This window comes from Haliotis asinina, chromosome 2, assembly GCF_037392515.1.
Source record: "Haliotis asinina isolate JCU_RB_2024 chromosome 2, JCU_Hal_asi_v2, whole genome shotgun sequence".
In the NCBI taxonomy this organism is placed as follows: Eukaryota; Metazoa; Mollusca; class Gastropoda; order Lepetellida; family Haliotidae; genus Haliotis; species Haliotis asinina.
The window spans coordinates 85,294,688-85,435,752 of NC_090281.1; the positions used below are offsets into that span (position 1 = coordinate 85,294,688).

At 38.4% G+C, this 141,065-nt stretch overlaps 3 protein-coding genes across 4 annotated transcripts in view; 2 read left to right on the forward strand and 1 right to left on the reverse strand.

Moving 5' to 3' along the window:
- Positions 1-741: 741 nt before the first annotated feature.
- On the reverse strand, positions 742-66,006 carry LOC137274482 (tripartite motif-containing protein 2-like). Of its 2 annotated transcripts, none has more exons than XM_067807688.1 (3): positions 16,765-16,985; positions 6,372-8,597; positions 742-4,369 (listed from the first exon to the last, which is right to left on the reverse strand). In XM_067807688.1, exons 1-3 carry the CDS (start codon positions 16,765-16,767, stop codon positions 4,217-4,219), a joined length of 2,382 nt encoding a protein of 793 aa, XP_067663789.1. In that variant the 5' UTR covers positions 16,768-16,985; the 3' UTR covers positions 742-4,216. The 2 variants fall into 2 exon arrangements, with proteins under 2 accessions (XP_067663789.1, XP_067663790.1); XM_067807689.1 differs by lacking the exon at positions 16,765-16,985 and adding an exon at positions 65,933-66,006 and having other exon boundaries at positions 2,147-4,369.
- Positions 49,956-97,910, forward strand: LOC137272064 (inverted formin-2-like). The gene is made up of 20 exons (XM_067804432.1): positions 49,956-50,154; positions 50,651-50,826; positions 73,895-73,959; positions 81,184-81,346; positions 81,957-82,203; positions 82,628-82,743; positions 83,940-84,099; positions 84,377-84,450; positions 84,923-85,024; positions 86,331-86,407; positions 87,019-87,440; positions 88,365-88,480; positions 90,601-90,765; positions 91,118-91,375; positions 92,541-92,719; positions 94,182-94,302; positions 94,604-94,768; positions 95,163-95,271; positions 96,540-96,851; positions 97,270-97,910. The coding sequence occupies exons 1-20, from the start codon at positions 49,956-49,958 to the stop codon at positions 97,881-97,883; spliced, it is 3,840 nt and encodes a 1,279-aa protein (XP_067660533.1). The 3' UTR covers positions 97,884-97,910.
- A 16,946-nt stretch (positions 97,911-114,856) lies between these two features.
- LOC137272946 (CAP-Gly domain-containing linker protein 1-like) overlaps positions 114,857-141,065 on the forward strand; it is a 39,657-nt gene continuing 13,448 nt past the window's right edge. The window contains exon 1 of the mRNA XM_067805372.1: positions 114,857-115,187. Within this exon, the coding sequence (XP_067661473.1) occupies positions 114,942-115,187 (246 nt within the window). The 5' untranslated portion in view covers positions 114,857-114,941. The remainder of the gene's footprint in view (positions 115,188-141,065) is intronic.

Below are 141,065 nucleotides of genomic sequence, written 5' to 3' on the forward strand. Positions count from 1 at the left end.
TGAGTATGGTTACTAGTTTCTGAGTTACATTGCAATTCAACGGTCCGCTTTTGAACCAAACAGTCTGTAGTGTTTATACTACTCAAAAGGGTCATGACCACCCTATTCTTTCATATTCCTACAGCTAACCTGTCATACCAATATGGAAGAATTGACAGGTCCCAAAGTTGTTTCAGTTGTCTATCACAGAAAACGGTTCCCAACAGATCCCAGACTGCTGTCTGGGAGACCTGCTTGGCTCAAATACTGTCACATAATCTACAATGGTAGGCTGTAGCCAGGCACTTGGCACCAAAATACACTAAACTATATCAGGAGGAATTAGAATGTACAGATGCTGGTGCCATGATGTGTAAACTGGGTGTGTTTGTTTACTGCATAGGCTGATGGAAGCAAAACTAGTAAAGTCTTTGGTAATATGCACATGCATTAACACAAAATGAACTATGGTCTAATATAACACTGGTGGAAATGAAATCTGATTTTATAATCAATAAGAGATATAAATCTCCTGTTCCCACTCTGAGCATTGTGAGACATTAACTCATCGAAGCACTAGTAAAATTTCAATTGTTCCCATCTAAGATGGGCTTTTAGAGAGTTATTATAGCACTGTAAAGAAATTGGCAAATTTGAAATTTGTTTTCAATAGTACATCACTGATGAGATCAGATATGTCTGATGACTTCATAACTTTGAGAACCAACAACATTTACCCTGTACATTATAAACAAAGAGCTGTTCAAAAACATATTGCTGTATTCATTTTGGTAGCTACATGCAGTTATCAGGAAGAAAGGCTGGTGTATAATCAATATAACACATCTGAAGAAGTGATGTTATTCAAAACAAGCTGTTATTTTAAATATATCCAGCTGAGCAACATCCTATATGCATGGTTTACTTGTACATAACATCTCAGAAGAATGGGTTGAGACTTACTACATAGTTATCTCCCTTTTCCCATCCTTCCACTGAATCTGTTTTAACTGAGGTTGAAAGCTATACGATGTCATGTGATGTCTGTGGGTGTCTCATGTAATGATGTACGCAACTGCATGGCAAAACTCCAAAATCTGGAGGGTTTTTTTTCATTTTTGTCCACTTACGCACACATTTGCTCTGTATAGTGTGATGGTTACAACATCAGTATCAGTGATAGCTTTAGGTATTGCAAAAATACTAACAGGATATCTCAACACATGCGCACTTGCTGATACAACAATGCATGTATACAATGTTCAACAATACATTTATACAATGTCCATCAATGCTTGTATACAAGGTACATGAATGGATATTTGCAATGTACAACGATGCAGGTACAAAGTACAATAAAGGTGTACAATAATATCATTATTTGCTGCGGATAGGTAAGAATTGCATCACACACTTTGCTTTAGGCTGCAACGGTTCAAGGAGGAAATCAGCAGCAGGGTGCCATTGTACAAAACGTCCTTTCCAATACGCCAGTCATAAGTCTATGTTAAGGTATGGGGCTAAAGATCACCTTTAGCTCTAAGAGTGTTTTATACAGTGGCACACTCTTCAAGAAGAAACAATTAAACTTGAGCACAGTGATGTTACATGGACACTGGCGCTTACACTGAATGTAGCTGATCTTAAATTCAACATGCTTATCATGGAACTTACTGGTATACAATAGGTCCCTGATGATGTACAAACCCATAGAGTGTAATTTTGATAAATTTCATTTTCAAACAAATGTTATGTGCCTTGTCTGGTTTTGATATAAGAAGGTTACAATGAATCAAACTGAAACTCATGGATTCATTTGATTTCATTCCACAATAACAGCAAAAAGACTGCCTTAAGACAAGATCACCTTGTAATAAAGATATTTCATGTAACAATGAGCCCCAAGAAGACTTTTTTGTTCTGTCCAAAAGGAAATCATAGCAGTTAACAAAGATTGTCATAAGTCTACTTTTAAATGTGGATGCTACAGTCATCCCAATACAAATACCGTTGCATGGAATTGAGGTCTGATTAAAGATTTGGTCCCAGTCACTGATTCTATGAGGTCGAAGTAAGATTTCTACAGGTGCAGAATTGAGATCTTTCCACCTCAGGATATACTGTCCTGATGCTAGTAAACCTGCCATTCACGGAAGTAAGATAAGTATTTTTCGCAAGTATTGTGTATAGTGTCATTACCACTTTCCAAATGGTGTGGAGGCTGTATGCCCACAAGGCAGTTGTAGATCACAGAGGTTCTAGGTACAAACAACAAAACATATGTTCATGAAGAGGTGGGAGTGTTCCAATAGATCAAGCAATGTTTCCAGGCTGCAGTGACAGAAGTCCCTAAGAAATTCTGTGCTTCATTGGGAGATCTTAAAATGCTTTCAAACAGATGTGCAGTGTCCTGCAAGAGATCCTACAGTGGTCCTGGTGATAATTGTAGTGTTCGCAAGGAAATCTTACAGTGTTTCCAGGGATATCTGCTGTGTTCTCAAGTACTTCCTACGTTGTTCTTATAGAGATCTCCATCATTCTCAAAGAGATCCTAAAATTGTTCCTGGTAGATTTGTGAGTTGAGAGAGAGCTAGCTGCTGCAGCGACCCAAGAGAGATACAAATACATCATGGATCTGATTGCTCTAGTCATTCAAGAATCTCCGCGGCAGATGAGATTTCAGGTTCTAGTTACAAGACAGTCTGCACAACTATATATCTGCTAATGAAGAGCAGATATGTGACCTTGTTTCTCAAAAGCTACATCAGAGCTATGCCAGTTTCATGTCTAGGATATGTCTGGATCAGTGAAATCATTCAGTGGAACAAGACTCAAAATCCCATGAGAAGGATGATATGAATCATGTCTGACAACATTCTAGTCACAGTCATGGCCAACAACGAGTCATACATGTCGGTCAGTTACCCCTAAACAGTGTGTGATGTTCGGTGTGGACTGATCCTTGTATAAATCTTCATCTATAGTTTTATCACAACTCATAATAAACAGGTCACCATGTTCAGACCAAAGGACTTGTATTTCCCAAAGCTGCATTCCTGAAGCTCATCCTCCAGTAATAGCAATTCCATCAAGTTCTGAAAGACATCTGACAGATAAAGTCAACATTCAAGATGCACAGATGCCTGTTGGAAAGATGGAAGTGATATCCAAGAACAGAGCAATTTTTTTGTCATCATCCTTACAGATACACACCCCACATCCTAAGGCTGTAACATACAGTAGTGATATGATACACATCCTGATAGTAAGGCCATGATACATCCAGTAAAATTTGACCCTTGCCATGGCTGCATTCCATCTAGAACCAGATCACTGTTCTTGTTCAAAACATGTACATCACTTCATTTTGCTATAGATCTCACAGTTCAGCACACGGTTGCACAAACTATTGTGATGCACAGATAGCTGACATATATCTGCAGCCCTTGTGTCCATTCAGACCTCTACCAGTCAGTTCCCTAAGACCAGATATCCACAGAGAAATATGTCCATCCGCATCACTTCACTCTTCAACATGTGCAGCAACATAACTCAGAAAGCTGACCACAACATATAGTTCATTGATGCAAACTCTTGCACTGAACTTGGGACATCTTAGTTGCCCAGACAACACTATTACTATGTCATGTTAGATCATATTGGATTGTCGTTCATGCCTTTTATATACACATGTACTGCAGTCTGGCACTAGATATTTGACATCTGGGATCCTTCATGTAGCTCAGTCAGATCCACAATGGCATCAAGTATTGGAGAGTTTTGTATGCTATAAGTGCACAGTGGCACAGCAATGGGAAAATTGTGTTGGCTTTGACCTAACATTACTAGATAGATATGAGAAGGTAGGACATCCCTGCTTTAGCTCTTTCATAATTATTAGGTCTGGCAATGAACTAGTTCTCATAGGCTTGGGAATCTGTCAAGAATCTTGAAGGTGTCTGGTACTGAATGTGCTAAGAAAGGGCTTCCCTACTATGGTTTTGTCAGATCTTTGCCCGGAACCAGATCTTCTTGGTCAAGGCAACTGTTTGATACAATGCTTTCCAGAATCGGCAACAACAAACTACCCATCGCTGGTGATGTCAAGACCCTTGTAACCAGACTTTGACATATCTTCTGAGTCTGGTGCTGAATGTGACAGTCAAGAGCATCTCTACTGTGGTTTTATCAGATCTATGACAGTCTGGCCCTGGAGCAGGCTTGTTGACCTAGACATCTACTGAAGGTACTTGTAGAGCTTGATACAATGGTTGCCAGAGTCAGCAACAACAACCTGCCCATCACTGTTAATGTCGAGACCTTGGGGACCATACAGCGGGTCGGCAGAGGTGTTCACATAGGACAGGAAGGAACCACAGCTGTCAAATACCTGAAAGTACAGACAATTCTTGTTTTTACTATTTATTTTCACTCTCTCAGCTATAACTTCAGCTCCAGTTGGAATCATAGTCTGAAGTAATGTCATTCTGAAAAAAACTTGATTATTATGCTCAAGGTGAATATGAGGTGTGAACCTCAGCTCACTCACTCATTCAGTATATTGTGCACATCATCATAAAATCTCCTTTAGGGAATCAAGGAGACCACGCTTTCTCACAAGTGGATCAAAGGTAGCAACACTTCCAGGTCATGAAGACTGTTTCATCAAGATTAGACAGCCTATTTCATGGTCAATAGATCCATTCCATGTAACAGGAGGTAAGATGATCCAGCCTGTTTTTTAATACCAAGCTAAGACATATTTCACATTGTGAAGTCAGACTTTTAATCTTTGACTTTGGACCATTTAATTTTCAAAGCATCATCAGATACAATAAGTGATGTGATGAGTCACGATGATGCTACAGCTGAGAAGCATTGGCTGATGGGGGACAATTCAAACTCTGAACATCCATGCAAAGATGAATATATTATATTACTTCTGACAGAAACATAAAATGTTTTGGTTTTGATGCTGTTGAACATCAACTCAGCAATATGGCCATGGGCTTAAAGTTATCTGGTCAGTACCAGATAATACAAGGATTAAAATTGTGAGGATTAGATCTATGGCACTTGTCAAGCTAAAACCAAGTCACAAAGTCTGACCACCCAAACAGTTTGGTCTCACGACCAACGTACGTTGCCTGGGACCTATTTAAACTCACCACAGTGAAAGATAGCCTTGAAGGAATGTTGATAAATATACTTGATCAAATAGGGCAATAGGTCTTATCCTCTCCACAGTCATGACTGAAGTGTGTACTCAGTGTCCGACATATCTTTAGACAATCATCTTGATAAACCTGACGTAACAATAGCACATTATTACAGAAGACAAGGCCCTCCATGTACTACAAGGCAAAATGGACTTTCATACACAACAGACACTTGTCAACATCTATAAGGAGACTTGTCTTGTCAAACAGTCCTTCAGTACAGATTTGTTTGAGAACTTGAACATCTTCAACAACTGTAGTTAAGAAACAGTTAGAAATGTCTATTTGAGAGCGTAGTCAACATTTGGAAAAGTGGAATACTGTCTGTCTGTATTTGTTGGATCACGGATGCCGAAGAATTTAATAACCCTTGAAACATAATATGTCTGATTTATGATATGGTTCCTTGGTATAAGACTGATATGACTGTCCAGTACAGTCTGAAGTCTCTGTGGAGGGCTCTTGATGCTGTTGTTAACCTAACAACTATACACAGGACAAAACTCTTGAGTGAATATGGTTTTTGCCACTCATAGCAAGTTATCAAGGCATGACACCAGAAATAGGCTTCATCAATGTAGGAGATCAAACTTGGCAGGGAGTGAACATTTTAACTACAGGGCTACCCCATCACCCAACAAAAGCTTTTGAAATATATGAGGTTGCACTATTTAGTTAATCTTAAATGGGTAAAAGAGAATCACTGCACAAATGCAATACAAATGTAGTGCACACTAAGGATCTCCTATGCTACAGAGAACTTACCATTTAATAGTGTAACTACAGAACTACCTAAATACCTGAGATCCTACCTCATATTTAACAACATGACACCTATAACCTTATCTGTGCTTTAGTCTCCTTTCAACAGAGCAATCTTAGACAAAGACCACCTTAATTCCGATGCTATGACCCAAATAAATGCACTAAGATCATAGGGTCCAAATCAATGGTTTTTTATTTCCTTGGCCTTAATATGCAAACATGACTTTTTTATATTTAAGGACAATCTTGAATAATTGAGTAAAGAATGTTATTATGAATATTCCTGAAAATAATGTTATGTACTGAGAAAATAGCATTAAAATATGTTTTCTTTTGACTTTTTCAATATATTTTCCTCATCCTTCAATCAAAGCAATACTTGGTCTTGCCTTACTGCTGGCACTTTACCTGTATTCTAGAGTTGCCCCAGTCTGCGACGAGAATGTTTCCATTTCCATCAACAGCTACGCCAGTAGGGGCATTGAACTGACCATTGCCCTCTCCATTGGAACCAAAACTGAACAAGAAAGATCCTTCAGAATCAAACACTTTGATGCAGTGGTTGTGGAAGTCGGAGATGATAATGTCATTATTGTTGTTGACAGCAACGTAATGGGGACCTGCAAACTGACACTCATCATTTCCTCGAGATCCAAACTTGTGCAGCAGCTTCCCATTGGATTGAAAGACAAAAACAGTACTGGCCTTATTGTCCACAACAATGATATGGCCATTATTGTCTACAGCAATACCTTTTGGTCCTAGCAACTTTCCAGTGCCCAGCTTGTTGATGTACTTGCCATCAGGGGTAAAGACACTCACCCATTTGTTATCATAGTCAGCCACCAGATAGTTCCCATTCTTGGTCAGAGCCAGGCCAGTTGGCCTCTGCATCTTCCCTGCCACTCTACCAGGGGACCCATACCTCAGCAGGCACTCCCCTTTGTTGGAAAATACCTGCACAACCTGATTGTTGCTATCAGCAACAAGAATCTTTCCTTCAGCACAACACACTCCCTGAGGGTTTGTAAACTCGCCTTTGTTTCTACCTTTACTTCCAACCTTGAAAAGAAGGTCATCCTCAATTAGGTTGCTACGGCGATTGGACCCATGTGACCTTGAACTTGATGGCCGTTTTGTTCCTTTTTGTTTCACAACACTAGTCCTAGGGATCTTTGAGGAGCTTCCCAGTTGGTCTGATTCCTCACTCCCCTGGGTACATCTAATCTTGAATGGAGATCCCTTCACATGTTGGTTAAACAGCATAATATCTAGACTATACTGTCCTTCTCTCTTTATGGTAAATGTCAAATCATATGTTCCATTTCTGTGATCAGTAACAGTTGGCACCATCTTATCCTGAGTATCCAGACTAGTGATCTCAACAAGAACTTTGGCAAACCCGATAGTGATCAAGTCGCCCTTTCTATCCTTAGTTGTAACTGTGATGACAGTAGGCCTACCAGCATAACACTGCTTTAACCCTTCACCTGATGCTGTAGTCTCAAAGGCTATTGCACTGTTTGTCTGAATAGCACCAAGGTTAGAGAAGGTCTTTCCAACTGCATGGAAACAGCTTTCATCGAAAGACAGGAACTCATTTTCCTCGGGCTGAAACTGAACCTGAAGGTTGGCCAGTTCCTGAAGCTTCTCGCACATCTCTTTCTTCACTAGCAGGATCTCTGTTTCATTCCCATTCTGAAGAGTCTCCTCTGTGAAATCACAGCAGTTGTTAATCCGAGCCAAGATGCTCTCCACTGTTTCCCGCTGCTCTAGCAGGGTCTGCTGTTTAGTACTGTAGACCTTCCCAAGTTCCAACAACAGGGATGACTTTCGTTCATTCAACAGACGAGACAACTCATCAAACGCTAATGTTATCCGATCTTCTGTCTGCCGGGATCTGCTTTCCAGAGCTTCAGAGACTTCTGTGACTAAGGTTATGGAATGTTCAATCTTGGGGATTTGTGAACGAGCTTGAGAGATGAGTGACTGAAGGCTGTTCTTGTGGTCCTGGATTGCCTCTTGTAATGAGATGTGTTTGTGACCGATGTGTTCAACACGTGTGCAGTCTTCACACACAGCAGTTTCACACTCGATGCAGTAGTAAGGTAAAGCATTTCCATCATGATTTGGACACACCAGCTGTGGCTCGTCACTGTCTGCCGGGCCAGACAGTTCATCCAGACTCACGACCGTGTGGTTCATTTCTGACTCCATACCACAATGACAAAGGACACAGTTCTCACACAAATATTCTTCACAATCTAAACACTTGGATACAGGTCTAGCATTTGCTTTCCCACATGTCATACACACATTGGGCATGCCCACCACATCCATTAGGTTGGTGATGAAAAAGTTGGTCTGAAGTGCAATGACCCCATCTAGTGGGAGTATGGACTGTTGGCGACATATTGGACAAGTCAAAGAGAGGCTCTCGGGGGGAATGTAATCACTGAGACACTTTTCGCAGAATGTATGCAAACATGGAAGGACTTTGGGATTTTTATATCTCTCAAGACAGATTCCACAACTCAGTAGTTCTCGGTCAATCTGCCGAACAACGGGCATGCTAACTGGCCGTACTGTAGAAATGTTGTCTGCCATGATGGGGACGGGATCTGGCAGGGCTGCCTGCAATGGAAAACAATGAAATTGAGCATGACAGAAAACATAACATAAATTCAGGAGAGAGCTATTATTCAAAAGAATTGCATCATCAAGGTTTAAATTCTGAACAGAATTTCAGTTAACAACAAACAAAAAACTCTTGAGATAGTGTCATGTCAAAAAAAGCCTTTGAAAGGACAAAAACATTCCGCAGATAAAGTGGACTTGAAGATAACACATATCAGATACATTTACTATGTCCTTTCTGAACAAAGGTATAAATTTCAGTGGGAAATACAGCAGGGCTAAAATGTCCATCATGTCATAGTCAAGGCTAAGGTCTCTGTTGACTCAAAGTACAAATGAAACATGTTGGTCTCTGGTTTTGTTCCCTTGTCCATCCAGAATTGCCCAGAAACATTTATTTCCAGAAAAATGGAGTCTGGACTATGAGATTTTCTGTGTTTTCTAAAGTCAGCATATCTTCATGTCAACATTTGACTTCATTGTATCATATTTTTTTGTTATCAAACAAATGGAAAACACATCTTACAGTTTATGTTCATTGCAGATTGTTCAAAAACAAAACAAAAAAAGAACATGACTAAAATGCTCGTACGTCACTAAAACCATGGATGAAAATCATATTAACTTATTGGGGTTTAATGGTACTGACAAATCTACCCCATACTGTTAACGTCTGGTTCTCCCAATGCATCATCAGACTAACTTCACGCAAACACACTGTAACTATGTAACCATGAAGCCATGAAACCATTAGGTTTTCCGAACAAAGTAGAAGCTGGACCTCTCAACTGATCATTGCTTATTCCAACAACAAGTCTTAAGATCGGCCTCACAGTGTAATCTCCGGACAACCAAGATAATCTTAATTTACCCTACAAGTGAACTGAAATTCTTTTTAGTCTATTTGTCAAGTTGATAAACAACCACGTTAAGTAGCTGTAGGTGCTGGGAGGATTTCCTTCAACAGCAGATAAATACTTTTACCGTGCGGTCCCGCCATCATAACAAAGAAGCTAATTACCTCCTTCAGTGGGGGGCCTTTACTAATGGCAATGGATCAGACTTAAAATAAATTTCAGCTATTACTCGTAATCTTACATTAGCTTCTATGATTGATGATGCTTCTTGATCTTTCAAGCTTAATGTACTACCATGCCATATTAGGATTGTGCCTGTGATGATTTGGGAGAGAATAGGTCTTCAACAACCCATACTTGACACGTAAGGCGACTGTGCTTCAGGATCGGGTGGTCAGGCTTGCTGACTTGTTGACACAGGTCATCAGTTCCCCACTGCATAGATCGATGCTCATGCAGTTGATGCCTGGACCGTCTGATCCAGACTCGAATATTTACAGACCGCCACCATATAGCTGGAATACTGCTGAGTGCGGTGTAAAACTAAATTCACTCACTCATGTTAGGGATGAATGAATGTGTTTTCAGCAGATAAATTTAACAGATATAATGAAACATACTGTAAAAGGTTTAGTTGAAGTTTGGGAAGTATTCCGCTAAGTGTTTGTACATCTATAAAAGCATAACAAATGTATGATTCATTTTGCAACAGGATCACTGTGAGTGAGTGAGTGAGTGAGTGAATGAAACAGTGAATGAGTGAAAGAGTGAGTGAGTATGGTTGTATGCTGCTTTTAGCAATAGTTCAGCAATATCACAGCGGGGATCAGTGGAAATGAGCCTCACACATTATACCCATGTGGAAAGTCAAACTTGGGTCTTTGGCATAACAAGCGAATGCCTTCACCACTAGACTATCCCACTGCCCTGTGTGGAACAGGACCAGAAAAGCAAGAGGTTTATAACATGTGGTTAATACCATGAGTAGAGAACCACTGGCTATAGCATAGGCACAACCATGGGCTATAGCATGGGCACAACCATGGGTACAACCATGGACTATAGCATGGGCACAACCATGGGTACAACCACAGACAATAGCATGGGCACAACCATGGGTACAAGCATGGGCTATAGCATGGGTACAACAATGGGTACAACCATGGGCTACAGCCTGGGCACAACCATGGGTACAACCACAGACTATAGCATGGGTACAACCATGGGTACAAGCATGGGCTATAGCATGGGTACAACCATGGGTACAATCATGGGTACAACCATGGATACAAGCATGGGCTATAGCATGGGCACAACCATGGGTACAGCCATGGACTATAGCATGGGTACAACCATGGGTACAACAATGGGTACAACCATGGGCTATAGCATGGGCACAACCATGGGTACAGCCATGGACTATAGCATGGGTACAACCATGGGTACAGCCATGGACTATAGCATGGGTACAACAATGGGTACAACAATGGGTACAAGCATGGATACAGCCATGGACTATAGCATGGGTACAACCATGGGTACAACCATGGGTACAACAATGGGTACAACCATGGACTATAGCATGGGTACAACTATGGGTACAAGCATGGGCTATAGCATGGGTACAACCATGGGTACAGCCATGGACTATAGCATGGGTACAACCATGGGTACAACAATGGGTACAAGCATCGGCTACAGCAAGGGTACAACCATGGGTACAGCCATGGACTATAGCATGGGTACAACCATGGGTACAGCCATGGACTATAGCATGGGTACAACAATGGGTACAACAATGGGTACAAGCATGGATACAGCCATGGACTATAGCATGGGTACAACAATGGGTACAACCATGGGTACAGCCATGGACTATAGCATGGGTACAACAATGGGTACAACCATGGGCTACAGCAAGGGTACAACCATGGGTACAGCCATGGACTATAGCATGGGTACAACAATGGGTACAACAATGGGTACAAGCATGGATACAGCCATGGACTATAGCATGGGTACAACAATGGGTACAACCATGGGTACAGCCATGGGCTATAGCATGGGTACAACCATGGGTACAACCATGGGCTACAGCAAGGGTACAACCATGGGTACAGCCATGGACTATAGCATGGGTACAACAATGGGTACAAGCATGGGCTATAGCATGGGTACAACCATGGGTACAGCCATGGACTATAGCATGGGTACAACCATGGGTACAGCCATGGACTATAGCATGGGTACAACAATGGGTACAACAATGGGTACAAGCATGGATACAGCCATGGACTATAGCATGGGTACAACAATGGGTACAACCATGGGTACAGCCATGGGCTATAGCATGGGTACAACCATGGGTACAGCCATGGACTATAGCATGGGTACAACCATGGGTACAACCATGGGCTACAGCAAGGGTACAACCATGGGTACAGCCATGGACTATAGCATGGGTACAACCATGGGTACAACCATGGGCTACAGCAAGGGTACAACCATGGGTACAGCCATGGACTATAGCATGGGTACAACAATGGGTACAACAATGGGTACAAGCATGGATACAGCCATGGACTATAGCATGGGTACAACAATGGGTACAACCATGGGTACAGCCATGGACTATAGCATGGGTACAACAATGGGTACAACCATGGGCTACAGCAAGGGTACAACCATGGGTACAGCCATGGACTATAGCATGGGTACAACCATGGGTACAGCCATGGGCTACAGCAAGGGTACAACCATGGGTACAGCCATGGACTATAGCATGGGTACAACCATGGGTACAGCCATGGGTACAGCCATGGACTATAGCATGGGTACAACCATGGGTACAACAATGGGTACAAGCATGGATACAGCCATGGACTATAGCATGGGTACAACAATGGGTACAACAATGGGTACAAGCATGGATACAGCCATGGACTATAGCATGGGTACAACAATGGGTACAACCATGGGTACAGCCATGGACTATAGCATGGGTACAACCATGGGTACAGCCATGGGCTACAGCAAGGGTACAACCATGGGTACAGCCATGGACTATAGCATGGGTACAACCATGGGTACAGCCATGGACTATAGCATGGGTACAACAATGGGTACAACAATGGGTACAAGCATGGATACAGCCATGGACTATAGCATGGGTACAACAATGGGTACAACAATGGGTACAGCCATGGACTATAGCATGGGCACAACCATGGGTACAGCCATGGGCTACAGCAAGGGTACAACCATGGGTACAGCCATGGACTATAGCATGGGTACAACCATGGGTACAGCCATGGACTATAGCATGGGTACAACAATGGGTACAACAATGGGTACAAGCATGGATACAGCCATGGACTATAGCATGGGTACAACAATGGGTACAACCATGGGTACAACAATGGGTACAACCATGGACTATAGCATGGGTACAACCATGGGTACAACCATGGGCTATAGCATGGGTACAACCATGGGTACAGCCATGGACTATAGCATGGGCACAACCATGGGTACAGCCATGGACTATAGCATGGGCACAACCATGGGTACAACCATGGACTATAGCATGGGCACAACCATGGGTACAACCATGGACTATAGCATGGGCACAACCATGGGTACAACCATGGGCTATAGCATGGGTACAACCATGTGTACAGCACATAAACAAATCATGTAATCAACCCATACCTGACAGTGCAAAGATGACTGACTAGAAGACTTGCTCCACAATTGGATTAAACTCATGTTCTGAAGGGAAACCAGTTTAACCTAACATAAGATGATAAATACATATTTTCAGCTCAGTAATCATGACAGCAGATCACACATGAAAACATGTTTACTCTTACTATCAGGACTGCTGTCAGACAGACGTCGTCGAGATACCACTGGTCCCCACAAATCAAATGTCCATGGACCCCTGCTGATAGTAACGTTTAATGTGACTATCACCAAATCTGATCCCACGATGTCACCACTTCAGGTGACATGGCATCATGTGAGATATGATAAAGATCTTCATGGCGACACTCAAGTCTCGACTGACGGCCATGTTTTTCTTTGTCAACAATTATTTAAATGCATTAGTCACATTGATTAGTTGTTTGGAAAATACAAAGAAAATTTAGTCTTTGATAGTATAAAAGAAATTCAAAATCTTCATGCTTCAAGATAATGATAAATAATTATGAATCATACATTATTGATAAACATACAATAGAATGTGTACAGCTGGAAATCTAATGATGGAACATCAAATCTGCTGACTCAGCTTTAATCTTTCATGCTGTTTGTGTGAAATTAAACAACTGAGCCAAATTCTTTGAACATCTGCCACTTCCATACAAAGGATGGATATTTGTAAAGAATCTTGTTCAGACGTTTTGGTCATATGTTAAAAACATATGATGTCTTTCAAGGATAAAGCTCCATTATGCTCAAAATAGTTTTTCTACCTGTGCTGGATAAGAGGATACAAGAAACAAGAAACTAAAAGACAGTCCTGATGAGAAAACCAACTTCCAGTGGTATTTTTCTTCAAATGTAAGCACCTTCATAGTTGTTTTGTTGCTGGGGGAAGACAAAAACATTTAACTTACAGCAGACTTGAGAACTGTCATGATAACACCTAAGAAGATTGTAGTAATCATGCTTACATTGCATTGTTAAGATAGTGATTAACTGCAGTGTTTTGAATCAAAGATTATGAATCCTAATTTCAATCAAACAATCTTGTAATCAAGTAACTGAAACGAAATTTAAGTTAGTGAATGAGTGGGTGGGTGGATTTGAGTGAGTGTTTAACACTGCTTCCCACCAGTATTACTGTCACAGTAATTAAACTGGGCCTAGATTTTTGATAGTCGTAAGCTCCATACACTAAGATTAACTTATGACTATCTTAGCGCTTAGAGAGCTTCAAAACTTCTAGGCCCTTTTAGAGAATCCCAAGAGGATTTCCTACTATGATTAAACCCATAACTCTCTATTGTTAAACCCATGAAATATGATTTGGTACAAAAGGGGCTTGAACACACTCTCATAGGATTCTTGTGTGCCCAGGGGAAGCAACTCTGCAAAGTAAACTGCACATTCATTGATGGTTAGGCCACACATGCATCTAGTACTGCAACTGGCCCACAGGCTAAATATGTGTATTACTTATGTCCACACTGTACACTCATCATGCAGTCTTACTAAAAAAGATTTCCATCTTAACATTTTTGTTATTCTGTAAGATGTCACGTCATCTGCTCCATAAAGTGGCTTATACTTTGGAAATATACTCAGATGTATAACAATTTAGGTGATTTTGTCCTAAAACTCATCTCAGGACATATGTTGTATATATTGGGATGAAAAAAAAACATCCTTTGTTCCAAACTTCATGAAATGTGCACTTGGTTCTGTTTTCCATAAATAAAGGATTTATTTATTTTCAGCTGGTTTTTCACAACCAACTGAAGAAATCTCTGATCCAAGTGTTGAAGATACGTATTTGTTGGGTAAAACTTAATAGTTTTAAACATTAAAGGTTTGATTACATTACAAGCACTAACAATGCATTTGGCAACTCCACAGAATTGGTTCCTTTGTTTTTAAAACCATACATTCTTACATATGCTGATTACTATATCTGTAAATTACAGGTGAGTTTCTTTAACAATGCAGGTGGACAAAATGTGAGAGAAAATTGCCTGGTATCTGTTAACTATTGCAAACATGACAAAACGTTAAGCAAATCAAATGTTAAAACCTTATCACTGACATGATACACCTGACACAGGTAAATTGTGAAGCAGGTAAAAGTGCCTCAAAATGCGTTCTGTGTCAATAAGGCATAAATCAATACAAAAGTACACCACAACTAAACGAGGTAAATCATCTCAAAGAAACAACTCAGAGAAACGCCACAACAGATTCAACCTTAAATCACAATCACCTGTATAGCAGCACAGGTATACACATAAATCAACATACTACAGCTGCGAAAGGCAAACCTACTCCAGGTATAGCAATTATGACAATAATATTTCACCCATAAACAGGCATACACCTAGAAACCTCCTACCTTGTCTAGACAGTCCATTGCATTAAGGATTTTCCTGTCAAGGTGACAACCAGGTGTAAAGATGTATCACCTGACAAAAGCTCGTTCTCTCAGGTAAAACATAGATAATCCTCCTCCTCAAAACACCTCCTAATAGCCTTGAGTGTATGCTGAATGGACCAACCTCAGTTATCTACCCTGAATGGCTGTTATTCTTCTTTGAGTGGCATTTAGAATGTTATCCTGTTATGTAACACAGTTGAAAGGGTTTGTCGAATGTACAGCATTTTCTTTATTTAATGCACTTGGTGTGTCAGCATGAAGGAGGTCAGAGAGGGCAACAGGTATGACATAATATTGAGTGATTGGTTTCAGAGAAGGATGAACTCCTTTGTCACTTGACTGAGCTCGTTAAGGGTTGATGCTATCACTTTCTTACTACATTAACATCTGCATCACTATGAGCTTACTGAATATCAACTATAATATACACTCTGGCATCAGTTGAAATGCAGTGCTAATTCGAATTAAGCCAGACTCACTCACCCAGTGAATCACACAATGGAAATTCCTTATCTTATTTCAGTCACATAAACTATTCTAAATATCCAAATGAGTGAGTGAGTTTTGTTCTACACAACCTTTAGCAATATTAGAGCAATATCATGGCAGGAAACACCTGAAACGGGCTTGACACATTGTGCCCATGTGGGGAATCAAACCAAGGCCTTCAGCATGATGAGTGAACACTTCAACCACTAGGCTACCTACCGCCCTAAGTGAAAACAACACTGGGAAACTAAAAACCATAAATGAAAAAAACATAGAAATTGTATATGTATTTCAAGTGAATATATTCAACAAAAGTTTAACATTTGCATCTATTTAAGTTTTGAAAAACAACTTCAACACACCTATTTCACTGCTATATGACATTAAAGAAAGTGTTCCACAGTATGTGATATTAAAATAATTGTCTTTCAGATCTTAATTTTAGACCCAGGTCTTTGCTCCATAGCGCAACCTTTGTGCTAAGTCTGTCAAACCATTAGATATATGATCACCTCAGCTCTAACATCACTTTGAGGCATGGGTACCTGGCCAAAACAACAGCACGACTTTCAGGTATATAGAAATTGGTTCACAAGAAGAGGTCAATATTCAACCTACCAGTGCATAATAATCTATGCAAAAAGTAAATTAAGGTAACAAAAAACATCAAAACACATCATACCATTATATGCACCAAAGTTTCAGATGAAGACAGTTGTAGAAAAAGTCATGGTATCCCTCTACTACCAAATGTCAGGAGCAGATCTCAGGTAATACAGTCACATCCCTCTCTACATCAGCTAGTGCCCTGGGTCTATCTCCTTAACACGCCACTCAGCACGACTGACATCTACTTTTCCCTCTCTCAGTCTGTGATCTCTTGCTATCTCCCCACGTGTGACTGTGTGATCACTGCAGCCTGACCTGACAACAACTATCGCAACTCCCCCCATCCTCCAGCACCTCAAACACAAGAATAACGGTTTGTTTGTCGTTGTGAACGTGGATATTAACCTAACGAACACACACAAGCTTTGTCAGACGCTGCCACCTTACTCTCAACGTTCTCCGTAAAACAAACATTTCTATCCCTGTCGTCAGGTAGTCATTTGAATGCCAAATCTTGTGACAGACTTGAGACGGTTTAATCTAAATGGAATCTTCAAATATTGCATATTTCTGAACAGCTTATGGTTATGGTATTGTGTGTACAGTGATGTTGAAGTGGGGGACAGAGAGAGGGGCACTTGCAACAGAACAGAAAGGGTTCTGTGGGGGGAAAGGGAAGATGAAGAGTTACTTCACAACATAAGTGCCCCTTTGTACAGCGGTTATAGACGATATGTTGTACTTACCCTTGGGGTAAACAACTGGTGGATAGGTGGATGGATGAGAGAATTGAAGGGTGAGTTGGTAGGTGAATTAGTGGAAGGGTGAACAGGTGGATGAACTGACTGATGAATTAGTGCATGGGTGAGTTGGTAGGTGAATTAGTGGAAGGGTGAACTGGTGGATGAACTGAATGCTGAATTAGTGCATGGGTGAGTTGGTAGGTGAAATAGTGAAAGGGTGAACTGGTGGATGAACTGGAGGGTGAATTAGTGCATGGGTGAGTTGAGGCAAAATATTTTGAGGGGTTAAGTAGGGGATGAACTGAATGGTGAATTAGTGCATGGGTGAGTTGGTAGGTGAATTAGTGGAAGGGTGAAGTGGTGGATGAATTGGAGGGTAAATAAGTGCTTGGGTGAATTGAGGCACAATATTTTGAGGGGTGAACTGGTGGATGAATTGAATGGTGAATTAGAGGATGGATTAGTTGGAAGGCGAATTAGTGGAAAGGTGAGTTGGTAGGTGAAGTAGTGGGTTGGTGAACTGGTGAATGAATTGGAGTGTAAATTAGTGCATAGGTGAGTTGGTATGTGAAGTAGTGGAAGGGTGAACTGGTGGATGAATTTGAAGGTGAACTGGTCAATGAAATAGTGTGCAGACGAGTTGGTAGGTGAATTTTGGGTGAATTAGTGGGTGAGCTGGTGGGTGAGTTGGTGGGTGAGCTGGTGGGTAAATGCATGGATGGAAGAGATGGTTGGTGAATTAATGGGTTGGGGAGTTAATGGGTTGGGGAGTTAATGGGTTGGGGAGTTAATGGGTTGGTGAATTAATGGGTTGGGGAGTTAATGGGTTGGGGAGTTAATGGGTTGGGGAGTTAATGGGTTGGGGAGTTAATGAGTGAATTTGCGGGTGGATGAACTGGAAAGTGAAACTGTGGATGGGTGGGGTTGGGGTGAATGATACAAAAAGCTCCAAGGTAATGAGTGTGTTCGAAGATCATTGTTGTTCAGAAAAGTGAGGGTTAGTCAAAATGTGTACGTTTTTCCAAGCACTAAATGCACATTTCTAAAATAGGTTGCACTTGTGCATGTTATCTATAGCTAAATTGAACCCTGGGTAGTTGGTGGGTGAATGAATCAGTTGTGTGCGAAAGTTAGTAGGTAGTGAGTTGATGATAAGTTATATGTGGGTGGGATGAACATGGTGGAGGCTTTGTTTAGAGCATTGTTTAGTAGGTTTAGTAGTGAGCTCACTGAAGTGGCAGATGAGTAGATTGGTAGTAGGGTGGTAGACTTTAGTAGTTTGTGAGTCAAAATACTGTTTGGTGCTAGACACATCTGCAATTTCAGCACTGACCCAGAATAAACCATGAATTTTAGAAACAATGTCAACAAAATCATTTTTATATGATAAATGTCTTTGTGACAGGTATACTTGAGTATATCATTATCATAGCACAATAGCCACAAAATGTTGAGACTCTTTTTCACACATCACACTGACAAGCATCTGTGACATACTGAACACTTTTGTTATCAGGAAACAGAAACGTCACAAAGTCATGTAAACATAAAAGTTATTTAAACAGGAAATCAACCACAGAATTATGTAACTGTAACAATATTAAAGTCTTACTCTTATTTACACTTATATGTTTACTGCATGCATTAACGGTGATTAGAAAAGGCAGTCACAATTAGTTTTAGCCTAGTCACAGATAGAGAGATAGTAATTGAGTGAGTGAGTGAGTGAGTGAGTGAGTGAGTGAGAGTGGAGAGGAGAGGAGCAGGTGAGTGGGTGAGTGAGTGAGTGTTAGTGGAGAGGAGCAGGTGCGTGGGTGAGTGGAGTGGAGTGGAGTGGAGCGGAGCGAAGCGGAGTGAGTGAGTGAGTGAGTGAGTGAGTGAGTGAGTGAGTGAGTGAGTGAGTGAGTGGAGCGGAGTAGAGTAGAGTAGAGTGGAGTGGGTGAGTGGTTGGGTGAATGGGTAAGTGGGTGAGTGAGTGCAGAGACTTCAAACATATACCTGTCATTCAATCAAAAGAGGTTCATATTATTTTCAAATAACAGAAAAACATCTACTCTGAAAACACAGATGGTTTCCTCAGACAAAATCACAAACCAAACAAATGTACGCTTTTTGGTTAAAGGTGAAATGATTAGTAACAGGCTTGTCAAAGTTTTATAATATCTATTTTTTATAACAAATTTGATTGGGTTATGTGGGACATTTTAATATTTATCCAGCAGTGGTGCAATGAACAATATAACAAAATGATCACTTATGCTGATAATGGCTGCATCCGAGGCTTATTTGTCAATGCACCACAAAACTCAAGTTTTTCAGTCTAAAAGGATTTTGACTGAATGCCTTATCCTTAAAGAACCCAAAACATCCTTTTATCCATGGTATACAGACATTCATTCAAATATACACATAAGATATCACTCACCATTGACATGTCTGTTTAGGCTGGTATCCTGGGCTCTTAAACTACCTGCACCCTTGTCGCAGTTAAACTACCTTCTCCCTCCTCAAAGTTAGCATGATAGACACATACTATCATAACATTCACATCGCAATGTACAGGCTCAATAACGTTTGGGAAAAATGTGAGGAATCCCATTCTAGATGGCTCCCCTTTTTATTCCTCCAAAAATAGAATTCAACATTCCATGTGCATTTAGAAGTGATGAGTATAAATCTAAGTCAAGTGGAGCAACAGCGTTCAGTTTGAAGTGTTCCACTGGCAGACAGGTGCATCATGGGTAATGTTATTACACAACTAGACACGAAAGGCGAGAAGTGAAACAAAACAGAATCACTGCATGTAGGATACTGGGCGGAACCCCAGATATCATTTTCTTTCAACTAGAAAACGTTTTTATTTTTATCTGCAATAGCAAAGTTGGAATGTAAATCATTTAGAGTAGTTGTGTAAAACGCTTCCTCTCTCAATAAGTCTTTTATTACATGTTTTGTGCATTGATTTTTTATTTAAAATCTAAATTTTAAAAAAAAGATTGAATGTAAAATATTTATCAAATATATGAGTGTCAGATTGTTGTTACTCTTTCAGAAAAAGAAGTATTTAATGTAGTCAGTATCTGTTTGCTTTAATTGGGTAAACAATTATCAAGTGTTTGAAATATCTTTACATTTTTCAAATTCCTGCCAAGGTATTGCTAAAATCATAGTAAACTCATACCCTATAAAATCAACCATGGCTTCAAAAGGAAGCAGTTGTCATGTAAGTAGTTTTACATGCATAGCCATAAAAATTATAGTTGAATCATAACTCACCTTTTCATATCCATATCAATAATTCAGGATGTGATTTCAAATATACACATGTCTACATACAAAATGTAACTTTGTACTGTTCCATCTTTAAAACATATGTAAACACACCATAGCTAAAACAAATATACATGTCTACATACAAAATGTAACTTTGTACTGTTCCATCTTTAAAACATATGTAAACACACCATACCTAAAACAAATATGAAATAACCATTTATGATATGAAATGAAAATAATAAATTATAAAATATCAGTTCTGTGACAGTTTCCCCAACCATTATCATGATGTATCATTAACCTCCAGGTACTACCCTGGTTCCTGTTATTGCGATCAGAGCATCAGTAACAGGTATCTCAAATTCAGCTTTGAAGTCTTACCTTTGCACTTAACGAGACAGGTACGCTTGTTAGGACGTCATATGTACAGCCAGGTGTGTGAGGTGAGCGTACCTGTGCATGCCTGGGGCACTTATATGGATTTATGGCTGTATCCATGATCACTAACTTTAGAAAAAGGCAGTGAATAATCTTGAAGATAAATTGTTCATTCAAATGCTGTTTTTATGACAAGACAGCATCTATTCATGATCAATGCCTAAGGATGTTTTTTTCAAATTTCAAACACTTAAATGTAAGTATTTTCATGATAGACTAGACAGTTGAATTCAAATTCAAATTTACTAATATATGTTCTCTTATATTTTAATGCAGACCTATAATAATTTAATAAGATAACACGTTATATTTCTTAGAGGGGTTATTGCAATTTTAGTTTGCTTTAATTTAATGACACGTAAAGCCACCTTCCAAGGACATACGGTCTTTATTAAAGAAAAATATTTGACACTTATTATATGGTATATAATATATATATATATATATATATATATAATAAACACTCTACCTTGTTGCAGCTGTATTCAGTATAAATATGTAATATTGAATTTTCAACCCTCACAGCATGAAGCACCACAGTTTATAACCCTTTAATCAAACTTGATTGACCCCATATACTGTTGAAAAACCACTGCTGCTGTCATTAATGACTTTAATTACGGTTTTCAGGTATACAGGTGCTATATATCTACCTGTAAGTTTAATCCCCAAACCATTCTCTGTACATTTGGATGAGAAGTACATAAATTATTTCTTTTACTCAAGGCAGGAGGCACAAGTCAACTGCATCAAAAAGGTCTACATGTATAAAACATACCTATGCTTCCCCCTCCCCTCCTTCCCCCATCCTCTTTTCATTTCACTGTCCCTTTACTATTGTTTTAGAAGTATATATATTAACATCTCCTTCACTTTTAAGCATAAAAAGGTACATGACTAACAACTGTTTACATGTATGCAGGTGTTGAAAAATTTACCTATGATTTTTCTACCTTCAATCCTTCATGTTCAACCCTTCATTTTCACAATAAGAGACAAATCAGATAGTTAGTCCCCAAAGTTATATTCTCCCAAACTTGTCATTCATTTACCATTCCATTTATAACTGGTTAAGAAGTAAATATATTTCCTTTACTCCAAAATACATGTGAAGCTAACAAAGGCATATGGGTATACATGTGTTTTACACTAGTTTGGATGATTTTTTATCAAAATATTTGTCAGTGTCACATTCCATATTTATAATCACTTTGTCCAACAGGAGACACTTGTATATATACATACTAGCAACACAATCATGCCCTCCACCTGACATATCTAAAAATCGTGAGTGGACTTGGATTTAGAGAGATTCACTATTTGCTAGACATCACCTGCTTGGGGATACTGAACTAGTAAATACATATTCTTAAACCTTATCTTGTTTACTCATGACATGCTATCAGATGTCATGTTTCACATTAACTCATGACAACCTACAACATGACAGACTAGACATGAAGGTCAATATCTTGTTTGCACAATTGTCAAAGGGTTATTGAAGATACGGAAAGTCATTATGGTATGTATAAAAATTAACATTGCCTACTGAGGAGTCTCAAAAATTGAAAACATGGTGTGGATCACAAAATATAAATATGATTAATATGCAAAAGTCCTAGCAATACATATACCACTCAAATAAGTGAAGGACAACTTGATTCTTTTATAGTGCCACTGTTAATCTGTCAGAAAACGACTTATGTTGTAATGGTGTGATGGAGTCCGTAACCTGAACGATGATCATGAACAATTCTGTATAATAATTTCAGATCATGATCCAGTCATCTCTTTTAATATATGAAGTAACATGTTTCCAAACTTTCTAAAACTGGGTATTCTAGTTTTACTTATTTAAACTATTCACTAACACATGTGAAAGCTCTATTGTTGAACAGAATTTCAAACACAGGCACTTGAATATTGTCACCTTTATCGGAGAACAGTGATGCTCTGTTCTTGAAAGTAAATGATACCACAATCCTACCTGTTCTGGCTTGACTTTGAAGTACACCTGAGCTTGTTATCTATTGTAATCAACCTTTCGACACCTGCAGGGCTTGTTCACGAGTTAGAATCAACTAGCATCCCCACGCGACAGGGCTACCGTCATCGTATCTTTATTTCATCCCTGTCAAACAGTTCATGTAAATATGTGCCGACTCCAGCAAAAATATGTTGGCAAGATAATGTTTGTCTTGCGTTATATCTATCATTGACTATGAATAGAGTGGCACTAATTTGAACGCAATCTTCAACTTGTGAAATCAAACTTCATGAAAAATCACGAATTATGCATTACCTGCTAGAAAACCTGTAACACGATACTGGTCTTGTCAACAAGAGCTCGATAGCTGTGTTTTCTCTCTACTTTCACCCGTCGAAAATATTCAATAATCTAGAATGAGTTCTGAACAGTTCTCCTGTTCACTATTAAGTCACCACCTTCCTTAAACCTGAGTTAATAAATTAGGAATTTATTGATATCAAATTTCAGGAGGTGACTTTGTGTAGGAACCACATAGACAGAACTGTCTGAAGACTTTCTCGCTTTCACATGTTCACGAACAGGGAAGGTGTTTAAGAAGGCTGTAGCTTAACTTGACACCCAGGTCACACTGCCTATTACCCATGGGTGTAAATCGACGTATCTCACCTCTATGATATGCGATATTATTGAGTCAGGAGCAATCGGTTAAATGGAGGCAGATATTTTAAAAGTGCATGTCAATTGTAGGTAAATATTGGTCTGGTTCAGTAGTACAAACGACAGCTGGTGCATATGAGTTTTTATCACTGAAGCACACATGAAACAGTGCAGGCAATGTTAACGTGTCCTTCAGGCTAGACGTGTTTTATTAGTAGTTATACATTTCCCATTAGGCCCAAACTTGGGAGATATACAAACCAAAGACTTATTCTACCATGACTTCAGTAAATACTGGATTGTGATTGGTCACAAAGTCATTCAGGGGAAGATCATCACATTATATACCTCTGATTTTCCGACACACTATGTATTTTTTCTTTTAATTCTAATAACCGAGTTATGGTAGAACGGAGACAAACATACTGAGGTATATAACAAAATAATAATAGCTCTAAACCATATCTAAAACTGCATGCTGTTTGTTCAGTTTAGAGGCACTATAATTTTGTTACATAACTCCAATTTTCTCTGATTTTCCAACAGAGCATGTTTATCTCCTAATTCAAATGAACAAATAAATGCAATGATAAATAATCAACAGCAATATCAAATATAACAATACTAATTCTTAAGTGACTACTATTACTAATAACAATAATGTGAAGAATGTACAAAATGTTCAATATTTTTCTGTTATATTCTACTGAAAAAAATTAATAAACCTCAATTCAATTTTCAAAAAAACAAAACAAAATTAACAAATAAACTAAATGCTTACTATACTTCTTATAACATTTAACAAATGTTTTAATTCAATAAAACAGTAAAACAAACTCTCATGTCTAAACTCCTTTTTTAAACTCATGAACATAAGGAAGACATTTCATCAAGTACTTCCTCATCCAAATTCAAGGTTTGTCACAAGGCTCCATGGAGACTAAGTAATCCATTAAAATTTGGTTTAAAAAAAAGTAAAAATAGCAACATTTGAGAATTCTCACCTACATATTGTGGTAATGTCATAAAAAGTTTGACTTCACATCATGTATCAAATCTAGTACATCAACCATGTAGGAGGCTTACAGTCACCCTTTCATCCTCCAGTACATTGTCTAGGCTAACTGAAAGAACTGCTGATACAGCTATAATTACCATCCAATATTACATATTTCCTCACAAATAATGTAACATTAATCATGGATACAATCTTGATTTACTTCAATTTCAGTGTATTTGGTGATTAGTTTTGACAATGTGTTCAGTAGATATCACGTTCATCTTATATACATTGAAACAAGCATGAGGATTGCTATAATCCCAAGTGATAAGTACTGAAAATACATCTTCAATGTTCGTGTTCCTATGGGTAATATAAGAATAAGCCATAGCTACCAAGCTGAAAAAGAACAGTCTCTAAAGTGCTAGCAATACATCATATTATGAATGAAATACACACTTAAACAGCAATTATGCCAACTTCCAAACATAAAACAGCCCCAAAGCAAATATTCACCATCATTTGACCATTGATTGACACATTTAACAATGCAGGAATATTTAAATAAACCAAATTGACATTTTCAGATATTAAACAAATATACTTTTCTTGAAAAACCCATAACAAACCCCATGGTTGTGTTTACATGAGAAAGAAACTGTTTTCAAACATGTAATGTGATACACAGACTTTAGACAAATAATCCAATATCTTGACAAAATTCACTCAGCTCTCTCTCCTGAAATCACATCAGCCTGAAGTGATAGGTCATATAAACGACCCCTTTTTCAGATTGTCATTGAATTCAAAATGTTCTTTACACACTTCGTGCAGTGTAAAACAACAATTGCACTATGAGTGAATTCAATCTTTTCAAATCAAATTTTAATTTATGCACTTCAAATATTTACAATGTTGAGCAAAGCAAGAGATTATTTACTTGGCAGAGACTCGAGTATTTCACAGAATATGAATCATGTGAGACAACACCGGTGCAAACACAAGGAAATGTCCTCGACAAGGTGAAGCCGCAAACACGGAATGAAGAGTTACCTTACATACTAAAGTAGCTCTTAAAAACATTTATCATGATGTTTGATTAATTTTTAAGTCACACGAAGGGCAGTGTCCCTCATAAGCCAATCAGGTGCGAAACATACCTGTATAGCCCTTCAACACGTATATCACGTTTACCAGAGACACTGTGAGAGATACCTTATTGCCGCCTTCTTGAATAAACAAAATATGTGCTTCATAGTAACACCTGTATACAGTGATTAAATTGACATTAAGAGCATAATTGGAGGCGACAGAAATGTTTATCAAGTGAAACATATTTAGGAACATATTTATTATTTACAGAGGAATTTTATCTCAAGGACATCCTTCAATGTCTTCTACAAGGATGGTCTGACAGTGATGGGGTTGAGCTACAGGAAACTTCAGTTAGGATAGATACGAGCAGCGAAAGGATCTTGTACATCATGCTAGGAAATGGAATGGAATACAGAATGGATACATATATCAATTCAACTGCTTACTTCAGAATTACGTTTGAAAATAAACATTTTTGAAAATCTAAAACAAAACATCATGAAATGTTTGTATGTTTGCTTTGAAGTTACTGTCTTGGGACACAAGATGGAATGCATGAGAGAGGGAGAAGGGTTTTATGCTGCTTTGAGCAGTAGTCCAGCAAAATTATGGTGAGGATATAATAGATGGAACATGAAACCAAATCTTTCAAGTCCCTGAACCATAATATTTTCCCTACAGCCTAGCCCTCCCGGCAATGCTAAAACACTACGTGAAGCAAGTCTAGATTTCTCTGGTCTCCCTTGGGCTCCTTTCAGTCTAGACAGGTTTATTTGGTACAGTCAGATTTATCTATATATTCAGAGACTAAGCACTGGTCTAGGGGTTGAGGTCTGCTTCATCTACAATGCTATGCTACTCCCTAACAAGACTGAATTCACCTAAATCCCTACAGACACCACCATCAGGCCTGTGAGGCAGAATAAGCAATTTTGTTACCTTGGTCTCCAAATATATTTGCTTTGTGAATCAGCAAAAGCAGCATTCCAAACCAAGGTGTGCTGGTGGGTCCATGAGGAACTGATAATTTCACACACAGTGTTTGATAGCACAAATACAACAGTTTCACAGAAAGGTTATACATTTTCATACTTTACAAGATTTTGTGCTAAGTTACACAGTGCATGATTAACAGAAATTAGAGTTTCAGTTATAGGCACTAGTGAAAGGCTGCTGATGGATAGCTCTCTCCAAATGACACATAAAACTAGAATAGTACAGATAAAATAGAAAAGGAAATAGTTGAGAGAATTGACACTGAATAATTGTTAGGTACCTAGATTCTTCACTTTAAGTTGGAACTGCATTATTTCACATTTCTCATTAATCTGAAAAGGTATTTCTCATTTAGATGGTGAAAAGGGGATCTGACATCTAGATAGTCAAAGTGGAATTTCACATTTAGTTTAGATTGAAAGGCAAGTTTGGCTCTCTCATAGTTTCCACAGAGTACCAAAGGGTATTTATATGTTTACAAACAGAACTGTGTGACTAGTAAAAATCCGAAACTTATTATCAAACTAGTCCATGGTAAATGGAATATTTTCAGTGTTGCTTGAATAAAACTTCTATATACAATGAAATCACTGAACAAACAATAACTATGTGCATATAAACTCTCCATGTAACAAATTTTTTTCTCAAACAGGGATATTCAAATGTTCATAAATATTTACCTGTTAGAGTTTGGTGATTCAGAGCACACCATAGTGAATTTAGTGTCCATTGTTGAACAGCACAACACAATGCTTTGTCTATACAATCCAAAATGAACACCCCAGACAAGCTGACCAAATATCACCCTACACACTGACATTTGTAACAAATAAGTGATACATCATGGTCAACTCACTATACACCATCTGAAACTGATCAAGACCACCTGTCATCATAAAACATGTGTTTATGTCTAATTAACCACTTTGCTGATAAAATGTGAAATTAAGAAAATATTATTTTTGGATATTGCAGGAGCTCCTCTTACCTACTGACTAGATGACAGTGTCAGTTTCAAAATTATTCATTTATAAGAAATTATTTTGAGCCTGATCCAGTACTTGCAGAATCACCTCCAAAATATTAGTTCAGAACAATGCTATGACTGAGTGAGCTGTATGTCTATTGAACATCCTCATTGTTTTATGAGTGAGTGAGGGAAGGAGTGAGTGAGTGAGTTTTAGCAATATTCCAGCAATATTACAGCAGAGGACACAAGAAATGTGTTTCACACATTGTACCCATGTCAGGAAATGAACCCCGGACTTTGGCATGACGAACAAACATTTTTAACCACTAGGCTACCCCACTGCCCCTTATAAATAACTTGAGCCCGGTGACTACCATCCCTTCCTGGACTGTTTCTCCCATGAAATACTGAAACAGCTAAGCTGCCCCACAACCACCAACTATGCAATGATGCTCATTATTTATATAATTTTGAGGAAGGTTAGTTATATGCCATTTGAACAATACTCCAGCAATACCAAGGCAGCAGATACCAGAAATGATCTTCACACAAAATGATGTATTTGTCCCTATTCTCAAGGCTCCTATGAAATACTAGAACAACCCCATTCTCATTCACCTGATGAAGGAGTAAGCACCAACTCCGAAACGTTGTGTTCCCATAACAAAGAAGTTGATATCCATAAAATCTTCATTCTTAGAACAACTTGATCAGTGCTCATGGAGGGGTGAGCAGGGTGACTTTGAAATAGTGTTTGCTGTATTTATATTCAACAAAATACTTTAAATTCTTGCCTGTAATAATGCTTTATCTAATCAAGGACTGATATGAATTAGACCAATAACATCAAACATTAAATAAGAAAAGTAGAGAAGTAGCATTAATTATCATCAAATCCCTATTACACTCTTTGGCTATTACAAACTCAAAAGAGAACACTGAGTAAGAAACAGTAGCCAATAACAAACATATCTAGCAATTATGCATATAATACTAAAATACAAACTATTTACATAGGTAACAGTATCTTAAATGTATATTTGTACCTACTCTATCTAATTTGTCAGAGTAAACTCAGTGAACCATTAAAACAAGAGTGGCTCTAATGTACATTAATGGATGTGACTGATGGAGAGTACTGGAGGTCTAACTAGTGACATTTAGTCTTCAGCTAAAAGCCACTGCCTTGTCCACAAATAACTGACACCTGGTCACACATATATCCTGCTGGATAGAGTCCATCTCAAGTCCCTAAACCATATTCTTTTCACTTCCACCCAGTCATATCAGTAATGCAAAAAATCTTTATGAAGCAAGTTATAGGGAGTTATTTGCTTTAATCAACATCACAGACACAAACACTTGCTACTCAATGATGCAGCTGAGAGTGGTCTGTATAAACTACTGGTATTAAACAGAATAAATTATGCAATAATTGCTGATTTATTATTACAGTTATTAATAAGAAAATAGAATATGGTGTTGTATATAGTTGCTGACTTGGTTGTTCATTGTCTGGTCCTGACTCGATTATTTACAGACCAGTGCAATATAGCTTGAATATTCTGAGTGCGATGTAAAACTCTACTCACTCACTCACCCTAACATGTCATGTGGAGTACAAAGGGTTAAAACATCAACAGTGTTGTCCTAAATTGATGGATTGCAGCCATTAAAGAAAGACAATGCATAACTGTCCCAGTTTATCATCAGTGTCTTTGAATAACCAGTCATTAGCATTCGTATACACTTAACATCATTAATGATCAGTTCGCTTGTCATATGCTTGTATACACTGCTGCTCTAATATACTAATGAGTGAATGAGTTTAGTTTCACACAACCCCATTACTGGTTTCAAATCATTAGTATTACAAGAAGACTTCTTAGCATAATCATCATTGACAAACCTTGACACATAATAAACAGGATGAGCCAGGATTCAAATGTACAATCACAGCTTCCATGTACACCAAAGGGATGCAACTCTGGCAATTGAACTGCAGTCACCCGTGACCCCTAATATTTTTTTCAATTGCAGTGCAACACTCACCATTAGTGTGTTTCATCCCAATTATATCCAAGAAAAACACTCAAACTTGCCCAGGTAAATTTCAAGTTATCTTTTGATCTTTATATTCACCACAGGTAAAACTCACATAAACATCCTTCTCACCTGGCAGTGACAGGAATTCCCACGCTTCTTCAATGACAATTATGATAAGGTGTGTTATATATCACACAGAATTCCCTGTCAGGCCCTTTTGTAACAGATATGTAAAACCCCCACGTCACAGTTTAAATGGATGAATGAAACACAAAGAGGATCTCTTCTTATATCATGGTCTATCTGTCATCATCAATAGCATACCTGTCTGTTTTCTCCTTGTTATCTCACCTGCAGTGACACAGGTGTGTACTTGACATTATATTGCTTGATTCAAAAGTGAAAAATATGTGAATCATTGTCTAACACATCCTGATCTAGTTGCATGAGTGAGGGGGTTGTGGTGGATGGATGGAGGTGTTAAAAGGCAGAGCAGGTCTGGGCAACATCATCATCGGTGTCATCATCATCATCATCATCATCAGTGTCATCATCATCATCATCATCATCATCATCATCATCATCATCATCATCATCATCATTGTCGTCATCATCATCATCATCATCATCATCATCAGTGTCATCATCATCATCATCATCATCATCATCATCATCATGTTATAGTTGAATGAATCATCGTCATCATCAATCAATCATCAACATGGTCATCCCAATATTGTCAGAATGATCATTATCATCACTGATACTGTCAATGAAAGAGTCATCATCATCAACCAGTCAATGATATGGTCAAGCCAATCATTGTCAGTATCATCGTTCTCATCATCCAAGGTGAAATCTCCCTATACTTGTCTTCTTGTCTGGGACACAAGCAACTAACAAGGAAACCAGGACAGTGAGTGAGTGAGTGAGTGAGTGAGTGAGTGAGTGAGTGAGTGAGTGAGTGAGTGAGTGAGTGAGTGAGTGAGTGAGTGAGTGAGTGAGTGAGTGAGTGAGTGAGTGAGTGAGTGAGTGAGTGAGTGAGTGAGTGAGTGAGTGAGTGAGTGAGTGAGTGAGTGAGTGAGTGAGTGAGTGAGTGAGTGAGTGAGTGAGTGAGTGAGTGAGTGAGTGAGTGAGTGAGTGAGTGAGTGAGTGAGTGAGTGAGTGAGTGAGTGAGTGAGTGAGTGAGTGAGTGAGTTTTTTTGCCACTTTTAGCAATATTCCAGCAATATTAGAACAGGAAACACTAGAAAAGGGCTTTACACACTGTACCCATGTGGGAATCAGTCCCAGGTCTTCAGCAGGACAAGAGAATGCCTTAACCACTAGGCTACCACATCGCCCCTAACAGCATGGATAACTACCTAGCCATCCAAGCACTGGCTGATAAGGCTGCTCATGAATGGTTAGCATAAAACAACATTCACTCACGATCATACACATCGAGACAGAAGAATCCATTTTTTCAAAAAGATAACACTGCAATGGTGCACAAAAAATTCCATAATCACATCAGTGGTGTTTTGGCTGCCAGGTGGTTTAAGCATTCACTTGTCACTACAAGGGCCTGACATTTCGATTCCTAACATAGGACAATGTGTGAAGCCCATTTCTGGTGTCTCCATTGTGATATTGCTGGAATAAAGCAGCATAAAACCATACTCACTCACTCACTCACTCACTCATAAAATCACTCACTCATAAAATCACTTCATAAAACATTGTTTCAGGAAAATGAGAAAATGCTATTTTCGCAAAACCAAATTATTCATTTACCTAGTAAAGGTATATTAATGAAAATTCTTCCATATAATGATCGCAACAATAATCAAGGAAAATTCATTTCTCTGTCAAACTTCAAATATTCACCTCTACTACATAAATAAGGCCTAGCCATCTCCATCTTGTATACAGATTCCCTTGAAGTAAGAAGTGTCTCATTTTGCTTCTCAGGTCATCTGTACAAATATTGTCCTGTTTGATTTCATTTACATCTAACATGAACCCCCTCTATCATTCAGTGGCCAGGTTAAAACCGACATAATAGGGCTCTCACCAGATGTTTGCAAATAATTAGCCCCTGTTTGTGCCAGAGAATCCGGTACTCTTCCTTATAAAGAGAGGATGTTGTCACAGGAGTCTCATTATAAAAAATAGATGCAGGAACTCATAGGTTATCTAACAAGAAAGAGTAACTAGGTCAATAACTACCGTATACCACAGGTCTGGGACTGTGCTGCTGTTAGTGAGAGTATTATACTGTATACCGCATGCTTGGGACTATGCTGCTGTACAGTGAGAACATTATACCATAGATGGAGCATTCCTTCGTCAACAATACCAAACAATAGTCAGAATCAATCATTGAAGTAATATCTACAATTTAGTTTAATCCTTTACACACAGACATCCTTATGTCAAGTAACCAAACAGATCCCTACTGAGGTCCCTTACTGTGGGTAGAAAGCAAATCTAGGGCAGTTACCTCTTCAGTGATATCCAACAATGTAAACCAGTATTTGAGTGAGTGAGTTTAGTTTTATGCTGCAGTCAACAAGACTTGAGGTACATGGTGGCAGTCTGTAAATAACTGGATCAGACAATCCAGTAATCAGCATCAATCTGTTAGACCGGGATACAACAACATGTGTCAACGAGTCTGACCACCCCATCCCATTAGTTGCCTTTCACAAGAAGCAGGGGTTACTGAAGATCAATTCTAACCCAGATCTTCACGGGTCAAGCCAGGATTTGAACCAACAATTTCAGGATCCTGGAATGGTAAAAGGGAACAACTCTGCACAAGGTATTTCACAAAGATTTCAAAAGGAAAAGCAGTATTACCCAAATGTTAACACAATGTTTCAAGGTAACATGCAGCCAAGTTCTGATTTGGACAATGAGCACAATATGAACCATTCTGCAATATCTGATCCACATTGTCCTTAGTACCTTTTTTTTTTGTCATCATTGAAAGGAAATCTGGGTTTATACAGTTAAGTCTTGTTAAGAGGACATCATCTGTTGCATAGAAATCTGTCAGATTAACGAGGATGTAGGATTAAATAAATGAGACTTGGTTATGTTTATTCAACAAAAGCTTCGTCTAAAGCCAGTTGTTGGATAAATGAGGTTGTGACTCGTGACTATCCTGATCCTGAAAAGCAGCAAAGTGAATGAGGTGGTCAGGTTTTGATAACTATGGACCATCATGCCTAAATGGCAGTGAGTTATTTATAATTATCATAATATCACAAATATGTGTTCGGTCTACACTCAGTTGTTTACAAGATGCCATCAAATACCTGGTTTATTGCTGAGAGTTACATTAACCAATCAAAACAAGAATTGGGCAGTAAGTTTCTGATCTTGGAGAATGTATGTCATCATGCCCTGTGGAATGTTGATCAACCACCAGCTGACCCAGATATGATTATGTACAAGAAAGTACACTGCTGGCTAAGGTGTGAGAAACATCAACTCACAAAACACACACATCAAGCAGGAGAACTATTTAATTCTTTAATATCTAAGATGTCCATGGCACTTAAACAAAAAAATATAAAATAAAAAATATATATATATTTCTTTTAAAAATAAAATTGACTGAAGCACCTTCATTTTGACCCAGTAGCAACAGAATATATGTCATTTTTATTAACCACCTGTTCTACTACAAAAGACTGATTGATTGAGTTCAGTTTTACGCCGCACTCAGCAGTATTCCAGCCATATGGCGGCGGTCTGTAAATAATCAAGTCTGGACCAGACAATCCAGTGATCAACAGCATGAGCATTGATCTGCACAATTGGGAACTGATCACCCAATCCCGTTAGTCGCCTCTTTTGACAAGCTGAGTCGCCTTTTATGACAAGCTTGGGTTGCTGAAGGCCTATTCTACCCCAGACCTTCACGGGTCCCTGCTACAGAAGAACATATAACAGTATCCATAACCTGTTATTCAGCAACATCATGGTGAAATGTACTCAATAAATATATACAGTTGTACATTGAAGCATGCAGTGCTGTAACTGGAATATGCTATTTGTACAGTCTTTGAATTCAGTGGTAAATGGCACATTACTGATGAAAACGGGTTTTCAATATTTCAGCTCCCTATTCAGTAATAGCTATGACAATATGTAAGGAAACACTGGAGGTGAAACAATAACACATAGTATCTTGTCAACTTATAACAGCAGCTTAATAAGATGTACTTGCAAGCCTTTCAGTCTAGGAACCCTCAACACATAAACTATGGTAACTGCATATGGCTACACTTGAAATGCCAGATGGACATTCCATGAATGTTACAGTGATATTTTCTTACACTTGCATTGTGTCAAGTGCAGCTTGCCTTGTCCTCCAAGAGGGTTACAAACAGTAGAACATATAGTGGAGGTCTGTAATATGTAACTGACACTTTGTTCAAATATTTGACATTAATAAACCATTGCCATGAAATGATACAAGAAATATTTTATATGTTAACATATCAAATTGGTTGGTTAACATATTGGTTAAAATGTCATGTCTTATCAACTTATATTTTCAAATAAATTTCAGTGTTTTAATTTATCATTTTGTCATAATTGTTTTATGATCTAAATGCTTTAATACTTTTTATCCAAATTATAACTGTTGTGTAAGAACTTTTCAGACAAAGGCACAAACATGTATTATAAACTAATGAATCTATGAAGAGTTTCACTTTAACATCACAATTCAACAAAGAAAAGTTTAATATTTGACACAAATACATTTACTACTAAAAAATATGTTACTGGATTTTCAATTTTAATCACACTGTTGTTATCCCACACCTCTATGGTAAGTATAATGACATATAGCATCCACTGTAAAGGTTACTACATATATATCATGATGTGCATGCATGCACACGTGTGTCTGCTCGTAACACTGTTCCATGATGATACTTGTTTTCTGTATCTAGCCCACCGAGATGCCACGCCCCTGTTTATTATGGATAACCCACTCGGACACATTGTAACGACACCCAGGCAACCTGGCCTTGTTTTATGCCATTACAGCAAACAAATTCTAGGCAGGATGCCTTTTTTGGAATTATTCCAATCTTTCCTGATCTGTTTTCATTGAACCACTAACCTTCCACAGACATGCTATCCAATATCAAGCAGTCACCCTGTCTCAGCATACATGTCTTGGCATCAAATCAAACATACGAAAGTAAGAGTTGTCCCCCTTGATGCACAAACTTCATTTCTTGCCAACTTACTTAGAGGAGGAAAGAAGAAATGGACAGATGTAAAACAGGCCTGTCATACTCACTGTGCTCATGTGTACTTGTGACATGTATGTCACTGTGTTGTCTGCGGAGGCTTGCTACTTACATGCCCCATGCAGTCATACACAGATAAATGATAACACACTCCGGCCTTTGAACCTCATTACACCAACACAGATATAGAGGATATACTGTCATTTGTATTATACACTGTTGTGATGTTATCTTCTCAGCAGGGTAGTGTCACAACACACATACTTTGTGCATAGGTATATCCTTGTAATGCAGCATTTATTTTATACTTAGATTGTCACACCATTTGAATGACACAACAAGAATGCATGTCAAAAGGGAAGCAAAATATAAAAGTACTGAACATGTGATATTGAGGCATTAAAAGAACTATCCAAAATGGAGCCAGCGATATTTGGACCAAAGCAGAAATTCAGTTTAGTAGTTATAAGAAAATAAAAGCAAAGAATACGAAAATCAAATACTTTTAAGTACATACTATTTAAATAGGAGGTAAAATAAAAGGTTGTTGTGGGTATTTCAATAAAAGGTTTTAATCTGTTTATTTTTTACTAACAATAAATGAGTTGATATTGTTTTGATATTTCACTCAGTTCTACTTAAAAAGGAGTCAGCAGATTCAAAAACCAAATTTTACAAAATACCTGAGAAGATAGTTTAATTGACAGGGGATGTTACAGAAGTGTGCCATTGTTTGGCTTGTGAGGTAGCCTAGTGGGTAATGTGTTTACTTACTTGCATTGTTTTTACAACAAGCAAGTTTATGTATTCTATTTGCCAGATGGAAGGAGAGACAACCATTTAAGTATCAGCTGCTGTTGTACTGGAGAAAGCAACATAAAGCCTCCCCCACTAATCCATAACTGAAATCTAGAATCCTGAAATTCTTCCGACAGTTGAAAATATTTGTGAAACAAAATAAGCAAACACACATCACTTTAATCTGATCAAAGGTATTAAATAAGCTGTCATGTGTTTGTGTACTGTATAAATATGATCCTACTCCCCATTAAGGTTGCTTCAAGCAGAGTGCAAGAATTCTACACTTTCCCTTCCACCCATCTTAGTTTCACCCACATTCCACGAAAATGTTCCACGAAAACGTTCACTAGAATAACAGTCAACAGCAGGTTTCCTTCACAGTGTTAATTCTGTGTCAACTATCTTCTACTTTGTCTGCCTGTCAAAAACATTTCTCAAATACTTGGGTTGAAGCATAGAAATTAAATTTGCATTTTGAAATCATGTTCGTTTAAAAATAAAGAAATGTTCCTTTAACCAGCTAAACAGTCCATTACAATGTCTCTACAAGACAAATGATGGACATCTACAGAATTACCTCCCCTTTACCTCCCAGCTGATCCAACAAAACCATTTTTCCTACTCTTTTCTAGTAATTTGATCATTTTGCACATCAGCCATTCCCAAATGAACAAAGACTATATCTAGGATAGACCAACCCTTTACTTGTCTCACAGATCATACTGTGATGTCTTAACAAATATGTAAATAAATCTGTAATATCAAATAATAATATTTTGCAATTTCTGTCCATATATTAACAGGTCCATAGTTAATATAAAGAATAGGACTTAATTTCTTAATTTCATATTTCTTTTTTGAAGTGTAGTTAGTGAAAGAAACTTGCCTTTAGGTATTGTGGGACAACTGCCAGGTCTGACCACTTATTCATGGTAATGATGGGGGTTCCTGGTAGTCACCAAATGTGTGAGTGAGGGATTTACTTCAGTACATCTCAGTAATGGTGACAGGCTTGCAACTTGTTTTCCCCCCACCGAGACTCATGAAGATCTGAGTTAATATTGATCTTCAGTAACCCATGCTTGCCGTAAGAGGTGATTAAGGAGATAGGTTGGTCAGGCTCTTGGTTGACATGTGTCATTATATCCCAATTGCTTAGATGAAATCTCATGTTATTGATCACTGGATTGTCTGGTCTAGTCTCGATTATTTACAGATCACCACCATACAGCTGAAGGGTTGCTGAGTGTGGTGTAAAACTTAACTCTCTCACTTACACTGTTCACTCCGATCTTGTCTACATGCATAGAAGCTGGAAGTCTATGACAGACGAGATGTTTCACAAGTAAAAAAAATACCTCAGACACGCGGGGTTTGGAAGACATACACAGCATCAAAATTATCATATCAAAGGGCTGATATACTATGAATTAAAACTAATAATCATTAACACTTTATATTTGTAAGGCATAAAACTGACATTTTATAAGTAACTTTCTTACCTTACTGAGATGGTTATTCTGAGTAGTGTACATCAGTGAGGTTGATACTGAGTGAAGATACAATGAAGCTGATACTTGAGACAGCTCACCAACTTCCGTGCTTTGTATCACATAGTCGGTATGATAACACCCACAACATCATGATTTTCACCGACATAAACAGATATGATAACAGTCCATTATCACATACCTATGCATCACACTGATTCATGTCTATGTAAGCAGTATTCCTATTGTAATTACTATATTTGTCATATTAAGTGCTCTGTTATAATCAGTGCCCCTGACTTCAATCTGTTATTGCTCCAATATGTGACTAAATGTTTCATAAGGGTCCAATTTTTATGATCTTCTTGTGCTTATTACAGAAAACAGCCTGGTAGAAGCTGCATATATCCAATTTTAGATTGATCCACATTTGATTCTTTTTAACCAGTTGCATAAGCATCCCCTTTTGTCAATTTTACGTGTCACTGGTACTTATCCGAGTCAATACGGTATGCTGTTTGTTTGGTTGTTGGTTAACATTGCACTCAGCAATGATCCTCCTATATGAGTCTGTAAATAATCCAGCATGGACTGGAGTACCCAGTGACTGACATCATGAGCACTATTTTAGTAATTGGGATACAATGTCAGGCAAGTTTGACTACCTGATCATGTAAATTGCCTTTAGTAACATCGGGAAAACAGACAAATAAAACTTAACCTGTGATCCTGTCGCCGGGATTAGCAATTTCATCTGCCACCAAATTACAGGTAAAGAAAATTGGTGCAAGTTTATTTCTGTCATAAAACCCACATGCATGGACATGTCAACAATACACACAGTAACTTTGTGTCTGACCACCTACCATTAACCTGACCTTATCATCCATATTTAAGATATCAGGATATAGGTTAAACTAACATCTAATCTCTGAAATTATCATATATTAAACAAAAGACAGCTCCTAAACCGTAATCATAAAATATAATGAAAACGAGATCAGAGACTTTCTTCATTTTCAGAAACTGTGGCTATCTAGACTTGCCACATACCTTGGTCTTCCATGTGTTTTCTTGGATATTCACACATTTGACTAAAGGAGAATACATGTATAAGGTATTTTAGTATCAAAGTAATACAATTTCCATTGAGCAGTGTTAAAGAACAGGTGAGATGCACACAAAACCACAGAGTTACACAGAGAATCCAACTCTCCATGTATTTACAGAAATACAATATGAAATTTGACACATTAACTCCAAAGAATAATTAATACTGAGTATCAGCCCAAACAGTTTCTCTGGGTGTAAAAGACACAAAAACAGAAGAAAAATTATACGCATGGACCACTAAAACTAAGGTGATCAAGTCATCTAAAGGTGTATACAAAAGACAGTTCAATTATCCAGTATACTTGCAGGTGAATGAGGAAAAGGTGAAGGCTGGTTTATCAAGACAATGAACAAGTCACGAACGTGTCATACTGTAATTCTCACTTTAATTAACAAAGGCAGACACATCTCACAGCATTTGTCTTTCTGCTACCAGACATATGTGTCTCGGATTCAATCAAGCCCATCAAGTTACAATAAAATTGTTCCACTATGCAAAAGTAATTAGATGAAATGTAATTACTCTCTGGCCTCATCAACAATCAACATCTACACCAGCCACTATATGTAGTGAGTCTGAAACCAGAGACACTGAATGCTGACAATTTCAGACAAACAGGAAGAGCCTGCATTTGTATTGCATTTCCTTCCTGATCACAACACATATATTTCACACACTGTGTAACAATGTTGTCAATACCATTTAAATTATACTCTAGGTGGTCAATACCACATGTTATACTCCATGCTGGAATCTCATCAATATCACACTGGGTATAACTCTCTGACAGGTAATTGATAGTGAACATATGTTGTATACAGTTGCTAATGGAGCATGATAAAATACCTCTTTTTTCATGATGAAAACAAAGTTTATTGCTTGTCTTTTAAAATATATTTCCAGGATAAGTAAAACAGTGCTTCCAGTGAGGGCAAGCACCAAATCAGCTGTCACAATCTGCAGCTAGAACTGTACTTGGTTACCTCTTTCATGAAACAGGTTTTCATGCATGATATCCTTCACCAATGCTGTAATCTTTCTTAATCTCTCACTTACTTCTGACATAAATGTTTCCATATTCAAGATTATTGATATCAAATGTGTATCTCAGATTAAGGCCTGCCTTTCTTAGCTATACAAATATTTCAGTGGTGTAATCTGAAAGCAGCATTCATAATATCATGTATTTAAAAAATCAGAAAAATAACACTGATATTTTAGCACACACTGGAACAGTTGAAAACCATGTTTGTAGTTGTGTTCATTTTCACTGGAAATATCTTCTGTTAATTTGTATGCTGAATCATTGAATAGGAAACATTGAATACGAGTGAGTGCACAGATCAGCTTGGAAACTTATTTCAGAGCAGCAAGATATGGTCAAAAGTAAAATAAAATATAAATCATGACAAGTCATTTACAGGCAGTAAAGCAATGAACAAGTACATTGTATGGCATACACCAATGACCATCACAACTAACACAATGACACATAACCCCTACTACTACCATTAACTGATATCTTGGCAACTTAGAACAAACAGTTACAAACTGAAGAGCAAGGTCTCCTCTGAACAAAGCACTAAGGTGATCGTATGTCACTGAGGTAACCTTAGTGCAATGTTACAGAATGGGAGTTGAGGTCAACCTTAGTAAAGGTTGATTAGTGAAAGGATCCCCGGGAACATGCACGCATGCACGCACACATGCACGCACGCACACAGAGGATACAGCCATGATATCATGTGACTGTGATGCCTAGTAATTTATGACATGACAATAGGTGGCAAAACACTGTGATGCAATTTCATTGCAGGGTTATCTCCATTGAGATATTGCTAGATCTCACCTCAGAATATCTCCTTAATGGAAGCCAGTTTTAGATGACAAATGTAATGGCTGGAAATCTGATGACTACAATGTTTGAATACTGGACTCCTTCGCTTAAATGTCAAACTTAAAAATGCATAATCGTAATGATTTATGACATTATACCTTAAAATCTGATTGATACATCTTAACACTGATTTATTATCACCTAAGAATCTCATTTTTGCTCCAACCCCAATGTTAAGTTGCTCTTGAAAAGAAAAAATATATCACCATTTGAAGACAATTGTTTACATGCACCATATTGTTTAACTGAGAGGGCTCTGTGAGGTACGTATGAAGAGATCTAATAATGTTTGATAAGTAAACTTGAGGGGCTATGATAAAGATATTGGTAATATACATTTCAGTGTTTAGACTCGTTACCTGGCAGGTAACAACAGTGTGATTAGTGTAGTCTTTGTACCTGCTGTTGTTGCTCAATCCTGAGCCATCAAAAAGCCATATGTCACTACTGTTGAGAGCTGTGTACTCTTTTAACCTATTCATTATGCTATATATTCAGACTTGCTAACTAACTTGATTTGTTCGTATTCTGGAAGCAAAACTGTAATAATTCTTTCCACAATACCTTTGATACTATTTCTGTGCAGAATAATCTTCTGAAATGATTACAGTGAGTGTGTGAGTGAGTGAGTGAGTGAGTGAGTGAGTGAGTGAGTGAGTGAGTGAGTGAGTGAGTGAATATGTTTTCAGTGTAAATGTTTCACAGACTCTTCACCTGAGAAAATCCATTTAAAGTGGTATTTTCTCAGATGTTATCACCTTTGAAGTCATTTTGTTGCTGAAGGAAGAAGAAAATATTGACTTACAGGGAGGCATGAGAATCATTATGGTAACAGCAAAGAAGACTGTCTGTGGTAATCATATTTAGATTGTGTTATCAAAATAGTGATTAAATGGTCTGTTGGGATCAAAGATAACAAATCCAAAAGTAAATCAGACATAAACATATCAAGAACTTCACGTGAGTGAGTGAGTGAGTGAGTGAGTGAGTGAGTGAGTGAGTGAGTGAGTGAGTGAGTGAGTGAGTGAGTGAGTGAGTGAGTGAGTGAGTGAGTTATAATTCCCACTTCAGCAGTGTTCTACCATGGCATCAGGTGAATAGAGGAGTAAAGCTTCATGTTATACACATCATGGACATGTACAACTTTCATGAAACCAATGAATATGGAACCAGCATACCCAGAAACATAAATGGGGTGACTCAGGATTCGACCCACCACCACAGGTTTCAGACCTGCCCAGTGGGACAGACAGTCTACACATCTGAGGTGCCTTAAACAACTGGACCACCCAGACTCTATAATAAACATGAGAAATCTCTCGTACAGACCACTCAACTTGTAGATCTGAATGTAGGCGCTGTTATAATAAGAAACACATTCAGCCACATTAAAACATTTCCTTATCTACACAACAGAGAGCAGTAGTGTCACATCCATTTGAATCACAATCCCTTTTTGATCACTCTTGAGATGACCTGTCAAGATCTAACATAAATGTGGGTTAACTGAAATTATAGAACCGTAAGAAAAACACGTGAAATATTTGCATTGGATAAAATGTTACTTCACATTCCATGCCAGAAACTATTGAAATGTAAATGCTTACTTATAAAAAAACAATTTGAAGACAATAAAACAGTAATTTCCAAATAATTCTGAACAAAAAATAATAAAGTTTAAAAATAAATTTACCAAAAACTCAAGATATGAATTTCGATCTCATTTGCGCCAGCTGTTACAATGAGTTCATCCTTTCACTCACTGTTTTTATGGCTCAGTTACAAAACACTCAGAATTCAACTCAGCAATCAGTCAAAGACTTTAATCTGTGGGTTTTTTCTTGTCTCACAAGAGGAAAAGGAAAACATCTTCAGTTCGACAGAACGTTAAGATTGAGTTTAGCATTCTGGAGGAGCTTACCCTGCCAACAGCTGAAGGCTTCAATCAGAGACTGTTTTTTGGCTAATTCTAACACTGAGTTTTTACTTTGTGAGCCAGTAGGGCAGATAACCTAGACAGGAGTGTGTCACTGAGAAGCAGTTGTTGTTTGTGGTGTAGATATGTTCAAGTGATGAGATTGGATAACCCAGAATTTTAATTGTCATACCAGCAGCACTGGGTCACGATGACCTTGTCATGTTTTCATTACAAGCCTCCATTTATATGCATCTTGATTATAAAAATAATGTTATTCATAATTTTATTCCTGACCACAAAATTAACATCATTATCTTTAGGACATGTCTGTATTGTTGTTTTTTTTTAAATATTTCTTGTCTGTGTCACCATGACATTGCAATGTCTGAGAAAATATTCAGTTCCTAAACATTGTATTGTAAAGTTCATTCTCCCTCCTGGCAGGTTTTAAACAACATTTATTTAAGTGTCAATGTAATCAGCATTTTTAATGATATTGTCATCATTGCTTCTCTCGTCACATGTAAACAACCTTTCAATCGTAGCTTTAAATCATTGTCAAAGGATTCAACATTTGCTGTTAACATTTTTATAATTGTTTGAGTTTTCACACTGTAAGCAATGTTTATGGTTTTCATTGTTCTAATTGTCAAATAGTGTGATAATTTGCATCATTCATATTAATGTCGCCATAGTCATCAGTGACATTCAGGCATTGCTATAAATGACAGTCATTAATATTTGTTATAATACTATTGTCACCTTTGATATCAATGTCAATATCTGTATGTATTTGTCATATTGACATTATTGATGACACAAGTGTCATCAATGATATTAATCCTGCAACTGATGTCCATGTTATTATACCTTATGTGCCCTAATTCATTTAGTGTACAAATGTCCAAGCACTCCATTGTCAACTGGACCATCCCCTCACTAACGATTAATACCTGTGACCCTACCTTGAACTTAGATATGTTGAGATGAAATTTGGTATAATGTCACTTTAAAACCTGCAAAAAATATGATACATGATATATGTTTTATGAAACATTAAACATTTAACGTGATGTGCCCTATTCACATCAACAATGAAATAGTTAATGCTGTATTGGATCTGTCTCAGAACAAAATGGATATTTGTCATGGAAAACATTGCATGTTGTTTAACGCCGCACTCAGCTCTGTTCTAGTTATAGGGCAATAAGATCACTCCCCTGAGTAGCTGCCAGATCAGGTGGAGTGAGTGAGTGAGTGTGGTTTTTAGCTTTCAGCAAATTTCCAGCAACATCATATCAGGGTAAACCAGAAATGGCCTTAACTCGCTGAACCCTTTCAGAATCGAAACCCGACTTTCTGCATGATGAGCGTACACTTTAAGCACAAGGCTTAGTAACCCATCACCCCCAGATTAAGTGGAAGCATGTGACCTTGACAGCACTAGCATCCACATGCTTCCACCATATGCCTCCATCCCCTGGTTGTGTAATATGTCCCGTACATACATGCTTTCAACAACCATGAAAGGTGATCGTCATGGGATAAAATCAATACAACCATGAAATTGGATAAATATTACACTGGTTATAATAGAACTGCCAACATGTATCAAATTCTTTTATTACCCAAGCATGATCGAAGAAGCTATAATTTTTGTAGTTTTTATAAGTTACAATTATAAGAAAGAGTAACAATGTAAGTTTGTCAGTCTGTTCCATCCCTATCCTTCCATCCAACCATCCATCTCTCTCTCTTCCCCTCTATCTTGCTGAATTACCAACACATACTTAGTTTAAACCAAAACTTGGTGTGAGATTTAGATTTACCAAAACAAAATCGGTTTATAAAATACATTTAAAAAAGATATATTATATTAAGGAGCACAGAGAATTTGTTAATTTCCTGAAACCCAAACTTGAATGAGTTGCATATTTTTCCAGGGTATGAATAACAGACTAGGTGAAGTCAGGAGACTGCTACAATGAATTGCATTACAATGCTTTGAGGACCATTGTGACATCATCAGTTATCATATCACTAATCATTGTTCCTTCTGCTACTGGTGCTGGTTAGTGGTACTTCTTACCTCAGTACACTAGTTATTACTGTTTGCAAACTGAAGTTATTTGACTTCAGGTGATAAAGAGACACTGAGCTCCATCAATAATTGAACTTAAATAAAATTACAACATAAATGAATGAGCAAATATTTCCAGGAGACAGAACAAGGAACTAATCACTGCATCTTAATTTGAAATTAGTCACGGTCAATGTTCTCTTACCATCAAAATTAAATCACTCAAATCATAAAACAATTTATCTGAGGAAATATGTTTGATTTTTTTTTCATTAAAATTATGATGCAAAAGTGAAATTGGATTCATGCAAAATGATAATGTATAGATACATGTATATTTTGATGCCTTTGCTAACTATTTGATTCAATATGGACAGATCACTCAATCCTCACAATAGCCTTGTCAGCAAACAGAAATCCAAGGATAAACAAAGGCATGCATTTGCAATCAATATTTCATGAATAAGATATTATTTAGCCACACCCTGACACAACATTCTAGAACCCTCTCCATACAAAGATCAGCCTTATTAACCAATATATTATGCACAATACAGAAATATACAATTAATGTGAAAGATCATTTTTCACTGGATTTCCAGCATGATATATTTGAGGCATGTTCCTGGGTGCACTGTCAATTTAAGAAAAATTCGTTTAAATCTAACTAAAATTCCAAGACAGTTCTCCCACAATGGTTTTAACCAAGGCAGACTTCCACACAATTTCTTGGCCAGGAGCCAAGATTTGGAATTACAATTAGACCGGTTTGGCAATTAGGCATTATAACATAGTAACATACACACTTGGATATATTATAAGGTTGACAGTAGATGACAAAGGGAAATTGATGTGACCCCTTGTCATTTGACAATGGAGCACTGCTGTCAGAATGATCCTCTCAGTAGACCTTCTAAAAAGAATAGGAGCTAGTGATGCTGGTTAGTTTTACAATTACCTTGCCGGCATAGCGTGTGTTCCGAAAGCCATCTTGGAGTGTGTCTGTGTCCCGAGCCTCACTGTGATTCTACTGATTATGACGGAATATGTTAAACAGTTTACGTATTGATCTACTCAGGGCTGAGGCTTCAGTGTTGGAGGACTGCAGTACCACGTTATCGAACCTTGTGAATGAAAGCATCGATGACTCACTGGCTACATGCATAGTCCTCTCTTTCACTACAATCCATAGCAATGGGCATGTGTGGTTTGTCCTGTCTGACAACCGTCCTCAACACCTGGAGGTAAACTGGGAAATCCCCTATCAACTTAAAACCATTATTTTTTATATTTGACAAATTGGATCTTATTTGTACATGCTTCACTGAACTAGCTCTCACAGAGGTTTAAGAAAACTGGAGCCATGCTGTCGAGTTGAATGAAGCTAAATAAAAATCGGGAATTTATACAGCCCTTCTGTTAAATTCTATAACACAATTACCATCATTAATTCAGGAAACAAGGCTATAAATTAATTATTTTTTAAAAGAAAATCATTATTTCACTTACATGTTAAATATGACAATGTTTTATTCAAGATGAAAACCATGATAAGAAGCCTTTTGCTGAGACATGAATAGTCTTTTGTTATAAAAACAAAATGCTTTTGTTACCACAAAAAATATGAATTTATCTGATGGGGAAGGCTGAATATGACCTGTCAATCATCTCCAAAGAGAACGCTGCAGGGACAAATGTCAAGAGTGAGTGAGTGAGCTTAGTTTTATGCTGCTTTTAGCATTATACCAGCAATATCATGTCTGGGAACACCAGAAATGGGCTTCATATATATCCATGTGCGGAATCAAACCCAGGTCTTTGTAATGACAAATAAACGCTTTAACCACTGAGCTACCCCACTGCCCCCATGCCAAGAGAATGCAACAGGGTTATGAATACAGAATCACAGACCTAATCCTTATAATTTCAGATAAGAACTGAGGAAATTGCAAATGTAGATATTTTCATAAAAAAAACTTTTAATGAGGTACCTTTAAATGATTAACCACCTTGACAGGTAGGTAGTACTGTTCTTGAAGAGACGCTGAGTGAAGCAATCTGTGCACAGTGTTTACAGACACTTGGGGTCTGTATAAATGTGTGTATCCGTGTCTGGGTCTATGGACACATGTGTGTGCATGTGTGTGTGTTTGCACATGTGTGTGCATGTCTGTATATCTGTGTCTATGTGTTTTACATGTGTGTATGCATGCTCAGATCTGTGTATCTGTGTCTCACATGTGGTTTGTGTGTCTGAAGTGGGGAGAGAGAGAGAGACATATGCAAAAAGAGGAGAGGGAGAGAGAGAAAGGGAAAGCAAGAGAAAGAGAAAGGGAGAGAGGGAGAGGGAGAGAGGGAGAGAAAGGGAGAAAAGAATGGGAAAGGGAGAGAGAGGAGAGGGAGAGGGAGAGAAGGGGAGAGAGAAGTGAGGAAGAGAGAGGGAAGGGGAAAGGGAGAGAGAGGGAGAGGGAGAGAGAGAAATGAAAGGAAGAGAGGGAGGAGAGAGAGAGAAAGGGAAAGAGGGAGAAGAGGGAGAGGGAAAGGGAGAGGGAGAGAGAAAGATTTAGTCGTATCAAGTATTCACACTGCTATTGTTTCATCTGAAAGAGTTACTGAATCATTATCCAATATTAATGAATGAAGCAATAACTCATCTCATGAGTGGCACAGACAAAGACGTTCTATACATTTACATTAATACCTCTGTGTTGTACAACAGAATGACTTACTGAGCAGGACAGATTTGTTGTTAATAAAGAAATTAACTCTTCAGATTCACAACACACAACACACAATATAATATTCCATTTGATCTAAAACAGATTTACCTAAAAACTTCATAAAAGACTGAAAGGAATTCAAATCATGCATACCAAACAAAATGTGCAGGATCTGTTGAATTAACAGTTTGAGAATCTAAAAGTTGAGACTACAAATCACTGACAACATGACATCTGTTCCTGGGAAATGACACTGTACATAACTAACATTGTCAAGCACTGCCACTATATTATTACCGAGACTTGAGTTGATAGATCACCATTGCCGTGTTGATGTTTGAAGCCACAATAAACTCCGAAATGTGTGCTACCACTGATGCAACCATTAAGTCCACATGTTGGAAGATCAGGTCAATTCAGGACGACTTCCCTGACAAAAATCAATTTCATTCCACAACCAGCTCTTGAGATGCCCTGACATTTTTTAAACTAATGAATATATTTTCAATGAGGACTATAATTGTCTTGTCTTCTGTAATCAATCTGTGATGCATCAAGGCAAACATCACTGTTAATCTAGGCAGGTCACACATCAAACTAGGCTGTTATTACCATACTGTATCATTGTCATTAAACACCACACTGTAATGTAACTAGTCATTACGAGACTGTATTTCCCCCCAGTTTACTGTGGTATATAAGTAATGCGATATCATCATTAGTCTATCATAATGACACACCATGTTATTATACACTGCTTGTTCTGTTATGTGTTAACAATAAATGGATTTATTAATGCACATGAATAATTATCATTGTGTGCCATGCTTCTTATTAACTTCAGCAAGAGATACTTGGTTTTAAAGGGGGACTCTGTCCCTAAGTGAATCTGACATGCAAATCCTAAAGCAAATACATCCAGTACAGAGTGAGTGAGTGAGTTGGGTTTTATGCCACTTTTAGCAATATTCCAGCATTTTCATGAGGGGACCTCAGAAATGGACTTCACACATTGTACCTATCAGGGAATCAAACCCTGGTCTTCAGCATGACAAGTGAATGCTTTACCCACTGGGCTACCCCATTAACCTCTAATAGAGGACGCACTATTTTCTTATTTGCACAAGTGTAGACTTCATGCAAATGAAGAAAGACTCATGGTAATAAGACAACATAGCACCTGTTTTTCTGTCAATCTGCCATATAAACATTGAAACTAATATATCAAATATGCTCTTGCAAGTCTATGAGATAGTACAAGTACAGTTTATGAACATGAAAAACTATAGATAATGTCATTACTGTGGTCTTTTGTGTAAAAAAACAAAATTCATATCAGCGGCAAGATCAAAACAGATAAACTTTATTATGAGGGTGTGATATTTCGATACAGATTTTTGTACCGTTGTCAAGCACAAGAATCTGTATGGAAACACCTAGCCTTCTTAATAAAGATTCATAGAGTCCTCGTCATCGGCTTTACCTCCGTGAAGGTCCCGGGGTAGAATAGGCCTTCAGCAACCCATGCTTGCCATAAAAGGCGACTCAGCTTGTCGTAAGAGGCCACTAATGGGATCGGGTGGTCAGACTCACTGACATGGTTGACACATGTCATCGGTTCCCAATTGCGCAGATCACTGCTCATGTTGTTGATCACTGGATTGTCTGGTCCAGACTCGATTATTTACAGACCGCCACCATATAGTTGGAATATTGCTGAGTGCGGTGTAAAACTAAACTCACTCACTCACTCATAATAAAGAAGTTGTTTTTCATAAAGTTTGTCTTCTTTGTACTTATCAGCTTCTAAAATGCCACTCAACGATTTGGAGGCATGATGTTAGTGTACCCACCCATTTTGACCAAACATTCAGAACTTAAATTTAGTGTGAAAACATAATATTCTTTTAGAAATGACATCAATGTTCTTGATCAAAAGAAATTGCCTACAAAAGTTAAACAGTTCTAAATGAATGTATGTAAATAAGAATATGACCACTTCTCTTTCTGTGTACAAAGAGTAACTAACTCCCGCATTTTAAGAAGCTGTTGGTGATATGGAAATTTAACATGCTGTTTCTGACATAATGCATACTTCCAACATGGAGATGTAAGAAGGCTCTTTCCTCCTATGTATTAAACATCCTCTCCACTCAAGTGTTAGACAGAATCTGCACCCAGAGAGTGAATAGCTTGGTTCCAGTGCAGCACCATTTACTGTCCTCAAACTGCCATTCTGCCTCAAGAGTGAAACGACCTTGACAAGAATCTTAAAAATGTTCTTTACACACTACATGTAATGATAGGCGTGAGGGGTATTTTATGATCCCCCAAACTCAGTCTGGTTTGTGACTGCAGACAAACCTTTCCCATTATCATTATGCATGGTAGTTGAAATGGAATAGAATTTCAAATCGATAACCAAACAAATAATTTATCTGCAGTCACAGTTTTCTACATGACAGCAGTCATCACATGATTGAAAACATAACAGTCAGTTGTTTGGGAACTAACGCATGTTAGTCAGTAAAAGCCGCCTACGCTGTGGCACGTTGTCACTGGTGGCAGCAGAGACCATAAAATAATTACGTTATGGACTCTGGTGGCAGCAACAGAATCCATAGTGCCATAAAAACGTCATTGCTGTCAGTTGCTTGTCAGCACGTTTTAGAAATGACCTGTCCACCCATGGCAAACAACCTAAATATACAGACTGAGAAATATCACCTCTAAACCTCTCATCAGAGATATAATAATACCTTGTTATCAAACATGGAAAAAAGCCTCTACATCCACAATGAAAATCAGGGCTTCTACATCAAGGATAAGAAACAGAGTCTCTATGCCCTGGATAAGAAACAGAGTCTCTATCCCCTGGATAATGAACAGAGCCTCTACTCCCTGGATAATGAACAGAGCCTCTACCCCCTGGATAATGAACACAGCCTCTACCCCGAGGATAATAAACAGAGCATCTAACCCTAGATAAGAAACAGAGGCTCTACCTCCTGGATAATGAACAGAGCCTCTACCCCGAGGATAATAAACAGAGCCTCTAACCCTAGATAAGAAACAGAGCCTCTACCCCACGGATAATAAACAGAGCCTCTAACCCTAGATAAGAAACAGAGGCTCTACCTCCTGGATAAGAAACAGAGCCTCAACCCCTGGACAAGAAACAGAATCTCTATTCCCTGGATAATGAACAGAGCCTCTACCCCCTGGATAAGAAACAGAGCCTCTACCCCGAGGATAATAAACAGAGCCTCTAACCCTAGATAAGAAACAGAGGCTCTACCTCCTGGATAATGAACAGAGTCTCTACCCACTGGATAGGAAACAGAGCCTCTACTCCCTAGATAAGAAACAGAGCCTCTACCCTCTGGATAATTAACAGAGCCTCTACTCCCTAGATAAGAAACAGAGCCTCTACCCTCTGGATAATTAACAGGCCCTCTATCCCCTAGATATGAAACAGAGCATCTACTCCTTGCATAATGAACAAGGCCTCTACCCTCTGGATAATATACATAGCCTCTACTCCCTGGATAAGAAACAGAGACTCTACTCCCTGGTCCAAAACAGAGCCTCTACAACTTGTATAAGAAACAGAGCCTCTACATTTGGCATGAGTAATGCACAGGTACTACTGATATTATGTACCCCATTTCTGTATAAAGAAATGCTCCTTAAACAAAGTCAAACTACAGAAACATACCCAGTACCCTAAGCAGGGTATGAGTCCATATTCAACAACACAAAACTAATACCACATGTATTTCCCAATCAATTTAATGCAAATGGTATTTTGAGCATCATGAAATATTTCATGGTATTTTGTGCATCATAAAACTGTGTATGCTCAATTCTTGTGTCACATAATATAATGCATCTAATACTACAGCATGACCGTTCTGGTCATGAAAAAGGAATACCTCAGAATGTACTCATTCTAGTCATATTTTGTATACAGATTTTTACTGGGGTACATTTCTGCATACATATCTGTAGCACATGTGCTGACTGTGCCCCTTCAGCACATGTAACGAAGCTTCCATATCCAGCAGGAGAAATAGCCCCCATGCCCAGCAGACAATACAGACAGTGCACAACAGCAGCATGAAGATGTAGTCAACAAGAATTACGAAGAATATCAGCCTTTCAAACATAGCCTCTAACATCAGCATGACAATTAAATCTGTAACTGGTATTAGAAATAGCCTCTCAACAATATGTCTAAAATAGGCTCTACATCCTGTGTTCATAAAATATCTGCTGCACAAAAATCTTATAAATCACTTTCCTACCCAGTGTTGAAATTAAATATTAGATGCACAGTGAACAGACTATAAAGTTACACAACACTGCTATTTCCAAACTATCCATCTTGAAAGTTTTATGTGGAAAAGAAAATTAATTATTGATTTCCACATGTAACTGCGGAAATGCATTTGAAGTAAATACCGAGACTTGGCAAATCACCAGGTAAATTTGCACAATTTGCTCTTTCAGAGTTTTTTCACCATGAGAGCTACTGTCTGACTTTGAACTGTGAAATAAAGACTGGTGAAGCAACTCTTCCAATTCACTTAGTGATTAAGTAAAGGTGTCGCCAATTCATTTAGCAATTAGGTGAAGGTGTAGAAGTGCTGAATAATCATATATTGCATTTCTTTCAGGACAAGTTTGACTATTGTATCACCTAAATTTAGCATACCATAATCTAAAAAGTCCTAATCATGTACACTTTACTACAAAATGACAAACACATATTCGATGGTGATAAATATTGATAAATACCTCCAATCTTCCACTGTGGTCACCTCCATAGCACAAGGCATGGCCATGTCCATATCCTTCAACACCCTTGCTCGAGTAATTCTTCAATGTGTCAGTTCTGGGCTGGTCTTATCTAAAACTGATATTTTCCCACAAAGAATAATACCTATGACCCACTTAGGTCATTTGAGTTAGATAAGATATATCCCCAGTCTCTATTATAGTGAATAGTCACAAGACAGTATTGATTTATATACTTCAAGAAAATATATACTTGAAAGAGTTTCCATAAATGGATATCTGAGGATCAAAGCAGAAATAAAAGGTCCCTTGGACATAAAAATACGTAAAATGTGCATGAACTCCACTGAACTGCATGTATATACCAGACCAAAGGGCAATAACTTCTATATCTGACCAATGACTATCAAAGTCGGAGTTTAATTGACTGTATAGGAGAGGTATGGTATAGCACTGCTTGGCGCTGGACTATCTCTATGGAATAGCAACTATGTGGGATGTTGGTAAATGGCAACCCACTTGGAAGTCTTCCAGATGATAAGGTTGCCACTAGTAGCCTCTAGCTTCATTAAAGCCTGAATGGTCAAGAGAGGTAAGAAAAGAATATGGAATCAGATTACTGAAATACCAATTATGGAGAATCAAAGAGTTTTCCATTTTATATCAGAAAACATGAAAAGTTGTTTTTAAGCATCATTCTTTTTACAATTGAACAAATGTATTTTATGAATTATCAAAACTAATAAATGATCAAACTTACCTCTGATTTAATCTCCTACTTTCACTTCCACCATATACTGCCCTGCTTTTTAAGTGAACAACTGATCTGCCTTTGTATGTGTTTGTAACAGGTGTTGCCCAGGTCTCATGACATTACTATTTGTGCAGTGGGGTAGCCTAGTGGCTAAAGCATTTATTCGTCATGTTGAAGACCCAGGTTTGATTCGCCACATGCATACATTGTGTGAAGACCATTTCTGGTGTCCCTGCCATGATATATATTCATATTGCTAAAAGTGGCATAAAACCAAACACGCTCACTCATCACTATATTTTGATAGGGATACAAAAATTAATCAACAGATTCATACAATATTACCCTACAGACATAAAAATGGTATTGGTGCTTTTAATTTTTGTCATAAGCTGCTTCATACAACAAGGGTTAGATTCTGATGACCTAAATTCCCTCCAAGGATAGTGTTATGAATCACTGACCTAGAGCCATCAGATTTCAGGGTCTATCTCAATGACATATCTGGGTTCAAGGCTAGTTGGAAGAGAGGAGGAGTCTGAGGGGCTTATCATCATGTTGAAGATTATTACTCTTGTATGGGATATGCTTGCAAGATAATGTGACTGGCTTCTTGTGCCAGTCAAGAGTATTGCCACTTTGGGATACCATGCCTTAAAAACAAAATTGTCTAGCACAGATGATGGATGACTTCAAGGCAAAATATCACTGTATATTGCTTTCAAACATATCTCTGCTATCTGATGAGGTAACTGGTTAAACATCTGGGGCTCCTTTCACATAGCAAAATAAATTTTAAGGTAAACTTTAACTCCTTTGACTTACGATCACCTTAGTGCTTTGTGAAAGTATGCCCAGGACCTCCTTTATCTTAAAGGATGGGACTTAAGGTTAACCTTGCTCTTTGAAAGTATGCCTGGGACCTCCTTTATCTTAAAGAATGGGACTTCAGGTTAACCTTGCTTTGTGAAAGTATGCCCGGGACCTCCTTTATCTTAAAGAATGGGACTTAAGGTTAACCTTGCTTAGTGAAAGGAGCCCAAGGAGCCATTTCAAACTTCGTGATGTTCATAGGGCTTGCTTGCCATAAGATACATGAGTGAGTGAGTGAGTGAGTGAGTGAGTGAGTGAGTGAGAGGTGGGTTTAACTTTGTTTTCAACAGTATTTCTGTCATATCTGCCCATGTCAGCTTCACGTTTGTTTCGTTTATTTTGCTTGTTTGTTTGTTGTTTGTTTGTTTGTTTGCTTGTTTAGGACCACATTCAGCAATAATCAAGACAAGATGATAGTGGTCTGTAAATAATAAATCCCAGACAATCACAGGTTGACACCATAGTTGAACTCACACTAGTAGAAGAAAACACTTCTTCACATCAGCAGGTTCACACAACAATCTAACAATGTTTCCATATATCTGCACTAGATGTAGGGGATCAATTGTCCTATCACTGCAAATTTCTTACATTTTGCCTCTGCAAGAAACATATCCAAATATTTCATTGCATTAAATCATCTTTATATACATAATAGAAAGAAGCCCAGAGAATTCTTTCTTTCCTAATACATGTACTGAAGAAATTTGGACTTGAACAAGTATTGGAAACATTCTTTGGATTTTATTTCAGTTTTGGGTCTGTGACAGAGGAAACCAAAATACAGACCACTTATACAAAGTACCCCAAGGCATGAGGTACATCGAACATGACATGACAGAAGTCAGTGGTGGCCATTTTGTTTCTTTGTGATTCTTCAATGAGATTAGACAGGATCTAGGCTGAGTTAACTGACAAAGCAAGCTATCAGGGGACAACTAAACACATTAATCAAACATAAGGTTATTACAGTGCACGTAAGTCTTTCTGGGGCCGTGAAATTTGATGTTTGTTGGTGTTACAGTGTTTATAAGTTCATTTTTAGTCACAAACCCAGCAATATTCCAGCTTTATGATGACAGAATCTAAATAATCAAGTTAGGCAATCCAGTGACTGACATCATGACCACTGATATGTGTACCTGGGATACATAGGCATGCATGAGCCTGATCATGACCCCTCAGTAGCCTCTTGTGTGGACCAATTCTTATCCGTACGTTCACTTAAATGCCAGTCAGTGCACATTTTTATGTAGTAATGCGTGAATGTCAAGTTGAATTTCTAAGATTAAAGTATCATCTTGCTATTGGGATATTCCAATGATTCTGTGCTGTACTAATATAACATAACTGTAAATGAATTGGGTCATAAAAGTGTCCCAAAAAGAATTAATTTATTTATATTTTTGACTATCTAAAGAGCAATAATACTAACAGTTATCAATATTTTGGCTTTTACATAAGACATCAAAATCAAAATTGGTCATGTGGCTTCATCCAAGCTATAATCCCTCCTATTTTGGAACATCTCATCTTACTTAATACTGACATGTCCTTCAAAGCATGAACTGATTGTGATATATCTGTCTGTAGTCTTATCTCCACACCGAACCTGTCTTCATATGGAGCAAATTATACCTCATAACGTCCTCTCATCAAGGACACTGTAAGGCTGGTGATTGGACGATTGAGACACAGACAATCTGAGGACAGAAGAAGAACGTTGTGATAAAAGGAAACCTTTCATCCTCCTATTTCATTAGGAGGATGTGTTGAGGATAATCTAAATGTATATACAATTATGGAACTTTTCCTTTTTGATTTTTCTACACTGTACCATGTTTAAGATGGGATGCAAATTCTGGCACCATTGACAACTTGGCAAAACACATGTGAGAGTGTTATGATGGCAAACGTGTTTATGGTAAATGTATAATTCAAACACAATATCAGTATTTCCTTACACTGCAAAGGTCAGCAACTCTACATAGTGAACTGTAGTAAATTTAATAACTAGGTTACAAATGTACCACTGAAAATAGGCTGCGGGAAGCATTAATTATTCTTAACTGAGTTGGTTACGGGTTTGGAAAAAAAGATTTGGGAGTAAAAGTGCAGCAGCGTAACCCATCCTCACGCAGCAAAAACATACAAACAGCAGTGTGAGCCTCTTTCCATCATGTCTTTTGCTGGTGAATTCCAGATTTCACAGTCAGTACAGCCCGTCAGTAGCCATTAGGACAACACAATTTTCAATGAAGTTTCATCTTATCACAAAATCTGGTAATGGTCTGAACTGGCCCCATCAACTTGAATTCAACCTAATACAATACACATAACTACATCTACTCGTTACTGTTCCAGACTAGATACCATCCATGATTTGTTACCAGCATACAGACAAACAGAGCAGTAATGGCCGCTGTGGGTGGCTTCAGCCCCCGCTGTGCTCAAACATAGTCCCTTTAGACTAACAGCATGACTAAAACTAACACACACTTGAGATCAACTTAGTCCAAGTCAGTTGATTTAATTTACAATAATACAGTCTTGCCAAAATCAATGAGGTTGTCTGGTCAGATCAGAGAACTCGGATGTAGGAATGAGCTGACCTTTGCCTAGAGCAATCTGAAACCTATGTCATTGTCTTTTCTAAATTCATCACATATTTTACCCTCTTCATGTGGGCTCTCATTAGGTACTGATCATCACCCATGGATCATATGGGTCAGAGGCTCAGTATGAGTCCCATGGGCGGATCCAGCCTTTTGAAAAAGGGGGGTTGCAACCCCCATAACCCCCCCCCCCCCCCACTTGGATTCGCCACTGGGTCCTAACATACAGACCATTCATAGTGTCTTCACTTCGACACTGTGACATCAGCTCAAGATAGAGTGCTGGATGTTAACACAATTGGTGGCCATGGTAATCGATGATTCCAGCCAGTCATCTTCTAATGCTACACAAATAGCTTAAACATGAACTCTGCAGACTGAACTTTTCCACCCCCCCCTCCCCTCAAACCCCCACCTGAAATAAAAATGTGCTCTGTCAGCAGTTTTCACTTGAATTGACAAGATACCATAATCAGCATATTTCAGCTGTAAGCAAGAACCTGTTCGCAGCTGCAGATTCTAGCTGTAAGTGACCATATGGCCCTCCAGTCAGCAAAATGCCTGCTGCAAGTGACCATACGGTTTAAAGTTACTTCTCAGAAAATAGCAGTGGTGGATTTTCAATGACTGAATGTTTTTCATTCACTGCACATCCATTTACTTCTTATACAGAATCACTACAAGATTGCTGAAGTCATTAGTGAATTCGATACCAACCTTACCACTGGATCTGCAACATTTAAAACATGTTTGTCAAGATTTTCTGTCAAAGATTGTCAGGCACTCATATCTAATTAAAACTGCTTCATTAAATCATGCAGATGTGTATAGAAAAACTGCATGGATACTGACCAGTGGATTAAAACTATAACCTTGCCACAGTGTATGCAATACTACTATGAATCCTTGTATTCAGTTCATTCAAATCTTCCTTCCTTATTTATGGATACAATATATGGATGAAAAACTTCTTTATCATATCTTTAGGCCACACCAATATTATTTCTTATTTTACAGATTTTTGTCCTCTGACAGCCTAAAGGCAGGTGGGAAAAAAATAAAAATAAAATTTAATATTCCTTCTTTTGCCAATTCATGCTGTGAATATGGGTAAAAAAACAACCTAAAAAGTACATTCTGTTGAGTTTCCATTTCTAGACTATATAAACATTAGGACTTTATTTTTGAGTAGGGAAAACTTATTTTCAATTTTTTTTTTAATACTTGAAAAAATACTGTCGTGGAACCGTAAAACAAGCAATAAAATTGGTCTGGCCTTAGCATGTTTGGGCATAAGTTCCAACACTTTCACCAAGCGTTAAATCCTAACCAAAATGTAGTAACTACCTATAATCATGGGGTTTTTCATTAATATATTTCATCTTCATCATCACTTAATACTCCTGAACTGATAATGTTTCTCAAACATTGGTTAATCAAACAGAACTCTGTGGAGATTACACTTGAAATCTGCTTATATGTCAAATATCCACAAGATGTAACTACTTGGAAAAAAAACATAAAAATGCATAATCATCTAAGACAATTCTTTCACACTTTAATGCCGTGAAAGCAATTTATCAAATTTGGAGGAAAGTCAGAAACAGGATTGGTAACACAGAATGACTAACATACCTTTTCCACTAATATTCCAGATGGTTCATCTCAAGACTGTCTGCATTTTCACACCAATGTCTCCAACATTGTAGTTCACTATACCACTGACATCACAAAACAGAATTATCAATGCATGTTTGGGGCTGATAGTAAGACAGTGTGGTGTAAATACCATGAATAAATAGTAAGCCAACTGTAAATACCAATTACTAGTGCTGAAAAGGGACCAAGAATTATTCCATGCCTCATCTTATCGTATTCAATAGCTGGATAATACGCGAAGGAGGGAATACATAAAGCTGGTCAGTTCTATGGTCAGTGGGTAATTTATGACAATATTATCACACTTGTTTGTGTGCACAGGCCATAAACAATAATTACCCTTTACCTTGCAAGGTATAAGGGGAGTCAAGGGGCACTGGCTGATAGGTTTCAGGCAATGGTAGATTATATTCCATGCACTCTTGTAGCCACTTTAGTGGCCTCTAGCAACAATGGTATGGGGAACCATCACTAATATGACCATGAATTTTCTACTGGCTGGTCACACATCTGGTCATTTCAAGCTGGGTGCTGAGAACCTGTCAATAATTCTGGTCAGCTTGACAAACGCCAGTAACCGTTATAAAGACCAAGTAATTAATAAGTAGTATCACCAGTAATTTGGTAAAATGAAAAGGAAAATTAAGTAAATCAAAATAATTGTCTTTGTATTACACTTTTTTATGCAATATGTCATGTTAAAAGCTGGCCATTACTACCCCAGTCAACAGATTAGCTTGAATTTGATTTTGTGTCTCAACTCCCTGGGGATAATACAACCTAAGCAGTGAGGCACTAGATTAACAACCATCTCATTTCAGTCTCCTTCATTTGACTACTTCAACAAAATTTATGAACAGAAGCTGATTATTTAAACTTCCAACTGTGAGACCATTTAAAATTGGTTAATTCTCACTTGAGAAAGATTCATCAACATGTTCATGATATAGTCAGAATAAGAAGACGTTCTGTGATTATGGACATGTTTTCATTAGTCTATATCACTGACCACAAAAGCTGGATCACAGCACAACTACACACACATTACAAACATGGATCTGACTGGTTTATACTAGATGTAACAAGAGATGTTTCCTCAGATATGTGGGACAGTGGGATCACTAAGCATTTGATCTTCATGTGAAAGGCGTGGGTTTGAGTCTCACATGGGTACAATGTGTGGAGAATATTCCTATGTCAAAGACAGTGCTATAATATTGCTAAAAAGGTCATGAAAGCATGCTCCTCATTAACTCTTCATATCCCTGAATATCATTTGTTAGAGTGGCATTCTATAAGCTGGTGGTACAGAGATGACAACGCTTTAAGGGTGATCAACTTCTTCATTTTCATAATTGCGACATTTCAATATAGATTCTCATAATGCTTCCAGAATATGAAAATGATATAAGAAGCCATACCAACACACTGCTATTGTGAAAATAAAGAAGTTGATTATCCATAAAGTTTTGTCATCTCCACTGAATATGAATATATATTCAAGGAAATCAATAATTCTGGTTATCCTTCAGTACATATTACGTTCCGTTCATATTCCCAGAAGCACTAACATTCGTCCATCTTACTGAACTGAACCAGTGGTGGTCAATTTGGATACAGATAAAGTCATCACATGGCTCAATATGTTTATCACTGATTGGCTATTTCCGGTAATAAGCTGACCAATCATGGCTATTTACACTCATCAAGCATGACATTATCTCCCCACTGGGACCCATTGGGCTGGATGATTCACCAGTTGGTTGAAATACATGTTAGATTACTCTGTAGAGCGCTATATGTGCATGTCTGGAAACATTTCTTTCCTTTTAATGCCAAATTGTTTTTCGGAAGAATTGATGACAAGCTTTAAAAAAATAGAAAAGGTAAATGGATAAGAAATATGTGCAAATAAAACAAGCTTTAAAGAGTTTTTCATGAACATTTTTCTGATAATTACTACTTCAAAAAAGCAGGCAGGGAACACAGAAATGGGCTTCACTCAGCTACAGTTAATCTTATCTGCTTGGCAGGTGTTACAAACCAAAATACAAAACCTTTCAACTGTGGGTGTTCAACACTTGTTTTCAGTGGTATACACAGATCACCAGCATTGTCATTAATGCTTAACATTATTCCATCAGTATTCTTCCTTCTGAGATAGGGGCAGTGGGATAGGCTAGTGGTTAAAGTGTTTGCTCATCACACTGCAGGCCCAAGGTTCAATTCCACATGGGTACAATGTGTGAAGCCCATTTCTGGTGTTCACTGCCATGATATTGCTGGAATATTACTAGAAACGGTGTAAAACACAACTCACTCACTCACTCAGTTATCTCCTCTTATTTGCAAATGTTTTTCGCTTCCTGTATTCTAAGCTACCCAGCAAACCCTTTGAAATTCTTTTGTATTTAAAAAACAGCTCTTGTCAACTCAACATGAACAATGATGAGCATTTATATGCTCTTGAACAAAAACTGAAATATTGTGATGAAAAGAATAATAAAAAAGAAAGTTTCCTTCAACAGAAAACATGTTTTCTTTTCTCTTTGTGTCATGAATTCTGACCTGGTTTGACACGTCATCGGTTCCCAATTGCACAGATCGATGCTCATGCTGTTGATCACTGAATTGTCTGGTCCAGGCTCGATTATTTACAGACCACTACCATATAGTTGGAATATTGTTGAGTGCGGCGTAAAACCAAACTCACTCACTCGCCAGATGAGGAGCACAACATAAATGTGTACAAAACATTCAAATTCAGCAGAATAAATTGTATGTACCATAGATAAGATTAAAAATATCCCGATCAACCGTCAAGATGCATATATGAATATGGCATCTTGTGGGATGGTGGGGTAGTCTCATGGATACAGCTTTTCAGGTTATGATTTCCCACATGGGTATAATGTTTGAAGCCAGTTTCTGGTGTCCCCCATTGTGACATTGCTGGAAAATTGCTAAAAGCAGAGTAAGACACTACTCACTCACTCACTCAGTCAAAACAATAGTAAATGATCATACAAGTATCTTCAAAGTAGCTGATAATTTAAGACAAAATATGATGAGAGAAACAGATCCAAATGCTCTCGTTCAAGTACAGGTTTATCATATGAAAGTTAATCAACTTTTTTTCTCTCCATCTAAAACATCTAACAAAATGAATTTCAAGCTATTTCCCTCAGGCAAATAGTATGGTTCTACATCCAATCAAGCCTTACAAAGCTGTAAAATCCAAATTATTCTTTACACAGCATATATAGGGAATTCCTTCCTCAAGAGAAATCTTTGTAAATACTTTTCTTATCGATGTGCACTCTGGCTTTCTACAATTTTTTCATTAAATAATCAATGATAGAACACACATTTGGGGCCCAGAAAACATCTCCCCCCAATATGATTTAGCAATAATGCAATAGCATTATTAACTCATAAAGAGCTAGAAAGTTCATTTATTGCTAATCCATTTCATCATCTATTTAAGGAAATGGCAGATCGTAACCACTAAATTTTATTGATGTTGTTAATTTCATTATTGGTGCCAATGGTAAAATCAATTGAAACCAAGAAATTGTAACTTGGTCTTGAAAGTGTTAAGCAATCGTAACTAATGTATCTCTATGGATTTGTCGACCTTAGTCAAGCTAAGATTTTCTCACATACAGGTTGCAGAATGGGGATTGTTATTGAACACGCTCGTAAAAATCCTATCAGATCATATGAAGTTGCTTTATTTGATCCACATGAATCCCTCGTGTTGAATCCCAATCTCGTGGAGTAACCATCTTCTAAAGGAGAACCAAGCCACTATGATGTAAAGACCTCTGTGCCATGATCACTAATGATACGCACACAAAAATATCTTGAAGTAAAGAAATGTATTTTTCCTGGCAATTGAGAAATGGACCAATACCAAAGTACATCTGAATCAATTTTTAATACACTTTTACTATCAAAAAATGATTACCTTTTTCCCTTTGTTGGAATTTCTTGTCATTGAGCATGGATTATTGTCAGTGTCATACATGCATGCCCACAAATTATACTGAGCATTACATGCTAGGTGTTCAGAAATTGTTGAACACCTACCATGCAATGCATTTACTAATTATTCATTCAATAAACACTAAACACTATAAATGGATGAGAATATACGATCACTCACCAGTCTGAAACCCATTCAATACAGTGTGTGAGTTAAAATTTTAAGTCACCTTGGCAATATTTCAGCCATATTGTGATCACCATTCAATACACGTTCTTCAGTCTGCAGTATTCATGAACATTTCTGTTCCTGAAATGTTTGAAAAAATCCACTGAGGTTACATGATCACGGCCAGTGATTCATCTCAACAACAGCTGAATGGCCACCAGATTTTACCGATTTCTTCTCAGGTATTGAGTGACACCTTGTGTCAGAATAATTGGTCTGGGATGACATCATCCTGATCTGACTGCCACATATGAGTCATTCATCACTAGGGTCTCATTCATGCATTGGAAGGAGTGTACATGCTGATTCCTGCCCCACTTGCTTATTGATTGTCTCACAGAGACAATTGAACATATTGTTACAATGTTGGACAAATGAACAATCAAGGGTGCAGGTTTACCATGATTTTTCCAAAAATATTTATGATTGATTATAACAATATTTGAATCTCATGTTGATCCCACTGAATATTCAATATTGCGGAAAATGATCTATCTGACACTGACAAATTAAAGGCTCATTCACACTTATTTCGTATTGACAGGAGTCAAGGAGAATCAGCCAGAAAAAAAAAGTATTTCCAAAATTCGAACCTGGAGGGCATGTCAAAATAAACTATTTTTTCAATTTTTGTTAGACCGCGACTCCCAAATACTGTCTGATGTTTCAATGACAGGTGGTCATGTTTTCATGTGAATCAGGATTCAGGATGTTCTAACTGTATTTGAGGTGTATTCCAGGTATATCTTAACTGTATTCCAACTGCAAACGAACTATTCCAGTACATTTGAAGTATATTCCACTTGAAGTCCAGGAGCAATCGATACACATTCCAACTCATTGCAGGTGCAACTGACACATTCTGACAAGATTTGAAGTGGCTATTCTCCCTCGAATATGTTCAGAATTCTTAGAATGCAGCTAGAATGCACTGAAAATACTAGAATGCAGTTAAAATGCAGAAAGAATACTTAGAAATGCAGTTCGATTGCACCTAAAATGCTTTTCGATATATTTCCAATGTTCCCATACTCAAAACATTCAGGCATGTTACAAGAATTAATCCAAATAGTTTTCGGATGCAGTTCAAATTTCCATAACTATCTCCAGAAATTTACATTCCAACAGCATTCCGTCTTTTAAAAGTGAAGGAGGTTTAACATATTGTTACTTTTCTAGATAAATTAACAATCACAATACAGGTTTACAGTGGTTTTTCCCAAAATATTTTTCTGATATTTGTCCTGATCAATGTTCAGTATTATGAAAACCTATCCATGCTATCAGGTTGATTGTCAGATTTACACAGACAAATGGTCTCACTGTTATTCTATTGGACAAATGTGGTTTGTACAAATACACCTATTTTTTGTCATGAACATAATTTGAACATAGTTTTATATATGATGTTGGTCCATATCAGTGATCGAGTCTGTCTCACACAGTCAAATGAACACATTGTTACTTTGTTTAATCTATGAACAATCACAATGCTGATTGATAAAGAAAATAAACAAGTGTCTGGGCCCCAAATACAGTTCTTTATGTCTAGTACTCAGCCGTAAAAACCTACTTTACCAAAAATTAGGAAATTATTTTTGGACTAGGTAGGACAAAACTGGGAATGAGTGTTACTTTTAGCGACACTTCAATGAACAAATTTACAGTTTTCCTTACAGTGGTGAATACAACCTGTTCGTATTACAGATTGTAAACTTTGACCTTACAACAAACACAACGGGACCACCAACTTTTTGTTCTCAGTAGCAATTTTTCATATATTACACTCATGATAAAGGACAATAGTATGCATCCAATGAATATATCAAGGTAAAAGATTCTGTTTAATCATGGAGCTGGTGCATAGAATTAAAAAAATAATACCGTATATATCCGAGTATAATGTTTTTCGTACCTAGAATGAGGGGGTCAGGAAGGGGGGTCGCATTATACACGGGGTATAAGATCTTCATTTTTTCAGCTGTTTCCAGCTGATGTCAACCGGCATTTGATAGCCATCCAGGCACTTCACAAGAAAATTTCGCACTTAGTCCGAAGTAACTGTTAATATCCGAAATAAAGACCATTTTTATCCTGTTGCCTTGTTTTTTTACGTATATTCTCTGCAAATAAAGTTGAAATGACCACTGATCCAGATATACTAATTACATGCCAGCTGACACGGTAAACAGACATGAGAATGACAAATTGTAAAAAAAACACAGAAACATCAAGCCGAGGTCAAGTGGGGGTGTGCTTTCTAGACATTCCCAACTAAATTTGTTTTTTTCTTTACAGACAAGTCGAGGTCTTTTAGACGATCATCAATTTCACCTAGCGACTTGGTTTGGAGTTATACACTCGACAAAGCCTCGTAAAAAAAAACAAACAAAACGCAAGACAAACATGTGTTTATTGGATGTGTGCTTCATACTAGGTTGTTTTGGAGTAATACACTCCACAAAGTTTTGTATAAATACAACAACGTATGACAAAACACTTTTATATTGGCGCCGGTGATGTGCTTCATCCGTGGTCGCATTATACACAGGGTATATGATTTATACTCAATTTTGAAGGGGTGTATAGGGGGGTCGCATTATACACGGGGTCGCATTATATGTGGGTATACACAGTAATAAAATAAAATTCATTTCAATGTTTTTGGTAGATACTAAAGCAGAGAAATTAAATAGAGGTTTCCAAGACACCATGGAATATGATGTGTTTTCAGGTAAGGTATGTTTTATCCTAACTATAGTACTAGGATACAAAGATGTCTCATATGATATCTTGCAAAGAGCATACACTTTGCCAGAACCTAAAACCTAGATGTTGATATAGCAGTTAATTTATGATCAGTCATAGCAGTCACTGTGCTTGCAGCTGAGAATGATTTTACATACTTTGGCAAGTGACATTAACAATGGGTCTGTCCACTATACCTTCTTAACCCAAAGAAGTTGAGCATTTAGTTGAAAATGGTTAGAAAAAGAAAACACAAAATTCTGCCAAATTTCATTTACATGTTGCAAAATATTTACAGTTATATGTCAAAATATATCAAATTTAATAAAAACTGTCTTTTGAAAAGTAATTTCAAACAAACATGAAAAGAAATCCCTGACTTTGGTAAAACTACTATGGTATCATGTGACTAGACCGGAGCACAAGGCTTGGCGCCTATCATAAATAATCCATTGGCAGAAGTCTACCAGAGGGCATTGTCACTCTGGTGCCATGAAAATGCTGGCCTGGACTACATCATGTAATATTTTCCTGGAAACCTGTCACAAAACCAGCTCCATTCCCCAGACCTGGGACATTAACACAATGACAACTAGTATCCCTGTTTCCCTGCTGTACAAAAATCAATAATGTCAAAATACTAGCGTTCCACGACCCAGACTAAACACACGACGGAAAAATTCAGACACAAAAGTGTCGCCTGTACCATACGTATAAATCAATAAAAACAAACTTATCATTATTAATGATTTTTCAAGAATAAATTATTTGTATATCATTTCAACCCAACAAACAGGAAGCATATTTTGATAAGGATTAACTATCCATTGGTAATTGTGTGATCACAAAAAAATTCCAACTGAAAATGAAAAATTTCAGACACAATGGAAATGATTTCTTTTGGTGAAGAAAAAGTGAGTGACGAGGAGACATCTTCACGCAAGCTGCTACATGTTCAAGATATGAGACATCTTATAACAAATGATTCTTGTAACAGGTGCTTGTTGCATCAAAGACAAGCTGGGTAAGTTCGATATAGAATCGTTACACGGAATTCCAAAAATCTATTCAGTATGCCACCTACCTCATGTAAAACTCAGATCTATCTCTTCCCCAGTGTATTTTATCCGTGGGTGCCTCTACCAAGCCCATATTCCATTCTTATCATAGACAGAAACTGTTGTGGCAATTTGTAGCAGCACCAGACCAAAGCTTTCAAACAGCATGTGCCAGTGTCGACACACTACCGGCACAGTCATACATAATTAGAATAATTCATGTTCATATATTATGAAAACTATTCTGCATTAACAGGTTCGACGGCAAGTCTGCCCAAAGCTTAGTGAAAAAATCAATACTCACATCACAGTTAGGTCGCGATGTTGCGGTCAAGCTTTGAACATAATCGCGGCAAACTGTGGTCTGTGATTTACTGTTGCAAGTAACAGATGACAATCAGCTCGCATTGTTTGTGAGCTGACATAGGAAGAAATATGTTAAAATTGTAAAATGTGGAACTACTGAAATCAGTAACATATGGTAAAACTATTCTGATATTTGTCATTGTCTGAATTGTGCGAAGAAAATCAATTTGACTTACTTTCAGAGATCAATAAATTCAAATTATAAAAATGATTAAATGACATTAATGTAAAATATCCATCAATGATTATTCCATAAAAATATGCAAATATGAAATTGATAGAGACTGGAATATGTTAATGAATTTAATAGTTCCTCTTAATGCTCAAATTAATCAATAAAGAATAAAGAGGATGATTTGAAGACACTTTATGATACATGCAAAACCAATCAGATTTTTAATAGTCCCTTTCACTATCAAATCTGAATCCTTTTGATATTAATAATTTTAATAAAAAAACTTATTTCTTCTTAAAAAGTCATGTATTAATTTTATCATTCTTTTGAAAAAAAGATACATGCTATGACTTTATAAGTCAACAGAAACGTGAAAAGTACACAGTAATTTGGAGTAATTTCAGAGAGTTTGTCAACTGTTTTCAAAATAATATAAATCAAAATAAGGTTTTATTTAAATTCACCTTGGTCCGGCAAAACTAACTGGAATGTGATCAAGTCACATGGGCACAATGACATTCAATACAATCATTCAGCAAAATCTTTATTTTTTAATCATTTCATTATTTACTAGCTCTCCATGTCAGGTCAAAAAATATCAACATGATAAAGAACACCAAATGAAACTATTATCCTACCAATATAAAATAATACTAGTATGTTTGTTTTTATTGACATTCTGCAAAATACAGTCTTGATTTAATGTTAAAATTCAAAACAGTCGCACTGACCTTTATACAAATGAAAATAATCAAAGACTGGCTGTGAATACAATATTGATCCCTCAAGAATGAGGTGTTGGACTCTCTCACATGTAACACCTTGACTTGTCAGATTGAATGACAGCTGTCTGTTTCATGCATCACATGTCAGAGACTTGACAGGAAATCTTGATTGGATTGGGACAGTGTCTGCATATAACCAATCAAGAAAATGGTGGCAGCTCCGGCACATTTCATCATATCTTCACATCTATATCTATCTATCTGTATCAGTATATTCATGTATCTCCCCACATAAAACAATGAAGATCTAGGTTATGACCAATCTTCATCAACGCATACTTACCTGTATATGATTACACAATGCCATTTAAAAAGTGGTCAAATGTAACATGTTATATTCGGGATTACACTTTACTAGTGAAGTACAAATTCTAGAGATGCGTCCCATCCAGGATTCAAACCCAGAGTCAGGCACCTAGTCACCAGCACATAAAGTTTGTACATTACTAAGAAAGTGTAATCCCCAAAATAACATGTTACCTATATATATCTGTATCAATATACTAGTATCCATGTATCTACCTACACATAACACTGGAGATCCACATTAGAACCGATCTACAGTAACCTATACTTATATACATATATATATCTGTATCAATATATCCATGTCTCTCCCTACATATATATCTGTATATATCAGTGAAGATCCAGTTAGAACTGATCGGTATCAACCCATACTTTTCAGCAAGTGGGATTGGGTGGTCATCGTACCCAAACTGCACAGATGAATGTTCATGTTGTTGATCACACGAATGTCTGGTCAAGACTTGATTATTTACAGACCATCACCATGTAGATGGAATATTGCTGAGGGTTATGTTTTACAGTAAATACAAAAGGACATAAAACAATCCGTAAAATATATCCTTTTATGAATATCTCCTTGGGGCTTGATGGCACCTTGAACATTCAAGAATCCTATGATAGAGGTAAAAAAATGTTCATCCAACACTGTGTCGTGAAAGTGGTAGGTATCTGCTAACAGCATGACTTCAGCCTTTCCACACACATTAATATGTCCACCATAACTGCCCAAGATTACTGTTCAAACAGCCTTAAACACAACCTATTCACTCCAAATCAATTTGGTCCAGTGTCCTTCAGACATTAGAGATAAATTAAAAAATTCATCTGGAACAATCTGGCAAGTGGGGATGAATTAACCATTTCTCTGGACTCCATCTAGATTTATTCTTCATAAATATATTCTAGATATTAAAACATGATGCCATTATTTCTGTCATCATATTTCAGAACAATGGAGCTACTGACTGTTCTATATTGTACAAGTGACATCTTGATTTCTTTGGCTAAGCCATTTACTGTTGGATACAAAAAAATACGGAAAATCAGAAAATATTGCACTGGTGCATCACTTTTCATCCTGTATGTCAGCCATTTCTATTATCAACAGCAAATATTCCAAAATAAGTATAACAAGCTTGACAACTCAAACAAGGGCCGAGTTTCGATGCATTTATGATGCATCTTATGTTGGTTAATATTTATCAATATAGAAATGCATGCCCCATTAAATTTTCGCATACAAATATGATCCTCCTCAATATAAAATAAAACATGTGCCATAGGTACGTTTCATTTTTATTGTTACAGCCTTTCAGCCATTTGATTTAAAAAAAATTATCAATATTTGTTGACCTGTTAGTAGTACCATCTGTTAGTGTCATCTGCATGTTCTGACATAATATTAATAATATTAGATTGACTCTTCTGTTTGACTGGCCAGTGCATGACCATAGAACATAGAATACAGTAATTATCAATGTTACATTTGCTCACTTGTCTGTTGTTTCTCTTACTAATGTAAAGTGTTTGAGAGACATTTAGAACTTGGTCCAATAAGGAATGATAACAGTATATGGATGACCAACTTCTTTACCACAGTGAGAGTGATGTTTCAGTTTAGCAAGATTTGCTTGATATGTGTAGGAACCTACACTGAAATGTTGATGTCACGAAGTAGTACATCCATATATTCTTATCCTTCCTGTTAGCCATGTACTGAAACTTTTCCCTTTACTCTAATAACAGATCATATAAAATATCATTATTATGATTATACTCACATGTGCTTAAAAAATAAAACAATGTCTGCATTACCATATTCAACATAATAAGAGCCATGGTCCCGTGGCACAGGAGCCATAGACATTTATAAAGAATCCACAAATATTCAAAATCAAGTAAAGAGAACAAACTATAAAACTTCAATGAAAATAAAATGTGTTACAAAATAGTTCCTAAGCAATTTTATTGAATAGCTTACTGCAATGCATGATTTTAACAAAAACAAACTTTAAAACTTAACTGAAATTAAAATGTGTTTAAAAATAGTTATAAGGCAAAAAAAATGCATAATCTACAAATACAAAATATGGACTTACGTGTCATGTACATGTTGAGGAAGACTGTCGGAGGCACTCATAGAGACTAATTACAGTTGGGTATGGAAATCAGTTAATACAGTAAGTCCAAGACTTGATAAAACCTTTTGACAGTGGTGTGGTATGAACTAAACAAAGATCACAACTAGGAGGGAACATAGTGTTTGAAGTCAAGACACCCTAGCTGTTGGAGGACACAACCTTTATGTTCACTGAATATTGATAAATGAATGTCCACTCCAGAGGGCATAATATTTGTAGTGACATAAGCAGACAGTAGATTGTGTTGCTGTGTGTACATCTAAGACCATTTGGACAGAAGCTTGAAAAGTTTTATGTTTTCATTGTTGAGTCTTGGATACTGGTAGTTTCAAGAGTTGTGTCAATTTGTAAATTGCAATTGTGTCTGTCAGTCCTATCAATGATATTCCTGGGATAACTTGAAATGTCAAATACATTATCTTCTGATATCAGTTTTACAATATTATAATTAAAAATATAGACAAAACATCCTCTACATCAGAGGCACTTTGTTCAAAACAATGTCTGAAGCATGTATATTGCATTCATACAGAGAAAATCTCAAACATGTCTTTTGTTATCAAACATATCAGCATGAGATGATAAAGGTTTAATATTTGAGGCTTTTGATATCATCTATATATTAACATGAGTTGATAAGAGTTCAAAATTCCAAGGCCTGACAAAAAGATTTAATCCTTTATCAATCAATATTGATGTATTTGTATTTGAAAAACATATATGGTTCAGATCCATAGTCATTCTTTCAACTTGTGTGATCTCGCCCATGTCACCTGGGACTCAAATCCAGACTCTCAGAGTCAGGCACCTAATTGTCAGCACAGTCGCCTAAACCACTCACTAATGGAAGCCGCAGGAGCTGAATGGATACTGAGAAAGTCTACTGAGAAAGTGTAATCCCAAATATAGTATATGTTAGAGTGATGTAACTTACGTAAACACTGCTATACTGTGGTCAGACTGAGAGCAGGAGGGTAACTGTTACACACTCCTGCAGAGAAATATCACACTGTGTCGGAAATGACTATGTTTTATTTAGGTCAATATTATTGTAAACCACCTGGAAATAGAAAGTTGGGAAAATAATTTTATATTTTATCAACAAAGTTATGCATTGAGTAGAGTTTAATCTGGGTTTAGTGTCATAAGTCATGGAAACAAAACATTAAAAAAAACAACTTTATGATTGACAGCTGAGCGAGTGGGTGATTGAGTAGGTGAGTGAGCTGGATTTGAATGAGTGAATGAGTTTTGTCTTAGGCTGCTTGTAGCAATATTCCAGCAATATCACAGTGGGAGACACCAGAAATGGGCTTCACACATTGTCCCCATGTTGGGGAATTGAACCCAGATCTTTGGCTTGGTGAACAAATGCTTTAATCACTAGGCTACCCAACTGCCCTAGAACAAGGTTTGATGATGCATGAAAAAACCAAAACTGCCAATCCGGAATTAACTCAGATTTGAGAGAAGTCAGGTGTGTTTTTTCTTGATTAGGCCAGACCAATTATATTTTTCATTTTACAGATCCACTGTTCATATTTTTTCAAGAATAAGAAAAAAAATGATAATTATGTTTCATGCTCAAAAAATAAAATCCATATGTTAATGTGCTATAAATGAAATACTCTTCAAATCTCTGTGCCACCTAAACTCACTAAACTTGTTTTTAGTTGAACAAACAAACAATCCAGAAGAGTTAACATGGAAACTCATGTGGCCATGGGATTTTGCTGTGACTGTGGTGTTTTTTAATTGTTTTTTATCCCCCTTCCTTTAGATTTTCTTAGGTCAAAAATCCGTAAAACAAAAAATATAATTGGTCAGGCCTTAAATATCTACAGTCAGGAAGGTATATTCGGGAATACCAAACTCCAAATAGTTTCCTTGTTCAGAAAATCTATACAATGAAACAAATAATTATTATCAGACAAGTTTTAACTTTGCACAGCAAAAATACTGGGATTGTAATTGAATATTACCCAAAAGATGTATTGCTGTTGAAATGTGTTGAACAATCATAGCTAGGGACATCAGATCAAGTTTCTGCACAGGTGCTTGTTTTTTAGCCTGAAGGGTATTGACATGTTCTCTGTGCTATTTCATAACACCGACATGACACGATGACTCACAACAATGTCATCATTCATCTGACAATATTTAATACGGCTGGTGTATAAATCAATGGACATCAAGGCAGTAATCACTTTGTTGCATATCAAGGTTATCACACAAACGCTTCAAAGGAATACTAAAGGTTTAAGAGACTTTTACACTACAAATATGTCTACAGATTTGGGGGATCATTAAAGGAATTCTGTTATACTGGTTTGAGATCGCAGAGATTTATCTGGGCCTGCTCAGAGGCAGATATATGGCCCCAAGTCTGCAGTAAATGTTAGTAAAATGCCCAAAAGAGATATAAAAAATTTCTAAGTGATGATAATATAGTTATACTAGAGAAAATGTTTCGTAGAGATGAATTATATTTCACTAAAAACATGACCGATGAAAAGGAAGAGATTCAAATGTGTAGTTTAACATTATTTAAAAAAATATATCAAATTACAATGTCAATATTTCTCTGAAATTAAAGACTGCAAAAACTTTCAAAACAATTCAAATTTGAATAAAGTAACCATTTTTCTAAATTTGCCTGAAATCAGTTTCAAGGCTTTTTTTTTCAAATTCAAGATGACTATAATGAGTAACTGACTAAACACCTAAAACATGAGTAGTCCCAGTTACACAGCAGTATTATGCATAAGCATGCTCCAAGCACTTACACAATGAATCAACATGTACTCAATATTCATTCTCATCCACTGGGTAAGTTTCGGACCCAAGCTGCGAGTGAGGTGCTAATAAGGTTAACTGTGCATTTCTAGATACTCCTTCCAATGCCTATTCAATGGTGGTCAAACAGAAGCATACTGTAAACAAAATGACTTTCTAGGAAATCTCAGTAAAGCTGGCAAACTAGCACGTATCCGAGGACACACTTCTAGAGAGACTGATTTGCAATCTGTGTTGTTAATATGACCACTCTACCACAGCACCAAAAGTATTACCAATAGACAAAGTAATATTTATTATTGATGGAAATAAAAGCGTTAAAGCAAAGATAACTTGCACAGATTAAGATTATTCATGAATTTATATCAGAGACTGGTATCCTTCAAAATTTACATCTAACTCCATGTTGGTATTAATGTTTTTTTCTTTCAGAGTTGCCAAATGTTTAGATACGAAATATCTGCTATATTACTGAATGGAAATAATGATTACACTGAATGATACCAAGAGCAAGTGTCACAACATAATGAATACTCCCTATATTCTGCGAGAATGATTTTATTGAGAGATCAAAGAACTGCAAGAGAATGTACAGGGTTGGGAAGAGTTGTCTCCCCTGATGCACAGAAATCAGACCAACTACAATGATAAAATCTTTAGTTACCTCTATTTACACAGGAAATATGTGACCATATAAAACACAACAAAGTAATTTACAATATTTCAATCGTATACACAAAGACAAATAGATTTTGTCGATCTGAGTAGAGAGTGCAGAAAAGGTGAAAAAAGAGGAGTCAGAACGTAAGTTGAAATCATCCATAAAATGCTTCATGGCATGTTTCACTGACGTGTTGTTTAAGGTAACAGCTGATGTGTTGCAAGACATGTAGACATGCAGAACAATGGGAAAAATCACCAATGATCAGCAACTCACAGCAACTTGGAGACACATTAGTCTGAGCCAAAACAATGCTTTGATCAGAGCTGCATCTCTAGCCTATTCAAGTAAAACAGATTCAGCCAGATATTGTTTGTGCATTTGTCAGAATGATACGCATACTTGGTTCGACACAGTGATGAAAGTCTAAGTGCTGCATCACTTCATGCTTTCATCCCATATCAGTCCAAAATGCTGTTGTATATTTGAAATAATGTTCAAAGAGGTGATAAAGTCACAACCATTGGACCCTGGATGCCTGGGAGATAATTCAGCCAACTAAATTGAATCACTTTACACCACTTGGCCATGTTCAAAGAGTCACATTAAATGCTTAAATAGATAATTGTACATGTGTTGATTAGGACACAGAAATCTAAACCTGAAAATGATGGAAAAAGAAAAGCTTTCTGCAGAAAATAAAATTCATCCAAACATACCTGAGATATATGTGACATGATTTCTCATGTGTTCAGAATGCAGTCAAAGTCCAGGATGGTGCTGTTTATGCATCTCCTGTTGAATACCTGAGTGCTGATCTGTGGGTGATGCACTCATAGGCAAAAGTCTGTTTACTGAGATCCCATTTATAACATATACTGTGTCTACACATGAAGAGTGATACGTTGACCCTCACGTAGCAGGATTTGACCTTGGCTGGTTTTGATCATCTCCTTCCACAATGAAACTTTTTTGCCAATGATGGGATGAATATTATTCCTGATTTCCTGTAACAATTTCTCTTGACTCTCCAAAATGTTTTCCACAGCTGCTAGGACATTATCTGTGAAATGGATTCTGGTTGCAGATTAAAAGATGAAAGTTTGACAAATCCAGATGAGCAGAAACTGGACAGTTGCAGAGTTTGAAGCCGCACTTATAAATCACATCAATAACAGTGACAGATTTCACTCATAAAATAAACTGACTGACACATTCTCGTTGGAAGAGCACACCTTGTTTCAACTCCTACATCTCTCTGTTTTCATCAAGTAATTACCTCAAAGAGTACAACGTGATATACGTTTCATACAATGTCTGGGTTTAGGAAAAGGCCCTATATGCCATCAAATAAGCTGATATCACAGCAATCTGAGGTATTTCCATGACCTCTGAATTTTCAGTCAAAATGTTTCATAGGTGCATAAGCCAAGGTGCCAAAAAGTCCAAGTCCACCATGATGACATACTTGGCATCCATGGCAGGCACAAACATGAACCCCTCCTGCTGATGGGTGAATATTTGCCCATTTTGTGGTGATGCTTCAACAGTGTTTGGGGGACTAAAGCTGGAGGTTGTCAATCCAGGTTTCACCCAGTCATGAATGACTGCAAAAATCTTTCAGGATCAGCTTCAAACAGAGCTAGATGATCATGAGACGTCTTGTGTTGATGTAATAATCTTTGGAGGAAAACAAGGTGATACTTTCTCCATTGCCAAAGTTTCTGTCATAATGGAATGTTCTTTCTCACTACATATACCAGTTGAATTCAGTCACTTGCTTGTCAGTCATCAACATATCCTTGATTCTCTGGATCATTTCAAGTATTGTGGACATGAAAGGCCGAAGGACCACTATTCATCCTTAATGCTCTATCTGCCACATTTGGTGTGCCCACCTCTTTCAGAAAGGGCCATCCTTCTGAAGTTCAGTTCTAATAGCTTCATGGATAACTGTTCAAGTAAAACCCATAACATTAATGTGTCGATCATTGAATCTCCTGAAGTTTGTCCATTTTCAAAAGGTCACAGGCCTCTGCTTGTTTTCTTGACTGGCCACAGCGAAACAAATTGCTCAACTGACTTAATTTTTTATGGAAACATCTCTATGTCATTATGCATTGTCCTCAAAGTGACAATATCATAATGTTTTCAGAGTGAGGGTTTACACATCTTACTAGAAGGATAGGTTTGTGTTCATGTGGTGTAGCTCAACTATTGGTTTGCAGTTTTCATCTTGTAGTACCACAGTTATTCTTAACGCAGTACTGTTATGCATGTCATGCCAGCCCTGTTACTCTTACATGTGATGTAAATAATTAAGGGCCAACATGTTTGCAGTAAATGTAATAATAAAACACTTTTAAATTCTGTGTCCACTTCCCACTTTTTGCAGTAACAAGATGTGCAGACAAATCTTTTCATAGGAAAAAAATATAATGTATTCATGCTTAACTGTAATGCACATAAATATTCTTCATTCAAAGTTTTCTCAGACATTGTTTAACATATTAGTTGTATTTCCTGTTTATTCTGTGTTTTTATTCATATTTATAGAGATGAACATCATGTTTAATTTTTGAGAAAAATGAACATTGCAAACCTATCTGTTCACTCTTTCCATTGTTCCAAATGACAATGAAATGCACCATGCATTTTATGCTAAAGTTCTATTTTAGAATTTACACAACCATACTGCTATGATAGCTTTAAACAAGTACTCTTTGAAGTTCTTTAAGTGTAAAGCTACTTAGGTGTCACCCAACAAATAACTCTGCCACAAGCAATGAAAATGGGGAGGGGGACACTCAGGCTTTATCAAAGGGAAGTGACTATCAAACCACCCATAAAGTGTGATATCAAAACCAAAGTCAGTTGTACACTGCTATTTGTTTATACAAAAGATTCCACTTGACTTTAGATCTTTCACCGCAACTAATAAGCACCTTAGCCAGGTTAATCCACCTGGACGGGATGATGATATGCTTGATAAGAATATTCATTCACATTGTGTATCCCTCACAAGTGACCATTAGCATCACGATATATCACGACACAAATGAATACTGTTGATTTTAGAATTTATCTTTCAACATATAAAACGTCAAGTGTGATATGTTTTATTGATGGGCGTTCAACCATGTCGTGCTGTAGATTTTCATTCACAAACCACCTGTCGGCGGAAACTGATACGGCACCGTTCATCGAGTTCATTCATCACCTCAATGGCACAGGTAAGAGATGTCACTCTAATTGGGCGCTTAATTCAAATTGTTTAAACAAATCCATCATCAGAGGGACTTGCGATGATGTTCAGGGACGCATGTTTCGTAACTGTGTTTAGGTGCATATTCCATTGCATCGTGCACCTGTGAAAGTGACAGACGACACCTATTCACGTGACCCTTCACCTCACGTGCAATAGCGAGCGCAGACCCAGCTTGTAACTCCCCGTCAACACTGGCTGTAAAAGTGTGCGATGCCCACAGCACTGTAGCCGCGATCGCCAGACTTTGTAATGAGGTAAATTGATTGTTATCTTTTCAACTGTCGCTGAAAACTGTGTACACAATTACAGCTTCCGCTCTGCAGCGATTTCGCTTGCGGCGCCATATTCAAACTGCGATGACTCACAGGTAAGGGAGCTTGCGTGATAGGCTCGACCAAGGTCGATAAGACAACAGTCGAACACACGCGGGGGATTTCAAACTACATTCGTGCGATCGTACAGAGATCTAAGTGCATGTGATTCTTGGATGTACCACCACAAATGACTGTATTTGTTTATGGCAAAACCACAGGTGTAATAATCCAACAGGTGAGTTCGCAGTGGGTTGAGATAGGTTAAAATTGTGTGTCAACATACTGTATAACATGATGTGATGGTACATCAGCTAATCGTAATAACAGGCTGAATTGTCTCTCATGGTGTAATACGTACATGATGTTGGTGATAACGTGAGCTTTTATGGTTACATGTCATTGTTTAAATGCCTTAATAGTGCTATACCGTTTAGGTATGATTTTGATACACATGCTAATTCAAATCCTACGATGGTGATTTTTAAAAAAATCTGAATTAAATACCACTTCAAAACCTGTTACACCAGCACCAGTGGATGGCAGCTGAACCTAACACAAACAGGGATGCATTGTGTAACTAAACCAAAACAACTTGTGAAACTCATGTTGTGATATTTTTGTCCATTTGTGTGCAATATTACATTATATCATTTATTACTCGCCCATGGAAGATACTGCAGTGTAATATTTTCACTTCAATATTACACTAGTGTAATACCGCTTGACGTATGACGTCAAAATGGTTCAAAGTTGTGACGTCACGATGCTAATGTTGATGTCGCGATTTTACTAGACCTTGCTTGACTTGAAAGCTGAGGGTCCTTGCACTGTAGAAAATTTCACCACTGTTTCTGCCAATTTATGTTGGCGAGTAATAAACAGAATACTAAACTCGCTTCTGTGAAATACCATTTTCATAAAACTCGTTAAAGATTTAGTATCAAACTCGCTTTCGCTCGTCTGATACCAAATCATTAACTCGTTTAATAAAAATGGTATTACACGGAAGGTCGTTTAATATCCTCTATATGTCTACAATATGTTTTATATCTCTATGTCATGATGAAGAGTCTTGTAATCGTTATAATGTTTATACCCCATAATGGTAAGAACCCTGCCTGTCACCCCCACACCAATCAAAAGCCAAAATTACAAACTGACATGCATACCTGACCCTAGGTGTACATTCAGTAAACTAAAATAGGTATATCAAACATTCAATGAACTTACTTCAGTGTTGGAATATTACCCGGGGAAGGTGGAAATATTCTATGTTAAGTGACGGGGTACAGACGGAACCCTTTCCTCCACCATAGTTAGTTCATCCCCAATTATTCAGCTCCTTTGTTTCAGTATATTGTCATAATTGAAAAAAAATGACATATATTAGAATTAAGATAGTTGATGATCCCAAATCAAAGTTATTGCGATTGCATTTCTCCTTATTTATTTCTAGATGTGGGTTAGTTTTTAAGTTATTTATGACATATATTGCAGCAATCTGACTGCAGATTGTATATAATCAAGTGTAGAGCATTCAGTGATTGACTTCTTCATCAGTGATCTACACACTTGGGATCTATTGATGTACCAACCAATTCGACTGGTCACCTCCGTCAGTCTGCTTAAGTAACAGTAGTATATCACATGTATATGCTGACTGTGAATATGGGCAGTATTGAGTTATGCTACAAATGTATTTAATAGTATTACAAACCTGAATTAATAGTGAAAAGACAGCTACAACACACTCTGTGAACACAAATATCATTGTCTTGGATAGAAAATGCTATCTCAGTTTCACAGCATATAAGCATATCCAAACATTTGGAGATTAAAATAGAGCCAAGTTACAGAATGTAAGGAGAACAGAGAAATACACAGTAAAATTCTTTGTATCAAATTTAAGACAAGAAATAAAAGTCCCTATATTAAAATAGCAACTAACTTTTATGAGTCAGTACATGTCAGAGACAAAATATTTTATGGACAGCCATCATATGGCTGGAAAATTGTTGAATGTGGCATTAAACAACAGAGTGTATGTCACACTCTCATTACTTTAGAGGACACTCATTTATCTTGTAAGAACTCTTCAAATTAGTGATTAGGTCCTCTTGACCACAGGTCTGGTTTAAACCCTGGTAAATAAAACAAATATTACAGAAATTTTCAAAAGGCATTTGGTAATGCTTATTTTTCACAGTGTATAGTTTGCAAACATTCATACATTAATTAATCTGTTAACAAAAGTTGCCCATGGCATACAGCTCTGTAAAACTCAAGTTACTTTCCAAAACTGCCATTGGTTGAAATTAACACAAGTAGGGATTAGACGTGTCAGCATGCGTGGTAGAAAAGTATTGAAAGAAATGAAGAAAAGCTAAGGTGCTCTGTGAACATCGCAGTCATGTTTAAAATAGAGTAGAATGGCCATGAAGGAAATTGAAAAAGGTGTTTCCTCAAAGGCTTAATGGATGGACTGACAAATACTTCTGTTGTCAGGACAGGCATGAGATTTAACATGTTGCATAATTTTACAGCCCCTTTGTCCATTAGAAACATGAAGAGGTCAGTGACTTCCACCCACAATGGAAATCACCCAGCCACCTTTAATTGTCATCTGTGGCCATGGTAACACTCTTGCTTAGATCAGAAAAACAAATTACAATCATGTCTGCTTTGCTACAATGAAACTGAAGAACATGGTTACCATGGGTACTGAACGTAAGAAATAGTATCAGCTTAAGTATGTTAGACAGCACCAATAATAAGTAACCAGGAAATAATAGTGTTTCATTTTATGGTTTAAAGAAGTAAAATGTTTCATTTCCTTGGCAATATGGACTTGACATTTTTTAAATGTTAACTTTGATATAATACCAGAGGTGTTTTGATTAGCCATGTTTTGCCACATTCTGCTTGACAGACATAAAATCAGTTATCTAGAGCTGCACAGAGGCAGATATTTGGACCCTAGTCTTCAGACAATGTTTGTTCAAATTTCCAGTCTTGATTTGCTGAGTTCTTGTTTTATGTTGGTACAGGTATTACCAATGATAACCAATGTTATGATGAGTGAGTGAGTTTAGTTTTATGCTGCTTTTAGCAGTATTCAAACACCATCACTACTGGGGCTGGATACCAGGAATGGGCTTCACATACTGTACCTACATGGGGAATCAAACTTGGAACCTCAGTGTGACAAGCAAATGCTGTTACCACTAGGCTACCCTACCAATGTTGTAGCTTTGTGTAGGTGGCTTGGATTTTCTCAAGTTAGGATTCAGAGGACCAAATGGCTTTAGCACTTGCTTTTATACAATTGCTCTGAACGCAGTGTTTATGTAACTTCTAATATGGGAAAGTGAAACCTGAGGATAGAAAAAAAGATGAGTTTTACGAATTTGCCTGCTAAGGGCACTATGTTTTGAATCCACAATGAATCCTTGCATGATGACTGGTCAGGAGAGTTCGGTCAAAGTCACATGGTTTAGTTAGTGTTCAGGGCATTTTCATTCATTCATCATTACTTTTCTAAAGTGAATTTTTCATAGGTATTGTATGGGTGTGATGGTATCTTGACACAGGGCAAGGCTTGTTTTCAGACTGTATGTTCATTTTGTTAGTATCAATAAAATGCTTAGTTAGAATTTTTTTTTGTGCCGCCATGTAACTGAGAGTGACGTTAAACAACAACAACCAACCAACTAACCAGGCATGGTTTTCTTTAGGGGGTTTCCTGTCTAAGACATAAGGCTAACATAAGGTGCTGGGGCTGAACCCTCCTGTGATGGGTGTGAAGACCTTGGATTCAGCTTTGTGTACAGTCTCTTTCAGTGTTGTCACAAACCTTAGTTTTCAGAATACAACCCTGAGCACTTAAATCAAAAGAACCCACAAACCCTTTGGTAAATGACCAGATGGTGGCCACATGAATTCATGCAAACACCTAGTTGCTGGTATACCAGTGTGCAGTAAACTTGGACAAAGTACTGTGACTATGTGTCCCAGTCTACCCAGAAGTAAATTGGTACCTTGTAGAGTAGGAAAGCCCCATTAATTTGGTGCACCTAATGGCTGCAAGAGTTGTATGATCCCCAGTGAGCTGAGATTGACATCCCATGACTGAGGGAAAAACAAAGCACCTTTTAGTAGGTGAGCAGGATGTTGGCACTATGCAAATATATATAAATATCCTGCTGAAGGAATAAAATAGCAGTGGTTTGTGTTTTTGTTTGAAGTTGCACTGTTTTCCAGCTATATGAAAGCAGCCTGTAAATCATAGCTTCCAAACCAGACAATCAGATGATGGACATCACAAATATTCTGTTTTGTTGATATAAATGTATCTTTCTTCTGAACATGTTGCAGTTTGATGTGAGATTTGCTTCTAATAAATATTGCATGATCTGTTTAATTGATTTATCCATTTTAAACATTCTTTTATTGTTTACATCAGTTGTGTCAACGCTGGGTTTGAGGACTTGTCCTTCAAGATGCTGAGGACACAGCCCAGCACCGTGGAGCAGGATAGGACCATCACGTCTGAACAGTTGGAGCAACAGCTGGAAGGAAGCGATCCACATCAGTGTGTCGTCATATCTCACACTCCCTCAGTCCAGGTAAGCTACTGGGTGATACGATCAAACTGAGCATACAGTTGTCCACTATCAGGTCAGGTGAGCTAAATGGTTATAGGCTCAAACTGAGCATACTATTGTCCACCATCAGATCAGGTGAGCTAATGGGTGATAAGATGAAAGTGAACATACTATTGTACACCATCAGATCAGGTGAGCTAATGGGTGATAAGATGAAAGTGAACATACTATTGTACACCATCAGATCAGGTGAGCTGTTGGACGATTGGTTTTCAGAAAGATGTTGTCCACATGTATTCTCTTGACAGACTGGGCTTCTTTCTGAGCATACTGACATGCTGTGATCTCTGGAATATAAATGGAACACTGTTTAAAGTACTTTCTACAATACTAGCATCTGTGTGTAGTGTTTCATTATCTTGGGTGATAACTTGGTTATAACATGTTTGTAACCATTTCTGTACACTGTGCCTGTTACTATGTATGAAATTAAATCTTTTCTGCATGGTGTGAGGTGAAGTAGGTTATAACTGGGTTATACCTCACTAGTACATTGTGTTCTCTCTGACATGAAAAACACCCATGTTGACAGTGTACTTGATACAATGTTTCATCAATGTCTGCTCCCCAGGTATACTATGCATTACGGACAAAGCTGGAGTCAAGTGATGAGACCTGGTTACAGGAGTTCATCTCCCTATCAGGGCTGGACTCACTCCTCGACTCTCTGTGTCAGATGACAGGGAAGGCTTTCACAGGGTTCTCTGACGCCATCCTCCAGATCGATTGCATATCCTGTATCCGTGCAATTCTTAACACCCGGGTCGGCCTTGACCACTTCCTGTCAACTTCAACATGCATCAAGAAACTCACACAAGGTGGGATATTGGAAAAAATACTGGCCATAAAAGTATATGTCATACCCTTAAGTTCCAAGTGCAATAGCCTGTTTGTGGAGTTTTGCTGCCACCTGTTATAATAAAGATTATAAAACTGCAAGTTTACCAAGCACTAGAAGAAATTTATTGTGAAATAAAAGATGCATGTTAATAATCAAGCATCATGTGTTCACTTAATGCTGACGGTGGTTGGGTAGCCTTCTGGTTGTGGTTGCAGTCATGAGTTCAAATCCCATTTTCCATGCCTGAAACCCCTTTTGTTATGTCCCTGCAATGCCATTGCAGAAATGTTCTATAGACCTATTTAAAACATCATAATAGTTTCAGTCTTTATAATGAAGGTCTTTTAATACCAAGTTTTATAATCACACACTGCTTCACACAGTACAAATCTTTGTTTCAGCCCTGACCATCACCAATACACTGCCCAAGAAGCAAGTCCTGGAAATCCTGTCTGCTATCATGGCCTACAGCACCCACGGCTACAAGCTGGTCATCACAGCACTGGAGCACTTCAAGGTGAAAACCTGGAATTATCAATGTTGAAACACAGGAGAACAGAGCTTCAGATAAGACTTAGCTTATCTTGTTACTGTACCCACTGTATTTTATGGAGTGTATATTACAAATGTTGAGTGGGGATTTCATTTTCCATTACCCACTGCTTTCAAATGTGTGGGTATTTCAGTGATTTTACTCAGCTCATTATATAACATTAAGTTTACTAAACAGGTATGTGCTGCCTTACGTCATACCTGATGGAAATGATTTCATAAAAGTCACTCATCCCATACTGATAGTATAACACTAGTCCTATGCAAACAGTACAACATGATAGCAACTGATGTCTTTTTCATAATGAAAGTGACCTTTGTAGATTCTTATATTCTGTATGCATATGTTATATTACTTAACTTAAACACTAAACTTTTTATGTTTCTAACATTTGAAATGCATGATTAATATCCAACAATTACTTTTCAATGCGTAATTGGCAATTTTCTGTGTGTTTTTTATCCAGATATCTGGGCCTCTGAAAAATAGTTGTCCTCCTGAGCGAAGGGAGATAACTGACTCTTGCAAAATTAGGCTGGAACTATTTAGTTTTACATTGCGGTGTGGCTAATGAATCTTGGCTTAGTCCAATAAACTCAACACAACCATTTTATTTGAAATAAATGGAACTGACATAAGAGACAGACTCTGATTAATTTACAAAAGAGTAATAGTGTGATACTTTAATTAAGCCATGAAAATCAAAACTAGTTTAGTGTGGATGGAAACTGGATAAGTTTGTGTGAGTAAACTCCCTTGCATGGAAAGACAATTGTGAGGTTTGTTTCAGGATACAGTCCTCTTCAGATACATACAACATATTAACACATTTCGTCTGACAATTATTTTTGGCGAAACATTTGTGTGTGTCCATATGATCTATCCTGAGACAGAAATATGACTGAAGTATGATAACCTGGAAGTTTGAATGAGGTCAGTTATGTTATGACAAAGTTTAGTGAGAACAAGAGATATCTCTGCTACAGTGAAAAATGTTTAAGACTGCCTTTGAGTTACCAACAGAATATCATACTCATGTATTTTGTTATCAAGAGTTTTAACATGTTTAAGCTTGTGACAAGTGTTGCTACATTTGAGATATTAGTGTTAGCATGCAAAAGAGTCACAATATTTCTCAGCTTCTATTTTTGTGGTTTCAGAGAGAGGAAAACCAGAGCCACAGATTTAGTATTGTGTTAAATGAGCTGAAAAGTGCTGAGACAGTCCCCCACAAGACAGCAGTGATGACCTTCCTCAACTGCATCATCAACTGCAACACCAACATCGCAGAAAGGACGAGATGCAGGAATGAATTGGCAGGTAAAGTTCACAAGACAAAAGACTTCAACATGACTATAAAAAAAGAAAGAATGAATGCTTAAGTATTAGGTATATGCTTTTGCAAGAGAAACAATGTGAGGATCTGGGTTAAAATCCTCGGTATGACTTGGTCCATGTTTGGGTCATCAAATGGAATGAGTTGTCAGGTAAACTGTCTTGCTTGATACATGCAATTGTATCAGAATTGCACAGACTGATGCTTATTATACGCGTCACTGGAAATGTTGAGGTACAAGTGTTTGTGCTCTCTTTGTAGGTCTTGGCTTGTTAGATGTGCTGAGTTTCCTGCAGAGAGAAGAGGTGGATGTGGATCTTCACATACAGCTGCAGGTATATTACCTCTCTCTCTCTCAGTAGGATAACCTTGTGCCACCCACTGTGCCAAGACCCAGATTTGACTCCTCACATGGCCACAATGCATGAAGCCCTTTTCTGATGTCCCTGAAATCTTTTCTCTCATTTTTCTCAAACGTTAGCAGTGAGGTAGGATTTTTTTTGTTTCATACTGAAGAACGTCTGTTAATGTTGTTAAGCATTGTATTTTATGGACCACAGAACATGCTTGACATGATGCTCTAGGTTTTGTAGTGTGTTAGCGAGTTGGGATTTATGCCACTTTTAGCAATATATTATAGCAGTATCTCTTTGGGTAATACCAGAAATTGGTTTCACACATTGTAGCAAGGTGAGGAATCAAACCTTGACCTTCAGCATGGTGACAACTTGGCTACCTTGTCGCTCTTACGGTCTATGACTACATTAATACTGGATTCTGTTTCTCAAGATGTGTTTGTGGTTCCAGACTTTCCACTCCAGGAAGCATCAAGATGAGGAGGAAATGGCAGCAAAATGTGACCTTGACCTCAGTAGTCCTCATGACCTTGTTGATAAGATACAAGAGAAAGTAAGCATTCATTTCAACATGAGTAATAAAAAAATGCAGTGTGTGCTTTTGTTGTTGTATTCTTCACTCATGTATCTTCCATCTGTATAATCGCAGCCAGTAAATCCTCATAATCAGGTGACAGACATACAGTGACCCACATCACTTAGCTTGTGTTGCTTCTTGCAACAAGCATGGGTTGTTCTTGAATATTCTTACCCTGAATCAGGGCAGAAATATAACCAGTCAGAATACTAGTACAGTCGAACCCCGTTTACACGGACGTTTTGGTTTCACTCGAAAATCGGCCGGATAGCCAAAATGTAAAAATTAAGTGAAAGCAAAAAATATTCACGTACGTCTATCAATAAATCAAACATAACATAACATATAAGTGTACCGATAATACATGGAAGGTGGAACGTGGGTTACCATTTGTCAAATTGTCTTGGACGTAATCGTGTAGCGTGTGGAGCTGCAGATGGTAAGTTAGATGAAAAACATAAATCAATGACACAAAGTTTCTATTTTGCCAATTGCATATTATTTTGTCAATTTTAAATGCCCTAAAAACATACGACATCGCATCGAATTTATGCTGCCTGCAGAAAGTAAATTTCCGGACAGGATCACATGACTTAGATCATGTGGCAGGCTATTTTTAATTTGCATCTCGACAGATAGCAGGGGTCGATTTATAAGTTTTATGTACAGTACAATTACCGTGTAGTTTCCCTTAATCCTTCTTAACATGTGTTTTCGTTACTGATGAGATCTTCTCACACGCGCCAAATCCTAATGAACAACCCGAGTGACACGCGTCACTAGTGTTTTGATGGCTAATTAATCAATCAATTCACACCAAATGCCTTCTGATAGATTACGAAATCACATAGTTGTGCTGTAAACAGTATTGACATGACACATACACATGCATGTTGCACAGATCTCTCCGTCCGAATAACTGGATCATTTTTCAATGGAAACGTATGGGATTGGTTTGAAAATTCGCCATCCGGGTCCGATTAAGCGAGTACAATTAATGAACGTAAGTTTCGTTTCCCATAAAAATCGTGAGGAAGGTGAGGTTTCCGGATATGTGGGGTCCGGGTAAACGGGGTTCGACTGTATCAGACAATTGTACATTTTGATATACTGTTGAGACACTAACATTACATGGTTAATGATACCTTCGGTAGATTGGCTGTAAAATTATACACTTCACAATACTACCAAAAAAATGTGAAACCGTTTGTACAACAAAAGCTGTGTGAAATTCAGTTGCTAGTTTTCTATGACATTTAAGAATCACATTCTTTGTTATTAGGTATTTGGCAGTTCCAAGATGGCATCCTTTGTCAATATTCTTCAAGATTTGTTGGCCATGGAGGCAAACAGCCAAAGGTAAATATGATCTGCAAATACTGAATTAATCAATATGATTCAATCAAAACTGATAACATCCAGTCACTATTATGATGTTTGCCTGAACTAACTTTGTTAGTTATTGCGGGTGGAATACCACCTGCATTTGAAGTCTTTATTTGTGTCAAGAAATACGAAGACCGTAAATGCATGACTTATTTTTACCCCAGATAACCCCAGATAGATGCTAGAAGGTTATAGTCGCATGACATATCCCACTGGGTACCCATTTTCTGCCTGGTGAGCAGAGGCAAGCTTTCAACAAACTCACTTGCCTTACCACATGTATCATATGTACCTTGATGTGGGGCAGGAGTGAAGTCCTAGAAACTCAGGACATTTCCCACATGGGGACAATGTGTGAAGCCCATTTCTGGTACCCAAACGTGATATTGCGTAAATATTGCTAAAAGTAGAATAGAAACTAAACTCCCTCGCTCATCCATCCATAACCAAATCAGTCCATCCATGCTTCACTCACTCACTCACTCACTCACTCACTCACTCACTCACTCACTCACTCTCACTCACTCACTCACTCAAAAAAACAAACAAACAATGCTGACATCTGTTTCGACATTTTGTCCCAGTGAGAAGATGTGGACCACCATTGAGAACCAGATCCACCACCTGATCCATGGATCAGAAGATGAGGACCGTCTGGCGAAGGTATCCCCTGAGGAAATCGAGGCCCTGATCACACCAGACATCAACATGGCTAACAATTTTCAACGAAAGTTGACCGAGAAGTTGAACACACCGCCCAAGAAGCTTAATGACAGTGTCTATGAAAACTGGAACCAGACGCCCACACATAAGTTACTCAATGACCTGAACACTCCAACAAGGAATAAATTGAGCTGGAACAACAATTTCAACAGTCTACTGAAGCAGAAAGAAAACTTTGAGGGGAAGTCAGTATGTGGGGACTCCTTCACCAGACAGCTGGTGCCATTGCCAAAGAAGCCCATGCGCAATCTGAAGTGGATCATTGTGGAAACTGAGGCTGTGGGTGAGTTGGCTCCAAAACAGTGTTGTTAGGAGATTAAGTTTATGTCTTATCTGATTGAGTACTTGTTTTTTTTCTGATTTCTGATTGAGGAAATGCTTTTTGTATGCTATGCTGTTAGCAGGAAGTTTCAAAGTTTCATCATGGCCCAACTGCTGGCCCAAACTGACACAATTCCACATGGCCAAACTGCTGGCCAAAACTGACACAATTCAACATGGCCAAACTGCTGGCCAAAACTGACACAATTCAACATGGCCCAAACTGCCACAATTCCACATGGCCAAAACTGACCCAATTCAACATGGCCCAACTGCTGGCCAAAACTGACACAATGCAACATGGACCAACTGCTGGCCCAAACTGACACAATTCCACATGGCCCAACTGCTGGCCCAAACTGACACAATTCCACATGGCCCAACTGCTGGCCAAAACTGACACAATTCCACATGGCCCAACTGTTGGCCAAAACTGACACAATTCAACATGGCCCAACTGCTGGCCAAAACTGACACAATTCAACATGGCCCAACTGCTGGCCAAAACTGACACCATTCCACATGGCCCAACTGCTGGCCAAAACTGACACAATTCCACATGGCCCAACTATTGGCCAAAACTGACACAATTCAACATGGCCTAACTGCTGGCCAAGGCTGCTACTAGTATTACAAGTAATGTAACTAACAAAATAATCTGAATTTTGCTTTATGTGCCCATCATGAATTAAAGTTGAAAGACTTTAGCCAAGTAGTGCACAAATTCTTAAATTGCTAACTGTTTTCACCCCAAAAACTTTAGAATTTTTGTTTGCACGGTAGGTGGAATGATGTATTTATGATGACTTGTATTGATCTTGTTTTTTCTATTGTCTATATGATTAGTGACATGTAGGAGACAACTACAATGTATTTTGCTCCACAGAGAGTCATCCAAGCTGCATTTGGCAGAAGATTGAGAACATTCCAAGGATACAGCCAGACTACAACCACATAGAAGAGATCTTCAGTGAGACCCACGTGTTTGAGGAGTACGAGGAGGTAATGGCCACTGGATGTTTGTTATCCATCGTGGCAGAGGGTCATGTCCAACCTGTGTTCTCACATACATTCTTGATGAAAATGTCCAACCAATCCACAAAAGTGACATGAATATGTCTTCACACCATCAACTATTGGTTTACCTTTGTTACAATACTTGATGCTGTGTAATGCTGCTGGATTGGCCTGACTCTATTCAAAGAGCTGATGTGAAATGTGGTTTAAAAACATGTTCAAGATCATAACAGTGTTTTACCAATACATGTCTATGTGCTTGCTTTGATGTACCCCTCTCACATACAGAACATGCTAGTATTATTACAAAAATGTGTATTTCTAGAACTGCACAGTGGAGCAGATTCATAAACACATTTTGCAGGTGGTATTAAAATACGCACCATCAGTCCGTCCATGCATTTGACTTTTCCAGAACAGAACTTAAAAACTGTTAAATACTGTTACACATAGATAGATCAGGTGGTGTACGGGTGCATTTTGTTATCCCCTCGGCATGTAATGAGGGGTGGGGATATAGTCGATGTCCCGTCTGTTTGTCTATCTGTCCGTAATCATTTTGTTTCCGGAGCAGAACTCAGAAACCGTTCAATATTTTTGGACCAAACTTGATAGAATGAACCTATTGCTATTTACTGAGTTTTGGAATTTATATTTCTTTTGTTTTTCCATGGAACATTTTGGTGTTAGTCTTATGGTGAAGTGGGCTTCGTTTCTGGAGCAGAACTCACAAACCGTTTTATATTTTTCTGCGAAACTTGGTAGATATATCAGACAGAAGCTGAAGTGGTGCCTTTTGCTATGTACAGGTTTTTGTGATTTATTATCTTCTCAGTTTCCATGGAAACGTTTCAGACTTAATCTCAAAATGGAGGGATGGACTTCGTTTTCGGAGCAGAACTCAAAATCCATTCAATATTTTTCTGCAATATTTGGTAGATATATCAATATGAACCTATAATGATGCCTTTTGGTATTTACAGGTTTTTGTGATTTATTATTTTCTCGGTTTCCATGGAAACATTTTTGATTTACTCTCAAAAGTGAGAGGTGTGTTTCATTTCCAGAGGAGAACTCTGCCTTTTGGTGTGTACAGGATCTTGTGATTTATTGTTGTCTTGGTTTCCATGGAAACGTTTCAGACCTAGTCTGAAAAGTGAAAGGTTTGTTTCGTTTCCAGAGCAGAACTCTAAAACTTTTAAATATCTGTCAGTAAAACTTGGCAGATATGTGTGGCAGACCCCGAAGTGGTGCCTTTTGATATTTACAGGTTTTTGTGATTTATCATTTTCTTGGTTTCCATGGAAACATTTCAGACTTAGTCTCATAATGGAGGGATGGGCTTCATTTCCAGAGCAGAACTCCAAATCCTTCAATTTTTTTCTGCAAAACAGGGTAGATATATCAATCAGAACCTAAAGTGGTGCCTTTTCCTATTTCCAGGTTTTAGTGAATTATTATTTTCTCGGTTTCCATGGAAACATTTTTTACTTACTCTCAAAAGTGAGAGGTGTGTTTCTTTTCCAGAGGAGAACCCTGCCTTTTGCTGTGTACAGGATCTTGTGATTTATTGTTGTCTTGGTTGTTATGGAAACGTTTCAGACCTAGTCTGAAAAGTGAAAGGTGTTTTATTTCCAGAGCAGAACTCTAAAACTTCTAAATATCTGTCAGTAAAACTTGGCAAATATGTGTGGCAGACCCCAAAGTGGTGCCTTTTGGTTTTTAAAGCTTTTTGTGACGTTTTGGACTTACTCTCAAAATGGAGGGATGGGCTTCATTCCCAGAGCACAACTCAAAAAACATTTCATATCTTTCAACAGATCTTGGCAGATATATGAGACAGATCTTGAAATTGTGCCTTTGCTGATTACAGATATATGTCATTTATAATTTTCATGACTTCCATGGAAACAATTCAAACTTAGTATAAAAAAACAATGAGTAACTGTCAGATGATTTGTCCTTTCAAACATGTGGGTGCTGGGGGGATATGTCATCTTCTGATGACTCTTGTTGTGAAGTCGGTTTTGTTATATGAAGCATTCATAAAATCTTATGTGACTCCTGAACATCTGTATCAAAGGCTGTACCTGTCTTTCCCACAGGTCCCATTGTTGAGTCAGACATCCAGACTTAACATCAACCTGTTCATCAACAGACTGGAGGTAGAACCAGAGGAACTAGTGAGAAACCTGATTGATGGGGAACCATCTAGTCTGACCTTGCCCATGTTAAGATACCTTACAAAGATTCTCCCAGAGCATGAAGAGGTAGGCCTGTAATAGAACATTGGACAAACAAAAGTTGTTGAGTAAAAGGAAGAGGAGATGTGTGACTGATGGCTGCAGTAAAATATTGTTATTCTTTACGCCCTCTTTCTCAAAATGTTTGTAATGCTGAGACTGACATACACCTAGAAGGTAGAGTTTTGATTTAGCCTTGCAGTTTGTGGAAACAGAACCATGATATCGCGTGTTGTGTTCCTGACTTTAGGTGCAGATGTTGAAGGATTACATCAGCACCTTCTTGAAAGGATGTGTTATATGCATATCTTTAGGTGCAAATGTTGAAGAAATAAAATGGCTACTTGTTTGAGAGGATGTGTGATATTCTTGTCTTTAGGTGCAGATGTTGAAGGCATACAATGGCAACCTTCTTGAATTGGGTCTGGCTGAGCAGTTTCTGCTGCACCTCTCGGATATCCCCAACTACCGCACCCTCATCAATGGCCACCTGACAAGAGCAGAGTTCACCTCCAACATAGTGAAACTGAAGACAACACTGACGGCCATGGTGGCCAGCTGCAAGTTCATCCTGTCAAGCTCCGACCTGCGAGAGTTCCTGCAACTAGTGCTACGCATAGGCAACTTCCTCAATCATGTACGTGTCACGAAACGGTCTCCTGTTTCGAATTCTTTCTGGTGAATTATTATCCCCCACAACTTGTTTTAAAATTAAAATGGGTATTAAAATGCACCCCGTCCGTCTGTGCACATTTATCAGAGCAAAACCATTCAATATTTCTTCACCAAACTTGACAGATTGGTGTAGTGGTGTACTGGTGCCTTTGACCTGTGAAGGTCCCGGTGTAGAATAGGCCTTCAGCAACCCATGCTTGCCATAAAAGGCGACTATGCTTGTCCTAAGAGGCGACTAATGGGATCGGGTGGTCAGACTAGCTGTCTTGGTTGACACATGTCATCGGTTCCCAGTTGTGCAGATCGATGCTCATGTTGTTGATCACTGGATTGTCTGGTCCAGACTCGATTATTTACTGAGCGCCGCCATATAGCTGGAATATTGCTGAGTGTGGTGTAAAACTAAACTCACTCACTCACTCACTCACTCACTCACTCACTCACTCACTCACTCACTCACTACTGGTGCCTTTGGATACTTTTGGAATTCTGAATGAAATATTTTTGGCATTTCCGTGGTAACAAGTTTTACTTCGACTGAAATTGGAGGTAATGTGGGGGATATTGATGACTGTGTCTTCTTGTTATTACATTTATATCTTAATGAAGCAAAAAAATTAGCTGTTTTGTATCTACAGGCTTGGTCGTTTATCAATTATTTTAGATAACAAATATGCATTTGCTAATGGAAACAATTACCTTTGGAAAAAAATAGAACGTTGGTGCAAAATAATGTCTTGACTACCCTCAGAAAAGGATACTGCCTTGTGTAAATGGAAAAATAGCAGTAAAAATGATATGAATGTATCACTGAATATTAGTAATGACATCAGAATTGTCAATACCAATGTTTATTATGTTCAAATTCATTAAATAGTATTCAAGTCAAGTTACTGTTTTTGAAATGAATATCATGCTCTTAGAAACTGGAAATCCAAATGTGATTATCAATAAAGATGAGTAAAGCTGATATTATAGTGATTGCAGAAGCACATTGTCTGTCCTTGATGCAAATTGAAGCAGGAACGTTTTGACATAAGCATCTATGCAATTCCATTAACTTCAGATTAGTTTTCTTCAATCACCACTATATTTTTTAACTTAACATTTGATTTCTGTTCCTACAGAGTAAGTTCAATGGCAATGCAGCTGGGTACAAACTGACAAGCCTTGAGCGTGTGATGGATGTGAAGTCCTCTGTCCTCAATAAGACACTGATGCACTATCTAGTAGAGGTGGCTGTGGAGAATGATGATTCCACCCTCAGCTTCCTCAGTGAGATTCCCAGGCTGGAGAAAGCCGCAAGGTAGGGGAATGTTTCGTGTTGTCACAGCTTTTCATCCCCCCCAGCATGTAATGCAGGGGATATAGTCGACGCCTATTTACAGGTTTTTGTGATTTATTATTTTCTTGGTTTCCATGGAGATATGGGCTTCTTTTCCAGAGCAGAACTCAAAAACCGTTCAATATTTTTCTGCAAAACTTGGTAGATGGTACGTTTTGCTATGTACAGATATTTGGGATTTTTCATTTTCTCAGTTTCCATGGAAACTCTTTGGACTTTGTTTCAAAAGTGAGAGGTGTGTGGAAAACAATTCAAACTTAGCTAAAAAAACATCAAGTAACCTTCAGATGATTTGTCCTTTCAAATATGTGGGGGCCAGGGGATATGTCTTGTTCCAAAATTTATGGCTTATGTTCTGATGTGACAGTTCATGATTTGATGGTGATGGTTCATGTTTTGATAGTCACAGCTCATGGTTTGATGGTCACAGCTCATGGTCTGATTGTCGCAGCTCATAGTCTTATTTTCACAGGTCATTGTTTGATGGTAACAGGTCATTGTCTAATGGTAACAGGTCATTGTCTGATAGTCACAGTTCATAGTGTGATGATAACAATTTATGTTCTGATGGTGATAGCTCATGGCCTAAAGGTCTGTGTTCATGGTCTGTTGGTCACAACCCATGGTCAGATGGTCTCAGCTCAAGGTGTGATGGTGACAACTCATGGTCTGATTGTCACAGATAATGAATGGCCTAATGATCTCAGCTCATGGTCTGATGGTCTCGGCTCATGGTCACAGCCTATGGTCTGATGGTCTCGGCTCATGTTCTGTGCTTATGGTCTGATGGTCACAGCTCATGGTCACAGCTCATGGCCACAGTTCATGGTCGGATGGCAACAACTTATGTTTTGATGATCACAGCTCATGGTCAGATGGTTGCAGCGTATTTTCTGGTAGTCACTTATTTCATTTTTAAGGCCTGGAGAGGAATGTTGTTAGTCCATACTGCTAAACAGGTTGCCAACATATATTTTTAACAACAAATTACCTATTTACATTTCTTCTGTGTATATATGTGAACGTCAGCATAGGCATGTAGAAGTTAGTTAGTAAGTCTTCAACAAAAGATGTACGACTTGGATTGTGTTTCATGAAGATTAACATCCTCGGCTGACCCTCGTAGTCAACATGCTGAGAGCCAAAATGTCATCAGTTTAAATATACATTCTGATAGGATATTTTTTTCAACAATTGACATGTTTTGGCATGTGTTAGTGACATGTGCCACTGGTAGAACACGACACTCTCACCTTTTCACTAAAGCCTGATTTCGTTACTATTTCATAGTGATTAACAAAAACAGGCTGATGATCATCATACAATGGACTCTGCTTTTTGCATTTGGTAGTGGAAATGAGTTCATTGTTTTTGTTTATGAATTTTAATGTAATCTTATTATCTTGAGACATGGTGGTTGCAGCTATTCACCAGAGGACATCAAGATGGATGTTACGAAGATGAACCAGCAACTGAAGCAGTTTGTCCAACAATTGTCGTCAGCTCACCCCACCATCCAGGATGTCTTCCACTTCTTCATGGAGGTATGGTGGTATTAGTTGTAATACTGCTTGTCTCCTTTAGAGCTGAATAGTCTGGTTCATGCACAGGAAAACTTGGGAGGCCAAGACTTTAAGTCAACCAGCTCACTGACTAATATTAATGTGTGAGAAAAATGTTGGTAAAGATTGGAATTTTAAAATTGTTTTTGCTGGGTTCTTTGGTCATGGCTAACTGCATGCTTGTTTAGTGGAAATGATGAATTGCAGATGTAATGACCGAAACTTAGTGTTTCGTTTGAATTTGTTACAACTATGTTTTTCTTTATATCTTTTTCTGTAACAGGATGTGAAGCGTGACTTCCGTGAGATGCAGGCATCTATCTGTGAACTGCGGAGCCTCTCCCACCAGATGGCAGACTACTTCTGTGAGGCAGAGACAGACTTTGACCTTCAGGGCTGCTTCAAGTGTCTGCATGCATTCTGGAAACAGATCCGGAAATGTCGTCAGGTGGGCAGATAATGTTTTATAGTGACATGATCACGTAGTACCTAATTTTCATCAAAATTATGGAAATTGTTGTATTTGACAGTGATATGAATATGCATTGTATCCTTATATGTGATAAGTTTTGGGTTAGGATAAGGTTTGAGTTTTATTGATGACTGTTGATTGTTGCTCACCATGTTGCTCACATGTGCAAGCTCAGTTATTTACAGGCTGGCATAGAACTGGAACACTGTTGATCATTTGAATATTGAGTTATGAATGCGTTTATTCTGATATGTGTAATGAATGGTCAAATATAATGCTGAATCAGTAAAAACAGTTGAAATCAAAGGGTTTGATTAGGCATATTGCATTCAACGATAGATATTTTAACTCTAGTTCTGCTCTTTTTCAGGAGAACAGTATGTTTGGGAATCAGGAAAAGATGATACAGCGCCGTAGTGATGAGTTCAAGACCAAGATCAAACACAAGAGACTGGCGCTGGAGTTTGGACAGGAAGCTAGTAAGATTATTGTATAGTAATTATGTATTCTCCTGCAGTCTCAGATTGCCATACATTTGACTAAACAGTATGCTGGGTGTGCAATTCTCTATTTACAATTTGTTCTGGTTCAGGTGAAATCCTGTGCATGTATTTAGTACATGAAAATTTGCTGTGCCTTTACATCTTGTTCATCTGACCTTTGGACTTGGTCTTGTATGTGTTTGTCCTGTGATGTGGAAGTTCATGGTGCATGCGACAGTCAGTCTTGTCCCTTTTGAAACAGTGTAGCAGGAATGTCCATAAGTTCACAATTAAAATAAGGCCAAGTACTGTGAACTCTTAGATGAGTCACCATCTGTGAAGACCACAGTTGCCTGTCTGCTGTGATGTGTTATGTATACAGCACCTGTTTAGCTGAATGCTATTATTTGCAACCCCTGAAGATCCAGGTTAGAATTGGTCATCAGCAACATAAAATTGTCATAAGATGCAACTAACAGGATCAGGTGGTCAGACTCGCAGACTTGCTTGACATAGGTTATCAAGTCCCAGTTTAAAAGGTTAATCATGATGCTGATCACTGGATTGTCTGGTCCAGATTTATTTACAGACCGCTACCATATTGGTAGAATATTGCTGAGTGTGATGTTAACCAACAAACCAACCAACCAATGTTATGGTCCACTGTCTTGAGATTATGTTAACATCTCATGGCTTGGAAAAAAATAGGAATAAACAGTGTGCTGTTTTGTTTTGTTTTTTGTGGGGAGGAGGTTAGACTCAAAATTGTCAGTATGACCTGTTTTTTGTGACTTTAATTTTAGTTGTGTTCTTGAATGTAAACCCAATGTTATTTTTGTTTCATGACACATCTTGCCATATTGACCAGTAAGTCATGATTATGGATCTGGTTTTTGTACAATGAGCCATTGAAAAACCTGGTTATACCAGCTGTATGGCAACCCATATCATAAGGTGATTAAGGCATCATTTGACAAACTTGGATATGCAATGCATATGACTGTGTTGCAGTTGTGTAGCTTAATGCTCATGATGTCGATCACTGGATTGTCTGGTCCATACTCATATCCTAATTACATATACAAAAGTTCATGATGTCTAGATTAAAGTAGATTGTCTGGTATAGGCAGGAAGTATCCAGACTGCCATCGTATAGCTGAAATAGTGCCGACTGTGGCTTTAAACAAACAATGTTGTGCGATGTAGACTGGACAATTTTTTCATAATAATTGTTGTAAAGTTGAGCTGTCATTTCTGTCTTTCAGAGGCCAGTTCATCCATGCGAGAAGACAAGAGGAGAATTCTTGAGAAGATCCTCAGTGACCTTCATCATGCTAACTTCACCCCGACAGTTGCATCTCTCATTGCAACACCACAGACCGAAGTGACAAAGAGAAAGCAGTTCCTGCCAGCACAGAAGGAGCTAAAGACCCCTGAGAATGAGTTCCACCCCCTGGACTTGAGTCGGATCAGCGTGGCCGGAACGCCGATGGTGAACCGTCCCAGGAGTGAGGCATTTGATGATGACTTCCCTAACTTCAGTTCCAAGGTGCCACCAAAAGTCATGACCAGTTCAGGTATGTGTATGGTCAGGGAGTCTGATGAAGGAGTGAGCAGATATTTACTGCTAGACACAGTGACATCCATAAATTAATCCTATTCTGCGAGATGGTTATATTCTTTGTAACTTGTCTTGACAGTTTCAAGTCAATGACTTCCTGATGATATTTGTTTTTCTGTACCAACATCAAAAGTTAGTGTTAGATTTTGACTATAAGAATAATGTGCGCAAGAGTCCTATGATTGTTGGCTTGTCTTTACCATAATTGCGTTTATGTTTTTACCGGAGTAGTAAACGCAGAAGATTTTTGTCACTTACACCCATGAAAAATGGATGCATCTGTGAGACATGAGTTAAATCTTACAGTCGGATATACGTGTTTAGTTTTCTTGTAGATTTTGTTCAGCTTGAAAATGTCTTTCCTCTGATACTAGAAAACAACCTACTAGATGAAGACCCAGTGTGGATGAAGAGACCGACAAAAATAAGCCTGCCAAGACGAAACTCTCATTATCGAAGTCGCAGTGACCTTGGTGAGTCCCTGTGCGGCACAACAAAGTGGGTGAGGTATGAGGAGATCAAACTCAAGCAGAACCACAATGAAATAGGACAAGCTCCATTAGCCAAACCCGAAAGTTGTTGTACCCTAGCAACCCTCCATCTTGAAGATAACGGCAAATTCACATATCAAGAAGAAATGTCTCTTCATGATGGACCAATGGTAGTGCTTCCAAAATTGGAAGGCAAGCCATCTAAAAAGCTTGAGAAGAGGTCATCAATTGGTAACTTCTTCAGCAAAATATCACGTCGAGTCCTTCGTCCAAAAAATGTTAACATGTGTTACAACACCAACAATTCTTCAGTGTTTGTGGATGATGGAGGTATGAAACCAATTCAAAATGGCCGTCGCTTCTCTTCTGATAACAAGGAGAACATCAGTACTGGACTATCAAAGAATGAGATGGCGATGGAAAAACGGTATGCTGAGAGGGAATATCGGCGCTTCAAGGCTCAAAGACAGAAGGGCAGCAGAGAAAAGTGTACATGAGTTGGATTGACATGACATGAACTTTCATTAGAGATAGTGGGGCAGCATTGGTGCTTCATGTATATTTGACATGGATGAAAGTATTCTTAGTAGTGCGCTGAAGCTCTTTGGTTCTGTTCTGAAGATCTTTTGATGTTATGTGCTAACTTCTTTGGTTGTGCTGTGCTAAAGTCTAAACTACAGCCATTTTATGTATTTTCTTAGATATAGATAATTTTGCTTTCAACTTTGACAATCTTTGGATCATCTGTCTCTTGACTTTTAGAATCTTACAAGTCTCTCTCTTTTCTCCTCTGTATATATACAGGGTGTACATTTACATACATTTTAATTTATTCATGCTTTTGAATTATATTGTGTTTGTGCCTAGTTACATTTGTCCAAGATATCAGTAGATACTACAATGATATTGTGTGACAATGGTCACTAGACCATCATGATGTCATCTGTTACCATGACATCACAATCAAATGACATCACTAATCTGAGCCACTGAAGCTGGTTTGATGTGTTTTTTATAATCAAGACACTGGTTATTACTGACATGAAAATGTTGGAAGAAGGATTTGGAGTATATAAAAAATAGTGTCTCCTGATATGAAATATATACTGAGGGAAACAAATAGGGGAACACCACTTCCTTTATTTATTTCTCAAATTTCCTCCCACATCACTATTCAAAGCTGGGGATGAAAACTGGAAAATTTTAAAGGAAGATGTTCTAAAGGAATTTTCCTATGTTCCTATGTTTGTTTCTCTCAGTATGTAAACACTATTGATAAAACATTTTATAACATAGGAGTGTCTTATAGTACATGTTAATGGATTTGATGTCAGAAGACACCCTACTGGGATTCACTATGAAGGTTTATTTGGACACAATCTTAGCACTAAGGTGACTGTATCTTCCCTAATTTAACACATTCTTACAATAACCTTAGTGCTAAGATGACATGTACAAGCAAGCTCTGGTGAAGCCATTCAGATGTACATAAACAGCGATATGGCTCAGGTTAATGGGTAGTACATGCAAGATTTGAGATGGTGCTTACCAATATCCTTGATTTCAATGGCACAGGCACTGCGTTTATGTTTTCATTATGTTTTTCTCATCACTAATATCAATTGAATCATATTATAAACAGGGAGACATCTGGTACTTTCCTACAACTGTATATGTAAAGAAATGTTGAAACAAATGACGAAAATATGTATACTCAAAGCTCTGCACTCAACCTATTAACCTGGGGCATGCAAAACATGTAAACTGTTGCTCTTATACAACAGCTCACATGATTCATCTTCCATTAGGAGCTGGACTGGATTAATGAAGGGATGGGATACTGAAATGAGTCCAGCTTCTAATACGGATGAGATAGATGCAGGTCATTACACACTGATAATATGAATACCATGATTAGCGTAAGCATACACCATCAAATGAATGTAAGCTGAGACTTAAATATAGGAGTAGTTTAGGTCATGTGAACTGATCAACCCCCAGCTGTTGAGGAAATATGATTTGTACATAAATGGTGGAATACGCACATGGCTGTCATCACTTGACACTACTTGTAGTTGAATGAATATATACTACTCAAAAGAAGTTAGGAACACTTGATTTCATAGGACTGTGGGTAATCCCTCATGACATGCTTCTTTGTAGTCAAGTGAAAATATTGTTTGTTATTCAACCTTTTTTGAGTAATGTATGTTATAAATAAGTTACCACATATGTATATATTGCTTTTTATACCCTATACTAGTCTTTTCATTGTTGTCAATGGCAGATTTAGCCATACTGTATCAATGGGGCAAAATAATGGAACTGAAGTAAATCTCTCACTACTGTGTTCAAAATTAACACTCCATATGCATAAAATACTACAGTGGAATATTAGAATCTCGTGTAACTACACGACTTGAACTATTGTCTTTGTTGGATGTCAGATGCTGTGTTTGTATATGTTCCGTTATTTCTTCCCAAGTATATACCTGTTGACTAGTAATGTGATAAGCGCTGGTTGTAATGCTGCGATAGAGTATCAATCAGTGTAGAGGCAATGATATCAGTGTTGTGAATAGCGTAGGGACTTATCCTCACCTAGTAATGTGAAAAAGTGGAAAGACAGACTTATTTTAGAGTAGTGTTATATCTTTACAGATATATGAGGTGAAATTAAGTATTCCTCTATTATCTTTCTGCCAACCATTCCTCAACCCTTCCCTTGCTCCCCTTTTCTCACCTGTTCCCTCCCATCTCTCTCAATCTCTTTTCCTCTCTCTCCTCTTCTCTCCAGTCCTCTTTTTCCCTCTCTCCTTTCCTTTTTTTTCCTTACATCTCTCTCCTTTCCTCTCTTTCTGCTTTGCTTTCCTCCTTTCCTTCCATCCTCCCCCTTCCCTTCCTCTCCTTCCCCAATTGCGCAGATCGATGCTCATATTGTTGATCACTGGATTGTTTGATCCAGACTCGATTATTTACAGACTGCCGCCATATAGCTGGAATATCGCTGAGTGCGGTGTAAAACTAAACTCACTCACTCACTCACTCTTCCTCCTTCATTTTCCCCTCTTTCTCCTGCATACCTTTCCTTCATCTCTCCTTTACTCTTCCCCCTACCTTTCCTTTCCACTTCTCTCTTTTATGACCTACATGATGATGTTGTCTCTGTAAGTTTGATTGCAGTTTCCATGGAGATCTGAATTCAACTGTTCACTCTGCCACCTGAGGCCGACACATGGAGCTCTTCACCTAACCAAGGTATGATTTCACGCCTAATTATAATTAATGTAACCGTGGTAACAATGTAAAACTGTGTTTTGTGATATGTTTTCAAACTCCTGCAGGGTATGTTTCATAAGTTTCCATTTTTGGCATTTCCATTTCAGGTGTGAACAGCTGATTATCAGGTTCCCTGGTCAGCAGGGCTTTGATGTCTGAGCTCATCATCACTGACATCCTGGCCTCTGACAGAGTGAACATGTGTCTTATCCTCCATGTTGGGTAGCCTTGTGGTTAATAAGTATAGGAGAAAACATGCCTCATGGTTTTGGTAGATAATGTAAAACTGGAGGGGGAGGGATTTCCCAACCCCAGTGGTTTTACATTGTCTACCAAAACCGAGGAGAAGTGTTTTCTCTAACATATATACCGTCAATGAAAGGTAATTACAATGTAGATGATCATTTAATGAAGCTACATAACAATAACTGAAGTGCACATGAAATCAATTTGATGACAGTAACTCTAAATAGATAATTCAACCCCACCTCATTCATCAGCCTGATGACCGTGTGGAAGAGCGTCTCCCTACAAATCTGAAAGGTGCAGTTCCAATCTGGCTAGGGAAACCATTTGCACTTTAAGCTTAATCTTGAAGAATATTTTTCAATTGATTTCAAACACATATATATCATTTGAATGTTGATGTTCATATTGAGTTAGGAAAAGTTGATTTCAGAAAGTACAACCCGGGAAGTCTTACTAACGAAAAGTAAAGCCTGTTCAATTTCTCACAAGGGTAAAATGTGTAAGCCCATGTTTGGTGTCCCCTGCTGAGATATTGCTGGAATATTGCTAACAGCTGTGTAAAACTAAACTCACTCGCTATGTGTAGCTTGGTAAAGTTCTGAAGTTTCTGCGTTATTACTTACAGCATGTGCGTTTTACAGCCTCAGATTACTGATTTCCTGAACCAGATTTTTACGATGTCAAATGTGAAAACATACATGATGACACTTCTTCCCACCAAACTTTCATTGATAAATGAATTGAAACTCGCGATCTCTATAGTATGTAATTCTTTTAGGTTATATGGGTCATTTTTATGTTTTTAAATGAAATCTGTAAAACACATACTTTAGTACCATGGCTTAGTGGCTACTTTCATGACAAGCAAGTTCGTTATAGCGATGCCAGCTCATTAGGATAGCGGTATGTCTGTTGCTGTAACATTAGCTTTACAACAACTGTAATGAATATTGCTGTGTGAAGTTGGCCCTGCTCACTTTGAGTGAAAATTAACTTCAACTCACCCACAAAGATGATATTTTCCAAACACCTTTCTACAGAATCATTAAATACAACTAATATGATGATGATGCAGACATGACATGTCTCTCCTTACCTCTGTTATTACCAAAATTATCGTGCCAGTAAATTGGCGTGTGTAATGTTTTACAAGACAATGATGATGTTTTGATAAACATTATTTTGTGATAAAATTTCTTTCAGTGAATGTATAATGTACTTAGGATAGCACTGGCCTAGATAGTTTTACAGGTTGCTTTATATACAGTTTTACAGGTTGCTTGGTATAAGGCCACGTCTGTCTTGCTTACTGCTGTGAGGCACAGTTGGGCTTTCCGTTATTAGAACGATATATCTAGTCATTCACAAGATCGCCAGGGCAACACAGTCTTTCTGCTCTGACATGATCTTTCTGAATTTTCAAAAAATAATTCTTGTAGCTTTTTCATTTACGGTGATATGAATATTTTACATGACTTTGAGATCATACAACATTGAATTGCTTTCTAGCTTATCTTTGAACTGTAGGTCTTTTCTTTCAGCCCCTGAAGAACAGTTGATAATATTTGCTCTAAGTAGAATTAATGATTTGACAAATATTTAAGTAACATTTATACTTATTCTTTATTCAATATGTATCTATGTTAAAAAGTGTTTATTGACTATTGAATTATTTACTTGAGGTAGATGACACTGATGATGTTGAGATAAGTCCTTGATATATTATTTCATACCTTATCTGTATGATATTACCCTGAAGTAGACTATACTGCCATGAGATTTAACATATTGTATTTTGGTTTAATATATTGCTCAGAAGTAGAATATTTTACCCTGAAGTTTAATATACTGCCCAGAAGTGGAATAATATTGTTAAGTTTAATAACATTGCCACAAGGTTTAATATATTGCCCTGAGGTTTATTATGTTCAGCTGAAGCAGATTATATTGCCCTGAAGTTTACTAATATAGCCCAGAAGTAGAATATATTGCCCTGAGGTTTATTATGTTCAGCTGAAGCAGATTATATTGCCCTGAAGGTTACTAATATAGCCCAGAAGTAGAATAAATTGCCCTGAGGTTTATTATGTTCAGCTGAAGCAGATTATATTGCCCTGAAGGCTACTAATATGGCCCAGAAGTAGAATATATTGCCCTGAGGTTTATTATGTTCAGTTGAAGCAGATTTTATTGCCCTGAAGGTTACTAATATAGCCCAGAAGTAGAATATATTGCCCTGAGGTTTATTATGTTCAGCTGAAGCAGATTATATTGCCCTGAAGGTTACTAATATAGCCCAGAAGTAGAATAAATTGTCCTGAGGTTTAGTGTATTGTAGAGTATGAGATATGTTTTCATTGTCAGAGCCTGTATTGCCCTGCTGGAGAGATGTCTGTCTAATGGTCAAGTCTTTTGCTTGAAGAGTGCAATTTGTATATATTTGTTCCTGATCCACTCCCCTGTACATATTTTATGCATTCCATATTTTCTTTATAAAGAAGACAGATATGATTTCACAAAAAATGATTCCTAGTGTAATGTGCTGTCATAGTTTATGGGAACATGTGCATATGCCTGTATTTTGTTGGCTAAACAAATTTGTACACAATTTTTTTTTCTATCCTTGTAAATCTGTCAAATGTCAATTCATGTCCATGACTTGAATCGAATCTAATTTTTAAATTAGGCCAAAGAAAAAAAATGTTATGGTTCCAATTTGACCCCTTTTACATTTAGGGTAGGTAGGTAGGTATGATTTTATGAAATCTTTTTACATTTTTTTTTTCAAGTAAAGTACAAACTAATAACACATTTATCATGTAATTGTTTACTCAGTCAATCTTGTGGCCATCATGTCGACTTTATTTATCAGAATGACCAATATCTGTCAGTGCTGGAAGAAAATAACACAGTGGTATCAAAAAATTTATTTTAGTCATACTGTTTAAAAAAAGATAAGATCAACACCAGAATTCAAGGGTTGGTCAAACCTTTGGTCGGAACCACAACAATATTTTTTAGGCCTTCATTAATTTATTTATTTATTAACTCATTCTTATAAGGAAGGTATGGTTTGTATGTCTAATAGCATTTTTCGGTTCAGACTGTGGGGAAGTAGACATACGAATTTACACAGAGTATTGTTAACATATTTGAACACACATTTTGCTTCTTATCAGAGTGGTTGATTAAGTTAGTAGAGTAGAACCTATTGGGCATGTTACACATGGTAGACTGTCGACTGAATAGCTCCCCAGCAATGCTGTTGTAAAGGATTGTGATGGATCATGATGACTGTTTTGTTCGAACAAAACAATTCAAAGTACTGTCTGATACAAACTTAGTTTTTAACGGACAGGCATCATATAGCTGGAATGTTGTTGGAATATTGTTGAGTGGTGTTTAACAACAATTACTACAAGAATGACACCACATGGATTAAGTCTATGTCACAGCACGTCAATAAGCAAGTGAATATATATAACTCACATTTTGAGCACATAAAAGTTACTGCAATTTATCTCAGTACTACATATTCCTATTCTATGGAGAAAATTGAAAACATTATGATGCTGTAAATAATCGAGTGCTTAGCATTTTGTTGTGAGGCACATTTTGTTGCATGATTGTACTAGCATTGCCATGGTGATTGGTTCATATTTGTAAAAATGGCTTTTTACAGTATTTTTGGTGATGTTTACCGTCACAAGATTGTACAGTGTTGTGCTTGTTGACATGTATTGGCTGTTGTTGTTTTTATTTTTTCCTCAGATTGTTTGATACACAATTTTCACTTCATTCCCTCATTATCACCTCAAATGTCAATATGTTGATAACATATTTTACTTAACACAAACAATAACATTTATCTAAGAATATGTATTACTTACGTGTTCAACACGGGTGATTTGACTCCACACATGAGTACAATGGGTGGAGCCCATTTATGGTGTTCCCTGCAGTGAAATTGCTTGAACATTGCTAAAAGTGGATTAAAACTAAACTCACACACTCAGTTATGTGTTCAACCCAAAAAATTGACATTGGGTATTCCAGACTGGCATACAGGTAATGAAACCTCTTGGAAATCCATGTTAAATTTGATCAGCAGGTACCCATGCTTTTTATGGGTTGAGACAGCAAAGTGTATTGATGGTCAAACTTAAGATACTTCATGCATATCATTGTACCCCAATTGTATAGATATATGCTCATAATGTTAATCACGGCATTGTCTGGTACAGACTGAATTGTTTAGAGATAAGAGATAGCTGGGACAATGCTGGGTGTGGCATTGAGCAACTAACAACATTTTAAGATGAAGATTTCAGAATAGACTGGATCACTCTTCTTGTTGACATTAGTCAAGAAAATGGGCATTTTAAAATGTAACACTGAGTTGCTGCTTCTATAAAAGTTTTTATGTGTTAGGTGTTTTGTCAGTTCTTGAATATTTTCTTCTTGCAAAATTTGTAAAGTTGCTTTGTTTAGAAATGTTTACAAAGAGCTTTGAGCCAAAGAATCAGAGAAATGCTTCTGTAGGACTAGATGCTGGGGATGAAGGTATTTGGTAGTGGGATTTGATTTATTTTGTTTTCATGAAAATAAAATGAACTTGTATGTCAGCACAAGATGTAACCCTGGGTTCACCAAGGAATTTGTATAATGTGAGCTTTCTTTCTACATTCAGCTTAAAAAACATACAAAGATGCAGCATTATACCAAAGCTACTCTTCTACAGGCTGGTTCTCTCATCCTCTTGCTAACTCACTCTTGCAATCATTCACTCACTCACTCCAGCCAGCTCCACAACCTCGCTCACACAACCACTTCCTCCCCTACACATGGCCTTTATACCTCGAGATTACACAGTGGTGCAATCACATATCTTACCCTCTTTTATAATATCAATACATTATTGAATTAATATTATTATTACTATGACAACGTAAATTTATGTAATTTTATGGTTTATTATATTTCTTCTCAAATGTGAAATATTTAAGTATTACTACATGTATGGATATGATATATTTTTTGTCAAGTATATATTTCATGTGTCTTTCAGGTCTTCTCTTTCACTGGTACAATGTACATTAATCTATTTACGTGTTTTCCCAACATGACGGCAGTTATCTGTCAGTAAATATCATTCCCCTTCACACCAATACCTAAACAAATTACCCTTTTGAATATAAACCACCACCCCTTGGGACATAGGACAATTGTGTAAACTGCCACAATCTGCAGTACAGAGTTGCTACCCATGGGCACGCCAGGAACCTATGGTCCAGGTTTGTTATGTGCAACCTGCAGCGTTTGGGGACTTTCTCCCTCATTAAGCTGAGATGCTGTGACATAACTAAAACATTGTTCAATGCAGCATTAAACCCACAGCCCTCCATTCGCCCACTCCACCACATGTAGGTACCCCAGTGGTTAAACAGTGTGCTGTCGCGTGGGGCTGGATTCCCCACATGGGTACAATGTGTGAAGCCCATTTCTGGTGTCCTCTTGCTGTGATGTTGCTAGAATATTTCTAAAAGTTGCCTTAAGCTATATTCACTCTCACTCACTCACCCACCCACCCACTAGTATTTATTATAACCCTAGCAAGCCCTTGATTTCCACTGCACAAAGACTTCACTTGAAAAGTCATGGTTACCATGTTGTTCAGGAACCACACCATTTCCCCACCTGGCATGTTTCTGTTTTTAGTTACAATCCCTTCTAGATCAGTTTCATGTCCTATTTTGGTAATGATTTACAACGACTTTCCATTTCAAATTGCCAGTCATCATTCCGTTGACACATTTTAAAGTTTCCCTGTAAAATATATTGCTTTTTCTTGTCACCGGTATTTTTCATTTGTTTTTAATGAGAAATATCTGTTCCTTATTTTATGCACCAATGTCAGGGGTCCCTAAACTTTTGATGCTTTTAATTCATGCCACAAAGATGTGATGAAATAAATCCATGTCCGCTTTATCTTCTAGTTGTGTTTTTATTGCACTATTGTATACATACTACAAAATGTTAGGAATCATCATGGAAAGTTTAGATCCTGTATTTTTTAAGTTGTGTGCTGAGTCTTCCCTTCAAGAAACTATTCCACGCTAATGCTGTTTGTTCACTGGATTGTCTGGACCAGAATGGAGTATTTACAGACCACCACAATTCAGCAATCACTTGCACATTATATTTCCTAAATATTCATGAGCGTTTTTGTGCCATTATGTGGTTATCCTAGGATCTTTCGGATTTATCTGAAAACAAAAAAACAAACACAGTATTACGGTTAAGAATTACAGTGACAAACAATGTAAGAAATCCCCTGTGAACCAGCAAAACAGAACAAAGACAAGTTCAAGATATTCAGATATTATTATTATGCAATGAGAGCAAGGTATGCAAAGTCACAAGTCAATTCCACAATACTGATGTCGAGTACAATTCAAGAGAGACAAAATCTAAGTCATTGGGTCAGAAAGTACAATATAGCAAACTCACCAAAGTCTTAGAGAGAATCAGCTATGCAGAAGAATATAAACACAGCGATCGGTCTGACAGCGGATGATGTAGATAAGGCGTTGACGGATACAGATGATGACGACGATGTAACTCCAGCGATGTGTCCGTGTCGCAACACGGCAGCCACCCTTTTCATATATGTACAGTCATTTCCCGAAAGTTCGGGCACATACGACCATCTACTAAACGAAATGTGATCCATCATAATTATTATTCCAAACACTAAATGTTATGACTCAATAATAATTATTACTGAATTAATAACAAAATATACAGGAAATACACACTCGTAACAACAGGAACAAATGAAATCTATTTTTGGTACGAGATATTTGAATGGTCATATGATCAGATTCTTCTGAAGAGAATGACTACCGCCTGACACTTTCTTGCTGATGAACACTTCAAGCATATGAAGTCAATAAACGCAATGAGTAGGTTTGATCTGAACCGATAGTCTTTGTAATAGATTTGACGTTCAGCAACCAATGCTGTTTGGCATCGTCGCTCATAATATCAGTCATTGGATTATCTGGTTCAGACTCATATTTACGCTATGCCATCAGAGAGCTGTAAGAATAGAGACAGCAGAATGTTAAAACACTTACACTAACGCAATATGGTACCCTGTAAATCTCAAGTCGTAACATTTGACATTGGCCAGTCGCCAAAGGTGCTACTACCCCCTTGTAGACTTGGCAGGGGATAACACGCACGTTTGTCCTGAAACTATTAACATTGAAGCTCCCGTGCAAATGGGTGAAATGAAATGTGCATCCCCTCTTTCTCAAAGAACTGTATCCGCCCCTGTTTTGGCCCAGCATTTGTTTCCAAAAAAGGCGTCAGTGAACCCTAATGACTTGATTCCATACATGGATGTAATGTCTGAAGCCTATTTGTGGTGTCTCTTTTAAGATCGTACAGTCTTGTTGGCCAGCTGAAGCTAACCACGAGTAACTTATTCTGTCACAAACAACGTAAACATTCCCCAACGCTTTTAGTTTTAGATTGTATAGTAATTAAGATGAAGCGGTAACGATTGGTACAAATTAATCTGGAGGGTATCTTTGTATGTGATTAATCTGGTCTATTTTGGGCCAGCACTTATCGTGCTTCTATTATGACGTCAATGGTTCCTGATAATGTGACACGATGACAATACAATGACAGAGATTGGAAACTACAGTGGGCACTATATCCAACGAGGGACATTGGTTCCTGAGAGTAATAACAGTTCAACTGGACAGAACTACATGCCTCCCATTGACCGCAGATGGCTGGCCCATTGGCGTGTGAGTGAGTTAACTAGTTTGAGGGAAATCCTGTCACATTACCTAAACTTTGATTTAAAGCATGTCTTGTATTTCGTAAGCTCGAGGTTCTGAAACGGGAGTCTTTCTCAATTTAGGTGTTCCCATCAAAATTATATATTTTGGGTATCCCAGGAATGGGTATCCCAACCCCCTGTCTTCCTCCTAGGTCTTCAATATTGATTTCAAGACTCATTCATTTCAGCAATATCACGGCTTGGGACACTTCGCAGTACCAATGTGGGGAATCGAACCCGGGTCTTCGGCGTGACGAGCGAACACCTCTCCAATAGCTATGTACTTCAGTCGTGTTCCTTTCCATATCTGATAGGTTAAATACAATAGTCATAAATGAGAAGTTCTTTATAAGTAGACAAATAAACCATACCATGTTACCCCAGATAGCATCCGTAAATCTGAATGTTGACTAAATGTAAAAAAAAATATGTTATAGCCGTGATTAACGTTGAAAGCTTATAGTGGTACCACTCTCACGTACGCAAGCATAATTACCTTAAGCACAGTCGTTATTACAGTATTACATTACTACTGAGAATATTTTACAGATAACATCAGCATCGCGGATAAGTGAATGCTGATTCGTATTGACTCACCCTGATCTGTGTGTTGCACAACCGCTCCGAGGAAATGCATTCCACTTGAAATGCATTACGACTCCCAGGTTTTATATTCCATTTTGCGTGCAATATACCACCAGCGAATGCCAAAGTCAAACGGAATTGATAATTATTAAACACAACGTAAAAAGCGATAGTCAACAAATCTTAGACGGGACTTTTACTGAACTAAACTTTATTTACACTCTGATCGCCTTATTCGGCATGAGAGGTGCAATTTTGCATCAAAATGTACTTCTTAAATACTGTTGAATGAACTGTATGTACAAACGTTTAACCAGTTAATAAACACTGTTACGCTCGTGCGGTATTAATGATCTGGTGGTGGCATTGTTTAAAATGAGACGTTATTATATTGCAAAATATTGCTAATTTCTAAATTGTTCTTAGTTTGTTAGAATGAAAAAAGATGGTTTGTATTTGGGTTACACGGAAATGGCTGTTGCCATATTTTGTCCTTTCTTGGGTCAAAGTAGGACAAATAAACAAAAAATGAAATTAATCTCCAGTATCGTGTGCATTACAGAGAGTATATAATCTTTCATTTGCGGGAGTTTTAATCCATCGCCCTGTTTCAATTGGTAGATAATGGTTTGAAGTTCTGAAATTAAGTAACGCCCTCCGATTATTATAATGTAATAAATTGAGATAGGTTACATAATTCAATTCAGAATTTTTTTAAAAAACATTATAAACAGCGCGTTTTGAAGACTTTTCTGTGTTCGATAGGGGCCGTAATACATACATCTACATGCTGTGCTGGAAAGATGCACGTAAATTACTCAGTGATGCCATATGATCTTGATAATAAGGGTTGTAGTGTGATAATAAGTAAAAAATAGTAAATGGGCGGAAAAAAACAATCTGCCCACCCCATTTAATGCACCTGGATACAGGTGCTACAACATACACAACGCCCATCATTAACGTTGTTAAAGTACTGCCTGAAGTGCTTTCAGTCAGACGAATTCTTTAACGAGGTTTCTTTTCTGGTTTTCCGGTGCTTCCAACACCAAAAGTCACCTTGACCCATCTGTAATTACCACCCGCATCAGGCTTCATCGATCGTACGTTCGATGAAGCGAGATTAATCACTCTCAGTCCCTTGGTTCCCAAATACTTATAAGGCTGTTTCAGTTGACGCCCTGGGTGTGGCTGAAATAGCACTAATCTTCAACTATTGATGGCCGTGGTAATTCCTGACAGCATGTCTTGTCGATGTCATCACTACGATCACGGGGGTCAATGGGATGTGAATATTTCATGTGAGAGTCCGTTGCTGAAGAGGGTATTACCTTTCTGAACTGGATTAAAGAAAACAGTGCAACGCGAGTGAGCAGTCGCAATTATCACCGGTCCACCAGATGTATGGGTCAAACAGTTTGGGGTTTTTTTTTGTCCTTGGTTTTTAAAAAATAAGTTACATGTGGCATGATAAAGCAGATGCTTACCATTCGAGTTAGGCCAGCAACATATATACAGTCTATCATCGTTGTGTCGAAGTTGCAGTTGAGATTACCTAGGAAAGTACTTGTAATACACTTATCCGAACGCAGTATATGGATCCTGAAGGAGTTTTTACCTTTTTGTATTGGATAAAGGAAAACTCCAAGCCATGAAAACGTCATCGGTCCTCTACACGGATGGTTACATACTTCGGATATATTATATCATTGGAGTTGGGCCAGGGACAGAAAAAAACAGTTCAGCATGGTTTGCGTCGAAGTTGCAACAGAAGGGCCAAATACTTCTACTTACCTTGATACAGTACTAGTTCAACGCTTTGTTTTAAATATAAAAATGCATTTCTGTAATCACAAGTCAAGACCACTGCACAATTCCACCTAATCATTAATCACATGTTTATATATCATTCTGAAGAAGTGATATTACCAGGTGTCCGCGAAGGCCAAGCATGTTACCCGCCAAACACATGCAAAGGCATGGCAAATCTGGGGACCATACGGTGTACGACAAAGCAGTGATGAACATTAGTGTAATGAGGTGTAATGTTTAGTGTAACGTTTAGTCTATAGTTGTTGATCTGAAAGGCCTGTTTCGACCTTCTGTAGTCTCTGCAGGAGTTGTTCACTGGTACAATAGTCGATCCCAGACAGTATAAATGGTCTGACAACAGTGGTCTGTCACACAGTCCCTGAGCCATATTATATATATTTTACCTACAGCCTAACCCTCCCCGTAATGCTATGATCTCTAAATTAAGCAAGTCTAGATTTCCCCATCTCTGGTCTGCCTTGCGCTACTTTTCAATTTAACCAAAGATTTGTTTGTTACTATCAACATTATATATTCAGAAACTAAGTTTTAGTCTGTAAGAACAGCTTCTATGACACTCAGGATCCGGACAGCAGCTTTTACACGGATGAGATACTTGGTCTAACATGTTGAGCTTTGTTTCAATTTATATACGCCTAGGTCTTTCAATGGGATAGAGAAATGGATATCGGACTGGCCAATGTAGAGCTTTGTTTCAACATATATACGCCTAGGTTCTTCACTGGGATAAAGAAAGGATATCGGGCTGGCTAATGTTTTTTTTTCTTTCTGATCACTGTGACATTGTTTTACTTTCAACGAGGACCCCAAAATAATACACTTACTGCGTATATGGCTGTTGGGCAGCTATGTGCTGCGCTGGAAATATATGTAGGGAAATAACACAGCAATGTCAGCAAACATAATGTTGGCAGTGAGGGCTGTAGTATCTACAAAGAAGTGTCAGTGCAAAATAATTAATGTGATGAATTATTTGGATGCGTTTTGGTCTGCAAGAAATAAACTCTTAGAAAAGAAAGAAACTTCAAACTTGGACATATAATTCTTTTCCGGAAAATAAACTAAAAAAAAAAAACAACAGAAAAAGTAAAAGCACAGGTAAAAAATGGGGAGATGTATTAAATGTATTAAGTGTATTTCAGTCGATTAAGCTTGAACATAGATTGAGGAAATTCGACTCACTCGTGAACATATGTATTGTTGTCATTGTCAGTATTAATTCAGTTTACTCACTGCACATGTGTACAGACACAAAGGGGCGTTCAGGTCATTATCTGGTGACACAACCCCTTACAACCACTGCTCGACATCTTCTTCGCAACGCGTTGGCCAGATCTGCAAGTGACTGAGGGCGGTGTTGACGTTTACGGACTCGTCGATCAAATTCGTCTCATTGATGCTTGGATCAGGCGATTTGAAAGGCCACGTAAGGACACTGACCCTTTTCATTGGCCTTGCCACGTGTTACACGATCTGTGTGGTGTCAAGCGTTGTCGGTTTGGAAGTTAAAAAGTGGGAGAAGGTGAAGTCTTAGGATTTGGACGATGTAGCGATTTCCTGTAAGAATGCCTTGAACCACCACTAGCTATGCTCTAACCGCGTAGGATATTTCCCTCCACACCATGACGCTATCCTCTCCAAATCTTTCCACCTGTACGTTCGGAGCAAAACGTCCGTGTTGATGTCGATAGACATTTTGTCTCCCATCCCGTCGTTGCAGGAGCACGTTCCATGAGTGTACCCTGTTGCACCTTTGGACACGTCATTCTCGGTGTAGTCGTGTCAGGACAGGTTCAAATGCTGGCAGATATGTTTGAATTCACACTCCTCTCAGACGATTTCTGATGGTTTGAAGGACAGACACCTGTTCTGCAGTGTCCGTCGGTGACGTAGGTGAAACACCGAGTGGACGATCTTGGGTAGAATTGAAGCGGGTATTCGTTGGGCTCACGTTACTTTTAGCCTCGCTCTGCGCATGCGCAAAACGTGTAAAAATATCTACTGGCCAACTTATGCTTTGGGCGTATGCTTTACCGAAATATGCTTTACCAGAAATGGGTTTCACACATTGTATCCATACTGGGAATCGAACCCAGCGGTAAGATAACTGTCACAATTTCGCACAAGCTTATGACAGTCCTAGCGCAAAAGCAAATAAAAGCGGCTTTGTGGAGCCGGGATTGCTTAACATGAACTGATCCTAATTTGGGCCCATTAATCCAAATCAACGCCCGATATGGTGTGTGTGAGTACGATCCATATATATATATGTGTATATATTTAAAAAGAATTCTAAATGCGTGATTATGCTTAGAGCCGCGTTTATCATCAGGTGGTTTTATTGATTTTGTTTGTCACATAACCTCAAAGTAGGTCAGTTAAGGGGATGGTTTTATGCCTTCTTGACATATTGATTCGTCAAGTGTTTATATAACCTATAAAATCTAATAACTACAATATACACATGACTTAGCTGACATAAGTAAACAGATCGCAATCACGAGTTGCCTGAACCCTTCATTTTGGATTAGTGTCAAAACATAATGATATTATTTCGAAATTATTACGTTTACCAACCAGTTGAGTGCGAATCACATTCCACGGAATAAACTCCAATTAAACAACCCCGCTTGAATACCTCATAGAGACGAATGATATAAACTTCAGTAGCGCTTGGATACTCGCTGCGGTAAACAGTTGATTCACAGCAGGAATTATTATGTAAGTGGAGTGTGGCCAAATGTTTTACAGCAGTTGAGACATCTCAACACTACTGTACGTTTCGTGGTTACCTGTTAATATCATTCACGTTGTGGGTAACCACAGCGACGATACTACGACGGCCGCGTTAAGTCTATCAACGCAGAAACGCGAGTTCGAACTGGTGCTTCAGTGAAGATTGATTTGCCATACTAAGTCTCACATATGATAAATTGCCACACGCACCTGTCGCTTCATCGTCGGTTTGATAAGAAGGCGCTTTAGGAGTAATGACCAACATCATGATCTTTTTATTATTTTCTCCGTTTATATTCCTATTAAGCTTTGATTAAAACAAAACTGAGACATTCCCTGTCATTTCAAAGTTTGATGAAATTTATATCCGACAGTGATTTACAGACTGTTCCCGGCTGCCGAACAACAGCCATCACAGTGGGCAGTTTGTCAACAATGATCACGTGACATTGTTTTCCGAGTTGTCGTCAAAAGCTCTCCGCGTTCTGATTGTATCGCACTAACAGTATCGAGAGAGAAGCTTGATAACGCTGCCGGACGAAGCCAAACGGTTTATATGCTGTGTGCTGCGGGTCACTCGAAGGACACCGGTCACTTGTCCCGGATATATAATCTGGATTGGACACTTGCATGCTGTTACGTATAGCTGACAACGTCTTACTCTTAACGCTGAATGTCTTGACTGTATGCGTGACACGACTTGAAATCGCTAGGAACAATTGCCTTATGCAAAAGTGAGCACTGGTCGTGTTTTTCATTTACCATAGCACAATACAACCTGAAATTAAAGGTGTCGTGTCGGGCCTTGGAAAGGAGCTGTGGTTATTCTGGCGCCGGTATCTTACATCTTTGGATAACAGTCATCTGGTGATAATCAAGTTGTTTGGAAATTTCATTTTCAAGTCGCTTCACTCGGAAAATATGTTTGAAAAGTATATGTTTCGGGTATATTATTCAAGAGATAGATATAGTAGTTGCCACATCTGATTGAAGGAATTCAGATACACCTTCAGTCATGCCTGGCGCACAGACTGCCTCCCGATCACCGCAGGATCGTCGTAGTCGACTCACACGTCTCAACAACCAGTTACATACGTCGGGGAGTCGTTTACCACGACCTAAGGACCCAGACACCCAAGAAAGTCGCCTACCAAGACCTGTGAATAATCTACCCCAAGAACGAAGTTTGCAAAAACACCCTGGTGTGGACCCGACGGGATTGGATACCATAGAAGCTACGGCCCAGAGTAAACTGTCATGGGTGAGTGCACTTACCTGCCTATCACATACCGGTTTGTTCAGACTCAGCAATATTCCAGCTATATATATGATAGTGGCATGTAATTAATCGAATCTGGACCAGACAATTCAGTGATTGATGGTCAATGCCGTGGTGGTACGCTGACATGCAATATCTCACACTGTCCAGTACATAGCCTGGCCACCAGAGCCATTAAGATGTAGCCGAGTGGGTAAAGCGCTCGCTCAAACGTCCGGGTTCGATTCCCAACATGGGTGCTCATAGACTAAGGCTTAGTCTTTGAATATGTATAATTTTGATACTAACAAATAAACCCATTTTAATTGAAAAGGAGCCCAAGGGAAACCAGTGATTCAGATCCTGAACCTAAGGAAATCTAGACTTGCTTCATTTAAGGCTTTAGCGCTGCACAGAAGGCTTGGCAGGAGGCAAAATAATGTGGTTCAGGGACTGTGAGGCAGACTAGGGTATACGTTGTGAAGCCCACTTCCGAAGTTCCCACTGTGATCCCTGGAATATTACTAAAACTGATTTGAGACAGACATGTAGCCCCACCAACACTCTTGACCATGTCGTTAACCACTTAAGGCGTCACTTCCAAATGTTTTGCTGTTTTGGACAAGGTTTTGACCCTTTCAGTATATATTTTACTCAACGATTTCCTCTATTGCCAATCTTTTGAAATCATAATATTGTACTTTCACAATGTCTTAAGCTTTGAATTCCAGGGCTTGACGTACACAGTACGTTTCTCTATGAAAATGTATGTATAGATAGTTAATCATAACACAAACCAAAATCACGTTCCTTGTTACAATGGTTTGGTGGTCAGCCTTTAAATGTGGATAAACCCCGTAAGTCTAGAATATGGGGTAAGTCTCATAAAGACAGACCCTGGGCTCCTTTTAAACATATTTAACATAGATAATGTAGAAGCCGTTTCTGTTCCTTACAATATGTTTCAGAGACGAAATCAAATATACAACAGAACTTAGTATATGTTGGTAATCGCGTTTACTGTGGATATAGAACGATTGAAGTTAGCAGTATTCCATATACATGTATACAGTATATGGCGACGGTCTGTAAATAATCGAGTCTAGACCAGACAATTCAGTGATCAACAGCATGAACATCGATCTGCACATATATGTGTCGATATAGAAGTATTGAGTAAGTTTAAAATGTAAGAGCGCCATCAGTCAGATACATAGTTAGCTCCGAATTCCGTTTCCTACACGAGAGAAATACCAGTAGCCATCTTACAACACGTTATAAAAGAAAGCCCCGTAAAATACATCAACTGCACATGAGTCTCTGACGTGATTAGTTTTTAACGCCACGAAGACGGCTGTCGTACCAAACATCAGTGTTCTAGTCACCATTATCCAAGCTTGGATATTATTACGGGTACTACGGCCGAATACGTCAAAATTACAGTCTATCTCCACCGTCTTTCCAGACTTTCCACGGTCCGTTGAAAGCACATTTATACAGTCTCTGTCATCGATTACATATTCTGATTTTTATTTTATTCGGATTTTTAATATTTTCTAATCAAAATAGTTGTCGAAGCCTACCGTCGAACTTAAGTCTCCATTTTGAAACAAGTGGGATAAAACTCGAGAAAGCTGCTTCCTGATTGGCTAATATCCACTTCAAAATAGTGAACAAACTTAAAAGTCTCACCCTATCCATACAGAGACGCGAACTAAGGATTTCATTACCGTTGATGATCCAACTGTCTTCGAAGTAATACTAGAATTTATCAATCTTAGAAATGTTATTGTCACACAAAATAGAAATGTTTAAAGTGCCAACTCTCTTTAAGTATATTTCTTACAGAATCTAGCACATGGAATAACTCTATTCAAGCAAATCTTAATATCCGATATTTTCAAAGAAGAGACAAAATAATTATTTTAAAGTATATTGCATTAAACGTTAAACCAAGAATATATTATATGGAGTATATCAATATCCAATGTACATAATTCCTATGCGCTGATCAAGTTAGTTTTGTGCATATCGCTACAGGCATTCGTGTAAAAACGTAAAAAAGGTTTCGATAAGATTCATAGCTCCTTCAAAGTATTGTTAGCGTACACTCGCGTTTCTTTTCACACATTTCAAAAGCTCCCGTCTCGGATTATCTGATTTCGATAAATACCACTTTGTACTTATCTCATCAAGAAAAAGCGTTTACTTTGAAACCTGTACGTCAGTACTTACTTAACAAGATCAAATTGTTCGTAGGGCTGACTAAGACTTGAAAAGTTGCTAGGCGAATCAGTGTTTCCACAATTGTCTCGAGAGTGTTATAAGTAGTATACTCAATCGTTAAAACTGTCCAATGAAAACAACCCCAAAGAGGAATCTACACAGCACGTTCCTGCTATGTTTGATCGTATCACCAAACGACAACTTAACACATTGCAAATGACTGCTGCTGTTGTTCTTATTTTCAGTGTCGTATATTCTACAATGTACATAGAGGATATGACATGAGTGTCCATGTCATACTATGTTCATGACACGACTGCCTAAATGTTAGTATTTCCCGAGCGAGAGCGAGAGATATGCCGATATTTGTTTATTACCGAAATTGTTAAATTGAGGGGGAAAAAAACAAATCTGCTTTCAAACATGGACTGTCCCGCCGTCCCCGCATGTAGAACCCAACGTCACAAAAGAACCGTGACGTCATGGCATTGTTCAAGACCTCACGTCACCATGACAAAGTGATATTTGGCCTTAGGGCATCGTATGTGAACCCCAATATGTTGGACCTCGTAGGTAATAAATATGCTGCTTATGATGTTAGGGCGCAGATACATAATTACATGTATATACATAACAGCATCGTGTACGTGCTCTGATCACTGAAGTAAATATCAGATAAAATGTAGACACTCATTCATTCATTGTGCACCTTCATCAAGTGACTTAATTCCCCGCCCCCAACAGGTTGTTGTCTATGGGTGTCACGTACAAGTATTCATTATTCCCTGTAAGATGAGTACGATGAAACACTTTTCGCTCATGCGTAATGTCAAAACAAAGACTTATGGTTTTAATGGAAACAAATTATCATCGATGATATATGCAGGTCTTGATGATACATGCAAGTATTGATGATGATGCAGGTTTCAACCACGACCGAAACAAATCCGTTTCAGTTAAACCGCGGTATTTCTTGATATGACTCCAGCCTTTTTCTCATCACCATGGCAACAAATGTAAACAAACAAACTGTGTAGGCACCTATGTGTCAGAGTGAGTAATAAAGGATAATAACTCTCCCTGAATATAGGGAAACGTTGACACCGATACCTACTTTCCTCAGTCTATTAGGAACAGTACAATTGACTCGGCCAATACTCGGTTCGTTAACCCTGCCTGGTTATGCCTATATTGGCTCCATGAATTGCAATCCGGGAGCGTAATCCACCCATGTGTCAAGCTCTTGACTTCTAAAGACCTAATAGACACAGAACTGCTCTTATTGTCAGTGGATATCATTTACCAGGCATATATTACATCTGTTGAAGTCAGACTCGTTTAATCTCTTCCTTCAAACACGTCACAATTATTACTGCAGTTAAAGCAGGATGTTCTTATTTCACGGAATGCGAATTACATTTAAGTATACTTTGTAAGAATCCTAAGTATACTTTGCATTAATGAAATAATTCCCTGTCGAAATAAATTACTAATATTTCTTGCATTACACAAAGTGAGATTGAATTAAGAACCAGTGCCCCTTTAATTAGTTTGCCTATGGTTGCGTGTTGTAGGTTAATTCATCGCGGATTGGTTTTCATAACATGGCTGGAAGCAGTATATTTTCTGTCCCAGATTTCAGAAAATCGGATATTTATTACCTTGATGCACGAACAACGTAGTTTATTGATGGGAAATGCATTGAATCCTGATTTATTTTGACAGGTAAAAGAATATTATGTTGGACAAGTAAATGAATATTATGTTCATTTAAAGGGTTTTCTTGCCCGTTGCGGTGTTCGTGGTGTATTAGAACATGCATAAAACAGTCAGCGAAATGTCAATATGAAGTTGAGTAGCCAGTAATATCCGGCGTCTTTGACGTGCAACCACCTTCACCATGGGGGACATTAGAAACAGAATGCATTATACCCGAAATCGAACACTGGTATTTGTGTGACGAATAACGCTTTAACCACTAGGCTCCATAGCCGCCGTACCTGGATATTGTAGAATATGTAATATAATATCACCATGTATGTATAACATAGTATGTGTCGGTAGATACACCGATGAACCAGTCCAATTCACAGTTCAAAGTTGCCCGGCTTATATACCATTGGCTCATGTTCAAAGTTGCCTGGCTTATACACTGATGGTCCATGTTCAAAGTTGCCTGGCTTATACACCAATGGTCCATGTTCAAAGTTGCCTGGCTTATACACCAATGGTCCATGTTCAAGGTTGCCTGGCTTATACACTGATGGTCCATGTTCAAGGTTGCCTGGCTTATACACTGATGGTCCATGTTCAGGTTGCCTGGTTTATACACCTATGTCTCATGTTCACAGTTGCCTGACTTAGGCACCGATGGCTCACGTTCAAAGTTGCCTGGCTTATGCACCAACGGTCCGTGATCAAAGTTTGCGTGGCTTATGCGCCAGTGGCCCTTGTTTTAAGATGCCCTACTTACACACCGATATGGTATGACTGAAATGAATGTCATTATAAAATACGATTCATTTGATTTATCCATTCCATTGAACTTCAAAGCATACCGCGTCTTTTTTTTTTTTACTTCACGTGGCTATAGAAATACAGTTTATAAAGTTATTTGATAACACGAGGTGAGGTGGGCGAGGTGGGCAAGTCAGGAGCTACTTGTATTATGAACCTGTCAAACATCGAGAGTTGTGTATTGAATTGCATACTGTTGAACACACGGGACTCGCTGTATATCCGCTGTTATATACATTACAACAGGAACAGTTACTAAACAACATTACTACACAGAAACCCCACCCCTACACCCCAAATACCCCAAGCCATAAATTATGAACGATCCGTAACGTTATCCACCAGGAAGGGGCGACATAAGATCCAATCAGAAATGGGTGTACTTTATTGAAACAGGGGGCTATGTAGCTGAAATTGAGCAAGTACAAACTATTTCACCACAACAGGCACAGCCAAACAGTCATATATTTATGCATGGACATTGAAGTAAGACTGGGCCTGCTCTACAGCACACTTCAAGTCGTGACATTATCCAGTACCTCCCACTTCAACACATACAATCTTGCACTTGAAACACGTGGTGATTACAGGTTCTAGCTTCAGGCTAACTCCATGTCTCTGAATGTATCTAATGTTGACAGAAACAAATAATTCCTATGAAAAGGAATAGAAGTCCAAGTGAGGTGGTAGATTCAGAATCCGAGAACATCTAAACTAGAGAACAACGCTTTAAATTAGCGTTGCAAGGACTAAGCGGAAGGGGAAATAATGTCGTTCAGTGATTGTATGACAGACTATCCATGACATGTATGTCGACAGGGTATCTGTTTCATCAGTGTAACACGTCATTCAATACGCATGTACATTGACGTTTAATTAATTACAAAGCCATTCGCAAAGCCATTTTAGTATAACGTGAATGTCTTGACAACAATCCTCATGCTATGACTGACGTACATAAATGTTCTTGTAGTGTCGTATTCTTTAACGGTAGGTGTGTATTACTGTCATCAGTAATATATTACTGCATATTAATCACAGCCTAGTATGAAGAAATCCTGAATCACGCAGTTCTTGTGCGTTTGGTGATGACTAACTAATGAACACCTGAGTTTCATAACACACTACGGTGGTTTTGTGAAACGAGCCCTCGTCTGAAGACTGATACATGTACAGACAAACACGCCGACAAACACCTATCTAGTCTACTTGTTAACGCAGTGGGTTGAGGGGACTTAGGGGTGAGCGGTTTATGGTTTGTGTGTAAACATGCATTTACTGGTACATAGACAATATGCTTACACTGATTAAACATAGTTGAAACATGAGGTATCTGGTGATGTTTGGTCAGAACAAGGTATATGGCACGCCAAAGCCTTTTATCGTGTCGCATACTTGTGCGCTCACGTTCTTATAAAGCAACAGGTGTGTACATGATTTTCTTGTAACAGTGTAACGGGTACTACTACTACTACTACTACTACTACTACTACTACTACTACTACTACATTTTTACATTCACACTGCTGGGATATTGCAGAGTACGTCGCTAAACAACAAATGCACCCCGTACAAACTCGCCCGCCCATCCGCCCAACGACCCGCTCACTCACTCATGTACTCACTCGCACACGAACTCGTTCGCTCTTCCTTGTGTTGCCCTGCTTATGCCCAGACCAGATAAAATGCTTTGAGTGTACAACTCCTGACCACTGGAGTGCGCTGCTGGGGGAATGCTTCATTACCGCAGATATGTGTGTTTGGTTATACCCAGAGTTTCGATGTGATAACGTGAACTTGGGATTACAAGGATTTTATATCACGTCTAGCAACGCTGCCATGTTCTTTGCACTTATATTACGCAAGTGTAAAAATGTAATCTTAGGGCAATTCTTCTCAGTGTTTCTCAAACACTTGTTGGGCTTTTTATTCAGAAAGGCCACGAGTGACTGAACTATTCCGTTCCTCTAAGTACAACTTGGCATTTGTTCGTGTTTTTTCAACGCAGAAAATGTTCTCTTTTTTCAGGTGGTAATTCTTGTTACGTTCTTGTGTGTACAGACAATCATACGGAAACTACACTGCTCTTTGTTACGTCAGTAGTTAGCTGGTCTGTAGCAGTTCATTTACACTCAGCAATATTCCACCTGTCTGTAAATAATCGAGTCTGGACCAGACAATCCAGTGATCAACGACATGAGCATCGATCTGCGCAGTTGGGATACGATGACATGCATCAACCAAGTCGGCGAGTCTGACCACCTGATCCCGTGAGTCATCTCTCACGACAGGCATGGGTTACTGAAGGCCAGTTCTAATCCAGCATAGTGATCCATTCTCGTGTATCCAGGGGTTCATGTCGCTTCAATATTACGATGTATATTTTGGATTCGGGCCATTCATCGTTCTTCGTTGTCCAAGTTACATCAAAATCCCGTCTCGTTTATGCCTGGTGGAGCAGTCCAGTGGTTAAAGTGTTCGCTCGTCTCGCCCAAGATCCGGATTCGATTTCTCATGGGTACAACGTGTAACGCCCATTTCTTGTGTCCCCCGCGTGATATTGCCGGAATATTCCTAAAAGCGGCGAAAACAAATCACCCCTTTATGTCTGTCTAGAGATTTTCACCAAGGAGGTTATAAACCAAAACTGTGTTTAAGAAACATATGTTAGGAATATGGTTAATGGAATACAGAGGATTGTGATTCTACCCAAAGAAATAAGCATGTCGCTATAGTTTTTCTAACTCATAATTCACAGATCATCTACGGATCGTTGGTTCCTTGTTTCTTGTTTAACGCCGCTCTCAGCAATATGCCTGCTAGGTGACGGCGGTCTGTAAATAATCGAGTCTGGACCAGACAATCTTGTGATCAACAACATGAGCATTTATCTACGCACCTGGGATACGATGACGTGTGTCAACCAAGTCAGCAAGCCTGACCACCAGTCCCGTTAGTTGCCTCTTACAAGCGTGGGTTACTTAACCTGTCCATACAAAAACGTGTTACCCTTCGTAGACGATGCTTCTATTTACGTACAAGGAACCTTCTCCAAGTACAATATATATTAATCTAGGTAAAACATTGTTTTAAGATTGTAACACTCACTTCTGTATAAAAGCAATGTTTCAGTTTAGCACGGGGACCGGAGTTAATCTTAATGTATGTTAAAGTCATGCCAAGAATATGTGTTATGAATGACTCACATTTTATTAGCTCATCCTTAAGCTGTTGATGGCAACAGTAACCATTCGTAGAGAATGTCCCAGTTTAACACGTGACGTCTTCACATGGACTGGTTTTAAGAGCTAATTGGGATTTGGCTCGCTTTGACTGCCCGTCCCAGCATATATCTCTCCTCAGTGCCGCTGTGTCGCTGGTGTTAGCCTGGGATAGACCCCCACTGAGGTTAGAGATGTGTCTCTTTTATCAATAAAACTTTCCTTGTCCCCCAATCATTCCAAATTCGCTTTCATGTACATTCACTTTGAGGGTCAACACTCTCTGCGTAACACGTAAACAGTTTGCGTAAAACCATTAATTACAGGTGTAGACCACAGGTAGACAATAAGTGCGGCAACGTCTATAACTAGACCGTGATTATGCCACCCGCAGTCCCAGATGAGAGGAACACGACGTTGTCACCACAGAAACTAAAGCGCTGGCAGATCCGACTGCACCATTCACCTGACAGTCAAGAATGACGTTGCAAGCGTTTTGGACGTGTTAGCCGTGGCATTTACAAGTGATTGATTACAGTGCTAATAGACGGCATGGCACTTACCTGTAAGTGGAGATTACCCAGGTTAACAAACACATGAAGTTATGAAGAGACGTTGTCAGCGGGAGTAGTGTTCAAATTCTCTTACCTTTCATAGTAGATTTAAACTGACTTCCGCTTATCGTAGTGTAACGCCGTTTCTGACCTGATCGTGAAATACTCATGACGTATAAGATGTGTTATGTTTGGGATTACACTTTCTTATTAAAGTACAGCATCTAGTACATTTTTAGGATCTGTCTCATCCGGAATTCGAACCCTCACGCTCAAAGTCAGGCACTTAATGCCAGCACACAAAGTCAGCCACCTAACCTAGTCAGCCTCCGCTAAACTGTTTAGAAAAACTCGTATACAAGTCAAGATAACCATTGAACTCATGTACGTCTTTCATTCAAAGTCATGTCGCAAGAAGGTGGAATAATTCATTATTTTGTAACTGCTGACACATCGTTAGAATTGTCACAAACAGTAAACAACATTTGGTTGAAGCACGGATATCACCAAGAGGTAGTATTAACGCCGTATAATGGCAGGTGAGATTATTAGCGAAAACAAAGCGTGAATGGTTTCTGTCAAGTGTTCAGATGCCAAAATAGGCGTTAATAGAAGCAGTAGGCGGAAGAATGTATATGCTTGTAAACATACGGGTCATGAGAACTGGGTTTGGGCGTATATATATGGAACAAGCGTTGGAGAATAAATGTGTGTATATACCTTTGTCAACATGCAGGTTGGACCTGTGGAACAAGCATTGGAGAATATGTATACCCTTGTGAACATGCAACTGAAATGTAGTATGTGGAAAGGAAACTATCATGCGACGTTATTTAATTTCAATCACATCTCTTTGAAACAAAATGGGATGACAAGCTTTCTTTTGACATCCGGGTTAAGAAAATGTCTGACAGCCTTGACTCGCTAACCAACGTCTCCAGCATACGTATTCACAGTGGACGTGTTCCATGACTAATGCATTATCGCACAATCCATTTCATTATTCTGTTTTGGCTTCCTGTGATGACAATAAATCCGAGAGGGAGGGGTCACGGCCCAGTAGACCAGGTCTAAGTCCTTGTTGCCGTTGCGTATACTGAGTACTGCAGAAACATATTGTCATGGGTTCGAGTCCCGGGTTCCTCGTTTCACCAACTTTGAGCATGTGAGACTTGCATCACTTCGGGTTTCCTCCCATGTTGAGCAGACTAGTTAAATACTGTTCAAATGAGCGTTAAACCCCATTCAGTGCCTCTGTCACGATAAATGGATAATCAATACTTCTGACTTTTAATAGTATTAAAATACAAACAAATTAAAAATATTATATTAAATGTAATATTTTAATTGCTCCTTTGCGCTGAAAATATAAACCATTATCAATACAACAATCGGAAAACATTAATTTAAAAATATTTAAATGGCATGTTAATATGTGTTTATTTCGAAACCTTTAGCTGATACGTCATTTCTTATATGGTATAAGTGTTGTTTGTTCTTTCACATAAGTAATGAAAGGTATGTACCGGAAATATAATTTGAAACCCGCCACAGTAATGAGAAATGAAATTACCGAGATAGCCATATGGCTTTTCTTAATGACTGTACAATGGAAAAAGAATGTCTAATGTGCCTCACACGCAGCTGAGATGTCGTGACGCCGTCCGTAGACGTTAGCATTATCAACATCTCACGTTTTCTGGCAGGGATTCCCAATTACGGGAGCATCGGAGGCGTCATCCGGTTTATTGTACTAATGAACGACATGGAAGACCAACCAAGACGGACCCACCCTGACTAATCTCCATAACAGTCTGGTTGCCAGGGTCCGTTGCTATGTGATTATATTGTCGACATGTTGTTTTATGTCACTAATGGGACATGCTTTTCGTTTGATCATAGACACTGAGCAATGGCTCAAACGGTTCATTGTGGGCTTGTGTGAAGAGTTTGGGTCACCATACTTTAAATCGTGTTTTTCATTACTGTGGTGCCGCACCTGGTGTGGGAACATTGTGTGACAGCTTACAGAAAGTTTATACCACAGAATGGGTGGACTTCGTTACCACAGCAACAGAAAACGTACAACTAAAGCCCTGCGTCGATACGTTATCAGTTTCTTTTATTTATCAGACTCCATATTTTAGACCATGAGAAGGATTTTCACAGACAGTATTGCATTTGAGAAAGCGCATGTATGTCGACTTTTGGATCCATGGATCGGATGAGGGTTGTTAGGTATGAGCTGTCCAAATATAAAGTTAGAACATGTAAAGCTGGATGCAAACGTCTTAAGATTGCCATAGTCGTAGTCTGTGTCACAGTCTCTTGACAACATTATTTTCCCTTCCACCCAGCCCTCCTTTGCAATATGAACGCCCTTACACAAGCAAATCTAGATGTTCTTTATGGCCAGGAATCTCCCAGCTCACTGGGTCTCCTTTTAAGTTTATATGTTTCTTGTTTCGATTATAGATATCCAGAGACCCAGCATGTATGAAAGTTGTAGAAAACGTCTCTAATTATTTGAAATTACACGAATGCCTGTTTCGATCGTGTACCTAGATGTGTGCTTTCTTAATAAAATTAAATGGGTGATTTGTGGAAGAGACAACAATGGTTGATGTCTTCATGTGGAAATCAAGCGTGGAACCCTCCATTTATCAAATATCAGATAGAAACGCACACTTTAAAAGCACATAATTATGATGCATTGTACTAACAATAGACCCAACTTTGAAAACAGCTGACAAAAAACTTACATGTTCGAAGCGAGGGACCTATACTAGTACTAGGGAAGTATTCTGTGCATAACCAGTTTGCCGGGTCTTTCCTTTGCTTGTCCTTCGACACGAACACAAACCATTCTAAAATATATAACCTTGACTTGATTTTGCTGAAGGCCAAAACAAAAGGCATTTATGTGAAAGTATGTCGAGTCAGACTTCAGCTTGGAGCTATAGTGTTCATGCTGTCAGTGCACGTCCTTGCTGAGAAATAATAACGGGTATTTATTCCTTTTTGATTACGACTTTGGTACAGCTATCGATCTCTATCGATCTCTCAGCAATTGATTTATGAGGAGTTATTGGCTGTAGCGAACAGACATGACAGGGCTTAACATCGGAGAGAGATAACACTCATGACTAAACGCGATGGGATATTGTGAAAATGTGTCTGAAGATTCAAAACCCATTTGGTAAATGTTTGTCAGATAACGTGGTTTAGTATGCCTTATCGGATTACAGATATCTTCAGTATGATATGGAAAATATACGTGTAACGATTGTGCTACCTTTTATCATAGGCGAAAGATCACAAGTAACAGTTTAAGTAAGATATACATTATATTGACATTGTCTAACCAAGATAACTGTATGCTACGGTTCGGTTTAAAAGCGACAGCTATAAAATCTGAAGAAGTTAGAGACCATTTGATGCCTTGAAAAATTGCTCTATACTTATTTTGACCACTAGTTTATTTTGGAGTGTCGAACCCGCCGTGACAGATGTTCTTTGACTGAGAAACGTGTTTGTTTATTATGTTAACTTCGCACTCACCTGCTATTTGACGGGGACGTCGGGGGTTCCATTTCTGGGCAAGACAATCCAGTTACTGACGCGTTTATGTCGGGAATCCTGACCAACCAGTCAACTTTTTGCTAGTCTCAGTACAAGCACCATAGTTATGGACCACATTTCTACCTGGAATCTCACAGTGAGTGAGGCTACTTCCAGCCTTGCCCTACCACGACTAGAGACATCGAGTGAATGTAATTGTGTTTCGATGTTGAGGATCGAACCTGGTCCGTTGGCGCAACGTACAAGCACAATAACTGTTAACCTACCTCCTGGTCCTTAACGGTTAATGGGGCGCTGGGGTAGCCTAGTGGTTAAAGCTTTCGCTGGTCACACCGAAGCCTGGGTTCGATTCCCAGGATGGGTATAATGTGTGAAGCCCACTTCTGGTGTCCATCGCCGGGACATTACTTGAATATTGCTAAAAGAGGCGGAAAACCAAACTGTCCCATCCACTCACATGATAGCGAGGAACCAGTACCATATACAACACCTTCTGGGATATAGGTGAATTTATTATCGAGAAGATGACATCATAAGTGACATACTTAGGTGGGTCCGCACTGTGCAGCTCTGGCAGAACTGGAATTGGCAACGAATTTTGTTTTACGGATGAAAGCCGTTTTCAGTTATTCCATACAGATGGTCGGTTTCGAGTCTACCGTTGAAGGGGTGAGAGAACAGCACCCTGCTGTATTCAAGAGACGATTCCTTTTGGGGGAGTGTGTGCTATGGTCTAGGACGGCATATGCAGAGATTTGACGACACAGCTGGTAGTTTTCAACGCAAACTTAACAGCCCAGCGTTACATTGACCAAATTTTGCTTCCTGTTGCGCGGTCGTTCTTACAGCAACATCGGCGTGTCATGTTTCAGCAAGATAACGCCGGGGCCCGTGTTGCCAGGATTGTACAGAACTTTTTCCAGCATAAAAACGTGAATGTTCTGCTATGGCCAGTTCGATTCCCAGACGTCTTGCCGATTGAACACTTGTGGGATACCCTAGACAGACAAATTCCTTCACGTAACCTACCATCTGCAAATCGTCAAGACTTGGTAAATGCATTGATAGTGGAGTGGCAGGCCATTGGAAACAACGTTATGCGGCGATTGATTATCTCTGTTAGACGTCGTGTTCAAGCATGCATCGATGCATATGAAGGACATACCCGTTACTAACATTGAATTGTGTCTGATAATGACTCCTCTGATCGGATCGGATCATTTCAACAAGCTCCAATAAGTCTCTTAACAAAGTGCAAATTTCCAAATCACCCCTTCTTCATTTAAACTTATATACATCTCTAATGTCAACCACAAAGTCTGTAAATTTTATGAATATCTATTGACAATGAGTGGTTAAACAATGAATTACATAACTTTTGACATTTCTTCTTGTTATATTTACTTAGAGACAAATTTGTACTGGCATAGTTTCTTTTGACCTTCAGTTTATTTAATATAATTAACATTTCGTTTAGTGATACTAGTCTTGTTCGTAATTCATTTGTAGGTACCAACGTTACGTACGAAATACGCTTTGCAGAGTTGCAGAGTAGGCGTGCCAGAATCCGATTATGGTTGCTTCTATTCTCGATTTCCCTGATTATGTTTCTCGACTTGTCGACATCACAGCCGTACTTGTCGGTTTCTCCAAAGTGATGTATGTCAAAGTTCAGCGTCACTTCCGGCTCAACACCCACGTTGAGTTAACAGTGGTGTAGCCTCGTGGTTAAAGCGTCCGCTTCTCTCGCTGATGACCCGTGTTCGATTCCCAACATGGGTGCAATATGTGAAGTCCATTTTTGGTGTCTCCCGTGATGATTTTGCTGAAATATTGTATAAAGCGGCATGAAACAATACTCACTAACCCACTCACTCAGAGATATTACGAAACTTCATTCAAAACGGCGTTTTACCATATTCACTCTCACAGTCTGAAACGAGATTAGGATAGGCGAATAAATAAATATAATAACTGATTTATAGATATTTATTTATAGATATACACTTACATATAGTTTTAAGTTGACATCCTTCATCCTCGGATTGTCGGTACTAATTGAGGTAATAGGTTCTATCCAAGTCCGAAAGTCAAATAGGGTTGTAGATCCTGTTTCGATTTATCGTTTATTCCAAGACTAGGCTGGCGCGCCGTCATATAATTCAATACTGTTCACGGCGGCATCAGCCCCACCAATGTTTATACAGAGTTTGTAAACAAAAGTATAGCTATCACACACCGAGATATGATCTGTGCTTGTTTTGTTTTAATCAGATATTGCCAGACACTAATACACCCCTGTCAACCGACATCCTCACTATTGACTTTTTATCTACCCCCAGTAAGGGTGATGAAAACACAGTCACCATTTCATCAACGCCTGCATCAAAACAGATTAGTTCAGCCTTTGATGTTTGCCCAGCCAATATCGATAGCAAAAATAGAAGTCACGTGGCCTATCAGTTCTAATCATGGCATTTCGTAGTATTTTTGGAGAACCTTTGTAGCCATTTGAAGTAACGTGTCATGTTTTGGCGTGTTGCTTCGGGGTAGGACAAAAACAATGTTGCCCATTGTGATTGGACTCTGAAGCAACGATTACCTGTCATCTGAATGTCTGCAATGGTCATTTTAAAACAATGGCAGCAGAGATACAAACAGTGTCATCAAGATATTGGCACTGTGACACAAGTTTGCTAATAATAGTTCCATTTGTACAAATATTTGGTTAATCAATAGCAAATACACTAAATACTGACATAGCACTTGACACCGGTGCCGTACCCTTGCACAACATTGATACACATCATTTTGGACAAAAGATAGTCAGCAGTGTTGTTGATCGTCTCCTCGAGTTGTTGAGCTATATGATATCTTGCGCTTCATAAAGATACTGGTGCATTTGTGTCCAAAATAACCACGCTTTGCGTACGAGGCAATAGTAGAGTTACAATGTCTGGCCGGGGTCAGTCAGTATGGCCATTCCTTTTCTTAATAGACTGCAAATCCAAGATGGCTGCGGAAATTCAAGATGGCCGAATGTGTTTTGAAAATCTAAGTAAATGTAGACTTATTTTTCTCTTGTTTGTAATATTTCTTTTCTTGTCCGAAATTGGTTTTGACAAATCTTCTCAACCATCTACCCATCCCGCTTGCTGTCAACTACATGTAGTTTCTGCGGTCTGTGTAGAGTTATGAATCGGAATACGAGAAATCACGTTCGTCCAGCTTGTACAATGACTGATGTTCAACCTGTCGACTCTGGCAACAAACACTGTAAACCACACGTCACAGTATTCTCTAATCTGTTTGGCTTAAAAATATGATCGCGAGGCATTTGATTCCTGTGTCATTGCAAGACTCTTCACCGCGCATTAATACGTAAAATAATCATTCCATCATTTTCAAGAGGTCTCCAACAGCCCCTCAAAATTTAACGTGACGCTCTCGGTTCCAAATCTATTCCCGTGTTTAAAATACTCAATAGTACCCGGAAATTGGCCCAAACATGACGTTAATCTCCTAAATATAGTACCTATGTGGATGATCTTCTCTGTGACCTCATGTCCGGATAATGGCCTCTGGCAGCGTCATACTTTAAGACAAGGTAATTGTTGTTACCCTGCCTGGCGCTCGCGAGTAAGGGCATACAGCAAGCCGGTACACTGTGTCAGAGTTGGGTATCGGTGGTAAACTGCGGCATGGCAACCTCAGTGCAGGTACACTGGAGTAGCACAATAAAACCAGCATAGGTCCATTTGAATCAGACACACGCACGTAAATGCATGTCGCCTTACAAGTGCAAGTATCTTGAACCTCATTTCAACTCATCCGTAACTCATACGTGTCGTAAGAAACGACTAACGGGATCGGGTGGTCAGACTCTGTGACTTGGTTGACACATCTCAAAGTATAGATGTTCATGATGTTGAATTCTGGTTTTTCTGGCCCAGAATCGATTGTATATCTTGAATATTACTGAGTGCGCCTATACACAACAATCGATCTTTCAGTCAGTCATCTCGTAAGAGCTTCAAAGCATACATGCCTCTCAAAGTCTCCTAAACTGCGGAGTCAGTGCTAGAATACTGTGTGGTAAGCAAACCGTTAGTCAGTAGATCATCTTGTTCAAAGGCTGGGACACGCATGGTAATTATGTCACTGCATGTGTTGGATTACACGCGATGAAGGGATCATTGAGTCAATGCGTATTTCCCTTCAAGCATCTAAGCAATGAACACAATTCACGAAAATCACCAACATTTATTAAATTAGTTCATTTAGAGTGTATTATCTCTGCACGTTGTGGAATGTTGATAAGGGGATATCCTTTTTCACGGGAGTCATGCTGGAATAGTCACTATGGCGTGCACAATAAAACCCGGGCCATGCGCACCCACCCTGATCAGACAATCCGGACATACACAGGTTAATCCCTTCAGATCCAAATACCTCAATTAGACCCCACTGTGGGATTCACCATTACTTATGGCTTACATCAGTCGCAATATAGCTCATCTACCGCCATTGTCAATGCACCTGGAAACAGACTTAGGACCTACATGCTGTGGGGGATTTTCACACCTTTTACGGTAATAATATAACTTCTTTTACAAAACATTTATTACTTCCAATCAATTATTAGCCGTCCTAAAAACAAATTTCTGGACCATACTCTGAAAAAGAAGAGTACATAACGGATTAAAAACTGGGTACTATGTCCCCTGGGTACTATGTTTCCGAATACCAATCCAAGATTTCATATGCTAACGCTCATCCGACCCAGAAATATTTGCTCTAGTTTATAAATATAAAACGGTGCTGGTATGTGAAGTAATAGATTATTTCTGGTAATCGTGCAATTATACGAAATCAGTTAATTGTTTTGGTGCGTGAGAATCTTTAATTGAATTTGTTATTGACCCAGACTTTCATGATTACTAAATGTCTGTGAGCGTGATCAATTCATCTACGAACATCAAAGGCATGCACTACAACGGCAACACCGAGAGCAACATGTCTTTGTTTGACCCAAAGACCTATTTAGCTTAACGAAGCCAAACTGTTATTTGGAACAACGGCTGGCGAGAGCCCGATTTTCTGCATGGTGAGTGAGTTTAGCAATATTCCAGTTTGGTGGTTAGGTAGCCTAGTGGTGAAAGCGTTCTCTCGTCACGCCGAACTCCCGGGTTCTATTCTCCACATGAGTAGAATGAGTGAAGCCCACTTCTGGTGTTATGGAATATTTCCAAAAGTGGCGTGAAACTAAACTCACTCTCCTGCTGTGTGACTACGGTCTGTCAGGACAGCCTGTTCAGCGCGGCGTTGAACAACCAACAAACAAACACCCCTCAAACAGGAAACCTCTCGCTTATTCATCGACATGATATACGTACATAGAGCTAATGTGTTCTTTTTATGATGTATAATATCAAAAACACAGTAATAACGTCGTACATGGAGCCACATTCCTGCTTTAACTGCGTGATATATAAATAACCACGTCTGGACCAGACAATCCACTATTCGGGGATGTTCCGCCGTTCACCTGTAAGACAAAGACAAATAAGGTAATTCAATTTTCAGCCTGATTGGTCCTAATGACTCTCCTTGCCGTACAACCGGCTGATTAGTGCCATGTTAATAATTAACACCCGAACCGCCAGAACGATTGCACCATGTAGCTGTCTGACAAAGTAAACCACTTTGTGGGCGCGACGAAGGGGTTGTGTCATGTATTATAGATATAATCACTGTCGGGTGTCTCGCTAACGGAGGTACCTATACATAGGCGTGTCTTGTGGATACTCTCGCTGTAACATGTAGGTAAGTAGGTATAGTCTTCTGTGAAGATAGATAGATAGAGAAAGAGAGAGAGAGAGAGACAGAGTTTTATGGTTTTATCCCACACATCGGGAGAACCGCAAATGGGGAAGTTGGGTCACACAGAGTGGTCAAGCTGGGATTCGACGCCGTGCAGTGGGCATGCCAACTGATATTCAACGATACTCCAGAGTGCCATATAGAAATCATCCAAATTATGCATTGAGATCACACTTCTTGTATCTTCTGTAGATGGATTTTGTACAGACATGGGATATTCTGCAGATATTTACCAGAACAGTCTTCCAGGAACATCAAAATAGCGTTGCTAGAAAAATCATGTTCAGTATAGCTGTTCAACAGGAATACACGTATCAGAGAGGTACACAAATACGCAGCCTAGACTACCAGTTGTCGGGCTTCCATTTTTGTGGAAGCCGCGGCGACTGAGCCGGCTAGGCGGCTGACTTTGTGTGCTGGCGATTAGGTGCTTGACTCTGAGGGTGCGGGTTCGAATCCAGGATGGAACTCAACCCCAAAAAGCACTAGAATTTGTACTTTACTAAGAAAGTGAAATCCCAAATATGACATGTTGTATTTGACCACTTTCTAAATGGCATTGTGTTATCAAAGAATACGATACACTAATAACAAAAACGTGCTTATATTAAGTCGTTTAATGTCGCTTACGTGATGTCCAGTGCGAACCTTTATGCTTACTCTATCATATGTCATCATGTTTCTTCAGGTAAATTCTTGATCTAACTTTGTGGGACAGGATTCGCTTACCTTTCAGCGAACACCTGTTATCATTACTATAGATAATGATTCATATACACACAGATGTTTGAAGATTTGTGGACAGGTGTTTTGTCGCATATATTTTCCTTACTTTCATGTATATTTGGGTAGTTTATTTTTTTCCCTATAGCATTGTTTACGTGTTGAAAAAACACATGTGAAGTAACTCTTTGTTGGTTCATAAATGAGATCAATTATGTATGTGAGCATATACAATGCACAAGATGGAACGTTAATCGGCGTGACCCTTATACATAAGAGGGGGTCAGACCTTCGTGTAAACACCTTCTGTTGTCAGAGCCATGTACCCCGGGTACAGCCTACCCTCTAAAGGATTCCACAGATCTCGTCCCTTATCGAGTAACGGAGAGCTAACAGTGTTAAGTGATGCTTAGCTGTGCACACTCTCCTGTGATACTGTTAATATACAATGTACTTATATGTAGATATATGACTTGTAATTTGGGTTACGGTTGGTTTGCTTGGTTCTTTAACGCAGCTTTTTACGCGAATGTGCTTGAGTGAATGCGCATGAGTGAATGGAGCATTGGGAAAATCTGGAAAAGTTTCTGAAGTATGTCATTTTAGTTTCACTCTGTAGGTCGATGATGAAATATGGTTTGAATTAGAGTAATTACATCTCTTCAACTTCTTAAACGATGTACCAAGAAGACAGGGCCTTCAGGGCGATCGTCTTTTCAAAATGGTTGCCCTGGTGGCCATTTTGAAACTTGTGTTTTTGCGTATTACCTGGTCATAGACGTATTGCTGTGTATTTAGGTACATCAAATGTGTGTTGAACGTCAAAATATATACCCTTTAGTTCCCTGCTATAACGATTCATTCATGAAAAAATCTACTGATTCAGTCTAATATAATTAATTCAATTTCTGTAAAATGTTGTTCTTAGAGTGTCCTTAATGCAATATTGCTATATTGTTGCTAAAACAGCGTTGCTGTCATATTCAGAGAAGAGCTTGTATCTCTTGAAGTGTTTTCAGAAAAAAACATATTGTCCATTGATTTCAATGACAATCATCCAAGGACTAAAACTACTGTTGACTTAATGCGTCCGCGTTCGGGCATCCAGCATCAATGTATATATGAGTGCCTTTCTGTGATTAGGAGCATCTTCGAGGCTGTTCGATCAAAATAGACCTTAATTTTGCGAGTTCACTTTACTAATGATGCGATTTCCCATTAATCATTGGTTAAGTTTAGAAAAGACTGATTATTCCACACTTTTAATCAGTAAATGCCAAATCCGTTGCTATGTAATGCGTTTGTTTTGAACCGTTACTAGGTAAATGTCGTGCGTATCGATGTCTCGTTCTCCGGAACAAAAGGTCACGTGGTGCCCCAGAAACTGATGAGGGAAATATGTTATTGGATATATCAGAAAAAGTAATATTAACGTGTAAATATTTTATTATTTGCCCGACAACTGGTGAGCAGCCTGTCATTGTCCTCATATATGTGATTCCTTAGGTAATAGATGATTGATTGTTACTTGTTTTCACTGCTTCTTTCGCAGCGATGAAGTAGATTCTGCGCGTGCACAAGTTCACCTCGGATATAATTAACGAAAATCGTTAAATCCGCAGATTGTATAGCAGATAGAAAAGCTGTTAATGCTTCTAGTGCACATCTGGCTGGTTTCCGGAAGCATTAAGGAGATAACGACAATGTATTGTGCAGTGACTGACGAAATAATACTGATCCGTCACGAACGTTTGGGGACGGGTTAATCAGCTCTCATAAATGTTTGACACTCATGCGCATGCTCGGGAATATTTACAGTCTACCGTCATGTACGTTGAGTACCATAGACTGTGGCTTAAAACAACACTCACTTGGCGCAGTCATTGGATCTATCTAAAGGTGCAAACCTGGGGAATACTGCAGAACGACAAAGCTTGAAACATATGTTTGGTTAAAACAACAGAACAGACTATTCTCGAAACGTTCGTATTCCTACAAACGTCTTAAGCCCATTCTTAACACATTGGCTACCATGAGAGTCAAGAATTCTTAGAACTACGAACATTTCGCGATGATAAGGGTGAGTCTATGATAAACTGTAGAGTTAGATCGTTACGATACGAACGCTTTGTACACCCCCATACATCAGAACCCCCATACATCAGAACATACATCAGAACCCCCATACTTTGACATGGATCTACGACAGTCGTAGCGCTTTGAGGGCCTACGCTTGTAGTATCTCCTGATCCAAAGTAATAAACGCAACAGTGAAACAGCGTGTTAAAAGAAAATGTTAACGAGATATACAAGCATATGATTAAGTGACTGACTCATGCCAATCAATTCCAGTTGTGTTGATGTTGGTGTTTTAAAGGTTCCCGGTGCAGTGACCTATGGGGCTGATCTCAAAGAAACGTGTCATAGCCACCCGGTGACGGAAATGTGAACGTGAACTTAAACTTGTTTTGTCATTTGTGTTTACGTGCTTGACCAGAGAGCGCTAAGATCATCGTATCTCCCATTCTTAATACGCAGTAAATAAACTTCATGAACTGAAGCCAACACTTGACAGTCTTTGGTCGTCAGTCAAGACGTGGTGAAGTACACTGGCCCAAAAAAGAAACGCATAGGTGAAAATCCAATGTTATGAGAGATGATTTATTAACTTAAATTGCACAAAAAGTAATGGAACTTGAGCAATGATAATTCACACGGGTATTAACAAATATGTGTCAAGACATATACAATCATTCACAGTGGTATTAAGCGTCTCTATTTTCCATGGCATAGTGAGAAAGTCAGTATCTGGTGTGACCACCACGGGCATCAATCACTGCTCTGCATCGCCTGGGCACTGACTGTATAAGACGTCGTATCCGCCTTTGTGGGATTCTTCTCCACTCATCTCGCAACGCATTCACCAACTGTAGACGTGTCTGTGGCTGCGGCTGTCGACGTCGTAACCGTTTACCCAATTGGTCCCATAAATGTTCAATTGGGTTCAAATCCGGCGATTTTGAGGGCCATGGAAGAACTGTAATGTTGTTGTTGGCAAGGAAATCCGTGGTAATGCGTGCTGTGTGCGGTCTTGCATTGTCGTGCTGGAAAATTTCCCGGTAGCGTACAGCATTGAGATTCCCTTGCACATGCACCAACTGTGTCCTGCCGTTCATAGATATGCCCCCCACATCATTACACCTCCACCACCGTGTCTGTTGACCTCACGAACGCACTGTCGAGCATATCTCTCATTTCGACGTCTGTAAACACGCATCCTTCCATCATATCTGTACAGCAGAAAACGTGACTCATCGCTGAACCAGATCCTCCTCCAATTCAAGAGGTTCCATGCCCGAACGTTCCTGCACCACTGAAGACGTGCACGACGGTGATGGGGATGCAGAACAGGTCCTGCATGAGGTCGCATAGGTCGAATTCCATGCTCTCTTAGGCGATTCCTGATGGTTTGTGGAGAGACTCTACGCAGCCCAGGAACGTGATCAGCGGTATACGTAGCAGTGACGGCCCGATTACGCAGATGAAGCACCCGGATGTAGCGGTCTTGTGCTGGAGTTGTCACCCTTGGTCTCCCACTCCTTGGACGGTCTCTGGTCGAGTTGTGTTGCGTGTATCGTTGCCAGAGACGGGAAATCGTGCTCTGCCTCACATTCAGACGTCTGGCAACTGATGACTGACTTTCCCCAGCTTCCAGACGTCCAATGGCTCTATTTCTGTTTTCTTCATTTAACCTTGGCATTTTTCGCGTCGCATAGAAAGAAATTCGAAGAATGAATCGCAACAGGACCTGTCCCCTTTTATAGCCATCATAATCAAGATTGAGATCCTGCATTTGCACGTGCATAATGCTTTCAGATTTTCCCACGTGCAGATTATACAAAGCGTTTTCAAGGTGCTGTGGTGTGGCGAATAATCACCAGAGGTTGTGTTTGTTTGTCTGTTTTGGTTGTATTGACTATAAAAACACTTAATATTTACATTAATTGTCATTCCATTCCATATTTTCCGAAAAAATCTACTTTAAAAATGAGATTTCAGCTATGCGTTTCTTTTTTGGGTCAGTGTAGTTTCACGACGATGTCGTATTGGTCACAGCCGTTTTACTCATAACTTTCTGTTGAATACGGATGGGGATGGACTTGTGTCATCTTGCGATGACGTGTTCACCATAAAACATATTTGCTTGACTGTATGAACGTTGCGACTGCAAGGAACACGCATTATGTTGCGAGAAATCTGAAAGATCTGCTTTCCCGTGTGAGCGGGCATCTGATTGTAAATTACCGGAGTGAGTGAGTTGAGTTTTACGCTGCACTCAGCAATATTCCAGCTATATGGCGACAGTCTGTAAATAATCGAGACAATCCAGTGATCAAGAACTTGAGCATATATCTGCACAGTTGGGAACCGAAGAGTCAGCGAGCCTGACTACCCGATCGAGTTAGTCGCCTTTTGCGACAAGCAGACGTGGGTTGCTGAAGGTCTATTCTACCCCGGCCTTTCACGTATCACGTGAGGGAAGTTGACCTGTTAAATACATTGTAGTTTTGTAAGAGAATAACGAACTGCTTACTTTTATATTTGGTGCTATGACATTTTCTGCCTTTAAAATGGTAGTGAACTGAAAATGTATGTTTTTGAAAGAAAACTTTTTGGACCATGGACTTAGAATGGCAATAAATGCAAACTTGATCTCGTCACTATATGGCTGGGATAACGCCGATTTTACGTAAAACCCAACTCAACTCAACTCAACTTAATACACAGACATGTATAGACTTGAACTAGTCCTACCGCTGAGAACGCTTTGTGACACGGGACCCCATGTCGCAAGAGTTAACACCTCGTTAAAATCTGTTTTAATAAATAACCGTTCCAGTAAACATTTTGGGAATTTATTTATTTATTTATTTATTTATTTATTTATTTATTTATTTATTTATTTATTTATTTATTTATTTATTTATTTATTTATTTATTTAAAATAGCAAAAAGCAATGCGAGTGTAAGTAATCATATGTATTTTGGTTTGATTATTCTTTAACTGTTGACTATTGGGGCAGTGACGTGGTTAAAGCGTTCACTCGTCACTCCCGAGGTCCGGGTTCGATTCCAATATGTGAACCGTATTTTTTGTGTCCCCTTTGTCATACTGGTGGGATATATAGCATAAACTCAGTCACACCCAATTTAACTGTTTTATAACCTTCAAATAGTTCTCGAGTTTTAGTTCAAATATGACATATGTTCATCTTATACATGTCCAACTTCATTGTGCGAGTCTTAAAGGGATATTTCATTGCACTCATTCTGTTTATAGTTTACTCATTGAACAGATTGATTGTCTTGTCGCCTCGAGGCAAGAACACTATCAACAAAAGGGGCGTTTAAATTCGAGGATCTGAAAGGGGAAGTTTATTTTATCACCTTATTGAGCTATAATAACATACGTGCTGACCCAGGAAGGAGTCGCAGAACACAAAGACGTCAATAGAAAGGCAGGTCATTCTCACCTTTTGTGGTTCCGGGTGTATTTACGTAGCTAACACGGCCTGGGGCATGTGATGCAATGCGTCAAGCTTCAGCAACATTTATACGTACACGCGGGACACTTTCTTCAGTACACTTGAAACCACTGAAGCGGGTTGAACGTAAGTTTTGAATGATTCACTGCTAGATGAGGCAAACTTAATGAATATATTTTGAGCAAGTTTTGTCCTGTTTGTTTGCCATGGTATTTTACTTGAAATTAAGTATGTTAACTATATTTGTAACGAACTTAACGGGGTTACGAATAGCCGTAGTTCGCTAAACTGATTTCGACTAAAGAATGCACATGAGTGGGCGGGACACTTCGTTATATCTGTCAGTTTGGTATTAGCGTCTTCGTAAGTCATTGTATTCATTGTACTGATGTACGATTATAGCCTTTGACCGAGGGGCGAGCGAAAACATAACCGCGTAACTGAGAAATTAAAAAAGGTCAGAAATTTTCATTAGTCGCCTCTTACGACAGACATTGGTTGTTTTAGACCAATTCTAACCAGGATCTTCATGGGTTGGCTGTGGCAGGATGGGGACAAAGCGTTACGATCGGTCAAGCAGTCGTTGAACTTTCTGAATGGATAACATGTGAATAAGAGAATATAAGGAACCAGGTATCTATGATAAACAAGGATATACCACCCAACAAGTATTAACAGAACCATGGTTAATATGATATGGTATTTTCCCATATATGTCTCATTTTCAAGTAGTTTCATATTTCTATGTACATTGTCACTGATATATGTTTGAGTACCTATCGCTAGGTCTGAAACCATGTACTTAAAGGTATAAATCTATAATATACGATACCATATGTTTCGTGCAAGTAGCTCCTGAGTGACACCTTTATTGGTCAATACATTAGTATTCAAGCGAATGAGTTGTGCTGTAAACTTCATGGCCTATCCTACTCGTACATGTGCCTATTAATAAATATAACGAAACATTACGGGAATGTCGATGTACAGTATTTCCTCTAATAAGCGACGGATCTAGAACTCCGTTGACAAGAATATCCTCCCGGGCTCTTATTAGATTCGGTATTCGGTAGTAAACTGATCATTACACAGCCACATTCCAATGAGGACCGTTATGTTTGAGTATACACCAGTCTAATTTGTCTTCTGCGTAAGAGATGACAGATGGGGTCAGGTGATCAGGGTTGTTGACACTTGTTGACATGTGGCATGCTATCCAAATTACGTAGATCGATGTTCATCATGTCAGTCACTGGACTGTCTGGTCCAGACTCGCTTGTTGTGAGACCACCGTCATATAGCTAAAATAGTTGAGTGAGGCGTCAATAAATCACAACAAATATTCCAGCTATGGACAGTGCTTCATATATTATGAGTGAGTGAGTGAGTGAGTGAGTGAGTGAGTGAGTGAGTGAGTGAGCGAGCGAGCGACCGGACGGATGAGTGAGTCATTGGTTGTGACATCAAACAGACGACACCTTGTGCAAGCAGCCCAGTCCTATCCAACACACGAACCACTGTGCTATCCTGTCTACGTCATCGATAAAAGCCTACTCTACAAACATCAAAGTCGTCAAGCATCAGTGGTGTTGTTTGTTTTGCTGCCAAGCGAGCAGGTTCTTCATGCGG

Excerpts from the sequence above, each read along its gene's own strand:
- LOC137274482 (XM_067807688.1), bottom strand. Across the intron at positions 4,370-6,371 it reads GGGGCAACTCTAGAATACAG|GTATTTGACAGCTGTGGTTC; the intron begins GTAAAGTGCCAG and ends CTGTACTTTCAG.
- LOC137272064 (XM_067804432.1), top strand. The coding sequence starts at position 49,956 with ATGGAAAAAAGCCTCTACATCCACAATGAAAATCAGGGCTTCTACATC. Across the intron at positions 82,204-82,627 it reads CATCAAGAAACTCACACAAG|CCCTGACCATCACCAATACA; the intron begins GTGGGATATTGG and ends TCTTTGTTTCAG. Across the intron at positions 84,100-84,376 it reads ATGCAGGAATGAATTGGCAG|GTCTTGGCTTGTTAGATGTG; the intron begins GTAAAGTTCACA and ends CTCTCTTTGTAG.